At 36.1% G+C, this 144,179-nt stretch overlaps 1 protein-coding gene across 1 annotated transcript; it reads left to right on the top strand.

Annotated features, from left to right (window-relative positions):
* Positions 1-41,258: 41,258 nt before the first annotated feature.
* Positions 41,259-113,447, top strand: APLF (aprataxin and PNKP like factor). The gene is given in 12 exon segments (XM_049785146.1): positions 41,259-41,410; positions 54,121-54,192; positions 61,273-61,445; positions 64,704-64,854; positions 65,138-65,264; positions 72,315-72,499; positions 80,812-80,836; positions 86,214-86,366; positions 86,369-86,531; positions 93,231-93,356; positions 107,800-107,846; positions 113,057-113,447. Coding segments are annotated over 12 exon segments (1,524 nt in total). The 5' UTR covers positions 41,259-41,314; the 3' UTR covers positions 113,263-113,447.
* The last annotated feature ends 30,732 nt before the right edge of the window (positions 113,448-144,179 follow it).

Below are 144,179 nucleotides of genomic sequence, written 5' to 3'. Positions count from 1 at the left end.
TGTTTTAGACACACAAAATAGATAACTTTTTGTTGGTATTGTCTTTAGGTTAAAAAATGAGGTCAGCATTAGGTTAACAGTCTCATTGCCACACTTTGGTCATTTGTTTCCTGTAACAGGGAGTGACCCAGTTGGATAAGCAACCCAGTCTTTTGTTGGACTCATTTCCCGTTTCCTGTTGACCTTTCAAAGTTGTGAGGTGCTGGCACTCTGGCCACAGGCTTTGAATTTATTTGAGGAATCTCTAAGACAAGATCATTAGATTTCAATTTTGGTGCTCTATTTTCAAAATAATATTCATTGAATGATTTTAACAGAAAAACAAATTCCAATGAAGAATTGAGAAATGCGAGGGTATGAGCTTTGCCTTGATTGAAAGATGGCTTAGAAAGAGCAGTTGTAATAGTCTGTTTTCTGACTTGGGAAATCTTTGATGGATAGTTTTGGGTGGAGTTGGCTTTATCTTTTTTCATTTAAGACTTGGTCATAGACAATAAGCAGTTTATGACTCATTCATGCACCAGTTGTAAGATATTGGGCTAGAATATTGTTCTCTGAACCACTCTACAAAATACTCTTAGTGTTTATTGACCACATGTGGAGAGTATTTAAAGCTATATGTCACTGTGCCATAAAATTCTTTAGTTATTGCACTTTAAACCTTTTGTGAATAAGAGAGGATTATGTTAGTTAAACATCCTAGGTATATTTTAAATGTATGATAGCCACAAAAATAATTCCCATCCTACACAGATTTCTATGTTAATATAATTGTGTTCTTTGACACATAAAGTTATCATTTTTGATCATATAAAACTACTATTAAATTATTTGTTACATATCAATGTATAGTAGAATATATTATTTAAAATAACTGCTATAAATTTAAAGAATTATTTTAAAACAATGAGTTCTGTTCTGGTAAAAACTAGGGATTTAAAGAGATGAAACAAAGATGTTAGTAGAAGTTCAAATATCAGAGGCTTGTGTATGCTCTTAGTTATTTAAAGATGCAAAAATGGAAAATATAGGGTGCATATGTTCATTTTCTGAGAGCTCACTTTGTGGCAATTGGAGAAATATGAGTCCAACCTGAACAAGTGTATAACTGAAAGACAAATTTACTACAAGAAACTTGATTATACAGGAAAAGTGAGAAATGGTGACAGCTAGATAGACAGAAAACCAAGGAAGTGGTTATTTTAGGAATATGAGAAACTTTTTTGATATTGAAATGTTAGTTGTTTTTCAACTATATTTTTAAAAAATGGGTTTTGTCAATGAATAAAGTATTGGTATAGTCATTCCAGTCTTTTTGAGAGTGTTCATTGTTTGAAGGATTGTCTTCCAACCTTTGACTTGAGTCTGTGTTTGCTCTATTTAAATGTGTTTCTTGTAGGTAACATAATGTTGAGTTCAATTTTCAGAACCATTTTTCCACTCTGTGTCTCTTGATTGGTTCATTTAGTCCAATGGTATTGAGATAGACTATTGTCATGAAAATCTGTGCCATTTTTTTTGTAGAAATTTGGTGTCTTTGTCTTGCCTTAAAGTAGCCCCTTAAGTTCTTTTAAAGTTGGTTTTGAGTCTGTTAGGTTTCTGAGCTGTTTATCTGAGCAGCTTTGTAGCTTTCCTTCAAACCTGAATGAGAATATGGCTAAGTGAAGTATTCTTAGGGAGGCATTCATTTTATTGATTTTATTTCACTATATTCCAACATCACCTTCAGGTTTGCAGAGTTACTTGTGATCTAAACACGCTGTAAATCTTAAGGATGCTCCATTTTATGTAAATTTCTTTTTTGATTTTGCTGCTTTCAGTATTCTTTATCTTTCTGTAGCTTTCATCATTACATCTAGGATGTTTTCAAAACTACCATTTCATTCACAAAGCATTGCTTTCCCATTGTTACCTCTGCAGTGTGGTGGTGTTTTTTATAAGTGTTGCTGTGTGGTTCATTGATTAGATAGCTCTGCTCTTGTTGAGGCACACTGACCCAGAGTGAAACATTTTTTTTTGAGTCAGAAAGAGGACCCTGCTTTTTGTATGTCTGCCTCAATTTGTTGGGGCTGTGTGGATGGGTAGAATCAGGTTGGGGTGACTGGCAGACCTCTGTCCTTGTCCTGATGCTTCTTTTTCCCTTGGGTAGCATTGACTGGGATGAAAATGGCTCATATTCATGAAAAGGACACTGCTGCCAGTCTGTCTGTTTGTTTCAGTTCTGCAATGAACATAATGAAGTTTAAAATTTTTATTTGGTTATTTACATAGTTTTTAATACTACTAAACTTGTAAATATTTCAAGCTTAATCATTAACATTTTTACTCAATTATCTCATTTATTCCAGGACTGTTCTCTGCGAATAATGGATTCAGAAGACTTACCTTTTGAAAGAAACAAATTAGACAAAGTTTTATTGACCATTAAAATTTTAGTTAAATGTTATACAAGTAGAATTAAAAAATCTCGTTATTTCTGTATTTGATTATAATAATGCCAGTGAATTATATAATATAATTATTGCTATAAGATTTATAATCTCATTTCTAGAAAATGTTTTGAAAGGAAAGAAAGAAGAAAAGTTGAGGAAATCCTAGAAAGGTAACTTTTTTCCTTTTTATATCAAATACACTGAAGAATTTAAGCTTTCTCTCTTGTTAGTGACAGAAATTTGTTAAATGGAATAAATGGAAAAGGTAATTATTTCATATACCATAATTATTTCAAGGGAAGTTTCCCAAGATCATACTAAGTAAATAATAAGAGTTAAAGGTCCTCAGAGAGGACTCTACTATAGTTGGTATTATTTTGAGAAAAGCAATTCCTTTAAAGAAAAGGGAAAGTCATAACATAAGGGAGGGTTTGGGAAATAAGGCTGATAGTAGAGATTGCAGAAATGCAAATATATACTTGACTCATGAGCAAAGAAGAATTAAAGTTTTACAGTAGGTATTCACCAAAGGAAACTATGTAGAAGTCAGAAATATTCATCTTTATGTTTGAAAACCTGGAAAGATCCATGAATGGAGATCAGGGACATGAAGTATCTAGTAAAGTGTTAAGTAAAGATGTGATCTATAGAAAACTCTCTGAAACCTAGGGAGAAAAGCAATTCTAAAAGAAAAGGGAAGTGGTCAACAGTGACAAGTACATAAAGATTAAGGAGATTGAGGCCACATAAAGACTGTTAGATTTAATCATTACAACATCATGATATAAAAAAAACCATGATATTCTTCAAAATACAGAATGATGGTGAGAGGTAAAATCCAGTTCAAAGAAATGGAGGAGGGCAGTAAAATGATGTTTAAGTACTATTTATTCTAGACACTCTTTACATTAAACTATGAGACAGAGAATTGACTTGCAGCCTCTAACAATAATAGAGCAATTGCAATTACTTACTAAAACCACTGGATACTTGTACACTGATAGGGGAATAAATAAGATGGGCAAGATTCCTCTATTGTAGAACTTGCATTCTGGAGTGGAAAGAGAGAGTCTGTAAGTACAGATATTAACTAGTTACCTTTTAGAAAATTATAACTTGAAAACATGATGGAAACTGGTCTACAATTCCAGCAGTGAATACAGATGGTTTAGACAAGACTAGAGCATTGATGACAGAGGAAAGGGGTCAGATTTGAGATAAATTTTTGTACAATAAAATAAAAAATATCAAATGATATTGAAGATTAGAGGAAAAGACAAATAAAGGATTAATCCAAAGTTTTTGGCCTAAGTTATTGGATAAATACTGGAACCATTTACTGAGATCTGAAGAATAGAGGGGTAAACATGTGGTTGAAGGTAACGTAATAGAAATTAGGAGCTTCACTTTACTATAATAGAGTGGACCAAGTGTTTTTTTTTCCTTGCTGGAGTACTTACTATTTGAAATTATAGATAAACAGAAGGAATTTCCTGGAGAAGAGTGTCAGAATACCAGACTGGCCTATTTATTTTTACATTGCTAAATTGACAGTTTAAAGGCACTGCTTTGCAAACATGGGGCCACCATCAAGGAGCAAATTATGAGATCTTCATTCCCAAGGCTCACAGTTTTGCTAAAGAATGTAGCAAAATTACTATTCAATTTAAATTATAGCAATTATCTGGGTGTTTGAAATTCTTGTGTCTTGAAACCAGTAGACAACAAGTGAATTTACTAATTCAAAATGTAAGAGATTTTTTTGTCAGTAACACCATTTATGGTAGTTAGATGAAGGTGAAAGGAAAGAGATCGAGAAGTTGGGAAGCAGGATCAAATAGAAAATACCTCACATTACAAATATCTGGCCATGTTTCAGCCAACACTATGGGAAAAGTCCAGCAAAAAGTTGGCCTGTTGGGGATCCCAGGACTGAGAAGATGTGACCAAGCTATTGTATTCCGCCATGATTTGCAACTAAGAATAAACATGGCTTGACTCAACAGCATGGATGGATATGAAGGTGCTAACTATTTTAGGCTGTTAGCTAATGCTACTTCTCCTTATTGAATGTTTGTTCTTGAAAAAATTATCATTTTGTATTGTCATACATATAATGCAATTTTTACAAAACTTTTGAATAATAAAAACAAATTATAGCACAAAATACAGAGAAAAATATAATTGTCAGACTTACACATTTAAAAATGTATTGGGTCATTTTGTGGAAAGAACTTTGCCCCTGGATAGCATTCTTTGGGTCTCAAGTTGCTAGCAATTTTTTTGTTTTGGTTTTTGGGCCACACCCCATGATGCTCAGGGGTTACTCCGGGGTATGTGCTCAGAAATTGCTCCTGGCTTGGGAGACCATATGGGATTTCGGGGGATTGAACTGAGGTTTGTCCTAGGCTAGCATAGGCAAGGCAAATGCCTTTCCACTTGCGCCACTGCTCCGGCCCCTCAAGTTGCTAGCAATTTGTTCGTTATATCTAACTTCATTGTTTTCTCAGTTATTTGTGATTGCCAGTTCTAACCACTCTTTTTAAGTTAAAAGAACTACTTCCCAATTGATACTACATTACAATGTTTCAAATGATCCCATCTAGATTAGTCTGTGATTTTTTTTTTTTTTTTTTTTTTTGGTTTTTGGGTCACATCCAGCGGTGCTCAGGGGTTACTCCTGGCTATCTGCTCAGAAATAGCTCCTGGCAGGCACGGGGGACCATATGGGACACCGGGATTTGAACCAACTACCTTTGGTCCTGGATGGGCTGTTTGCAAGGCAAACGCCGCTGTGCTATCTCTCCGGGCCCAGTCTGTGATTTTTTTTTAAAGCAAGAAACATGTAGTAAAATTTCCTAAACAAAAGTAGTACCGTTACTTCCATAATGAAGTTCAGTATCTTCTATCTTAGAAAATAGAAAAATATGTGGTCATTCAGTTCTGTCCCAAAGCTTTTCCCTTTCTCTGGAGAAATCAGTCAAGATCTAATTAAGAGAGAAAGACGACCCAATAACTTGAACAGTGAAAATTTAATATAAAAAATTAACTGGGGCCGGAGAGATGGCACAGCAGTAAGGTGTTTGTCTTGCATGCAGAAGGCCAGTGGTTCGAATCCCAGCATCCCATATGGTCAATTTCTGAGCATAGAGCCAGGAGTAATCCCTGAGTACTGCCGGGTGTGACCAAAAACCAAAAGAAAGAAAAATTAACTATAATAGGTAATGAGAGTAATAAAAGATTTTTTAGTAAAGATTACAGACCACTAAAGAAAATAGGACTAGGGGCCGGGTAGGTGGCGCTGGAGGTAAGGTGTCTGCCTTGCAAGCGCTAGCCAAGGAAGGACCGCGGTTCGATCCCCCGGCGTCCCATATGGTCCCCCCAAGCCAGGGGCGATTTCTGAGCACATAGCCAGGAGTAACCCCTGAGCGTCAAACGGGTGTGGCCCAAAAACCAAAAAAAAAAAAAAAAAAAAAAAAGAAAATAGGACTAGCATATTCATGAACAGATATTGAATCTGAGACATATAGCTCAGAAATGGACTTCCCCAAAGCTGAGTTCCAGGCATTGTTGAGATCAGAGCAACAGTTCACAGATGGTCCCCTCTACGACCTGTTCAAACTTGCCTGAATCCCTCTTCCAGGAGCCAGAGTAAAGCCATTCACCTGGCCTAATAGGAAAATTCTCTTAAAAAATGATTTGAGAGTAGAAAAGAGTTTAATATTGAATGAAGCTTTTAAGCAGCAAGTTATTATTGATTGTTCCAGATACATTATTATAAAATTTAAGGGCATTATAACAAAAGATAAATAAAAATAGGGCACATGAAAAGCCAAGATCACTATCTACAGAAAACTGTGACAACAATGACTGGGCAGAACTTATCCTGGGACCAATAAAAAAGACCCTAGGCTTTGACCTATGATCTGTACAACAACCAAGATATCTAATTCCAGAGGTCAGACTGAGATAACTAAAACTGAGAAGATCTTCTGGAAACATAATGAAAGACTCTAGCCTATGCTTTGTCCTAAGATTGGCGCAAAAAAAAAAAAAAACAAAAACAAAAAAACAAGACCACCAACTACAGAAGACTCATTAAAACAACAGTGATGGAACAGAACTTCTAGAATCGTACAGAAAGACTCCATCTTAGAATCATCTTAGAATCGTACAGAAAGACTCCATCCTATGACCTGTGCAAATACCAAGATCTCTACCTACAGAGGCCTGATTTTATCATTCATGATGGAGCGGACAGTTCCCAGACACCACAAAAGGACCCAGGGGAGAGTAAAAGAACATATATGGAGCTTATAGTTATTCCCATGACAGTATAATTCAAGGGCAGAGAAACCCTGAATCTCTTGGGCCAAGGGAATTCCCTTTCTAATCTCCCCAATATTTACTGTGCCTATGCAAAAAAAAGAAAAAAAAAGAAAAAAGAAGCACAAAATATTTTTTGGTTTTGTTATTGTTGTTTGTTTTTTGTTTGTTTTTGTTGTTTGTTTTGTGCTTTGTTTTGTTTTTGTGCCAGGATTGTTGTTATTTTGTGGTTGTTGTCTTTATTACTGTGGCACTTTTCTGGGTTTTTTTTTTTTGTTTGATTCTTTTCGTATTGTTATTTTTTTCTTTTTCCCTTTCTTCTCTTAAATTGATATTTATACCCTCCAGAAAGACTCCTTCCATTTTTTGCTTGTTTGATTTTTGCCCTGTTTTATCTTTTTTCTTCCTTCAAACACATAATTTGAACCATCTTGTTCCGCCTCACAAAATAAGGGGGAAATAATGGAGGGTACAAGACCAAACAGTCATATGAACATTGAGTAGAAATAAAAAAATGATCAGACTTAAACACCAAATCCAAAGCCAATAACAACAGAATCGATACCCAATTGACAACAAGTTAGACACAGAGGGGATCACTTATACTAGCAGCCCAGGGGGGTAAAGGAGGGGAATATGTGATCTTGCTGGGAACAGGGGTGGAGGGAGGACAACACTGGTGGTGGGAATGCCCCCCCCCCATTCAAAGTCACTATATGCCTAAAATATTACTGTGAAAGATTTGTAATCCACTTTGGTCAAAATAAAAATTACTATTAAAAAAATTAAGACACATGTAAGAGGATGGGGATAGAATGCTATTAGTTTCCTCAATTGTAGCATTGCAACCAGAAGATGATAGATTAATGTCTTTAAAATTCTGAGAAATGTTTATTTCTATTCTGAAATTCTATAGTTGTCTCCCTGAAATTATTTTTGTTCCAATTCCTGAATTTCCATAGGGAACTTCTCTCACTCCTTTTTTTGGGGGAAAGGGGCCAAACCTGGTTGCTCTCAGGGTTAACTCCTGGCTCTGTGCTCATAAATCACTCCTGACAGGCCCGGGTGAACATAAAAGATGCCCGAGATCAAACCCAGCTCAGCCCCATACATGACAAAAGCCTTATCCGCTGTGCTATCACTCAAGCCCCTCTCACTCTTTTTGGTCTGTCCCCAAATGAACTCTTTTTAACTACCATTACCCAACCCACCAATTCCATATGCTAATATCACCTGTACGGTCAGACCCACCTACAGCTGGGATGGGTCTGCTGTTGGTAATATAGGTGTTGCCTATGGGAAGGGGAAAGCAGACAAAGGAGTAAGGGATCATGGAGGGCAGCAGGAAAGAGGCTGCATGAAAAAACTTAGCTTAGAAGTCATGTGGAGAAATGCACATGGCGGTTAGGGCCATGAAATAAAGCTGGTTGACTCCTGAAACTGACAGCTAGTGAATTTCTATGGCATTATCCTGCGCCTTTAGACTTGCCAGCCGAAGGGGCTACAGGCTCCATGCTATGCTAAGAAAGGCCTCACCCCCATCACACTAGGACTCTATATTTAAACAACACCCATCCACTTTGTTTTCCTGTTGCGATCCAGTTATGTATCTTCTAACATTACTGAAGTTCCTATGTATTGGTGTCTATTTCCTTGTTTTTGGGGAGTTATCTGTAAAGAGCTACATAAAAGTAGAAAACTTATTTTCTAACTTTTACTCTTTTCATTTTGTCTTTCATTGTATACTTATTTATTGTCAGTTTTCATCAAGGAATAAAAAACAAAACAAATACATTTCTAATGGCTTCTTTTACAATCAATCAACAATTCTAATTTCACCCTATTCTGCCCACACATGTGCAAGATTAGGTTGTTTTTTTAAATTCCAACCAATAAAATTAATAAAATAACATAAATAAAAATAAAAACAAAAAAATAAATTAAATTAAAACCATTTTTATCTATTCAAACCAAGCACAAATTGTAACCCTTTCCTGTTGTGTTTATATTTGCACACATTTATGTGATTATCATTATGCTTTTGCTCTAAATGTTCTCTTTCTCTTTAGAGACTTCTTTAGGATTTACCATCTTATCAATAATCAGAAAACTATATTCACAGTCAATTCCATTCTCTTCCCCATTCTGTTCTGCATTCTTCATTTATATTTGCTTATTAATTTCTTCTGTCAAATGAACCATTAAATGGACAAATGTATTGTTTCATTTACTGAAGACTAATTAAATTTATGCCTGAGGGTCTGATTCAGGATATTCAACTCTATTCCATTGACCTGAAGATCTGTCTTTACTTTAATTCCTTCTGCTTTGTTGTACAGTTTAAAGTTGGGGCAAGTGATGAAACCTATTATCTTTTCTTAGGTATGATTAAATTCCTGACAAAAATAACCTTGAGTGTGATGCTAAAAGAAACCCCTTTTCACTTTTCGTTCTCTCCCTTTTTCTTTTTTGTGCAGGTCTATTCTTGAAAAATGAAAATCCAGAAATAAGACAGACAGATGACACCTCAAGAAACACAGACATGAGGAAGAAAACAAAGAGACAAAGAGAAAGCAAATAAGAACCTACCTACAGTTAAACTATTGTCACATGCGGTAAGACATAGATACTGAAATGAGGAATGTCCAGTGAGGAACTGCTATAGGTACCATAAGCTAGAGGAAAGGTGATTACACTGATACTTGAAAGTGGATGATCACTAAATCTCAGTTTGTTCAGGTTTCCAAATAGTTCTGCATCCCTGGAATTTTTCATAGCTAGGAAAACTAGAATGTTTGGTCATTCAACTCCAAGAATGATGAAGAGACAGCTCTACAAAACACAGAGGCATAAACATACCTGGGAAGGGCAAGTAACTGTTCAAACGCTCAGAAGGTGGGGAAGAGCTTTTATGGCTAGTAAGATTAAAGTGCAAAGAGCAAATTCAAGGATACATGGGAACTTGAGGGGACCAGGGTAAGGAGGTGGTAAGCAGGGATAAGCTTCCGATGAGGATACTCTGTTTAAATTTTAATTTGTTTAAAGTACAATATAGAATCATTGATTTATTTTGTAGGGATTGATACCGTTTTATTATAAAAATATTACTAGCTGGTATATAAGTAGAAGGAGAGAGGTTAGAAGCAAAACCTGAGTAATATGGTAATGCCCCGGAGACTGAAACTGAAAGAAAGGAATTAATATGTGGCATGCAACCAAGCAAGAAGGGCAGAAATTTCTGTGTGTATGGCATCCTTCTTTGAGATACTAGAAATTTGATTTATTATAACAAATAAGATTAAATGCAGGAGAGATCCTTTCTGCCTAAATCTCCATCCCTATTAGACTAGTTTTATATGTTAGAGACTAGATTTTAGAATATGTAACTCTACAAAAGACATTTATTTGAGCATTTCAAACATGTAGCCTATGCCAAGTGGGGTCACAACAGCATGTGAAAAAATTTTCAATCCCATGTCTGTATACTCCAATTAAACATTTATTTTTGGAGAATAACACTGAAGGAGACTGATGATCACCTAAGCTCAGTTAGGTAAGTGCAGAGACAGCTGGATGAGTAAAAAAAAAAAAAATCTCCAATGTTACTATTGTTTTTGGTCCAACCACATCTCATCTGGGTTATTTTGAGACCCATAAATCCTACTTACCATTGTAACTTGAGAATTAAGGAAAGAACAAAAGATTTGGAAAATTGCTATGGACAAAAATAGAACCATATTTAAAGAGAAAAACATATGTACAGAAATTTAAGTGAAAGGAATAAAAAAAGAAACTGTAAGTGAAAGAACATAATCCAGAGGAATTCAGAAATTTAAGGTATATATTTGGATATAAATTTGTTAGAAAAAAGAGAAAAAATGTCTAAAGGGATAATTTAAAAGTTCAGGAAACCCAAACTAAGGATACAATTTAGAACTAGGGGCAAGAGCAATAGTACAGGGGTTAGGGTATTTTCCCCACATAGGTTCAACACAGGTTCTATTCCTGCTATCTTAAATGATCCCCTGAGAACTGCCAGGAGTGATATCTGAGTACAAAGCCAGATGTAAACCCCGAGTGCAAAATTAAACAAAACAAAACAAAAGAAAAATTTAGAGCTAAAAATGCAAATGAGTAAAAATGATAAAATAGAGGCTGGAGAGTAGCTCAATAAATGATTTCAGCACATGCTCAGAGTACAGAAGGTCTGGGTCCAATGCTGGATTCAGTGCTTGGGAACACCACATGGTCCTCTGAGCACCACTGGGAGTTATCAGTTGGGAGAGGACCCAAACACTGCCGGGTATGACCCAACAACCCCAAAGATAAAATATACATAGTAAAGTCAAGAATAGGTAAGTGAAAGTACAAATTCTGAACTTCCAGACATAAAAGAGTAAAATCACAACAAAGCTAAAGTAAGCTAAAAGGTATATTTAGAGAATAAAAATATAAAGGTGGTAAAGGCCAACTAACAAGGAGTAAGGGCACAAAGCCAAAATGACAACAACAAAAAAATAACTCCAGATCTTCAAGTTTTTGTAGGAAAAAATACCTGGGAAAATTACCTCTCATTACAAAGCACAAACCTGACAGTGATAACTCTGAGAATAAAGTCACCGCCATGAGATAGATTCTCTAGCAGAGATTCCTGAGAGCAGAGATGTCCCAGGGTTTGCTTTCTATCAAGAATCTTCATGCCCACAGCAGACAGTAACTGCAAGTCAGCAGCCTGAATGATCTCTATTAATCAATGTTTATATATTTATTTCTCTAACTTTGTTCCTATTTGTTTCTATATAAGATGTAATAAAAATATGAAGAGGTAATATTTTTCTGAATAGTAATGTATCTGTTAATGTCTTCTGCAACTTTAGCTATAAAAAAGCACTCCAGAAGGAGATTGTTGAGAAAGACTGCCCAGTCACTCTGAAGTGTTTTCCTCTGAGAAGAATAGAGAAGCAAAGAAATAAAGCAGGAAGGAAGATAAGATAGGGAAGTAATGGGGAACAGGGGTCAGGATTTTGCTTTACTGATGATAATTATTCATCCAAAGCACAAACTAAAAAACACTGAAAACATGAGTGCTAATCTGCAAACACTAAACTTTGTATGGTGCTTGGCAAAGGGGAAGGGAAGATGGAATATGGGAGCACTGGTAATGGGAACCAACATTAGTAGTGGGATTGGTGTTGAAATATTCTATGCCTAAAACTCAATTATCAAAACATTTGTAAATCTTAAATTAAAATGGTTCTTTAATTCAATAAAAGTAAAAACAAATTTCTCAGGGGCATCTTTCTCTTATTTTTTCTTTTCTCCTTATGGAACACCCTCTACCCCTTCCTTAAAGGTTTAAATATCTAGCATTGAAAAATTATCCTAACACTCAGAATAACAAAACCACCTTTAAAAAAAATCAAAGAAAAACGAAGTTGGAGGACTCCACTTTCCAATTTCAACATTTAAGGAAAAGCTGTAGAAATAAAGACAAAGGGGATACTGACATAAGGATTAATAGTACATGGATAGAAGGAATAGAAGTTTAGAAATGAAGACAAATATCAAGGGTCAAGTCATTTTCAAAAATATTTGAGAGAGGAAATAACCATTTTTATTTTCATCCCAAATGGTGCTAGAAGAACTAGCGAGCCATATACAAAAGAATGAAATTCCTTACTTCACATACAATATACAAAAATATTACAAATGTAATGTTTAGAAAGGGAAAAATCTAGGGGCTAGAATGATAGCACAGTGGGTAGGGCATTTGCCTGGCACACGGCTGACCCAGGTTCAATCCCCTGCATCCCTGATGGTCCCCCGAGCATGCCAGGAATGATTTCTGAGAGCAGAGCCAAAAGAGAGACTTGAGTGCCTCTGGGTCTTTGGCACAAAAAAAACAAAAAAACAAAACAAAACAACAACAACAAAAAAGGGAGAAATCTATGGAAACATGAAGAGATTATTAGTGGAGATAAAACAGGAGTATCATGAATCTTCCTAATAGCTCCATGAAGATAAATACTTGTATAAGCTTCATCTTACAGGTGAAAATTGGAGGCATAAGTAACTTACTCACTCATTTAATAAAGGGCAGCTACAGAACTCAACTATTTCCAAGGGCTGTTGAGAGGACTATTCTTGAAATATGAAATATTACATAAATTTCAAGTGGTGAAATGTGGCTCAAATATAATGAGTACTTAGGTAAAATTAGAAAAGTAGAATAAAAATGAAGTCATGTTGAGGTAACATTATATATCATACTTGGGACTAGTCTACAATCCATTTTGAGATGTGGATATTTTATATATATGAAAATGTATAGTCCAAGAGAGGAAATTCAAAATTTAAATATGACAGGTTTATTTTTAAATGAAATAGAATCTTGTGCATGAATTTTGATTAGTTTGCCTAGCTTCCCAAAACTCTGGTTCACTCTGCCTGATGGAGTTTTAAAGGAAAAGAGTACAAATATAACTTTTATAGTATTTTTTCCCCTTTGGTAAGAAAGCTTGGAGGCCATACTCAGCAATTCTCAGGGACTATTCCTGGCTCTATGCTTAGTATTGATTTCTGGTGGTGCTTGGGGGACCCATATGTGATGTCAGGGATAGGATCTGGGCACATACCTTAGCACCTGTTCTATCTCTCCAGTCCAATCTTAACATATAAATGAGTGGAATATATTCACATTGATAATAAAAAATAAGAAATTTCTAAATACCTAAGATCATTAAACCATGGGTCTAATTCTAGTTTTTTTAATTAAAATAACTACATATATATGTATATTAAGAGCCTTGTGAGAATAGTTCAGGAGACCCAGAGGTGACTCCTACTAAATGGGCTGATTGGTTAGAAACTTGGTCAGATGATATGATATTGCTTGGGCCCAGAGGGCTGGAGGAACACCAGAAACACCCTAGTAATGATAAATGGGGCTTCCATCCCTTACATCTAGGGATGCTCAAAACTGTGTACAAGTCTAGAGATGTAACAAGTAGCTTTATGCATTCAAGTCATATGATTGATTTCTGGTTTGCTTTGAACTGTCTGCTAGCCCCAATATGTGGCTAATTAAATGTTCTTGAACTGACAATCTCCCAATGCTCACATTTGTTACTTCAGCAGAATATACTTATGCTTGCTATTCAACCTCAGAGTACTACTACAGAAGCAGCAGAGCTAAAAATTTGTTGAACAAATCTCTGGAGAAAACATTTGCACTGAATAATGAGTTGGCCATTCTGTTTTTTGTCCCTAAATGCAAAACTGAATTTGTTTTTTTGTTTGTTTTATAATTTATTTAAGTACATTGGTGACAAACATGTTCATAATTGAGTTTCAGCCATAAAATGCACACCCCCCCTTCACCAGTGCAACTTTCCCACCACCGTTGTCCCCCCCACCCCCATTTCCTACCTCCCCCTGTCTTCAAAACAGGCATTGTATTTCTCTATCATTGTCATGGAAGCTCTTAGTGCAGTTATTTCTCTATCTGAACTTACCACTCTTTGTGATAATCTTGTTATCATGTGCTGGTCCTTCCAGCTCTCATCTCTATTGTCTTTTGGTGTTATTATTATACTGTCCTTTATTTTTCTTAAATGCCACATATGAGAGAGACTATTATATACTTATCTCTTTCCCTCTGACTTATTTTACTCAACATAATAGTATCAAAATCATTTCATATATAAGCAAATTTCATGACTTTATTTCTTCTAACAGTTGCATAAATTTCATTGTACAGATGTATCACAGTTTTTTTAGACACTCATCTTTTGTTGGGCATCTGCATTATTTCCTGATTCTGGCTATTATAAATATTGCTGCTATGAACATAGAAGTACAGAGGACATTGTTTTATTGTGTTTTTGTGATCCTAAGATATATTCCTAGGAGTGGTGTTGCTGGATCATATGGGAGCTCAATGTTCAATTTTTTAAGGAATATCCATATTGTTTTCCAAAAAGACTGGACTAGTTAACTTTCCCACCAGCAGTGAAAGAGAGTTCCTTTTTCCCCACATCCCCTTCAGCACTGATTGTTCTTGTTCTTTGTGATGTATGCCAGTTTCTGTGGCATGAGATGGTACCTTATTGTTGTTTTAATTTGCATCTCCCTGATGATTAGTGATGTAGAGCATTTTTTCATGTGTCTTTTGGCCATCTGTATTTCTTCTTTGAGGAAGTGTTAGTGTCTATTCATTTCTTCTCCTCACTTTTTGATGGACTTAGATTTTTTTTGTAAAGTTCTGACAGTACCTTGAGTATCTTAGATGTTAGCCCCTTATCTGATGGGTATTGGGTGAATAGTTTCTCCTATTCTATGGGTGGCCTTTGTATCATATTCACTGTTGCCTTTGAAATGCAGAAGCTTCTTAGTTGAATGTAGTCCCATTTGTTTGTTTCTGCTTCCACTTGTTTGGACAGTGGTGTTTCCGCCTTGAAGATGCCTTTAGTTACAATGTCATGGAGTTATGATCTACATGTTCTTCTATATACCTCATGGTATATAGAACCTTATGGCTCTGAGTCTGATATCAAGTTTTTTTTTTAATTTTTTATTTTTTTTTTTTTGGGCCACACTGGTGATGCTCAGGAGTTACTCCTGGCTATGCACCCAGAAATCGCTCCTGGCTTGGGAGATCATATGGGATGCCGGGGGATTGTCCTGGGTCAGCCGCATGCAAGGCAAATGCCCTACCATTGTGCCATCACTCCGGCCTCTGATATCAAGGTCTTTAATTCGTTTGAATTTGACCTTTGTGCATGGCATTAGATGGAGATCTGAGTATGCTTTTTGCATGTGGTACATATACACAACTGAATATTATGCAGCTATCAGAAAAATGAAGTCATGAAATTTTCCTATACATGGAAGAAATTGGAAACTATTATGCTGAATGAAATGAGTCAGAGGTAGAGAAATAGACACAAAACAGTCTCACTTATTTGTGAAATTTAAGAAAAATAAAAAATAGTATGGTAATAATACCCAGAGAAATAGAGGTGATATTTGAAAGAATCAGCCCACGATATGAAGATTACCACAAAGATTGGTGAGTGTAGTTAGAGAAAGAAATACACCAACAACTATCATGATAATAGTAGTGAGTGAGAGAAATAGAGTGCCTGTCTTGAAGACATACAAAGAGTAGGGGAGGAGAAAGATGGGGGGGGCATTGGTAGTGGGAAGTTTTCACTGTTGCAGGGGTGTACTTTTATGACTGAAACCCAACTATCAGCATGTTTGTAATCATTGTGCTTGAATAAATATATTAATAAAAATAAATCTGCTTACACATGGATAATATGGAGAGCATTATACTAAGTGAAATGAGTCAAAGGAAGTGGGGTAGACAAAATAATTTCACTTATTTGTGGGATATAAGGAAAATAAAGATAGTATGATAATAATATCCAGAAGCAATAGAGATGAGGGCCAGGAGAATTGGTCTATGGTAGGAAACTTGCAACAAAGAACCGAGATTGCAGTTAGGGTAGTGCAGGATCCACTATAACAATGATAGTGAGAACTGATCACTGTGGACAAAAATGGGTGCTGAAAGGGGATAAAGTGATATACATGGTACCCCTTCATTAACAATAGGTAAACCAGTGTCAGAAAGTTGGAGGAGGAAGACATAGAGAAAGAGAGAGAGAAGAGATAGAGAAAGAGTCAAGTGAAATTTCTGAACAGAGGCAGGGAGGGTGGGAGGAATATTGGGGACACTGGTGAAGGGAAGAGTATATTGTTTGACTAAAAATCAACCATGAACAATTTTGTTACCATGGTGCTTAAATAAAAATTAAAAAAAAATAAAAAATAAAAATAATTCTCATCCCATTTCTCCCTTAAATTCTGATCTGTCCTAGTAAGTTTCTTCTTTAATCTCCAAAGGCAAATTGGAGATTAATTAAATTAAATTAAATTAATTAAATTTAAATTCAGTTTTGTTTTCTTCTATAAACTTTATAGTTTTAAATCTGATATCAAGGTCTTTAACTCATTTGGATTTAAACTTTGTGCATGGTGTTAGATGGAGTTCTGAGTTTGCGTTTTTGCATGTGGCTGACCTGTTGTCTCAACACCACTTATTGAAGAGGCTTTCCTTGCTCTGTTTTGTTTTTCTTGCCCCTTTATCAAAGATTAATTGTAAATCTGAGATTCATTCTCTGAATGTTAACATCTATTCCATTGGTTTGGGGGTCTGTCTTTATTCCAGTACCATGCTGTTTTTTTTGGGGGGGGCCACACCCGGTGACACTCAGGGGTTACTCCTGGCTATGCGCTCAGAAGTCGCTCCTGGCTTTGGGGGACCATATGGGACGCCGGGGGATCGAACCGCGGTCCGTCTCCTAGGCCATGCTGTTTTAATGATTAATGCTTTGTAGTACAATTTAAAGTTTGGGAAAGTGATGTCTCCCATCTTCTTTTTTTTCCTTTGGGTTGTTTTAGCTATTCTTTGTCGTTTATTGTTTATTGTCGTTTATTGTTCCAAATAAATTTCAGGAGTGTTTAATTCACTCTTTTGAAGAATGTAATAGATATCCATGGAAGGCTTGCTTTAAATTTGTATAATGTTTTGGGGAGTATTGCCATTTTAATAATGTTAATCCTCCCAATCTATGACTAGGTTACATATCTCCATTTCCTTGTGTCCTCTTTTATTTCTTGAAGCAATGTTTTATAGTTTTCATTGTATATATTGGTCCTTCATTACTTTATTTAAGTTGACTCCAAGGTATTTGAATTTCTGTGGTGTTGTTATAAATGGGTTGCTTTTTAATGTCTATTTTCCTCTGTCATTATTTGTGTATAAGACCACCATTGATTTTTGCGTGATAATTTTGTAGCCTCCCACTTTGCTATACAAATCTATTGTTTCTACAAGCTTTTATGTAGTCTTTAGGATTTTCTAAGTATAGTGTCATGTCATCTACAAACATTAAGAGCTTGACTTCATCCTTTCCTATCTGGATGCCCTTGTTATCTTTTCCTTGCTTAATTGCTAAAGCAAGTACTTCCAATACAATAATGAATAGGAGTGGGAGAGGTGTCAGCCTTGCCTTGTGCCAGATGTTAGGAGAAAGGCTTTCACTTTTTTCCCATTAAGTATAATATTTTCCATGGGCTTGTGGTAAATGGTCTTGACTGTATTGAGAAAGGCTCCTTCCATTTCCATCTTCTTGAGATATTTTATGATGAATGGGTGTTGGACCTTATCAATTGCTTTCTCTGCATCTATTTATATGATCATATGATTTTTTAGCTATACTTTTGTTGATGTGGTGTATTACACTGATTGACTTGTGTTGTTGAAATATCCTTGCATCTTTGGAATAAATCCTACTTAGTCATGGTGTATGACTTGACTTTGTTGATGAGACATTGGATCCTTTTCGGTAGGATATTGTTAAAGATCTTTGCATCCATGTTAATAAGGAATATTAGTCTGTAGTTCTCTTTTTTGGTGGTATCTCTGTCTGTTTTTTGTATCAGGGTGATTTTACCTTCATACAAACTATTTGGGAGAGTTTTTGTTTCTTTAATTTCCTGGAAAAGCCTAAAAGTATAGGAAGAAGAAAACATAGGCAAAACACTCCATGACACGACAGACATTGAAACTAAAGGCATCATCTGGAAGGAAACACCACTGTCCAAACAAGTGGAAGCAGAGATAAACAAATGGGATTACATTAAATTGAGAAGCTTTTGCAATTCAAAGGAAACCGTGACTAGGGTAAAAAGGTCACCCACGAAATTGGAGAAACTATTCACAAAACACCCGTCAGAGAAGGGGCTAACATTTACGACATAAAAAGGTACTGACAGAACTTAACAAATAAAAAAATATTAAAACAATAACCCCATCAAAAATGGGGAAAAATGAGCAGACATTTCCTCAAAGAAGAAATACAGATGCCCAAAAGTCACATGAAAAAATTCCCACTGCTGTTGGAAATGCCATCTAGTCCAGCCTTTCTGAAAAACAATATGAAGACTGCTAAAAAAAAAAAAACTCAAAAAACAAACAAACAAACAAACAAAAAAAACTAGAAAGTGAGCTCCCATATGATCTATTTATACTACTCCTAGGAATATACCCTAGGACTACAAAAATGCAATACAAAAATGCCCACTGCACACCTATGTTCAATGCAGCTCTACTTACAATAGCCAGAATCTGGAAGTAACCCAAGTGCCCAAGAACAGATGAGTGGCTGCAAGCAGATTTCACAACTTCATTTTATTTCTAACAGCTGCATAGTATTCTATTGTGTAGACGTACCACACTTTCTTAAGCCACTCATCTGTTCTCAGGCACTTGGGTTACTTCCAGATTCTAGCTATTGTAAGTAGAGCTGCATTGAAAATAGGAATTCAGAGAGCTTTCTGCATGGTGTTTTTGGATTCCTAAGGTATATCCCTAGAAGTGGTATTGCTGGATCAAATGGAAGCTCAAGTTCTTGTTTTTTGAAAAATACCTCTATCATTTTCTGTAAAGGCTGAACCAGTCTATATTTTCACCAGCAGGGAATGAGAATCCCTTTCTCTCAGCATCCACAGCATCACTATCACTGGTTGTTCTTGTTCTTTGTTATGTGTGCCAATTTCTGTGGTGTGAGATGATATCTTATTGTTGTTTTGATTTGCATCTCCCTGATGATTAGTGATGTGGAGCACCTTTTTCATGTGTCTTTTGGACATCTGTAGTTCTTCTTTGAAAAAATGTCTGCTCATTTCTTCTCCCCATTTTTCAGATGTGATTGGATTTTTTTTCTTGATAAATTCTATCAGTGCCTTGGAATAAGAATTTTTTATTGTATTTTTACAATGCCTTAATTTTTAAGCTGTAGAGCAGTGGTCCCGCGGGCCATATATTGTATTTGTATCTGTTTTGTTTCTTCATTGCAAAATAAGATATATGCAGTGTGCATAAGAATTCGTTCATAAGTTTTGTTTTTACTATAGTCAGACCCTCCGACGGTCTGAGGGACAGTGAACTGGCCTCCTGTTTAAAAAGTTTGAGGATCCCTGCTGTAGAGTTTGCGAATTTTTTGTTCTTTGCTCTTTTTTTTTATTTTGATCATAATGGCTTACATATCTTTCACAGTAGTATTTTAGGTACATATTAACATTGAATCAGGGGAATACCCATCACCAAATTTGTCCTTCCCCCATCCCAGTTCCCTTTCTGTAACCCATATACCCCACCATCCCCCCCATCCCCCCACCCCTCCACCCCGTGCTGCTAGAGTAGGTGGTCCCCTCTTTTCTAGGAAAGACCCTGGTCCACTCTCACTCTAACTTTCTCATCTGAAAGTGAAAGGGGCCAGTTCAGTTCTGTTATTTGCAACTAAAAGGCTTTTGACCAAGATGACTCTTGTTTACTTCAATAGCAAGTCTGACAGGAAGGAGGATGGTTTCAATAGACTCACTGCTCCCTCTGCTGACCGCTAATTCTCATTGACCAGGTCTCAAGCTTGGACAGAAACCAGTTCTGGGTCAGACTTGGGGTCAGGGTCCTTCTGTTCCGTGTGCAAGCTTGACCTTATTCAAGTTACTTTGCTTCTCGGACTTTCAATTTTTTTTGTGTCTTTAAAATATTGACCTTACAATCTACGTTTCATGATAGTTTGTGTTTAATGGCTCTACTGAGGATAATAAATCAATGGAGAATATCATACTAGAAAAATTTTGAGGGGCCGAGTGATAGCACAATAGGTAGGGCCTTTGCCTTGCAAGCAGCTGATCCAGGGTCAACCCCCAGCATCCCATATGGACACTTGAGCCTGAAAGAAGCAATTTCTGAGTGCTGAGCCAGGAGTAACCCCTGAGTGCCACCGGTATGACTCAAAAACCAAACACCCCCCCCCCCAAAAAAAAAAGAAAACTGGGAAGAAAGTCAGCATCCATATCACATTTTTTTCAAGATTATAAAATATAGTATTCAATATCATTCACTTACTGGGTATGAGAAAATCCACCTGTACTATGTCCACCAAAGAAGTTTTTTGTTATAGAGTAGAGCGTAAGAGTAATATATATAACTTTCTTCTTTTTTTTAAATTATCTTTATTTAAACACTGTGATTACAAATATGATTATAGTTGTATAATTACAGTCATGTAAAGAACACCCCCGTTCACCAGTGCAACATTCCCACCTCCAATTTCCCAGATCTCCCTCCTCCCCCCACCACCTCCACCTGTACTCAAGACAGGCTTTCTACTTCCCTCATTCATTCATATTGTTACGATAGATTTCAGTGTAGTTATTTCTCTAACTGCACTCATCACTCTATGTGGTGAGCTTCATGTCATGAGCTGCACCTACCAGCCCTCATCTCTCTTGTCTCTGAGATACTGTTAAAAATGTCTTTCATTTTTCTTAAAACCCATAGATGAGTGAAACCATTCTGCGTCTTTCTCTCTCCCTCTGGCTTACTCACTCAGCATAATAGATTCCATGTACATCCATGTATAGGAAAATTTTATGACTCCATCTCTTCTGACGGCTGCATAGTATTCCATTGTGTATATGTACCACAGTTTCTTTAGCCATTCATCTGTTGAAGGGCATCTTGGTTGTTTCCAGAGTCTGGATATTGAAATAGTGCTGCAATGAATATAGGTGTAAGGAAGAGATTTTTGTATTGTATTTTTGTGTTCCTTGGGTATATTCCTAGGAGTGGTATAGCTGGATCATATTGGAGGTCAATTTCTAGTTTGTGAAGGAATCTCCATATCACTTTCCATAAAGGTTGGACTAACTAGACAGCATTCCCACCAGCAGTGAATAAGAGTTCCTTTCTCTCCACATCCCTGCCAGCACTGCTTGTTTTCCTTCTTTGTAATGTGTGCCAATCTCAGTGGCGTGAGGTGGTACCTCATAGTAGTTTTGATTTGCATCTTCCTGACGATTAGTGATGTTGAGCATCTTTTCATGTGCTTTTTGCACAAAATTGTCAGAGGAGAAATGTAAATCACAGGTCTTAAAGAACTAAATTTTTAAAAAAGTCAGTAAGTGCTTCCAATAAAACTACTAAACAATAAAATGCATAGTTATTCTGATACTGTGATTATAAGTACTTGTATAAATATATTTAATATATCATTTTATATTCATTTTCCTTTAGTATAAAATATATGTGACAGAGACAGAGTTGAAGGAGAGAGGATGTTATAATGAAAAAGATTAGAGGCTTTATTATTAAGAAAAGAAAGACTTTTCATAATCCTCACCATTCATTATTAAGTAGGATGAAATAATTAGTGAGCTTATACGTCATAGGAACTGGAAAAGAAGAACTATTTACAAGTGATTTGATAATACATCTTGGAAATTAACTAGAATAAAGGAACACTATATTGAAATTTTTCAGTACATTAGCAGGCTATAAAATTAATGTACAGAATATGTGTATTTGTGTATGATAAACAATTACAAATGAAGAAAAATAAACTCACTTATAAAAAGGTTAAAAATAAAAATAAACTTAAAAATATATGCAGAGCCCACACCCCACAAGAAAATCTCAAAAGACAATGGGGAATCCTATACTTCCTTCATAAGTTTAAGACCTATATAATACTACCTCTTAACCTGTTTTTCCCCAAATGTAAGGTAGTCTCCTGCATCACTTTGTTCCTTTAATTACTTTTTTAAATTCATTTTAAGAAATTCTTTTTTCTTTATATATATGTAAGCTTATATATTTTTATTTTTTGTCTTGTTTCTGTTTTCTTCTCTTTCCACCCCCATATGCACCAACAATATAATGGAGCACCATTTCTTCCTGCAGAGGCATACCTAAAAAGGGGGAAATCTTATGTATAAAAACAAGCTCTTATCTACTAAGGAAAAGAACTCATACTTTTTTACAATACTGGGGCACCTCCCACCTTGAACATATGTCATGTGGACCCAACTTAGACCCAGGTGATTAGACACCAACCATCCAGCCTTGAACCCTGGATTCCAGACATAGAAATGACACAGTTCTCCACAACAGCTCCAGGAACCAAATCCCCTCTGGAACATCCTTAATACTGCTCTGGCACCAACATGTGCCAGTTCTAATATGATATCCTGACAACGAGGAAATTGGAACAACTTGATCTAAGAGCAGGTTGTTTTACCTCACCATCTAACAATAAGACAAAATCAGAAGACTTGTCACCCTTTGATTTGTTCAAAAGCCAAAATCGCTATCTACAGATGACTGACCGTGACAGTACAACAACCAAGATCTCTAATTCCAGAGGTCTAACTGAGACAATTGCAACTGAACAGGTTACTGGAAACATAACGAAAGACTCTATCCCAGGCTCCATACTAGGATCAGCGCAATGACCAAGACCACCAACTACAGAAGATGGATTAAAACGACACTGAAGGAACAGAACTTCTAGAACCACAAAGAAAGACGTCATCATAAGCTCCATTCCTTGACCTCTGCAGATAACAAGATTTCTAGATACAGAGGTCTGATATCATCTATGATGAAGCAGAAGTCTTCCATACACCACAAAGGTACTGAGAGGAGAGTAAATGAACATGCAAGGAGTCTATAGTTATTCCCATGACAGTATACTTCAACGGTGGAGAAACCCTGTATCTCTTAGACCAAGGGAATTCCCTCTCTAATGTCCCCAATATTTACTATGCAGGAAAGAAAAAAAAATGAACAAAATAATCTTTTTTATTTATTTATCTATTTCTTTTTTTTTTTTTTTTGGTTTTTGGGCCACACCCAGTAACGCTCAGGGGTTACTCCTGGCTATGTGCTCAGAAGTTGCTCCTGGCTTGGGGGACCATATGGGACACCGGGGGATCGAACCGCGGTCCGTCCAAGGTTAGCACAGGCAAGGCAGGCACCTTACCTTTAGCGCCACCGCCCGGCCCCTTTTTATCTATTTCTTTCTTTTGACATCTGTCTTGGTTTGAATATGGAAGTTGTCATCTCCAATTTTTTTCTTTTTCTTTTTCCTTTTTGTGTTCTGTCATGTTTTTATTTCATGACCATGGCTATTATGGGGTGCTTGTCCTTATTGTTGTAGTGCTCACTGGATTTTTTATTTGATATTTCCTTTTGTATTGTTGTGTTTCACTTCTTTTTTTCCCTTTCCACTCTCAAACTGAGGTTGAGAGCCTCTAGAAGGACTCTGCCCATTTTAGGCTTATTTGATTTTTACAACATTTTATTGCTTTTCTTTTCTTCAAACAAAACCACATAACTTGAACTATCTAGTTCTGCCTCTCAAAGGGAGGGGGAATTATTGGAGGGTACCAAGACCAAACAGTTGTACTATCACTAAGTAGTAAGCTAGACACAGAAGGGACCTCTCATTCTAGCAGTCCAGGGGGGTGAGAGTGGGAGATATGGGATGCAAGATGGGAATGGGGCGAAGGAGGACAACTTTGGTGATGGGAATTCCCCTGATTCAATGTTAATATGTATCTAAAATATTACTGTGAAAGATATGTAAGCCACTTTGGTCAAAGTAAAAAAAAAAAAAAAAGAATTACCGAAAAAAAAAAAAAAAACCCTTACCAAATTGTTAGTATTACATGAGTGAACTGGATAAAGTGTGAATTATATCTCAATAAAGTTGTATATATATTTTTTAAAATAGAAAAAAATACATGCAGAAACCATATAAAGAAAAATTTAAGCATTTCTTAAAAGTCAAATGGAACTATTCCTTGAATGGGCTAACTTGACAACAGAAAATGGGAATAATTCCTAATTTAATTCTACTACAATAATATTTCAACATTATTCCTAATAGTGTACAACTTGACATGGAAAAGTAAACACTCAGCATTTATGCAAAAACAGAGCTAGAAGGAAGGGAGGAGAATAGCAAAGAAAGATAATTTCTAATAGGAATAGTATACTATTATTAGAAATAATATTATTAGAAATATTAGAAATAGTACACTATAAATACTTTAAATTAAATGGTGTGATAATGGAGATAATATATCAGGTACGATACTTGTCTTGCATGTTGCTGACTTGGGTTTCATTGCTGGCACCACATATGGTACCCCAAGCACTACCAGGAGTGATCACTGAAAATAGAGGCAGGAGTATATATTAAGTACTTCTGGGTGTGTCCTCAAAGTCACAAATAAATTAGAGATATTGGTAGGTAGATAGATGGATAGATAAACTGTGATATGAATAGATAGATAAATCCCAAACATGAAAAATAGAGTAAGTACAAAAAAAACCATTATGTAATAAAGTGGCACTTCTAGTCAATGGGGGTAAAGATAGACATTAGTGAATGGTGTTAAGATAATGGCATAGTTATATGAAAAAATAATTTTTGAGTCATAATATACTTCATTTTCCAGTTAAAAACTCCAAATGGAAAATAGCTTTACAAGTACTAGAAGAAAAACTAAATAGATGTGTTCATAATCTTGCCTTTAGTAAACCTTTAAAAGTAAGTTCATCCTCTAAATTCAATAGCAGAAAAGATAAACAAATTTGACCGCATCAATAAAAATGTTTTGTGAAAAAGAACTACCAGAAAAGTTAAAGAACAAACAATAAACTGGGGGCTGAAAATAATTGTGATATATGTCATGAAGTGATCATTTATCCTGGTTAAAAAGCTCAAAAATGGAGAAAACAGAGATTAACTTAAATTCAAGTGTCTTTTTACATGCCAGGTTCACTTAAAAAACATATATGAAACTTAAATATTACAGACAATGTTTTCATGGCAAGAGTATGGTTTTTACTGTCAGGTCGATAAGCATTCAGTGCTTGGGGGAAATTTTTTTAATTCACTACGGAAGCAGAGATAAACAAATGGGACTATATGAAGCTGAAAAGTTTCTGCACTTCAAAGGAAACAGTGACTAGGGCATAAAGTCTACCCACAGAATAGGAGAAACTATTCACCAAATAACCACTAGAAATAGGGTTAATATCTAAGATACACAAGGTACTGACAGAACTGAACAAGAAAAAAAAATCTAAACTCACCCCCAAATGGGGAGAATAGACATTTCCTCGAAAAAATACATATGGCCAAAAGCCATATGAAAAATATGTTCCACGTCACTAAACATCAGGAACATGTGAATCAAAACAACAATGTGGTATCATCTCACACCACAGTCTCGCACACATCACAAAGAACAAGAACAATCAGTACTAGTGTGGATGTGGGGAGAAAGAACTCTCACTCACTGCTGGTGGAAATGCTGTCTAATCCAGCCTTTCTGGAAAACAACATATTCCTCAAAAAAAAAATGAGAAATTGAGCTTCTTTATGATCCAACAATACCACTCCTAGGGATATACCCTAGGAAAAAAAAACACAACACAAACAAATAAAAAAAATCTCTGCAATCCTACGTTCATCGCAGCACTATTTACAGAGGCAACCTAGATGCTCAACAACAGATGAGTAGCTAAAGAAACTGGTATTTCTACACAACGGAATACTATGCAGCTATTAGAAAAAATGAAGTCATAAAATTTGTTTATACATGAATGAACATGGAGAGTTTTATGCTGAGTGTAATGAGTCAGAGGGAAAAGAATAAACATTGAATACTCTCACTCATCTATGTGATATAAACAAAATAAAAGATAGTGTGAGTATAATATCCAAAGACAATAAATAGAGGTGAGGATTAAGAGGGCCAGTCTATGCCAGGAAGCTTGCCACAAGGAGTAGAGAATGTGGTTATAGTAGAGATGGGTCTATTATGAAAGAGACATTTATGGCATTCTTTCATTTGCAGTAGTTCAAACCACAATGTCAAAAAATGCGCACTGGTGAAGATTGTTATACTATGACTAACTACTTTATATGTGGAATAAAAACTATTATTAACAACCTCATAACCAAGGTGTTTAATAAAACTATGTATTTATAAAAAAGAAATGATTTATTGCAAGTTTCTCTTTAACCATTGGTCTTTGCACAACAGCTTTCAGACTAGCAGAAGTTTTTTTTATCTGTCTTTTTGCTGCAAGGACTCCTTATTGCAACATCCTCTATTAGGCCTCTGTTTCCTGTGTCTATCCCATAATGTCTGCTTTGAGTTTCTCTGCTTCATTTCTCACTTTATGATATGGAATTTATAGGTAATATGCAATCTGTATCATTAGTGTATACCTTAAAAAAGCAGGGCATAGGACTTTGGGAATTAACATTTCTTTATAACTATAGTTAAGGTATTATGCTTACAAAAGTGTTAAAGCTTATGGTTTTTTCTTGTTTGTTTTTGATTTTTGGGGCCATACCCGGTGGTGTTCTGAGGTTGTCCACGAACAAGGCAAACTTTCTACCACAGTGCTATTGCTCTGGCCCCAAAGCTTATGATTTTTATGTAAAAAATTATTGCACCTAGCACCAAAGTGCCAATGACCCTCCACCACTGTCCTGCCAACTCTGAGCTTTACCATATTCCACTGTACTGAGGTTATTAGAGGCAATAATTACTGCTATCCATTCCTCCTGGAAGTCCAGTTATAAATATTTTAAAGGTTTGTCCCATAATTCTGTTCCATAATCTCTAAATTGATCTTTTTAAAAAAAAAAAAAAGCATTTTTACTTTTGTGTTTTAGCTTAAATATTCTTCTCTTTTTCAATTTCCCATTAAGTAATGCTCTTTTATGCAGTGTTAAAAGCTGCCTTTAAGCTAACTCCCCTGTGGACCCATGCTGCGCGGCCCCCCCCTACCATCTTCCCCTAAGGTGGACTATTACTTGAAACCGGACTTAGGCCCAAAAGTAGCCCCAATGCAAGAACTCTTACCAAGACCTCCCTGCCGCAAATCTTTCACCAATCTGAAGAAGGTCAGGGGGTGTGATGGAAAGGTGCCTGGGAACCCACACACTACAAGAAAAATTCAAAAGACAACGGGAAAACCTGTACTCCCAACATAAACATAAGACCTGTATTACACCTCCTCTTTACCTGCCTTTCCCCAAATGTAAGGTAGTCTTTTGCACCTCTTTGGTCCTTTAAATACTCCGTTAATTTTCTGGTCCACATATACATATGTGAGCACATACATTTTTAATCCTATCTTTTTTTTTTTAATCTGTTTTGGGTATGTGACCTGTTTTTGTTTTCCTCTCTGTCCACCCCCAAATGCACCAACAATATAACGTAGCACCATTTCTCCCTGCAAAGGCACACTAAAAAAAAGGGGAAATCTCTCACATAAAAAAGAGCTCTTATCTACTAGAGATAGAAACTCATAGTTGTTTACAATACAGGGATAACTCCTACCTTGAAAATATGTCATGTGGAATCAACTTAGACTTCAGGAGATTAGATCCCATCCATCGAACCTTGAACCCTGGATCCCAGTCACAGAAATGGCACAGTCCTTCACAACAGCTGCAAGTAACAAACCCCATCCAGGACAACCTTATTACTGCTGGAACACCAACGAGTGCCAGCTCTAATACGATATCCTGACAACGAGGAAAAAGGGAACAACTTGACTTAAGAGCAGGTTATCCTGCCCTTCCAGCCACCGATAAGACAAAATCAGAAGACTTGTCACCCGCTGGTAGGTCCAAAAACCAAGAACGCGATTTGCAGAGGACTGGCTGCTAGAACCATGACCAGACTGTATATATCTTGGGACCAATAAAAAAGCCCTAACCTAGGGTTTGAACTACGACCTGCACAACAACCATGATCCCAGTTCCAAAGGTCTGGCAGAGACCATTGTAACGGAATGGGGCTTCTGGAAACACAAGGAAAGGCATTATCCTAGGTGCCATCCCAGGTTTAGTGCCAAGACCAAGACCACCAACCACGGAAGATGGACTAAAATGATACTGACGGAACAGAACTTCTACAACCACTAAGACTGACTTCATCATAAGTCCCACCCCTGTAACTGTGCCGATACTGAGATCGCTAGATACAGAGGACTCACTATATCACCCAGGAAGGACCAGAAGCCTCCCAAACATCACAAATGGACCACCGGGAGAATAAAGGATCCTGAACAGAGTCTATAGTTGATCCCATGACAATATACTCCAAGGGCGGAGAAACCCCATACATCTTAGGCCATGTGAATCCCTTTTTGAATGACCCCAATATTTACTGTGCCTGGGCAGGGGGAAAAAATCTTGTTTATTTTTCATATATTACTTTTTATCTTCATGTACTACTACTATTATTTTATTTACCTATTTATTTTTGGTCGATTTCTTTGTTTTAGTGTGGTTATTGAAGTTATTGCCCCCACTTATCTTTTTTTCTCCTTTTTTTTTTCTTTTCTTTTTCTTTTTCTTCAGATTTTTGGGAGGCACCAGGCAGTGCTCGGGGATTATGCCTGGCTCCGGGCTCAGAGATTGCTCCTGGCGGGCACGAGGGACCATGTGGGGCACCAAGATTCGGGCCGATGACCTCCTGCATGAAAGGCAGACGTCTTGCCTCCATGTTATCTCTCTGGCCCCTTCTTTTCCCTCTTCATGTGCTATGCCATGGTGCCTATCTCAAGACCACGGCGTTTTTTTGGTTGTTTATTTGTTGGTTTTGTTCTGTTTTGGTGGTGCTTAGCGTTTTCGTTGGAACTCTTAATAGCTATTTGACACTTCATTTCGTAGGGGTGGAGTGTTTCACCTTCTTTTTCTCTTTCGTCTCTCAAACCCATGAGGAGGGCCTCTAGAAGAATTTTGCTTATTTCCGGCGTATTAGACTTTTACCCCAGTTTATCACTTTTCTCCTCTTCAAACAAAACCACACAACTTCAACTACCTACTCCTGCCTCCCAACTAGAGGGGGAAATAAAGGAGGCATCAGGACCAAACAGGTGTAAGACTACGAAGTAATAGGATAGGTACAGAGGGGACCACATATTCTAGCAGCCCTGGGGGTGAGGGAAGAGGATATGGGTGGTAGGACAAAAATGGAGGAGTAGGGAAGACAAACCGGCGATGGGAATCCCCTTTGATTTTATGTAAATATGTACCTAAAATATTATTGTCAACAATATGTAAGCCACTATGATCAAAATAAAAATTATGTTAAAAAGAAAAAAAAAAGCTGCCTTTAACTAATGTATTGAGTTTTCATTCAGTTATTCCAGAATTTCCATATAATATTTTTCTCAAATTTTCTGGAAATTGTTTTAACATTTTTTCTTTCTTTCTTTCTTTTTCTTCATTTACCTAAATAGCAATCATAGTTATTTTAAAATGTTTGTCAACAACAACAAATAATGGCTGTGATACTTCCTGGGGAGTCTGTTTGAGGATAATACTTCTGTGGCATTCTTAGAAAGGGTGGGGGAAGGAGGGTGTTCTTTTTATGACTGAAACCCAACTACAATCCTGTTTGTAATCATGTTGCTTAAATAAAGATATTATTAAAAAAAATAAAGGGTGGGGGGGGCAGAATTCTTTCTCTGTATGACCTTCAACAAACGAATACCACAACCTACACACCCTCTGACAGAAACGCCCAGCTCTTTAACTTAATCTTATCAAACTTCCAAGTCACCAAAATTATTTCAAATTTATAAATCTTGAGCTGCATGGCCTCATATGGTTGTGTGACACCTCATTATTTTATAGTAGTGTCATCCCAGTAGTATCACAGAAAATCTGATGGGACAGTTTTCAGAAATCTACCATGTTCAGTGAGCCTAAAGAATAACACAGAAGGCTCAGTTAGCACCATTCAATGCCCAGTAAATTCTTAGACTCTGACTTTAGTAACACTATGAAGAGATAGAACAATTATTTCAACCTGACCCTTGTTGATCTAAGTTCTGATAATTCTATTTGCCTTTGTGTTGTAACAAACAATATGAAGTAAATTTATTTGTGCCTGTAAGGGGGCAGGCCAGGGTGGTGGGTGGGAAAATGGAGATACTGGTGAAAGGAAGATCACTGTTGTTGGGATTTGTGTTTGAATATTTAACACCTGAAGCAACTGTATTATAAACAGCTTGGTTAATCATGGTATTATAATAAAAATTAGAAAAAAACCCAAGTGTCAATAATAATTTATGTATGGGTTAATTCATTTTCTTTAAATATCTATGAAAACTATGTATTGACATTTAAACTATTCTGAGCAATTATGTTAAAAGTTACAATTAACTGTAAAAGGGCAAAAAATAGTTTTTATCTTTCCAAATGAATTAACATTAAAAATTAAACATAAGTATAATAAATTATTCAAAAAAGTCACATTTTTTCAGAAATACAGAAATTACTCATTGATTACCTAGTTTTATTTCTCAATAAAATGTATTCATTGCTGCACCAGCAAAAAAGGTTCTTGTCAGCAAATGTCTAATCACTATCATTTTGGCTGTTTTTTTTTTTCAATTTTATTTTTCAGCTTGCCAGTAATTTACTTTTGATGCAGATTCTGCATGAGATACTCTCAGAAGTTCCCAGTGATGTTGTCCAGTGGTGATATAACTGACCCCTGCCAGTCAGAAGAATTTGATCACCTTATCCCAAAGGTTTAGTAAAATTGAGGATGGAGCTCCTTTAATGAAGTTCCCTGTTCCAAAGGGTGATATGAAATACAGTCATATTTTTGTTGGATCCAATACTACAGCTATTGTTTTATCTAAATAAAACACATAAGTATCAAATTTAAACTCTGTAGCTTTTAATGGTAGTTTAAAAAAGATCTAGGAAAGAGCAAGTTATTTTATACAAGTGGAAGTCTCATTTATTTATATTTGGACACCATGATTTACAATAATTTCAATGATAGGGTTTATGCACGTAAAGTTTTCAACACTCCAACCTCCACCACAGTGTCTGTTTCCCTCTACCAAAAACTCTACACTTCTACCCCTTCCTTGGTAAACTCAAATTTGGTTTATAGAACTGACCATTTACTATTCTGTCTCTTTAAATCCTAAATATGACAGAGCAATTTGTATAGAGTTATTTTATATATGAGAGCAACTAAAGAAAGTTTTCTGAATTAAAAAAAATTCCACTTTGAGATGGGAGAGATAGTACAATTTTTAAAGTACTTACCTTGTATACACTGACCTGGATACAATCTTCAGCATCCCATGTGGTCTCCCAAGTTGCCAGGTGTGATGATTGAGCACTACCATATTTTTCGGCATATAAGACGACTTTTGAAACAAAAAAAGTCAACTGAAAATGGGGGGTTGTCTTATATGCGGAGTATATCCCGAAAAATGTTTCAATATGCCACTAAATGAAATAAAAAAAAAATCAGGCCGCAGTTTCCAAATCTCTTTCTTGGGGCCTCCCAAACAGTACTCAGGAGATCTGGGGGCCACTTTTGGCAAAATCCAGCTAACCGTGTTGGTGGTTCAGTGCTAGGGTCCGAGGATGGGGTGTTGTTTGGTTCATGTAGTGGGGGAGATTAACTGATACCACCAGGGAATTGCCAGAAAAGGTGTCTATGATTAGGGACCAATCACTGCAAGGCTGCTCTGACTGCCTCTCTAACTCAGCCAAACCAAGCAGGCTTTTGATGCATGCAAATTATACAGTGTTCTGGACCTGAATCTACACTGTAAAAAGTCGGCTCAGATTGGCCAGAGTCAGAGAGAAAGTCTATTACAGTATAACCTTTGAACCTTTGCTTGTTGTGATTGGCTCACTGTGGTACATACAGTTGCAGCACAGGATTGTTCTGTCTGACACAGCGAATATAGGCCTAAACCTATGTTTTAACTGCAAAATTTGGGGGTCGTCTTATATACTCAGTCATCTTATACACCGGAAAATATGGTAAGTCAGGAGTAAGCCCTTAGCAGCTCTGTATGGTCCCCAAACAAAAACAACAAAAATTCCAGATCTTGAACTGATTAAATAAAACATTTTCTAAACTCTACAGTCTAATAATTTTTTCCTCCTTTATAAGTTGTGTACACTTTATATATGTCTTATCTATAATAAGAGCACTTCTTCCTTCTAGTCTACTCCACCCATCCTGTCCCCAAATGTCAATGGTTTGGAATGATAAATGTTTGGTTTACTCTATGCTCATAAAGTATAACTTTATGGTCCATAACTTTTCTTTCAATGTAAACTTTCAATATAGCATATACATTATCATTTTACTTTAAAAATGGCAACATTTGTACTGAAAAACATTGTACTGGATAAAACCCTACATATTCTTTATATAATTTAAATAATTAAAACAGACTGGGAGGAGAAGAAAAGATACAGAATAATCTTTTCCATATGAAGAATATAAAGAAATATATTAAGGGAAAATCAAATGGTGAAAGGCAACAGAAATTGAAAACTGGTTTACAGAATTGAGTTTACTAAAGGCAACGGGAAAGGGGTAGGTGGAAGGAGACCGTGAAACAATGGTAGAGGGAACCAGATACTCCGGTGGAGTGTGGAGTGTTGGAATACTGGATACACAAAATACTACCATTAACAAAATTATAAACCACATTGATTCAAATTACAATGAAAAAATCTGACAGGAGTGAACCAATGAAACTTTTCAGTTAGGTTAATTTTTCAATTGTTTATTAAAATATTTTCAGAATATTAAAAAAAAAAGTACAGAAGTACAGAGAAGGAAAGAAATATGGGGGAAGATGAGGAAGAGAAGTACGGGGCGGGTCAGGGGACTTACTTGGGTACATCAATAAAGTGGGGGAGTAACATAGGTATAGGATCCAATACATCAACAACAGTGAAAATATGAGATTTACATCACAATAACCAAACTTTAAAATGTAACTGTCAGTTGGCACGCTGGACCTGGGGACACTGGTGGAGAGAAGTTGACATGGTGGTAGTACTGGAGCTAGAACATTATATGTTTAACACTCAGTCATGAATAATTTTGGAAACTGAAATTCTTTCTTTCTTTTTTTTTTTTATTGAGAGGAATGTTTACAATCACAAAGCAAAGTTTAACAGTAGAGAATACTTAGGCTATGGGTGTAAGCCGTAAGAATTCTGAGGTACATAGGAGGTCACAATTCCAGGCAGCTTAAGCAACTAACTTCAAATGCAAAATAAGGAATTATTAAGAAGTAGAAAAAAAATCTAGGAAAGTCATCTTCACTGAGATGAGCTCTATTGTTTTAGAGGTCAAGTAAAGGAAAGAGCTACATCCCCTAATTCACATTTTCTGAGAAGAGTCAAGAGCCCAGGAATTGTATTCTGGTTAAATTGCAATTCTTAATAAAATTAAAAAGTGCAATAAAAATATTTTTAAACCAAAATATTTCTATTTCTTTTACAGCATATTTTTATTTCATAAGACTTACCAGTAACTTTAATATAAAGCAACCCATATATCTCATAAAAAGTGCATTGAATTGAACATAATCTTGTCCAAGATTACATAAAGTGTTTCAAACATACATCCCAGGAAATATTACAACAAATAATACAAAAAATAACTTAAAATATCTTTAAAAAACACCAACTATGTTTAGGTGGGAGTACTATAAATAAATAAATGACCCCTGACATTAAGAAATTCACAGTTTAAAAAGGGAGATAAATATAAAATTAAATGTGGTATGGCAGTTATGAGGGTAGATTGTACTACCATGGGAACTTTTTAAACCTAGATCAGTAATATTGGATATTGTTTCCAGGTCAAAATTATGAGTTTTACAAAAGTATGTTCCAAAGGATTGCTGATAAATGAGGAAGCACATTTCTTTTTTTTTTTTTTTTTTTTGTGGTTTTTGGGTCACACTCGGCAGTGCTCAGGGGTTATTCCTGGCTCCAGGCTCAGAAATTGCTCCTGGAAGGCACAGGGGACCATATGGGACGCCGGGATTCGAACCGATGACCTCCTGCATGAAAGGCAAACGCCTTACCTCCATGCTATCTCTCCGGCCCCATGGAAGCACATTTCTATGGAGGAACTGCTAGTCCTATGCAATAGGGTATATATAGGGTAGGGGGCATCTTTCTGATATTTTCTCTAATAGAAAAATTTTTTCTATTACAAACAAAAGGAAAAATTGGATTGTGTATAAGATGAGGGACTATTTCTGAGTTTTCTTCAATAGAAAATTTTGTGAGACCATTTTCTATTTTATGTATGTGTTTTATGAGAAACACATTAAGATATGTTCTATATACTTTTTACTATAGTGTTTACTGGAATGAACAACTGGTAAAGTACGTACTATAACAAATACACACAAAAGATAAATTAAAGTGATTTTGAAATCTATAAGTTGTCAAAATGTCACAAAGTTTATGGATCTCTAAAACAATACTTTTCTTTCTTTTAAATGTCAGTTGAAAAACTCCTCAGTTATTTAATGATACTCCCATTGGTATGTAAACACTAGATGGTGCTCTAATGCTGTCAAAAAAGATAACAGCATTGGAGAGTAACATTTCCTGGACCAAAACAAGTTTACTAAGAAAAATCAAGTGGCAGTCTGATAATGTTCGAGAAACTGCCTATATTTTTATAACTCTGGTAAGATTAGTTTTAAACTAAAGGTGCAACTTTTTTTTTTTTTTTGGTTTTTGGTTTTTGGGCCATACCCAGTGACACTTAGAGGTTACTCCTGCTAGGCTATGCACTCAGAAATTGCTCCTGGCTGGAGTGGGGGTGGGGGGAGATCTAACCAAGGTCTCTCCTGGATCGGTGGAGTGCAAGGCAAATGCCCTACCGCTGTGCTATTGCTTGGGCCCCATGGTGCAAAATATTTTAAAATGATTTCTATACTTAAGAGTTCAATCTGATTCCACTGAAATGGAAACTTTTAAGGAAGAACATATAATTTTTAAGTGTAAAATAAAAGCATAATACTTTTAATCTTATTTAGACAGTCTTCCTAAGTTTCCTAACTTGAAATCATTTTTCATAAATAGTACCCTGAATTTTTGAATTATCATTAAAAATATCAAACTCCCTTAAATATAAAATGTAACAAAAGTGCTGAAATATTCAAATACAAATATATAATAATACATTTTATATTGCCCTAACACATACTGTTACATATAATAAATCATATTTCATAATTTTTCACATTATAAAAAAATCAGAAAAATATTTTTTTTCAAAAGGCAAAATATAGCTTTTCAAAGTACAAAGCTAAGCTTTGATAATATTTTTCTATTTAGTTTTCTTTAAAATGTTAAACACTAAAAAGCTGACTTTAAAAAATGAATGAGCAGAGATATCTGTTCTCACCTGAGAGAAATGTTAATCTTAACTTCTTGAGGCCACAAAATTTGTGATTTTTTTTTTTGAAGTGTATAATTTTTTCCTTTTATTTTATGGGACTCTCTTCTCTTTTGGAAATAAACTATGCTACCTTTCTTTTCATTTTTTTTCTACTGTCTTTACATTTGTGCTTCATGAATTTTCCCCCAGGTTTCTGCATCAAAGGGAAACATTTCTTTGTTGTTGTCTTCTGTTTGACTTTCTTTCTCCATCCATTTGTTCTTCAGTTCAGTCCTCCAATTTATTAGTATGTTCTGAAAGAAGAAAGCCATTATTATTCAAGAATAGTCCAGGTAGCTAGTTTGTGAGTTTGTTTGACGTTAGAGAAATTGACTGACAGTGTTAAAAAAGATAAAGTATTGGGATCCAAGAAATAGTACACGGGTTAAGGTCAAATCTTGCATGTGGTCAAGTAGGGTTCAATCTCTAGCATCACAAGGTCCCCTGGAGGACCCTGAGCACTGCCCGGAAAACCTCAGTCTCTAACAGCGAGCCACCATCCAGGATGGCTGAGAAATGCCAGGAAGGGTTCTTGGATTTCCTGATTACGTTTTGGAAGATCCAATTTCACTCTGAAGGAAAAAGATTAAGCATTTACACTGAAATATACAGATGCTAATAAATGCATATGTATATATAAAGTGAGTTACAGAGTTTGTTAGGTAATCTGGATAAGGTAGAGAAGAAAGAAGTAGCAATATATCTTTTGGTTGACAGAAAAATGCCTGAATTTAGGAGTTCAAAATATATGAAAGAATGAGCAGATTAAACTTACCCTCCAGGAATTACCATTTTGTCTACCTTTATCTATATCTTCTTGAGGCACTAATTTTAAGCAGTGTGGTTTCCATAATAAATCATTGCGGCTCATGATGCCATTCCAGCTGTCGTATGCCTTTGAAGCTTCCAAGAAACTATGGAAGTCCAGCAGACTGAAAATTATACAGGAAAGTTCTGGAGGTAGCTTGTCAATGACGTTAAGGTTGTTCTGCATAGTTGTAAATTATTTTCATAAAGTATTCTAAAAAGACAAGATTTAAACATATTCAGTTTTTCTAGGTCAGGCTATGAATCCTACTGTGTGTCAGATACATTCTGGCATGATTTAAAGAATTTTAACTACTTGACATGAGCTAAAATGAGGTCAAAGATGCTTCCTATGTGTTCTTCCATGTACTAACAGGGATAATATGTACAATTCAGACTCTTATCTCAATTATACATGGATAATGGAAGTTAAATAGTTCCATCTCTTTTTAAAAAATATATATTTGAATTTGTTACTAAACATTTTTCTGTTCTCATAAAACATTTTCTTAGGAAAAAAATGACTTCACATCAGACTATTATTGAGGTTAGTAGTAACAATGACTATAGTGACAACATACTTCACTCCAAGTAGTTATTAAGAGAGCCTTTAAACAAGTTTAAGTCAATAAAACTTCTGAATACTTGTCTGTGGGAATTAAAGGTTTATGTTTGATTTCTTTATCTATAGTTTGTTATTTAATCATAAACCCTATGTCCTTTTAATAGTATGAACTTAAACGAATTGTTTATATACTTGTATCTAATTGGTGTTCACATTTGTCACAAATATTTGAAATGAGCTAGAAACTGAGGTTGGATTTTAATAGTATCAGTGCATTAGACATGGCTTCCAGAAGCTATATTGCATGCATAGCTAGTTGTAAATTAAAGGTATTAGTCTGGAAGCCATCAAGCAACAAGTGACTTATATTATAAGCAATGTTATAATTCAGTTAGATACAGTATGTTACTTATGAGCAAAGTCAATTTTAAAGTATATATTAGGTTTCTGAAATCACTTGAAAGTTTGGGGCTATTTTTACATACCAAGTCAGGTCACTTTTACCTAAAATCAGTTTATTACATATGAACTATGGTGCTTAGAATTTAATTCTGGAATTAAACTTCCCCTTGAAAACATAATAGTAAGAAAAAACCCCAATAATATATTGAGAGAGGAGGTTTGTGGTCACAATCCACAATACTATCTCTCCTGCCCCTCAGAGCAAAATTACACTGTGAGCCATGAGCAAGTTTGCCAGTATTCCCCCTTCTAGTTATCGATATAAATCAAAGCCAAATGACTATATGACTGAAAAGAATTGGGTGAACATTACTTCACACTTTAATTTTTGCTATTTTTCATTTTGGATTGAAATGCTTCAGCTCGTCTAAAAAAATAAAAATATCAGGCAGGAGATATAGTGGGGGTGGGTTGCATGTAATGGCACATCTTGTATGTGGTAAATACTGTTGGATTCCCAGCATAATCAGGAGTGATCTGGCACAGAGCCAGACGTACAGAAGTAAATCCTGAGGCCTGCTGGGTAATGGTTCAAACTCCTGCACACACACACACACCCTGAAAAAATTGTAATTAGAACTACCATTTGACCTAGTCATTCCACACTTTGGTGTATATATTCCAAGAAAACAAAACGTTTTTTTGAAAAGATGTATGCACACCTTTGCTCACTGCAGCTCTAGTAAAAGAGGCATGGATAAAGAAGTTGTGGTATATATACACAATGGAGTATTCTCAACTATCAGAAAAATAAAAGATGAAGTTTTGCACTTAGGTACAAAATGAATAGAACTAAAGGGTGTTAAGTGAAATATGTCAAAAGGCAAAAGACAAATATCAGATGCTTTTGCTCATATTTGAGTATACAACACAATGCAAGAAAACAAACAATATCTAATAAAAACAACTGGGACTCGACAACAGAAGTGAACTGAGTTTTTCTTTCTTCCCTCCTTTTTTTTTTTTTTTTTTGGCCGTACTCAGAGGTTATTCCTGGCTCTGTGCTCAGAAATAGCTCCTGCAGGCACGGGGGGTGGGGGTGGGGAGGAGGGGGGACCATATAGGATGCCGGGATTCGAACCACCGTCCTTATTAGATCAGCTGCATGCAAGGCAAAACGCCTTAAAGCTGTGCTTTCTCTCCAGCCCCCAGTTTTGAGTTTGTTTGCATTGGGAAAGAAGGTCTGACTCATCGAGGGGGAGTGGCAGATGTGGCATGGTAACACTGCAAACATATTGCATAACAATAGACACTACTATAAACCATGTTACCTTAATCATAAAAATAAAAGCAGTAAGAAGAGCTGGGCAGTATCTCCAAGAGATAAAGCAAGTGGGGTCAAGAGTTTGAGAGCCCCCCCCCCCCCCCAGCACCCTGGAGTGCAGCCCTGGTAACTACATGCCCCAGCACTGGTCCTTACCCATTCAAGTTTTGCTTGAGAACCGCCCCAAATAAATCAGGAAACTCTTTCCTCCGATTAGAATTATTCTGTATAAAAGTAGGGGCTTTGGGAGGAGTGTGGGAGTCCTTGGTGAAGTTCTTTTTTTTTTTTTTTTTGGTCTAAATGAGACTTCAATAGAAATTTTCCTGATTCGGTCTGTCCCTCTCCAGAGGGTGACACAGTGCAGTGAGTGGCCATCTGGCTTCCGCCCCTTCAGAAAAGTCAAGGAGGAAGCTGTGTCATCTCTGTGCTGCTGGCACTCAGGAGGATTCTGAGTCAAGTTCCCAGGGGACAGACAACTTCCTGCTCTCATAACAGGATCCAGGGCGAAATTCAGTTAGACCTGAGCCCCGCAGGCTTATCTAGCTGCCCAGAAACTCCCCACAACTCCCCAGCTGGGCCGCAGTCCCAGAAACTTGTTTCCAGTTCCCAAGAGAGACAGACCCTGAGATTTCAGCCCTACACCCATCTCCCTGGGACTACCTTGGTGAGGTTCTTGATATTTTAACCTTCCAAGTTCAGTTCTGCCTGAAAGCCTAGAAAACAACTCTTCTGTGCTAAATTTTATCTGTCCACAAAAATTCAACATTTTGTTGAATTACCTGTGTCATTGGGTAAATGCTCACCACCCACATAAGTGTCAAAATTCAAAATTTTGTTGAATTACCTATCCCGTTGGGTAAAGGCTCATCACCCAGATAAATGTAAAAATTCAACTTTTTTGTTGAATTAGTTGGGTAAATGCTTGCCACCCCGTTAAGTGTCAAAATTCAATTTTTTTGTTGAATTACCTGCCCCGTTGGGTAAATGCTTGCCACCCAGTTAAGAGTCAAAATTCAATTTTTTTCCTGCCACACTCCTGGCTAAGCGCTCAGCAATTGCCCCTGGCTTGGGGGGACCATATGGGACGTCGGGGGATCGAACCACGGTCCTTCCTTGGCTAGCGCTTGCAAGGCAGACACCTTACCTTTAGCACCACCTCTCCGGTCCCAAAATTCATTTTTTTGTTGTTGTTGTTGAATTACCAGTCCCATTGGGTAATGCTCACCACTCAGTTAAATGTCAAAATTCATTTTGTTGTTGTTGTTGTTGTTGTTGTTGAATTAATTGGGTAAATCCTCGCCACCCAGTTAAGTGTCAAAATTCAATTTTTTTGTTGAATTACCTGTGCCGTTGGGGTAAAGGCTCAGCACCCAGTTAAATGCCAGGAGAGGAGGAATCAGGAGATTGTGCAGAAGTTGCGTCGGGCGATACCCGGTTTTCAGGGAGCACCCCCAGAGTCGGCCGCGATCAGATCTCCTAGATTGGAAGGTTGTGACCTCAAATTCTATCTGAGGGTCCTCCTTCAAGGCAACTCACACAGGTGGCAGTAGCGCGAGTCCAAGGAAGACTCTGCATTGCCAAAAGATCTAATTCTAGAACAACTGTCTGCACAGATTGCCGTCGCGGCTACCCATCAAGGACTGATGGGGCCGCCCCGGTTGAGCCGGTCTTCAAACGAACCCGGGATCAAAAGCTTTTCTAGACTGACGGCAGCGGAGATTCCCGCAATTTGAACCTTCGGATTTCAAATCCTCCTCTTTAGTTCCTTAAACCCCACCCACTAGCCCCACCCGCTTGCCTGCTCCAATTTACGCATGCGCAGATTCGCACGCACTGCCCTCTGGGATTGGAAGTTTTTTGTGTCTGGATTAGTGAGGCGAGGAAGGGAAACTTGGACTACAAAGTCCGGCATCCTCCGCGGCGGTGAGGCGGTCGGTGAAATTGATCAGGGGTGAAATTAACTAACCCAGGCTTGTTTTGAGGGTGTCAACGGGGAATCCTCGCTTGCATCATCGGCCGGGGTGGAGAGGCGGGGTTCGGGGCTCGAAGCTCCTGAAAGTTAAGGCGGTGGTTTCTGCTCCTGAAGACCCGGCATCGTTTTAGCAGTTTATGCCCCCCTCACTTCCCATTTTCTGCCTGCATTTTTCCGGTGCTTGCGTAGGGCCTGGCCTAGGCGTGCCCTGGAGAGTGGTGCAAACCGCTGCGTGGGCCGTGTCCCATTGAAAGGGCCTACTCCCGGCTGTCATGTCCGGGGGTTTCGAGTTGCAGCCACTGGACGGTGGTCCCCGGCTCGCCCTGGCACCCGGGGAGACGGTGATCGGCCGCGGGCCTCTGCTGGGAGTAAGTGTGGTGGGGGACTCGAAGGGACCCGGAGAAGTTCTTTCTTCCCGTCCTGGCTGCTCAGTGTTTTAGAAGTTTGGGTATTGCACACTTTCCAGCCAGTTTGAATCAGTTCACAGACATTTTCCTTATGTTGTTACAAAGCACCAGTTTATAGTTAGCACTAGTAGAATCTACAGGGACCCCGATGGCCCTGTGTCCAAACCCTACTTGTTTTTGATATGCACAGGCCAACATTCTCAGAATGGTCCTTACCATTTTAATTGTAGGGAAACAGGAAATTCATTAGCCCACACCCCTTAGCCCCCTTGATAGGCCTCAAGAGTTGAGGATATTCCTTCTTGGGTCGACTAAGATTATAATTATTTTTAGTAGCTGTTTGTGGTTTCTCGCAGAAAAAGTTTGCTAACCTCCGAGTAATGATTTTTTCGTAGGATAATTCTTTTTAAGCATTTGATTTTTTAAAATTTATTTATTAATTTGTTCTTGGCCACACCCAGCAGCACTGGTGGTGGTGGGGGGGTTACTCCTGGCTCTGCACTCACAAATCACTCCCAGCAGTATCCATGTGGGATACTGGGAAAGAACCAGGTCCCTCCCAGGTCGGCCATATTTTAAGGCAAATGCCCTACCGCTGTGCTATCTCTCTGGCTCCAGCATTTGATTTCTTGAGGCAGTGTATGGGGCCTATTTTTATTGGAATGAGTTTTTTGGGGGATTGTTTTGGGGCCATTCCCAGTGGTTACCAGGGCATATTCAATGTCCAGTGTTGCCCATCAATAATTCCTGGCGCTGGGCAGTGAACTTATGTGGTGCCTTGATAGCACCTGTCTGCTGTACTAACGCTCTAGCCTCAGTAATGGTCTTTAAAATTTTAATTTTGCTCTTTGTGTTTTGCCTTTTTTTGTATTTCATTGTCAGACCCATAGCAGCAGAGGTGGAGGGCCTTGGTTCTAAAGACCATGTGCTTCAGGGGATCAAACTTGGGGCTCCCTCATGTAAAGCCTACACACTTGGCTTATGAGCTATGTCTCCTGGCCCTGTAATAGTCTTTTTAGTAACTTTTAAAATTAATATTAGAAATTTATATATATATATATAATATTATATATTTATATATAAGCTCTCTATATATTAGAGCTTTACAAATACCAGTAAAAACCCTAAACTAGGACATGGCTTATATATTTATATATAAGCTTATATGGCTTATATACTTATATATAAGCTATATATATATATATGGCTTATATATTTATATATAAGCTCTCTATATATTAGAGCTTTACAAATACCAGTAAAAACCCTAAACTAGGACATGGCTTAATGGTAGTGCAATTGCCTTGTGTGTGGGAGACCCTGGATTTGATCTTGGGGTCACTCAAGCAAACAAGAAACAACAACACAGTTACAAAGCTTTTGAATTATGTGCCTTTATCCTCTGTTCAGATAAGAAATTTGAATCACTTATTCAGAAACCCTTTTAAAGAAGGGGCACAGACATTTCTGGACATATCTAGGACTTAAAACTTTTAGCCTTGTTCTGGAATTGTGGAATTGAGTAGGTCTGTCCCTAAGTACATATTGTTCCCTTTACTTCTTTAAAAATAGGGACATACCCAAAGGTTGCCAGGTCTGGGAGCTGGTCTGGGAAGGAGTATCAGGGCCACTTGTTTCAAGGTGTGGACCTGAGGTTTCAGTGCCTGAGCCTGGAGTGCTGAGTCAAGCTCTGCAAGCCACCAGAAGTGCTGAGAGAGTGGGGCTTGGTGCCAGGTTCATGGCACACCCATCTGAGTCATACTCTGTTTTCTCTGACTAGTAAATGCTCAGTGGCTTTTTGCATAGCTGTCTTGCAGGCTGAGAGACTGAGAGATGTGTTGCTACTCTAGTTTTTGGAAGGATTGTCCAATCCCATATTTGAGTTACTACTAGGAAAAAGTGTGTGTGTGTGTGTGTGTGTGTGTGTGTGTGTGTGTGTGTGTGGTGAGATTATTGAAAGTGTTGAAGTTCTGCTTTTTATATTCTTACTGACTGAATCAGTAACTAGTATCTTGTCATTAACCTCCACAAACATTTCAAAAGAACTGTCTAGTACATTTGCTTTCTCTTTTTCTAGAAATATCTTTTAAAAAGTTAACTGAGGGATCAAGTGATCTTATTGCAGGCAGGGTGCTTGTCTTGCTAGTGACCAAGTGCAGGTTCAATTCCCGGCACAACATCTGATTTCCTGAGCCCTGTCAGGAGTGATCACTGAATGCCTGGAGTAAGTCCAAAGCACCCCAGATGTGCCTCCTCCCTCCACCCCAAAAAAGAAAAAAATATAAATTTAACAACGCGTATTTTATTTAGTTTATTTAGGAATCTTATGAGTACTGGTGAGTTTTGATTTACTTTACAAATGATATCCCCAAGACAGATTACTTTGAATATGGCTTAAAAAATTTGTGTTAGGTTTCTATTTTATATAGAGGGCACATATATAGCTCCTTTTCTTAGATGTAACTTGGTCTTTGTGTTCTAGGTTTGCTATAATAGAGCAAATTGGGATGAGCTTATTTGGATTCTGTTTTAAAAAATGATTAGGTATGGAAAACCAGTTATCTGATCAGTTTGTACTAGTGTTTTGTAAATTATTCAGAGTTGAGTTTCTGTTGTCCAGTTTGACAGAAATAGTGAGCAATGACAAATTTTGTTGTAAGACATATTCTGGATATATTGAGGGAAACATTTGAAAAATGTTTGGTAGTTTTTAAAGACTTTATTGTTGACAGATGTACTAGTTTCTTCTCTGTAGAAGTCTGCTCTTTCAAACTACAGCGATTTCAGTGAATTTGTATTTGTTCACTTACTTTTATTTTGTAGTGTAAGAGAGCAAATATTTAGTTATAAGTGAGAAAATTGAGGAAGATCACTGTGTATTCTGTTCATCAAAAAAACCAAACCGAAAAAACCAGAGTACACTTTGGCAAACAGCATAGTGGAGTTTAATTTCCTGGTGCCATATGTTTTAGTGTGAACCCTCAGCTTAGCCAAGATCTTTGTGTACTTGGTTCTGATTCTCTGTTCATGATTCTGCTATCAGTTAAAAGGTTTTCCAATATTAGGAGCTTCAGGGAATTATCCTGATTATCCTAATTGCAGATTCTTGTATGATTCCATTAAACAATGCTACCGAAATAGCCACACAAAGGAGAAAAGATTAGTAGGTACCTGAGAGTAAAGAAAGTGGGTAAGGGAAGCAGTAAGGAATCCTAATTTTCTGCTTCTATACGTGTAAGACAGCAATAGGAAAACTTTCATGGCAAGTTTTTGTCTCTCAGTTATATTAAAATCTTGGAGAATGACTTTGGGCCAAATTATTTTATTTTTGTAATTACATCTTAAGTGAAAACTCTTCTGATTTACTTTGGTTGGTTGGTGGGCCATGCCCTGCTGTGTATGGGATTTCTTTCTGGCTTTGTGCTCAGAGATTATTCCTGTTGGTTCTTAGGGTGTTATTTGTAGTTGCAGGACTCAAATTGTGGTTGCTCATGTGCAAGCAAGCACTTTACGTATCCCTTTGGCCCTTTCTGCTTTCTAACACTCCTTTCTCTGTTTTGGTAGTGGAGATGATATAACATATACCTTTGTCACTTTTCCTACTAGACCACTGGACACCACCAAGTATCTAGTGAGACATAACTAAAGGCAGATATATATTTAAACTGATTGCTTTTAATTAAAAAAGAGGAGAGACCACCACTTGGAATGGGAATTGTTATGACACTAATATCTAGCTTTTTAAGTTGTGGGTTGGAGTCTCATAACTGAATTTGGGGATTATTTAAAATAAATTTTATATTTTACTGTCAGTAAACATTTAATTTGTATGCCTACTTTACATGCCTCTTTGCCCAAAATCATATAAAAATTTCCTGAGCAAAAAGGGGTCACAAGTAGAAATGCTTGTGAGAATCTCTGCTCTGGTATAGACCTCACTTGGCATCAGTTCCCTCATGTGAGTATGCTTGAAATGTCTCACAAAGTTTCTACAAAGGAACCCCTTCCAGATTTGGCAACCATATTCTTTCTTTTGCAGATTGGCCAACCTTCTTGCTGGTTGCATAATTCCACTAATTTCACTGCTATCCTATCTGCTTCACCCTGTTTTCTGCTGGGATATACAGGGTTTTGTCCCCTCCCTTATTATTGAACCCAGTTAACACTGTTGTTCTTCTTCACATTACCTCACTTTCCCTGTTGAGTCCCAGCCAAGCAGGCACTCTTCTGACTCTTTAGAGCCCTTTTGTAACTTAGGTGTCAAAAGGACCTGGAGTTTTGAAGTGAATTTAAACATAGTAAACAGTGCTACCAATTACTCTTAGGTAACACTTTCCCTATTTTTGCAACTGCTAATTTACTGAATTCATCAAGTCATTGATAGATCCTTCCCGTAGCCAGATGAGGGGATAAGAAGGAATAAAGTTCTTGCTCAAGGAACATAATTTAGTAGGTATGACACATAGAAGCAAATAGATAAACAAGGGTTGGACTTGTATATAGGCTGAGGATTCATGCTCTGGAAAGGTGAAGAAGTGTCAAGGTCCTAGAACCCAGGAATTAGGGATACCTGTCAGTTGCTTCAGGGCTGAGGAGGTCAGAAGGAGAAGGATTTCTAATATAGTCCATGATACTTCATCCTAATTTCTGCTAACAGTCTAACAGTGTTATATTTTGAAGAATAAGAAATCTGGATTTGTATGTATATGTGTCTATATACATATAGATATTCTATTTAAAAGTTATATTTAGTTGGAATACCTTAATTTTAGTACTTTAAGCTAAACAATGATATTACACAAATTCGAATGGTATTGAAAGGATCCTGAAATTCAAAGGAGTGATCAGAATTCCTTAGGAGTCATGAAGATACTTAGATGACTTAGAAGTGTTAGAATTATTAAGAAAGTGGATATGAGGGAGAGATTCTTCAGATGAACAGAAAACTGAGGGCTTTGTGATTTGAGTGTCTGGTTGTTTAAGTGCTGAGTAGGCTTGAGGAATGATCACATGCTGTGATCTTCTTTAAATTTCCTACTCACTACACTATTTCTACAATATGTATTAGACTTCTTACTCAAATGAAATTATTTAGCTCTTCCCAATGAAATCAAACAAGAGTTCTCATCTAACCTTTGCCTGTACACATACAGTCTTCTCCTCTACACATATCAAAACCATTATCACTGTCCCAGATAATAGAGGTATAGTTAATAACTTACAAGAGGGTGTTATTGGCCAAAGTTCATTGTTTACACTAGGGTTAACTCCTGGTATATACGGTACTTAATGAGTGTGGGCAGATGTGAATATGTATAATGACACTCATTATACACCATTATATTACATAGAAAGTTTCACTGCCCTTAAGTTTTACCTATTTTGTTGTTACTCTTTCTACCAGATCATATTTACTATATAATCTTTAATTACCACTTTAGTTTTACCTTTTCCAGAGCTTCATAAACTATTCAGATTGACTTCTTTTAGTTTAGTAATGCATATCTAAGCTTTGTCCTCACAACTCTTTAGCAGTTAATAATATTTCATTATTTGGATATATGATAACCTATCCATTCCCTCCTCTGAAGCATAACTTGGTCATTTACAATTTTAAAACCTATGAATAAATCTATTGTAAACATCTGTGTACAAGAGGTTTTTTTTTTTTTTTTTTTTTTTTTTTTTGGTTTTTGGGCCACACCCGGTGATGCTCAGGGGTTACTCCTGGCTATGTGCTCAGAAGTCGCTCCTGGCTTGGGGGACCATATGGGACACCAGGGGATTGAACCGCAGTCTGTTCTAGGCTAGCGCTGGCAAGGCAGACACCTTACCTCTAGCACCACCACACCAGCCCCTATGCACAAGATTTTATAAAATTTTAATTGCTTTATTTAAGCACTGTGATTATGAATTTGTTTATTATTGGGTTTAAGTCACACAGTGTACATCATCCTTCAACAACACACCCATTATTGCTGGGTCATATGCAAGCTCAACTTCTAGCTTTTTGAGGAATGTCTATATTGTTTTCCAAAAAGGCTAGACCAGCCTATATTTGTACCAGATGTGTATGAGAGTTCCTTTTTTTCCTGCATCCATGCCAACATTGGTTGTTCTTTTATTTATTTATTTTTTTTGTGATGTGTGCTAGTCTGTAGTGTGAGATGATATCTCATTGTTGTTATGATTTGCATCTCTCTCTGATGATTAGTGATAAGGAGCTTTTTTTAAATGTGCTTTTTGGTCATCTGTATTTATTCTTTGAGGAAATATCTATTCCCATTTTTGGATGGGATTAGATGTTTTTTTTTTTTCTTGTAAAGATCAGTCAGAGCCTTGTATATCTTAGATATTAATCCACTGTTGGGTTGATATTGGGTATTGGGTGAATAGTATCTCCCATTTTGTGGGTAGTCTTTATTTGTCTATGGCCAAACTACCCTGAGCGTGCCAGAGCTCATCTATGTACAAGTACAATTGCTAGAATATATGATAAGGGAAAGTTTTATTTTGTCCAAAATTTTCAACTATATTCCACACCTGTATCATTTATATTTTAGCCATCAATGAAAAGAGATCCTATTGTTCCACATCTGTTTTAGCATTGGGTGTTGTCAAAATTTTAGATTTTGGTCATTCTAATAGGTAATTACTATATGTGTATATGTAGTTCAACCTTAGTAATCTGTGTTCTCATGAGCATCCAAGCCTTTGTTTGACCTCCTTTCTCTGGTAATTTGATTCTCAATGTAGTTTTTGGGCATTGTTAAAAGAGCTCAGAAACCAATTGAAGAAGACCTAGAAACAAATTAGAAAACTTGACACAGAATATTTCTTTAAGAAATTTCTGCTGAAACAAGCTTTAATTTTCCAGAGTTCCAGTGATACTAGAGCCAGTTTTTGTCTTCCCATATGTTTATTCACGATCTTGCCTCCCTGATAATACATTATAAAGATAATATTCCCATATTTGCATAGCATTCACATATTCAAACCAAACAGGTTGGGTGAGTTGATTTTTTGATGCATCAAGTCAGCATAATACCATCTTTTGACCATCAGTTCAGCAGCTTTGGATTTGAAGCTCAGAAAGCATTGACTTATTTTTTTTTAAATCTAAGTGATCTATATTCCAATAATATCATAGATTCATTGTATTAGTACTATTAGTATTGTAGCATTGGTACTGTGGATTAAATAGGTGGTTATTATGTCTGATAGTAACTTGCACCATTACTTAGATGGAAAAGTATATTCACAGTTTTTAAGGTCACTGCATATCTAGTTTATTAAGGCAGGTTATTTATAAATTGAGAGTAGTGGGAAACCTTTGGCCAAAATCAATTAAACTTTTCTTTCTTTCTTTCTTTCTTTCTTTCTTTCTTTCTTTCTTTCTTTCTTTCTTTCTTTCTTTCTTTCTTTCTTTCTTTCTTTCTTTCTTTCTTTCTTTCTTTCTTTCTTTCTTTCTTTCGTTCTTTCTTCCTTCCTTCCTTCCTTCCTTCCTTCCTTCCTTCCTTCCTTCCTTCCTTCCTTCCTTCCTTCCTTCCTTCCTTCCTTCCTTCCTTCCTTTCTCTTTCTCTCTCTCTCTTTCTTTCTTTCTTTCTTTCTTTCTTTCTTTCTTTCTTTCTTTCTTTCTTTCTTTCTTTCTTTCTTTCTTTCTTTCTTTCTTTCTTTCTTTCTTTCTTTCCTTTCTTTTCTTTCTTTCCTTTCTTTTCTTTTCTTTCTTTCTTTCTTTCTTTCTTTCTTTCTTTCTTTCTTTCTTTCTTTCTTTCTTTCTTTCTTTCTTTCTTTCTTTCTTTCTTTCTTTCTTTCTTTCTTTCTTTCTTTCTTTCTTTTCTTTCTTTCTTTCTTTCCTTCTTCTTCTTCCTTCTCTTCCTTCCTTCCTTCCTTCCTTCCTTCCTTCCTTCCTTCCTTCCTTCCTTCCTTCCTTCCTTCCTTCCTTCCTTCCTTCCTTCCTTCCTTCCTTCCTTCCTTCCTTCCTTCCTTCCTTCCTTCCTTCCTTCCTTCCTTCCTTCCTTCTTTCTTTCTTTCTTTCCTTTCTTTCTTTTCTTTCTTCTCTTTCGAGTCTCCTAAGCAGTACTTATTAGGTCTGCTCTCTGCAGTTCTCAAGCTGGGCCTAATGATTTCCTGCTAAGGCTCAGCAGTGTGAGTTAGTGTTGCTGAGGCCTAATAGTATTGTGGGTCACCAGGGTTGGTAGAGGCCTGTAGTTCTGGGGATAGAACCAGGGTGCATGTGTATGCAAGGTATTTAGCCCTGATCAAGCCTATGCTTACTCAGTTCCAGACTGTTCTTTCTTAACATCAGAAATTAAATTTTGGTATATTTCAAGTACAAGAATTAATCACCTATAGACTGAACTTTGCTCAGTTGAGCTATAAAAGTATCATGCTCATGACCAAGGTCTGGTCTGAAGTCTCTCCTGATACTAGGAAGCTCTTTAAATAAGAACATTCTATGTGTTAATTGTTTTATACTAATCAATCTATCAATTTTGTTCAGAAATACAGATTTTATTTAAAAATTTTATTTACCTAATTTATTCTCCTTTCCTGCAAGTTTGGGGAAACAACTTTGTATAAATTATCCCTTGTTTCCATGTTGTTGCTTTATGTTCATGCATTTTCTTATACTGCAGCTGGTATGGCATACCATGCCAGGTTATTTTGTTTTGTTTTCCATAAAAAATAAATTTTCCACTTTTAATTTTTTGATAGAACATATTGTAATTTTGTGTGCAATACTATAAATTACAAAGTAGTATTTGTCAGTTTTCTATAATTTTTGCCCTTTATATATTATGTAGTTTATACTAAAAGAACAAATTTTATCTCTTTGTTCTTGCATTTATAGAAACTAGGTTAACTGGGAACATTGAATTTATGAACTATATTATACATGGTTATAATAATCAGAAATTTCTCTAAGAAGATATTTTAAGAAAAATTACCTGATATTTTTTAGTAAATATTATATGAAGACAAAAACAAAACAAAAGGTACCATTCTCTTTTATTTGTTTATTTATTTATTTATTTTTTTGGTTTAGTAGCTTTTCTGCTTTTATTTTATTCAGGTTTAAAAATTATTTTTAGCATTTGGAGAATAATAAATAGGTCAGAACCCTTGATTCAAAACATCTTCGTGTTTTTTTTCTAAAAGCATAGAAAATCCTCATTTTGTTTGACTTCAGTAAATGCCAAAAATAAATAGTTGGCAAACATCACAAAATACTTCTTTTATATGTTTTCTTGTCTTTTTTTTCTGGTACAAACTTCATGTATTGAATATAGAGAAAAGACTTGTATTTATGTCACAATACATGAAATATTCAACTCAAAGCCAGAAAATCAAAAGTAAAGGACCACATTGTATCAATACAATGATGATATGAAAACAGACAGCCCTGTCTCCATTAAAATATATATATATATATATACATATATATATATATACACATAGAATTCAAGTTAAAAAAAAGTATTTTTCTCTAATATCAGAAAAACTCTCATTTTAGCTATTTCTGACAAAGTCTAGGGCTGGATTTTCACATTTTCCAAAAGGTTGTTTACTCTTCAGGGCTTCTTTCCCAAGCTCCTGTCTATTATCTGAGCAGTTATTTTATTTTATTTTATTAGTTTTTTTTTCTTGGGTCACACCCAGCAGCACTTGGAGGTTACTCCTGGCTCTGTGCTCAAAAATCACTCCTGGCAAGCTTGGTGGACCATATGGGATGCTGGAATTCGAACCAGTATCTTCCCTGGGCCGGCTGCATAAATGCCTACCACTGTGCTATCTCTCTGGCCACCAGTTATTTTCTTTTTAATTTAAAATTACTTTTATTTCTTTGTGCAGATTTTTTAATATTACAAGTTCTTATGTGAATATCCAATTTATAGGTATATATGCAATACATATAAAGTAATTACACAAGGATTTTTTTTATTTACTTCAAGATTTCCTACTTTTAAAGACCTTCCTATTACCAATTGCAGACTAGTGAAATTTATTATCCCTTTCTATTGTGGATAGATTTGGGAATGTTGATATCATTTCTTAGATTTGGGTATGACATTAAAGTGCAAAGGACCCAATGATAGATTGAAGAGATCTTGGTGTTTTTTTTAGGGATTAAAATTTCTCAGGATATCCACTTGCTTATTATAGCTATTCTGCCATATTTTCAGTTCTTTAGTGTGTTCTAGTTTAGGCAGCCAAAATGCTGTTAAATTATACGAAAAATTATTATTTAAATAATAAAGATAGTACAATGTTAAGAGCAAAGAGCACTAGAATTTGGAGCAAGATCTATAGTACAGCAGGTAGGGCTTTTGCTTTGCGCGGGGATGATCTGGGTTGGATCCCCGACATCCCATAGGTTCCACTCCTCACCTCACCGCCTTGGAGCACCCTCAGGAATGATTACTGATTGCAGAGCCAGTAATATGCTCTGAACACTGCCTGGAATAGCCTACAAACACCAAACAAAAACAAAATAACACTAGAGTTATATTCTTTGTGCTCAGATTTTGGTTTGGCTGGCTATTGGTTGTCACATTTCGTTGCTTAATTCTCTATGATTTCTCTAAACTTTAGCCTATGAAATGACGATAATATTTTCTAGTCCAAAAGTTTTAGGTACATTGAAAAGTATAATATGGGGAGCTAGAGAGATAATGCCTGCCTTGTGTGCACAGGAGAACCCTCTGAAACTCCAAAAGATAATAACTGATAAACATAATACTGAACTTTGGTCTAGACAAGTAAATTGCTTTTACTTTGCATGAAGCAAATAGTGATCAGATGTTAAAGCAAGTTCTGAGCTTCCTAGTAGAACAAATTGTGACCTGCATAAATACTGGTACCTGTCATCGTCTTTTACTTTCTTTCCATGCTCCCAGTACTGTCCTTAAATTCAACTTTAATTATAATTGGTTAAACCTTTAAGATTTCCTTTCTGAAAACATGAATTATTTTGTAGTCTACTCATTACTATCATTACTATAGTCAGTAGGTTTAGTTTAAAAGGGCAGTTATAGGTAGATGCCTGAATGATGTTAGTTTCACAACTTTGTTTTTCTTTTAATATTTTGTTGAAATCATTTTGAGTTACAAAGTTCTTCATAGTTGGGTTTTATCTGTTAATCTCCATTTACACTTTTTGAAGAATGATGTTTCCTCTTTGAAGATACTTTTAGCCACAATGTCATGGAGTGTTTTACCTACGTGTTGTTCTATATGCCTTATGGTTTTGGGTCTGATATCATGGTCTTTAATGCATTTGGATGTGACCTTTGTACATGATGTTAGATGGAAGTCTGAGTTCACTTTTTTGCAGGTGGCTGACCAGTTGTCCCAACACCACTTATAAAAGAGGCTTTCCTTGTTCCATTTTGTGTTTCTTGCCTCTTCATCAAAGATTGATTGTATGTCTGGGAACATAGTTGGGTTTCAGACATGCAATGTTTTAGGGTCAATTGTACCACCAGTGTTCAACCTCCCTCCATCATTGTTCCCAGAGTACATCCATGCCACTACCCCTGACCCCAGCCAGCCAGCATTACAGGCCCATTTGAAGTTTTGACTATTAAAGTATGGGTTCATGATTTCATTGTTGTTGACTTTGGCTTATAATATTTAGTTCTGTCTTTTTTTTAACACCACCAATGTACCCTAGATTCTTTTAAAAACCAGTTTTTTAAAAATACTATTTTGAGATGCGTTTATTTTGTTATTGTCAATGAAGAAAAAAATGGGGATAGGATAGATTAATTTTTGCTTGGAAATTATAGTTTTAAAAGCATGATCCCAACTAAAATAGTCCAGGAACTATCGTTATCTGTCATATTTTTATGTCTTATGATTTAGCTCTCCTGTTTTGGTAAATGGCATTATTAAAGTCAATAAAGAGATCTCCCTACCCACAGGGAAGGCCTGATTGGCAATTTCAGCATTTAAAGTGTAAACTTTTTAAAAACTGGGATGCAGAAATGAATGTGAGCTTAAATAGGAAACAGCTCTAAACAGGAAGCAAGTATATATATATATATATATATATATATATATATATATATATATCTGTGTGTATATATATATATATAGTGTGTAAATATATTATAAACATCTAGTTCTTCTAGAAGACTTTCCTTTCACAATTTCCTGTCACAATTTAATTTTCTGTCAAAATTTTCCATTTTCTGTTGTTCTCTTAATTACCTCTGATGGCTCTAGAGCTCTAATGCAGGTCTGCCTGACCTGGCTCTGCCTGACCCTAAAACCTGTAGTAACACATTTCATATTTATTAAACTTTTGATTTTTAAAACCTTTTGTCATTTTACTATTTCCTGTATTTGAAGTATTTTTCTAGTAAGTCATGTTAAATAGATTTCATCCTCATTTTGTGAGATTTTAGTAAGAATTCCCCACTAAACTTTCATGTAAAACCTTGAGATGTTAGATTTCAACCTTGAACAATCTCTACTCTGTCATTAGTTCTCTGACTCCATGTTTATGTTAAAACGAGGATGGTCATTTCAATGTAGAATTATTGAGAGAATTCTTTAGGTCATATCTCACTTGGTAATCTCAGAAACATTGCTTGGATTGTTGCTGTGTTATTATTGATTGTTTTAGGGAGTTGGCTGTGTTTGAAGTATTCTTCTCCTTGTAGATAACAGACAAGAGAGTGTCCAGAAGACATGCCATTCTTGAGGTGGTGGGTGGACAACTCAGAATTAAACCGGTATGTTGTGCATTATTTATTATTACTTATTATTTATGTGGATCTCACCCCTTACCCTTTTCCAGCTTCTAGTTTGAGGAGTGCTGCGGACGACTTGCGTTCCTAAGCAAAACCTTAGTGGGTCAGATAATCCTCACTGGGAATAAGCAGGTACACAAGGCGGATGAATATGAAATATGAAAATGAAATAAATGAGACCACACAAAATGCATTGTATGGGGACCCATGTCCATGGGATGAGAGACAAATTTACTGTTCAGCTGATGACATGTTTAAGCACAAACTCTGGTATGCAAGGTGTTTTCAGGGAAAACAAAGAGCAGAGGATCTTTTCAATGAGACCAGGCCCTAGAATTTACATATCAAATAACTATTCGATGTAGGTGAGAAAGAGCCCTGCTAGAGGGCTGTGAAACAAGAGCTAGAGATGTTTTTTTGTTTAGCAAAAAGCAGGTTTTTGAAGAAACCGGGAGGAGAGAAACAGAGATATTTATGATGTTTATGTAGTTGCTGGAAAATAGATTTTTGGGGGGACGAAAATAATTGTTTACCATCATAGAGCTAGACTCAGAAAAAACAAGCTGCTGGCGCCATGTTATACTAGAAGTAAGAGTCACAAATAGACTAGCCAGTGGGGAGCTTTTGGCGGGCTTTGGTACCGAAATTCCTTTGTGAGTATAGAAAGGCTAAGGCCGGGGCCGAGAGATAGCATGGAGATAAGGCGTTTGCCTTTCATGCAGAAGGTCATCGGTTCGAATCCCGGCGTCCCGTATGGTCCCCCGTGCCTGCCAGGAGCAATTTCTGAGCATGGAGCCAGGAGTGGCCCCTGAGCACTGCCGGGTGTGACCCAAAAACCACAAAAAAAAAAAAAAAAAAAAAAAAAAAGGCTAAGGCCGATGGGCCCGGAGAGATAGCACAGTGGCGTTTGCCTTGCAAGCAGCCGATCCAGGACCAAAGGTGGTTGGTTCGAATCCCGGTGTCCCATATGGTCCCCCGTGCCTGCCAGGAGCTATTTCTGAGCAGACAGTCAGGAGTAACCCCTGAGCACCGCTGGGTGTGGCCCAAAAACCAAAAAAAAAAAAAAAAAAAAAAGAAAGAAAGGCTAAGGCCAAATTTCTATATAGTAGAAAAGGAGACAAAAATCAAATAAAAGTAGAGAGATATATAATGTCACAGCCATGTCAGAAATATAGCCAGTAATCCACGCAAGGGTCAATGACTTCTCCAACGGGCCTTCTGGCAGATATTTCTTGGGAGGAAAAATTAGGCACTGCAGCAGGAAAGCCAAAAGCCACGTCTGGTGCGTGCTTTCTTTTGCGGGTAATGACAGAGGAGTTTGTTTTCTGAGGTATGGAAAAAAAGGGGTAAGTGTCAAAATATATCCTTCTTATTGGAAGATAATCTATTTAAATTACTTATTTTACATATGACAGAGATTCATTTATTTAGCTAATATTATAATGGAAGATGAATACAAGTACATGTTTACATTATGATTATGTTCATAGTTGGATATTACAAATAACATCTTTTTAAGAAAATCCATAATGAAGTAGTGATTGCTTTTGGAGGGGACAGGCACTTAAGTTACCTAGATGTTGCATTTTAACAGATTTTATACCTCTGTGTGTAGCATTGAATATATAAAAAGTTTAGAACTTGTTCAATATTGGGTTTTAGAACTTATTTTAATTTGCAAGGTCCTGTGGGTAGCATGAACTTTAATTGCTTGCCTTATCATTTAAGTAGTGATGTTTTCTAGGGACAGCAGCTTCTGAGAACATATGATGTGATTATTTCATTTCAAGAATCTCATGCAAAAAATAAGTTATGTGTGTGAGGGCTCATTATTTTGGTTTGGTACTATAGTTGTAAAATTATTATTATAGAATGAAATGAGTTAACAACTGTTATTTTGGGGGGGAGCGCATACTGGCAATGCTCAGGGGTTACTCCTAGCTCTGTGTTTAGAAATTACTCCTGGCAGTTTTGGGGAGGACCATTCTATGGGATGTTGGAGATTGAGCCCAGGTTGGTCATTTGCAAGGCAAATGCCCTACCCACTGTATTACCATTCTAGTCTAAAGACTATGTATTTTTATTCTGTACATCCTATTGCTTGTGTATAAAAAAGAAAGTTATTTCTTTTTGTGTAGGTAGTGCTTTTCTATTTTAAACAGTCCTCAAATTTGAGAATTGTCTTAATTCTGGTATTGGGAAAATATTTAAATAAATCTGAGTACATAATTGAGTTATAACCCAGGCTTCTTGGCTAACCCTTTTTTAAAATGCTGGTATTAAATTATCTTAGAATCTTTAAAAATGCTCATATCCATAGTCACTATTCTGTGGAACCACTTTATTTACTATTGGCTATTCATCTCTGAATGACCCTCATTTGTCTCATTATTCTTAGCTGAGACTTACTGTACCATTTTTATATTTACTAACTGTATGAATAAATGTGGCAATGAGACATATAAGTGCTATTCTAGAAATGGGATTCTCATGAATTTTTACAAAATTAATTTTTTTCATGATGTAATAACCTAAAATTGATTTCTTGCTATTGTTACCGTAGCACATGGAGATACAACTATATAAATCATGAAATTACTAATCTGTTTGACCATATCATATTAGTTTATATTTTCCAAAAAAGAATAATGGCAAAAAAGAATTATGGCAGTTAATATACCTAGGTCCTCAAGAAGAAAACCCATAATTTCATAATTTCAATTTTATTTATATTTGTCACTCTTTTTTGAGGGGGTTGGGTCACACCCAGCAGCACTCAAGGGGTTACTCCTGGCTCTATGCTCAGAAATCGCTCTTGGCAGGCTAGGGGGACCATATTGCATGCCGGGATTCAAACGCCCTACCTCCATGCTATCTCTCTGGCCCCTATTTGTCAGTCTTTTAATTCACATTCACAAAATGAGACATATATAGTAACTACTTATTTTTTTGGTAAGATTGTATACCTTTTATAAAATATAAAAATCTTACAATATAAAAATTATATTTATGGTCATCATAATACAATCAGAAAAAAGTTCAGGGTATGATAAACACAAAAACCAGAATTGTAAGTATTTATTTGTGAGGGAATTAAAAAGAGAAAGGAATAGAGGTTAAGAGGGGCCATCAAAGATAATGGTAATAGTTGATAGTGTCTGTACACAAATATTTCACATACATCATGTCTTTTAAAAATATATAGAACATACAGCATGAAAAATCACAAAAAAATAGCACAATGTAATGATGTTATTTTTGTGGTATCAGATTAACAAATATTGAAATATTTTTTAATAAAACAGACTTTCTCAGAAAGGTGTTCAACTCTAACAATAGCCTTTTATTTCTGATTTGGAAAATTATTGAGGTTTGAATTCTATTCTGTTCCAAGAATATAATATAAATATATAATATAATATAAATTAAAATAAAACTGCCTCTTGGTAGTATAACTTGGTAGTTATAACTATAATTTGTATAAGTATAACTTGGTAGTCATATTTAATAGTATAACTACAGATCTAGAAATGTGTAAATGTATTCCCTCAAAAAAAAAGATACTTATTTTTTTGAAATGGGTTCATTTTTTATTCAGATAGTTAATATAGATACATATATAATTTGGAGACATTTTGAGAAATTCTAAAACTCACTTTAATTGTTGGGTATCTTAAGAATAATAAGAATAGAGACAAATGATTTCTAATTCATTGGCTTTATCTTAATGTATGTTAAATATTTTTGGCTCTGAGACCTGGAGCAAATCCTGGCAGTTCTTATAGGACCATATTCACTGCTCATAAAGAATCTTGGTTTTTCAGATGCAAGGCAAGCACCTTACCCTTCATATTCTTATTTGATCCCAGGATCTAAGTGGCAAAAAATGATTTTTTTTTTTGGTTTTGGGGCCACACCCGGTGGTGCTCAAGGGTTACTCCTGGCTGTCTGCTCAGAAATAGCTCCTGGCAGGCACGGGGGGGGGGGGGGGGGGCAAATGGGACATCGGGATTCGAACCAACCACCTTTGGTCCTGGTTCGGCTGCTTGCAAGGCAAATGCCGCTGTGCTATCTCTCCGGGCCCATGTATGTTAAATATTCTATCTTCTCTAGTCAATCAGAAATTGATCTGTGAAAGCAAGTTATTATGTGTATATGCATACATATACACATATAAATGAATGCAATATAAGGTTAACGGAGAAATTTTACTTTTAAAAATTATAAAAATCATATCAAATGTTCTGTTATGATAGCTATAGACTCCTAAATTATGTTCAGTTAGTTTCCTGTTTTTCTTCAAAAATAGTAGCTAGGACAATAAAGTTACTAATTTGTACTTTCAAATTGGTTGAATTTCCATTTTATTTCTAATATTTCCCCTAAAAAACGCTCTAGCTTGCAGCGGTTCTTGGAAATAGAAAATGACGAAATAAATTATAGGTCCTAAGAAGATGATGTTGCCTTTTTATGTTCATCATTTACACTAATCTGCAGTCTGGTATCAGCAGGGAGAAATGCATTCTAGAGACAAACTGTACAAGTTTGTAAGTGATTGTAACAGTGGTGGTTGGTTTTATCCTCACGGGGAATTAATAGTTACCATTGCTTTTATTTCATTTTAGTAGTATTATGACTGGTTTGGTTTCTTGATAATTAAAGGAATTTTGTATTTACATATGAATTGTGGGTGTTTTTTTGCCATTTGATATTGATCGTTATATGTATATTTTGGGGTGATTGTGATAATTTCTATTATACAATAGAAATTTTTGAGTTGCAATTTCTTTGCCATGGATCATGATTGTATTTTCAAAAAGCTATGACATACTATAACTGTACATCCATGGCTTTATTTAAAAACAAACAAACTAAAAATCATGCTGGAGAAATAGTAAAGAAGGTGAAGTGCTTGTCTTGCTTATGGTTAACCCTGGTCTAACTCTTGGCACCACATGTAGTTTCCTAAACTCCACCAACAGAGCCAGGAGTAATCCCAGAAAAAATACTGAAAACAAATTAATGTACAATTTTTTTCATTACAGTCAATTTGAATAGTGCATCCTCACACTAAAATTATGACATATAATTTATTTAAGTTTATATTTATGAATATGTTAAAAGGCGATGGTATTTCCTCATAGAGAGATAGTTCATATGTGTTTTTTTTATCCAGTAAGGGTTGAGTTTGTCAGTGTTTTGCCTATCATTGTCTACTTTTATAATCAAAATTAAGATCATTTAATTGAAGATATTAAAATGTCTTTAATATTTTCTTGATATTGGCAAGTTTAAATATTCAGAAAAAAACTTTAGATCCCCTGGAGTTTTTTTGGGAAACATTGAAAATTTTTAACAAGTTGATTGTATTTCAAAGACCGTGTCCAATGGAAACAAACCACAGAATGGTGCCGTCTTAATATGACAACTATGACAGAAAGGGGAAGGAAGTTAATTGTGAAATTAATTGCCACTATTAAAAAAGTTATGCTTGATTTAATTTCTAGTTTATAACTAAATATTTTATTTTAATTATGTGTGGGGACAATACCCAGTGGTACTTGGAGACTATCAGGGTCAATACCAATAGTGTTCAGAGTCCTGACTGTACCAAGGATTGAACCTGAGCCTCATACATGCTCCATATATGTTCTGCCACTTGAACTACATCCTCAAATCTTAATTAAGTGCTTTTTACATAAGCCATACTTAGGGCTGGATAGAATAGGGCAGGAAGAGCACTTGCCTTGCTTGAACACAACATGGATCCAATTCTTGATATCTTATTTGGTTCTCTGAGCACTGCTCGGAGTGATTCCTAAGTGCAGAGTCAGAAGTAACCCCTGAACATCTTTCAGTGTGATCTAAAAAAAATTAAAAGTAAATCAACACACACACACATACACACACACACACACACACACACACACACACACACACACACACACACATACATTCACATTTACACTGGATGATGGCTACCCGGCTGTCCCTTAATGTGGTGGCCGTAGCAATGCCAGGGTCAGAGAGATTTCATGCCTTGGGAAGTCAGAAAGCCACTTTGAGAGTTAAGTTAGAGGGCAAGTAGGTCATTTGCCTTGCATGCAGCTTACCTAGGCTTCATCATTGACATCCCATGTGGTCCTCCAAGCCTGCCAGGAATGATTCCTTATCACAGAACCAGGAGTAACCTCTGAGCACCACTGGGTGTGGCCCCCAAACCCAAATAAATAAATTAAACATAAATAGAAAGGTAAGTTAGAAGTTACTGATAGTATAATAAAAAATTTCAGAAAATTAGACCTAGGTTATCATTTGTTTCAAAAAAATTTCAAAACTTCACAATTCTTTTTAGTAATATGATGCTACAGAAATATGGTTGTACTGCTCTTCATTATCATGCACCATTATATATATGTTGTATTCAGTAATATAATTTCCTATCAACTTATATAAGCTCTACTTTAAATTTCTACTTCTAATCTCCAACTTTTTTTTGCTACTTTATTTTAACTAAGATTTAAAAGAAATAGAAATTTTTGGAATTGCAGACACTCCCAGAAAGGACTCATGAAAACATTTAATTGCCAGAACTAGGTAAATTATATTTTCAGACTTTCAAAGTAGTGACTTACAGAATAAATTAGAGCCTGTATGTAACAATGATTATTTCCTGCAATCTTTTGCTTTGATGTTTCTCTTCTATATTATTTCTCCTTTTATGGGATTTGTTATTTTATATGTTGAAAATTGGGGGCTCAGTTTCTAAGTTGAGAATATTTTCTTATGTTTCCCCACCAGAATTCAGTTGTTTCAGTAAAACAAAATAAAAGCACCTTTAATTAATTTGTAAGTTTAATTTTTCTTTGAGTCCTGGAAATAAAGGAGAAATTTTATAAATGCTAGATGACTACTCTGGTAAATATTTATTAGTCTCAAATTTATTAGACTTTTAAGTCTAGTTTATACCTGAAGTATTTTAATATTAACATTTTAATTGGTTCATATTTATATTCTGTTATAATTTTGAGTTACAACATTTGTGTTATTTTTATTTGTTAGATACACACAAATCCATGTTTCTATCAATCTTCTGGAAAGAGTCAATTCTTACCATTGAGGACAAATATGTGGTGCTGGTTGAATCCTGGAGATAGCTTTTCCTTGCTAGTTGACAAATTTACATTTCGTGTTCTCTCTACACACTCTGAAACAGAAATGGAATGTACACTAAGGTAAGACTGGTAAAAACAGTATTTGTCATATGAATTTTCAGTACTCTACAACTACTTCAGTGGAAATGAAATTGTGAGCTCATTTTCTGGTTGTAATTATAATTTTTTATTCATATATATGAATTTTGAAAACTCAAAAATTATTATATGTGTTTTTTAAAAACTGGAAAAGTTCACATGTCTATAAAGCAAATTTGGTTACTGGCTGATAACAAACATTTTCATGCTCTGTGCCTTCTTTGGGTGTTAGCTCAGATCTCCTGCCTATATTTTGACTTATTTGTTTTATTGTTCAGTTTTATAAGTTCTTTATATATTTTAGATATGAGTTAACCCCTTGTTAGATATCCTTACCTACTTTTAAAACTCTACCTAGGCATTCTTCTATATGTACCAAATTATTGTAAGCTATATTTATATTCAGTATCTGTCATATTTTATTTTAACACACAAGCAAGTTATCTCAGGTATATACTAGTACTGGCTTTAGATGTTCTTGCACAGGCCATTAAATTCTAGGTTGAAGGAGAATATGCTTTATTCAACCTTATTTTATGCATCTTCTGGGATGTTACATTGAAGATTTATTTGGAGGCATACTGTTCCGATTTTTGTCAGTTTTAGCCAGGTTCTTCAGACTGTTCGAGAAATTCTTCTTTACTTTTGAACAGGACAGTACTTTTCTATTCAGGTAAAGGTGAGTTATTGTAATAGAAGCCAGGAATTAGAAACAAAAGAAAATGAGAATTCATGGCTAGTACAATAGAACTTTATTCTGAGTTGTGATATAGGGGTGAGAAACCCATGTAATAATGTGGTCTGGTCCTGGTACATGATGGTCAGGCATATATGTGACAGCCTGCAACCCATATGTTTGCATTATATGGCTTGGAAATGATAGTAGTGGCTTTTTTCAATACCTCTACAAATTTGTGCAATTGTCTCTAACATCTAATGACCCTTGCCAGAAAAAGTTTCCCCATTCTGAATTATATATTGGTTATAGTTGTACAACTTTGTAAAAAAAAAAAAAAAACAAAAAACAAACCAGACCCATTATTGTATGCTGGATGAATTTTACTTTGTGAGTTTTGATTTCCATGAGGATCCTCCATATTTTTATTTTAAACTCCTATCTGAGAGATTAATCAGATGGTTGGTATTTTTTGGGTCATCAGAGCTATCATCTTCATTCTCTGTGCATAGTGTTTGCCTGCGAGGTTTCCCCATTTCATGCTTGTAGTGCGATTTTTTTTCCTGCATATTATGGTGGGGCTCATTAATTAGGAAGAGTGCACGGCAGTGAAGTGAAGCAGAGCAGCCATGCGGCCATGCTCCTCTGGAGCTTCTAGGAGACAGTTTTTGCTAGTCCCTTCTTGGCCCTTTCCAGAGAGGTTCAGGAGACACAAGAGTAGAGAAACACTCAAAGGTGACAGGTTCCCTCAATCTCTCCCAGTTGGTAATCTCACAGCATGGGCAGACTCCGCCTGCCTTCACAGACAAAAGATCTGCCTTTCTGCCGGGCACCTCTGGTAGCCAGTTTTTACTCACTCAGTCTTTCTTGGCCTTTCGGCTTAGGTGTCTCTATGATTCTACTATAGCATATACTTTCAAGTCTGGTTCAGTACCTGACACATGCTAATTTCATCTTAACAGTAAGTGAACAAAACCTGTGGTATGACACATTAATTTTAATCTATGAAAGTTACTTATTTTCATTTTATTTCATTTCATTTTAATTTTATGGATAAACTCCCAAGCTATGTTCAGGGATTCAGTCTGACTTCTGGCAATAATCAGCCAACCAGCCTAGGAGTTCAGAATGAAAGTCTGAGGATTCAATATTACTTGAGTCCTGCAATCTCAGGTGCCACCAAAGCCAGCAGGGCCACACCTTGCAGTGCTTGGGCCTCTAGTGATGTTCAAGGGTCTGTATGTTGATTAGGATCAAACTAGGGTGGAGCATATGCAAGGCACAAACCCCATCCTGTATTCTATCCTTGGGCCATGTTCTTTTTTGATTCTTGTCTTTGGATATAAGCTTATTTGGGAAAATTTTTTCTGTATAGGAAATAATTGAAACAAGCAAATAAAATAAGACAATGTTATATTCTTTTCTAAGGAGAATCTTACACCTGAAATCTTATTTCTTTGAAATGACCTTTTCCTGAGCAACAGTTCACCTCTTTAAGTGTACCATTGAATGTGCTTTGACAGTCATGCCAGCACTGCCACAGCAAGATTGGGATTTCTCTCATCCTCTAATAGTCCCCTCATTCTGCTCCTACCCCTGATCACTGCTTATCCTATTTCAGCCCCCCTACATTTACAGACCCTTCAGACATCATATAAACTATGTGATATTCAGATTTTTATGTTGGACTTCTTTCACTCTTTGAGATCCATCCCTGTTGTCATATATATCAGTAGTCTATTATTTTTGTGTTTATTTCCATCCATATTTTCAAAAAATAAATTTGTTGTATCCTCTCAGTGCATAAATAAGGAAGAATGATTTTCTATCAATTTTGGTAATATTATTGCCCCTGGCAGCAAGTATGCAGCACTTATTTCTCCGAGTATATGCCACTTCTGACTATGGATGTGCCTGTGTCAGGACATTACCTGCCAGCCAGATTATAGGTTTGGGAATATTTCTCAGGGGGCTAGTCTATATCAGCCAGAGTTCTAATGGTAGCAGTGTGTGAATTTGACTTTTTCTTCAAGAGCCCAATTATGTTAGCTAATGTTCTTCTATTTTCTCTTCGGATTCTGGGTGGTGGTAGTAACTTTGATGAACTCTGGGATATTCACTACATAGGCCTTAAGCCTTGGGAGAGATGGCTGCTGCCTATCTCATAAATAGCCTCAATATCTAAGCGCATGCTTTAGAGAGAGATTAGTGTAGTTATGGTGATACAGTGAACTGAAGACAAAGTGCATATTCTTGTCTCTATGCTCTATGCATTATCTGTGTACTTTAACTAGGGTACTACAATACGCCTGCATTTGTTGAAGTAAGTTTGAGAAAAGTTATTAATAAGGTATTTAATGAATAAGGTATTTGAGAGAGTGGCATTTGTAACTGCATGGTTGGCAACAGAAATCTTTTGTCATTCAGGTGAAGTCTGAGTTGAGTCAGATTCAGGCTGGTGATCGAATCACTCTTCCCTGGATGGTGGGTAAGAAAAGTGTGACAGTGCTGCTAACAGAAGTCTTTAACTTCAGATGATTAACAAATAAAATTTTATTTTTTAGAAACAGTCAAATGCTTGATGAAGATAATATATTGAATGAAACACCAAAATCATCTTCGACGAATTTTCTTGATGATGAGTCAACGGGTGTCCAACAACTGGAAAGAAACTTAGAAGTAGCAGAGACTCAGATGACTACTGCAAATAGTGTGGTGAGAGATTTAAGGTCTCATTCATAGATAACCTATTTCTTTTTTGGAGGAGTATAAATGCAACTGAAATTATACACATCATGACAATTGTTAATTGTTTTAAAGCTAAGTAGGAAATATCACACGAGGCCACCACGTCTACTAATAAAGATATTGAATTCTTTTCTCAGAAATTTAACTAGTTCTGAAGGTTGTTTTTAAGATAGTTTTGTATAAAAATGCAATTTTGAAATTTATTTAATCTCATGATTATTCTTAATAACAAACTGATTTTTTTTTTTAGTCTTTCCCAGCTGAATGTACAAACTTAAGTAAGCAACGGTTAAGCCTTGCCCAGAGGAAAAGAATCCTTCCAGCATGGATGTTAATGGAAAATCCACATGAGCAAGGTCTTTCCCCAGAAAGTGAAGGTAGGCTTTGTTTAAAGAAAATATTAAATAGAATTTGGAATCTTTATATTAAATTGCGATAGACAGGGTATAAGTGTATATCTCTTTTGTTTGTTTAGTTGTTTTAGGGCCAAACCTGGTGGCATTCAGGATTACATCTGGCTCTGTACTCAGAAATTACTCCTGGCAGGCTTGGGAACCATACGGAATGTCTGGACTCGAACCTGTGTTTGCCACATGCCAGGCAATTGCCCTATCACTGTGCTATTGCTCTGGCACCTAAGCTAGCATTTTTAAAGATGATTATCTAAGGTTGAATTAAAAACATAAGCTATTTTGGTGCCTTTTATAAAATACCCATCCTGGGGCCAGAGAGGTGGTGCTAGAAGTAAGGTGTCTGCCTTGCAAGCGCTAGCCAAGGGAGGACTGCGGTTCAATTCCCCCGGCGTTCCCATATGTTCCCCCAAAAGCCAGGGGCGATTTCTGAGTGCTTAGCCAGGAGTAACCCTTGAACATCAAATGGGTGTGGCCCCAGAAAACCCCCAAAAAATAAATAAATAAAATACCCATCCTACAATGAATTTCTGATTGATAACTCCCATTTTACTTATGTGACAGTTACCATATTAATATTGTTTTACTAACAAACCAGTTTTACTAAATTATTTTAATTATGAAAAGAAAGTGCCAGGCATTCACTATGAGGTACAAGATTTGTCCTCTGACTAAGTGTAGCTTGTGGTCATGGCAAAAGCAAGTGGTTTGTGGCATCTGCTAGGCATGTCCACTGATTCAATATTAAACCAGTTTAGTTAGTGAAATGAAGTAAAATGAACATTTAGTGGAAAATGGTAGCTACATAATCTCTTCATTCAGTTTTTGCAACTTTTCCATCATCTCTAGTTGAGTTTCTATTTACTTTGCTTTTTGTGCAGCATAGTTCCCTTTTATCACCATCCTTAGCAACTTTAATAGATGGCAAATGTTATGAACAATGTGTCATAGAGGTTTTTAATTTTAATATTCCTCTAATAAGTTTCTATCTCATTAATTTGGCAGTTAGTTTGTCATACGACACTTTTCTCAAAGGCAGTTCATTATATTGCCATAAATTGTCTCCTGCAGGGAATAGCCTCTACACTCTGCTTAGTTCTCCTCTATCTGCTGCTGCTTTCTCTCCTTTTCTAGGGCTCGTCCTTGCATATGTAGTTCAGCAGTAAGACAAGGTCTGAGTGAATTTTCTGTGTAGATATTGATTGTCTGCCCCTTTTGATATTACTTCCACAATTTTAGGCCCAGCTTTCCTATTTTATCTTTGACCTACATCCAGAGCCTGATTTTGCCTTCTGTCTAGTTAAGCTAGTAAGATTGCAATTGTTTTTGTTTGTTTGTTTGGAGGCACCTGGGAATAATATATATAGCCACTTATTTTCACCTAGTGCCTTTTTTGGGTGAACAAAGCTCTCTTGGAACACTATGTGTTTGTTTATGTTCCTGTGTTCTAATCTGATTTTGTACTATACAATCAATAGTTGTGATGGATTCTGTAGAATTATAAAGCTTAAAATAGTCTCTGGTGTTTTATAGTACAATTTGTTACTAATTTCATGTGAATTTTAGCTAGTGATTATGAATTGCTTCTCACCTCTTTTTGTTTTGAGATTTTTCCAACAAGTACCTTTAAAGTAGGTGTCAATATAAGTGAAATTCACTTCATTTTTTATTTAAGATACTAGTTTTATAATAGTAATTTATAATACTGCTAATGCTAGAGTTCATGCATAACACAATCCCTCTCTGCACCTTTTCCCAGTGTCCAATCCCTTTCACACTTGTCTCAGTGTTCTCTCCCCACATCCTATACCATACTGCATCCTCACTTAGATAAGCTTCTTACTGAAGACCCATTCTTGATTTTTGTTTCCTTTTAGCATTTCTTAACCCTTATTGTGTTTTGCTGTGTCTCAATATGAGAGAGATCATTCTCTGTTCTCCATCCACATAGAAAATTGCATGATTTTATCTTTTATTTCTTTTTTGGGGTCATATCCAGCAAAGCACAGGGGTTACTCCTGGCTCTTTTTTCTCAGAAATCAATCACTCCTGGCAGGCTCTGGGGAACATATGGGATGCGGGGATTTGAACCACCATCTTTCCTGGATCTGCTGCGTGCAAGGCAACTCCCTACCGCTGTGCTATTTTATCTTTTCTATTTTTTTAACTATAATTTTTATTTTAATCATAGTGGCTTACAGATCGTTCACAGCAATATTTTAGGTACATATTAACATTGAATCAGGGGAATTCCCACCACTGAATTGTCCTCCCTCCACTTCCACTCCCATCCTGCCTCCAATAGCTTCTACCCTCACCCCTGGGGCTGCTAGAATGAGTGGTCCCCTCTGTGCCTAGCTTACTACTTAGTGATCTTTCAACTGTTTGGTCATGGTACCTCCATTATATCCCCCTCTAATTGGGAGGCGGGACTAGATAGTTAAAGTTATGTGGTTTTGTTTGAAGAAGAGAAAAGTAATAAAATGGGGTAAAAATCAAATATGCCGAAAATGGACGGAGTCCTTCTCATCCTCATTTGAGAGATGAAGGGAAAAAAGAAGGTGGAACACCACATCAGTATAAAAAGAAGTATTGAATAAAATATCCAGTGAGCACTACAGCAATAAAGATAGGCACCACATACTTGCCATGGTCTTGAGATAAAAAACATGACAGAGCACAAAACAGAAGAAGAGAAAAGAAAGAAAAATAAATAAATAAATAAAGATGGATACAACTAGTTCAATATCCACACCAAATCAAAGAAATCGACAAAAGCTAGATAGATAAATAAATAAAAAAATATTTTGTGCTTTTGTCTCCCCCCCCCCCCAATAGGCACAGTAAACATTGGGGTCATTCAAAAAAGAATTCCCTTGGCCTAAGAGATACAGGGTTTCTCCACCCTTGGAGTGTATTGTCATGGGATTAACTATAGACTCCTTTCTAGTTCATTTACTCTCCCGTTGGTGCTTTTGTGGTGTATGGGAGACTTCTGCTCTGTCCTGGGTGGTAAAATCAGGTCTCTGTATCTAGAGATCTCAGTCTCTACACAGGTCAAGGATGGAAGTTATGGTGAAGTCTTTCTTTGTGGTTCTAGAAGTTCTGTTCCCTTAGTGTCATTTTAATTCGTCTTCCGTGGTTGGTGATCTAGGTCCTTGTGCTGATCCTAGGATGGAGCCTGGGATAGCGTCTTTTGTTATGTTACCAGGAGACCCATTAAGTTGCTACAGTCTCAGTCAGACCTCTGGAATTAGAGAGATCATGGTTGTCGTGCAGGTCATAGATCAAACCCTAGACTAGGGTTTTTTTTTATTGGTCCCAGGATACATACTGCTCGGTCATGGTTCTATCAGCCAGTCATCTGTAGATCGTGGTCTTGGCTTTTGCACAGACCAAAGGGTGACAAGTCTTCTGATTTTGTCTTATCATTAGCTGGTGAGGTAGGGTAACCTGCTCTTAGGTCAAGTTGTTCCCAATTTCCTCGTTGTCAGAATATCCTATTAGAGCTGGGCTATGTTGGAGTTTGAGCAGTATTAAGGATGTCCCCGATGGGATTTGGTTCTTGTAGCTGTTGTGAAGAACTGTGCCGTTTCTATGCCTGGTATCCAGGGTTCCAGGCTGGACGGTTGGCATCTAATCACCTGGGGTCTAAGTTGAGCCCACATGACATATATTCAAGGTGGGAGATACCTCTGTGTTGTAAAAAAGTATGAGTTCTTACCCCTAGTAGATAAGAGCCCATTTTTATACATAATCTTACCCTTTTTTTTTAGTGTGCCTTTTCAGGAAGAAATGGTGCTACATTATATTGCCGGTGCATTTGGGGGTGGAAAGAGAAGAAAACAGAAGCAAGTCACACACCCAAAAAAGATAAAAATAGAGATAAAATATGTGTTCCCTTATATATAAAGAAAAAAGTTTTTTTTTAATAAAAATTAAAAAAATGGAATAAAAAAGTAATTAAAGGGACAAAGTGATGCAGGAGACTACCTTATATTTGGGGAAGAGCAGGTAAAGAGGTAGTGTTATACAGGGCTTATACTTATGATAGAACTATAGGTCTCCCCATTGTCTTTTGAGATTTTCTTGTGGGGCGTGGGTTCCCGGGTGCCTTTTCATCACACACCCTGACCTTCTTGAAATTGGCAAAATATTTGCGGCAGGGAGGTCTTGGGTAGAGTTCTTACATTGGGAATCCTTTTAGAGCTAAGTCCGGTATCAAGCAACAGTCCACGTTAGAAAGAGTTGGTAAGAAGGGCCACACCGTGTGAGTCAGCAGGGGTGTTGGTTGTCTTTTCTTGCCAAGGATGAGATATGGTTTTGAGTGGGTGTCCCTTCCCTTCGCTTTGGTGCTGGATACTGGTTCGTTGGAGTAGAGGGTCAATCTTGATGCCTAATAGGTTAAAAACTGAGGGTGAAGAGTTTTAATAAGGTGGGAAATCTGGATGGGATTGAGGGGTGAAGGAATAATTGGATTTCTGACAGGGGGGAAAGGGAGAAGTATATGGAAGGGGCAGAAAAGGAGAAAAGAGCAAATAAAATTGAAAAGAAAAAGAAGGAAAAAAAGTAGTGGGAAGAGAGGAGAAAAGAGCAAAGGAATGTTAGTTTGCTTGAACGTGTTCAATGAGTAGGCCCTGTAGTATAAATCTGTAGGTCACAGTTATTGCTTTGGTGATCTGGCTGGTCACGTACTTCAGGTCCTAAAAGAAGGTATAACCTAGAAATAAAGGGTATGTTAAAGAGTTTTATTGAGACATCTTCATATCGCAAGCTGGGTATGGTATCTCATGTCACTGAGTCCGAGGTGCCATCTTAGGTTGTCCACCCTTTGTATCCAAGAACGCCTGTGGACAGAAAAGCTGAGAGGTTATTTTAGATATAGTAAGATTAAGGCATTAAATCATATTATTTCGAAATGCTTCTATTGGAGTCAGTGATTTCCCATGGTAATCTTTACCTGTAATTCTGTATAGGATCCCTAAGAGATTATTATGGGCCTTTGTAGTAAAGGGCTGATTACATACCTGTTCTTTCTATGCTGCTGTTTTTGCTGTTGCTAGTTTCTTTATGGTATAATGTGTAGTCAAGAGTTTGTGTTGTTCCTCTTTCATGTGATTTGGGCACTACTCCCCAGTATATGTTGACTGTTACAGTGTTTGGAGTTTCTACCCAGTTAAACCCTGTTATTTGATCATTGAGTATTAGTTGTATATATGGTGTATTTTCTAGGTGCTTCAGAATAGTGCTATCATCCTGTGTTTATCTTTCATCTTCTGGCTTACTTCCTTTAACATAATATGTTCTAGGTCTATCTATGTTGCTGCAAAGTCTATGATTGTATCATTTCTGACTGCCATGTAGTATTCCATTGTATATAAATACCAAATCTTAATGATCCACTCATCTGTTGTTGAACATCAAGGTTGGTTCCAAGAGTTGGCTATCATACTGAGTGCTTCAATAAATAGTGGGGTGCACACATACTTTGGGATGAATGTCCTTCCGACTTGGGGGTAGATACCTAGGAGAACAATGGCTGGGTCAAATGGCAGCTCAATTCTGAGTGCTTTGAGCACTCTCCAGACTATTCTCCATAGGGGTTGGACTAGGGGGCATTTCCACCAGCAGTGGATGAGAGTGCCTTTCATACCGCATCCCCGCCAACAGAGACTGTTCCCATTATTTTTGATATGAGCCATTCTCACTGATGTAAGGTGATACCTCATTGTTGTTTTGATTTGGATTTCTTGATGATGAGTGAAGGTGAGCATGTTTTCATGTGTTTGTTGGCCATCTTTTGGTCTTCCTCAGAGAAGTGTCGATTCATTTTGTCTCCCCATTTATTTATGGCTTTATTTGGTTTTGGGGGGCTCAGCTTTCTGAGTGCTTTGTATATTCTGGATATCAGCCCTTTATTTGATATGTTGAGTGAAAAGATTTTTTCCCATTCAGATAACTGTCTTCTTGTGTTAAGTAGGGTTTCTTTCACCATGCAGAAACTTTTTAGTTTGATGTAGTACCATTTGTTTATGTTTGACACTAAAGTTCTTGTCATTGGTGCTCCATCCTCTAAGACCTTTTTGATATATAGGTCTTCGAGTGTTCTACCTATTTTATTCTCAATAAACTATAGATTCGGGTCTGATTTCAAGGTCTTTGATCTATTTTGAGTTGACTTTTGTATAAAGAGTGAGGTTTGGGTCAATTTTCAATTTCTTACATGTGGTTTTCCAGTTGTACCAACACCATTTGTTGAAGAGACTTTCTTTGTTCCATTTCAAGTTTTTGGCTCTTTTGTCAAATATTAGTTGACTGTATATCTGGGGGTTTATGCCTGGAAATTCTGTTCTAACCCATTGGTCTGAGGTCCTGTCTTTGTTCCAGTACCATGCTGTTTTGATCACTATGGCTTTATAGTATAGTTTCAAGTTAGGTAAAGAGATGCCACCCAGCTTCTTGTTTTTCAATATGTGTTTGTGTATCCTGGGTCTTTTGTGGTTCCAGATGAATTTTATGATTGATTGTTCTAATTCTTTAAAGAATTATGTCTGAATTTGGATCGGGATTGCATTAAATCTATATAGTAATTTGGGTAGGATAGTCATTTCGACTATGTTGATTCTACCTACCCATTTCCTTAGATCCTCTTCAATTTCTTTCTGGAGTGTTTTGAAGTTTCCCTGGTATGGGTCCTTCACTTCCCTTGTAAGGTTGATTCCTAGGTACCTTATATTTTTTGATACTATTTTAAATGGAGTTGTATTTTTAATCTCTCTCTCCTCAACTTTGTTATTTGTATAGAGAAACGCTACTGTCTTTTGTGTATTGACTTTGTAGCCAGCCACTTTGTTGTATTGGTTAATTGTTTCTAGGAGTTTTACTGTGGACTCTTTAGGGTTTTTGTTTATCTTTTCTTATAGCTGAATTTTACTTCTCCTTTCAACCTTTCTTTAGGTTCTATGGACATCTGAAGATACTGGAGAAAATTTTCTTCTTTTTCTTTGTGTGTTTCAGATAATGATGTGATCCAGGAAAGAGGGAAAAAAGCAATCCGCAAAGATAAAAGCCAAGGAAACATAACACAGCAAGGAAGAAAGCGACTAATTCGTACAGGAAACTCAGAGAGCATGTCCTCAGAAGACACAGAGAAAAATTGCAAAAGTGTTGATCAAGGAGAATCATCTATCATTTCAACCAAGGTGATTTTTATGAAAGTTTATTATTTATTTCTTTTCATTGCCAGGTATTGATAAGAAGTAACTAAGTGCTATATATAATAAGGGAAAAAACATTATTTTTTTAAGTTTATGAAGATAAAACATATTGCCAATATGTCTGACTTACTGAAATTTTTAAACTACTGTTATTATACATCAGAAGCTTCCTTAATATTAAATAATATTTTGGACTGTGAAAGAAAAGTGACTTGACTCTGGTCATGATTTGATACCTCATTTCTTCCAATCTATTCCTAGGTTTTTGTTTTGGGTTTATTTTTCTATTTTTATATTTTTGGGTCACACCCGGCAGCACTCAGGGGTTACTCCTGGCTCTACACTCAGAAATCACTCCTGACAGGCTCTGGGGACCATACGAGATGCTGGAATTCGAACCACTGTCCTTCTGCATGCAAGACAAATGCCTTATCTACCTCCACGCTATCTCTCCAGCCCCATCTATTTCTAGGTTTTATGTAACCAAATTGATTGTGCTTTAAATATAAAGAGAACAATTGATAAGATGGTCTATTATAGGGTTATTTTGGGGTTAATTTAACTTGATAAGTTGATAAAACTTTCTAGCAGTCATAAACTTTCTTATTAAGTCATTTTGTTACTAAGTCACCAGAATAATTGATACAATTAACTATTCTTTAATGTTGGGTACTTACAGAAAATAAGGCCTATTTATTGGACACATTTAAAAAGAGATAGAAGTAGGAAAAAAAAAGAAGAGATAAAAGTAAAGCGAGATGTCTCCAACTATAAATCTCAGATTTCATTTTATTGGGAAGAAGTGGCTTTCATAACAGTTTTCATGGTCTCTGTAGAATTATATCTGAACTCTGTGGTTCCCAGCTTTTCCTGAGTACCAGAGGTGTAGGATTCTTGAGAAGTCAAATTCAAAAAATAATGTTCTTGAAGTCAGATAAATTGATCATAAAATATAATAACACTTGTATATAGGGGGCTGGAGAGATAATAAAATGGGTAGGCTGTTTGCCCAGGTTCAACCCTTGCATCACATTGGATCTACATGAGTCCTGTAAGGAGTGATCTTTGAGTTTAGAGTCAGGAGAAAGCCCTGAACACTGTTGAATATGCGTCCAAAATACATAAAATTGAATTAAAAACTATTATATACAAAATTTAAACCCTGTCATGCCTTTTTCTCTGAGTATATCAACATCACTACCTTTTATTCAAGGAAAATAATTTTTTTTCAAAAGAAAATCTGTAATGTCCATGTTGTACAGTATTTTCTCCAGCCCATAAAGTTTAATTGTCACAAGTAAAATCTTATGAAGCACCTTCCTAGTTGGTAGACTGCATAAAACATTAGCAGATCTAAGATATTTGAGGTGTTTTTAAGATTTTGTTGGAATCGGGCCCGGAGAGATAGCACAGCGGCGTTTGCCTTGCAAACAGCCCGATCCAGGACCAAAGGTGGTTGGTTCGAATCCCAGTGTCCCATATGGTCCCCTGTGCCTGCCAGGAGCTATTTCTGAGCAGTCAGCCAGGAGTAACCCCTGAGCACCGCCGGGCGTGGCCCAAAAAACCAACAACAAAAAAGATTTTGTTGGAATCAAAGGAGTATTCAGCTCAGTTCAGGAATGTTTACACTGTTTCTAAGGGGCAAACCCCTCTCACAGTGAAGAGAAACATCCCCAAAGTGGAAGTTCTCATAGGATACCTTTTGCATGGGAGCTCAATAGATCCTGGAATATCAAAGGTGCCTTCCCTCGACTGATGGTATAGCCAGGGTTGATAGAATGCCTGTGGTGGCTGGGCCTCCTCCCCTCTTTGAATTTAAACATTAAAGTAGTCTAGACTCAAATCTTTACCTGGCAGTTAGATCTCAAGAGAATGAAACTCGATGCTTTCAAGTTCCAAAGTCTAGGCTTGGAACCAACACAATAGCATTTCAGAAGTGCTGTATGCTTTGGGTCAGTGCAAGTTGACTGACTGGTCAGCCCCATATTCAGGGGATGGGTAGGCCATGATGGAAGGAGTACTTTGTGTATAAAGGGACAAATTTTCAAAATGAAAATGAAAGATGAAAGTAGCAGGAATTATAGAACATAGGGGCCAACTTGCACCAGTGAATTGATCAAAATCAGGTTGATATATTGTATTTGCATTTCCCCCAGTTTACATACATTTATTTAGTTTATGTTTGATACTATATCAAATGCTATATGTGTATATACTATATATAGTATACATATATAGAGAGATATTGTTATTGTATATCAGAAGCTTCTTTAATATTAATAATATTTGGACTGTGGAAGAGTCATTCTTTACAGCTATTGTAGACTTTCTTCACATAATGTACAGTGTAGCTGTAAGTAGCCCTGAGGCTTAACTCAAGCAAACCTACCTTCCAAAGTAGTGCCAGCTATTTCATATTCCTACCAAAAATGAGTAAGAATTCTCCTTTTCTGCATCCTCAGTACTTTTTGTTGGTGTTCTGGTTTTAACCATTCTAATACGTATTTTAGAATCTTTGTGGTTAGATTTAAATCATGATTCTATTTTATTTATTTTGGGCTATACCCAGTGTTTCTTGGACTCTGCTCCTACTGGATATTTAGGAGACCTTGTTGCACCACAGATCCCCTAATACAAGGCATAATCTCTAATTTTTAAGCTGTCTTTCCATCCCTAAAACCATAACTTAAGCCACAAAAAAAGAGTTACCTCCATTTACTACCACTATTACTGGCAAAAAGGAATGGATTTTTTTGCATTTTATACTTTTATTACTTTTAGAAATATTCTTTAGAACAGATTTTTATATATCTTTATTTAAGCACCATGATTACAAATTTGTTTATAGTTGGGTTTTAATTATAAAAAAAGAGCACCACCCTTCACCAGTGCAACCTTCCCACCACCAATTCCCCCTCCTGCTTACCCCCTTACTGATCTTCGAGAAAAACATTCTTATTTCTCTCACTACCATTGTCATGATAGTTGTTAGTGTAGTTATTTCTCTAACTACACTCACCACTCTTTGTGGTAAGCTACATATCATGGGTCAGTTCTTCCAGCCCTCGTCTCTATTGTCTCTGGGTATTATTACAATATTGTTTTTAATTTTTCTTAAATTCCACAGATAGTGAGACTATTCTGTGTCTGTATCTCCATCTGACTTATTTCTCTCAACATAATAGTTTCCATGTTCATCCATATATAGAAAAATGTTATGTCCTCATTTTTTCTGACAGCTGCATAATATTCCATTGTATATATATAATATACATTTTATATGTAAACACAGTTTCTTTAGACACTCATCTGTTGCCAGGCATCTGAGTTGATTCCATATTCTGGCCATTGTAAATAGCACTGCAATGAATAAAGGTGTGCAGAAGGTATTTTTGTATTGTGTTTTTTTTTTGTTCATAAGATATATCCCTAGATCATATGGGAGGTCAAGTTCCAGCTTTTTGAGGGATCTCCATATTGTTTTCCATAAAGGCTAGACTAGACAGCATTCCACCAGCAATGCATGAGAGTCCCTTTTCCTCACATTCCATCCAGGATTGTTCTTGTTCTTTGTGATGTATGCCAATCTCTGTGGTGTGAGAGGGTAACTCATTGTTGTTTTGATTTGCATTTCCCTGATGATGAGTGATATGAAGCATTTTTTTTCCTGTGCCTTTTGGCCATTTGTATTTCTTCTTTGAGGAAGTTGTCTGTTCTTTTCTCCCCCCCCCCTTTTTTTTTTTGATGGGGGTTAGATATTTTTTCTTGTTAAATTCTGTCAGTACTTTGTATATCTTAGATATTAGCCCCTTATCTGATGGGTTTTGAGTGAATAGTTTCTTCCATTCTGTGGGTTCCTTTTGTATCCTAGTCACTATTTCCTTTGAGGTGCAGAATCTTCTCCGCTTAATATAGTGACATATGTTTATCTCCACTTCCACTTGTTTGGATGGTGATGTTGATCCTTGAAGATGCCTTTAGTCTCTATGTCATGGAGTGTTTTGCCTACATGTTCTTCTATATACCTTTTGGTTCCTTGTTTAATATCAAGGTCTTTAATCCATTTGGATTTAACCTTTGTGCTTAGATGTTAGATGAAGGTCTAAATTAAAAACTTATTTTCTCTTGTAAGTTTTTATAGCAGACTAAAACTATAAATAAATTTTGTGTGAATAGGGTTTTGTTCAGATTATCAAAATTACATGTGGAGCTTTAAGTGATTTGTCTTTTAAGTGATTATTTCAAGAAAGTCCCAGATATTTTGATTCTGAGGGTGGATTTTTTGAATTGAGGTAGTGCTGTTTTAGAATACTGTATATATTTTAGCATTTTATATATTTTTTATGTTTTTGGGTCATACCCAATGATACTCAAGGGTGACATTTTTTTTCCTTTTTTTTATTTAAACAACTTTATTACATACATGATTGTGTTTGGGTTTTAGTCATGTAAAGAACACCACACATCACATGCAACATTCCCATCACCAATGTCACAAATCTCCCTCCTCCCCACCCAACCCCCGCCTGTACTCTAGACAGGCTTTCTATTTCCCTCGTACATTCTCATTATTAGGATAGTTCAAAATGTAGTTATTTCTCTAACTAAACTCCTCACTCTTTGTGGTGAGCTTCATGAGGTGAGCTGTAACTTCCAGCTCTTTTCCTTTTGTGCCTGAAAATTGTTATTGCAAGAATGTCTTTCATTTTTCTTAAAACTCTCTGACTTATTTCACTCAGTATAATAGATTCCATGTACATCCATGTATAGGAAAATTTCATGACTTCATCTCTCCTGACAGCTGCATAATATTCCATTGTGTATATATACCACAGTTTCTTTAGCCATTCATCTGTTGAAGGTTATCTTGGCTGTTTCCAGAGTCTTGCTATGGTAAATAGTGCTGCAATGAATATGATGTAAGGAAGGGATTTTTGTATTGTATTTTTGTGTTCCTAGGGTATATTACTAGGAGTGGTATAGCTGGGTCGTATGGGAGTTCGATTTCCAGTTTTTGGAGGAATCTCCATATTGCTTTCCATAAAGGTTGAACTAGACAGCATTCCCACCAGCAGTGGATAAGCGTTCCTTTCTCTCCACATCCCCGCCAACACTGCTTGTTCTCATTCTTTGTGATGTATGCCAATCTCTGGGTGTGAGGTTGGTACCTCATAGTTGTTTTGATTTGCATCTCCCTTATGATTAGTGATGTGGAACATTTTTTTCATGTGTCTTTTGGCCATTTGTATTTCTTCTTTGTCAAAGTGTCCTGTCCATTTCTTCTCCCCATTTTTTGATGGGATTAAATGTTTTTTTCTTGTAAAGTTCTGTCAGTGCCTCGTATATTTTGGAGATTAGACCCTTGTCTGATGGGTATTGGGTGAATAGTTTTTCCCACTCAGTGGGGGGCTCTTGTATCCTGGGCGCTATTTCTTTTGAGGTGCAGAAGCTTCTCAGTTTATATATTCTCATCTGTTATTCTCTGCTTTCACTTTTTTGGAGAGTGCAGTTTCCTCTTTGAAGATGCCTTTAGTCTCAATGTCCTGGAGTGTTTCACCTATGTGTTGTTCTATGTATCTTATGGTTTCAGGTCTGATATTGAGGTCTTTTATCCATTTGGATTTTACCTTCATACATGATGTTAGCTGGGCGTCTAAGTTCAATTTTTGGCTCTGCACTTAGGAATTACTCCTGGTGGTGCTCAGGAAACCATGTGGGATGTTGGGGATCATACCCCGGTCAGACGCACTCCAGGCAAGCACCTTACCCACTATAATATTTCTTCAGCCCCTGTTTTAATACACTTTCAAATTTCTTGAAATGACTGTTACCATTATCACCTATTATCAAAGTATCCTGCCACCATAGTCTGTTGTACCTGTTCACCCTTGTGTTCTCTTCTCTACTCTTTTGTTAAGGTCAGTTTTATGGTCAGAATCCAAGGGTTAGTTTTGGTTTGCTTTGTCTGTTCCTTTGCTTTGTTATACTTCACAAATGAATGAAATTTTTGAATATTTGTTTTTCTTCTTCTGAGTTACTTTGCTTAACTTGACTTCTTACAGTTCCATCTGTGTTATCACAAATGTCAATATTTTATTTTTTCTTAAAATAATGGAATAGTATTTTATTGTTTACATATGCCACATCTTCATCAGCTACTTACTATCTCTGGGCTCTAAGGTTACTTCCATATCTTGGCTATCATAAGTAGAGCCACAGTGGACATAGGCATGTATGCATCTTTTTTATTAGTGCTTTTGTATTCATTAGAAAGAGAACAAGGGGATGGAATTTCTCTACCATCTAGCAGATTTATAGTTCATAGAGGTATCCTACCCACCAAATATTTGGACTTAATCAAGATTACTCTACAGTGCTGGGGTAGGACAAGGAGATTAGTGATAGACTAATTGGGGCCAAAGTCAAGGCATTGCATAAGCTAAAGTGCTTATGCACTAAAGTGCTCCATCACTTTAGTCTGTGTCCCAAGCCTCTAGACATATTTTTAATATTTGGATAAATATCAATACTGTTTTCCTAGATCTTGAATTAGTATGTACATGTAGTATGTACATTCACTAACAGTGTATGTGAAGATTGTTTGCTTTGTACCCATTGTTTCTAGAATTTTTAATATAGACCATTCTCACAAGCATGAGATCATACTTCAGTGTTTTAGTTTGCATTTCCCTTGTAGTAAGGATTTTTTTTTTTGCCTTTTATTTTGATGATTCTCAGGGCTATTTCCTAGATCTGTACTCAAGAATTACTCCTGACAGTGTTCGGAGGACCATATGGGGTACCAGGGATCAAACCTGGGTCAGTTGCATGGAAAGCAAGTACTTTACCAGTTGTGCTATCATTCTGACCCCAGTAGTAAGAGTTTTTATGTGTTGATTGCCATCTCCATAGATTCTTTGGAGAAATTTTTATTTAAGATCTTTCCCCATTAAAAAAAAGTATTTTGATGTTGTCATTGCTTTTTATGAGTTCTGCATATGGTGATTAATTTTAAATGTTGACTTTGAAGGTCTGAGAGATATTGAGGAAGAAATAATTGACTAGCAGTTGAATCTATGAGTTTAAATTTAAGAGTGTAACTGTGACTAGATATTAGGATTTTTCAGATTAGCATTTAGGTGCCATTGAAACAATGTAGAACTGCTTATCAGTACAGCCATTCTTTCTGTAGATTGTTTGGGAACATCAGATTAACTTATTGAACTTGTATTAGGGATTAGTTTATAATTTTGTATCTTTGATTATTTTAAAATGAGGTGATGGAAGGACAGGAGAGACCTTGCTGGGAAAGTTATTGAATGCATTTCATCAGCCTTAATAGTAATTTCCCTTGCCTCCAAACAATCTGTCCCCATTATTTAGCACCATGCTGAGATCACCAGGATGTATGTTTATAGCATAGAGGAATTGGCCTCTTTATCATGAATCCTCAGCCTCCTTACTTCATGCTTTGCTTTTTGATCCAATCTGAGAAGTAATATGAGTTATAAAGCATGAAGCTCTTTGCCTTTATTTTCTACTTTGAAGTACAAAGCGCTTTTCATCTTTTTTTTTTTTTTTTCACTTTTAGTTCAGTTACTTTCTCAGCTCATGAGCTTTGTAATTGGCATGGTACAAATTTAATGTCTCAACAGACTTATAAATTACTACATGTAATGGATCTTGAGAACCATTTATAAATAATTGAAACTATGAAAGTTAAATTCTTGAATGCCAAAGATCCACTGAATATCAGTATTTTATGAAATTCTATAAAGAACATTATAAATTCCAAATTTTTGTCTCAAAGTATATTTGAGAACCCCTGATTCAATATATTGACACCTGTAACTTTATCATTTATTTCTTAAGATAAAATAACATGTAACATTTAGTGGAAATAAAAAAAATGATCAGATTTGAACACCAAACTGAAATTCATTGACAACAGAATCGATACCCAATCTACAACAAGCTATACAAGTGGGGACCAGTTACGCTAGTTATCCTGGGTGGTAAAGGAGGGAGAAATGGGATGCATGCTGGGATAAGGTAGGTGGAGGGAGAACAACACTGGTGGTGGGAATTCCCCTTATTATCACTATGTACTTTAAATATTACTGTGAAAGACTTGTAACTTATTTAAGCCACAATAAAAATTAAAAAAAAAGATGAAGGCCAGAGAGATAGCGTGGAGGTATGGCATTTGCCTTGCTTGCAGAAGGACAGTGGTTCAAATCCGTCATCCCATATGGTCCCCTAAGCCTGCTAGGAGTGATTTCTGAGCATGGAGCCAGGAGTAACCCCTGAGTGCAGCCAGTTGTGACCTCCCCCAAAACAACAACAAAGATAAAATAACATGGTAAAACATTTCTTGTGAAGACATTTTTAATGAATAAGTTTTTTAAAAATTGAATCACCATAAGATACACAATTATGAAGTTCTTCATTATTGAGTTTTAATCATACATTGTTCCACAACACATCCCATATAAAAGTTTTTATAAATAAATTGATTATTATATTTCAGAGAAAGAGGGGGAATTTAAATGATGTTTCCTATTTTATAATTTTATATAATTAATTTTTATTTAATTTGTTTAAAATTTTTTTTTTTTTTTTTTTTTGGTTTTGGTTTTTGGGTCACACCCGGCGGTACTCAGGGGTTACTCCTGGCTGTCTGCTCAGAAATAGCTCCTGGCAGGCACGGGGGGACCATATGGGACTCCGGGATTCGAACCAACCACCTTTGGTCCTGGATCGGCTGCTTGCAAGGCAAACGCCGCTGTGCTATCTCTCTGGGCCCTGTTTAAAATTCTTTTGTTTTTTTGGGCCACACCTGATGATGCTCAGAAATCACCCCTGGCTTGGGGAACCAATATGGGGATGTTGGGGATCGAAACCGAGATCTATTCTACATTACTGCGTGCAAGGCAAAACACCCTACTGCTTGCGCCACCTTTCCTGGCCCCCTGTTTAAAATTTTAACGTGGAAGAATAGAATCAGAAATATAACTTAGTCTAAAGCACTTAGCTTGCTCGATATCTGAGGCCTGCCTAGGTTCAATCCCTGTCACACTACCCCCCCCCCAGAAAAATCAGACAAAACAATACCTTTTTGTCCTCAAAAATATAGTATACACCTCACTGTTAAGTCTCATTTCCTTACAATATTTTAGTTTGCATTGCTCTAAACATTTATTTTTGTTTTGTTTTTGGACCACATCCGGTGACACTCAGGAGTTACTCTGGCTATGCACTCAGAAATTGCTCCTGGCTTGGGGGGACCATATGGGACCTGGGGATTGAACTCAGGTCTGTCCTAGCAGCTAGTGAGCAAAACCCTACCACTGTGCTCATCACTCTGGCCCCACCTATAAATATTTTTATTTGGAATTTATACACATGCATGTCTGATATATATTATTTATATTTGTGTGTGAAGTAAAATAATTTCATTTAATAAAATTGTGCTTCAAGGAATGTGAGGTGGAGAAGAGAGAAAAGAGAGGAACGAGAAAAAGAGGTAGAGAGTGACGTTGATGGAAGAGAGAAAATATGAGAATGAGAGTATCCAGAGTGGAGAATGATCTATAAATAAAAGAAAAATTATACATCTCTGTGGCCCTAATATCCAGGGTGGGAATCTGTACAGGAATTTTTTTTCTTAAAGGTTAAATGAAATTATTTATATATCTTATACCTTATAAGTTATATATCTGTTTCCATAGTCATGATTTTAATTTTTGCCTAAAAGATAAGAAAAAAGTTATGTACTATGTTGTTTTGTTGTTTGTCTATGGGTCACATTCAGCATTGCATAGGGCTTACTTCCGGCTTTGTGTTCAGTGATCTCTCCTAATAGATTTTAGGGACTCAGGGGATGCTAGGGATAAAAACTTAGGACCAGCAGTGTACAAATCATGTGTCTACCCTATACCAGCAGTCCTCAACTGTTTAAAACTGTTCCTCAGACCATTGGAGGGCCAGACCTATAGTTTAAAAAATAACTATCAACAAATTCCTATGCTCACTGCACATATCTTATTTTGAATGTTAAAAATAAGTAAAATAAATAACAATACTTAAAGGCAAGTAAAATTAAATCAACAAACCTTAGCAGTATTTCAGTTAAGGACTATGGCCCATGTTTATGGTGGGGCCCATGGTTTGAGCAACCCTGCCTGATACTGAAAGGAGCAGGAGTTGGATAGTGTGGCAACGTATCCCCACACATGCACAATGTGGGCCCAGGACAGTTGGCTGCTAATAAGCAAGTCAGGGCCGTGGTGGCAAAAACATCCATCAGGACAGATAAATGGCCCTTGTCAGGCTGCATGTGTTCCACAGGCATAGTTTGAGAATTCCCTGCCCTATACTATCTTTCTGACTCAGTGTATATTTTAAATTAAAAATTATCCAAACAAATTACTTAGTTTTATTAGGAGATTTGAACTGGTATATATGAAGTAATATCAGATATAGATTTTCCTCCATATTCTAGCCCACTTATACAACCATTATTTATAAATGGGAGAGAACTATTCATGAGTATCTATTAAGTGTCATCACATCTGCTGAATGGTCACAAGAAAATGAGAGTTTTTCTATTCCCACAGTACAATAAGAAATTAAGAGGTCCTTTTTTTAAATAGGGAAAACTTTACTAGTATTAAATACAAATTAAAAAAATTTACATTATTAATGAGATATTTTCTTGACTCACAAATACCTTTAATTGGTTAAATGGAAACAGAATTCTAGTAGAATAAGTGTTGCTTGGGATTAAAAACTCAGGTCAAAACCAGGGCACATGGATTATATAGTTTGTCATTTTTACCCCCAAATGCACCAACAATTGGCATTGTTCTTTTTGCATAGGGCACACTAAACTGGGCAAATCTTATGTATAGAAACAAGTTCTTATCTACTAGGGATAAGAACCCATAAATTTAAAATACAGGGACACCTCCACCCTGAACATTTGTCATGGGTACTCAACTTATAACCTCATGTGATTGAACACCGACCATCCCATCCAACCCTGAACCCCAGATCCCATCCTTAGAACTGGCACAGTTACCTGCAGCAGCACAGGAAGTAAACTCCCCTGGGGGAGTCTCCAAAAACCACTCCTTAGTACAACTTGCCCAGAGTAAGTAATGAGGAAACAGCAACAACTTGATATAAGGGCCGGATTGCCTTACCTCATCACCCGATAGTGACGATGAAATCAGAAAGCCTGTCTAGAGTACGGGTGGGACTGGAGGGAGGATTTGGGACATTGGTGCGTGGGAATGTTGCACTGGTGACGGGGGGGTGGTTCTTTATATGACTGAAACCTAATCACAATCATATTTGTAAATCAAGATGTTTAAATAAAGATATTAATAATAAACATATGCCCTAAAATATATTGAAAAAATGTCTTTCATTTTTCTTAAAACTCATAAATAAGTTTCCCAGAGTCCTTGCTATAGTAAATAGTGCTGCAATGAATATAGGTGTAACGGAATGAATTTTTGTATCTGTATTTTTGTAGTTCTCTAAGGTATATTCCTAGGTGTGGTATAGCCTGGATGTGTAAGGGAGCTCAATTTCCAGTTTTTTGGAGGAATCTCCAATATCGTTTTCCATAAAGGTTGGACTAGATGGCATTCCCCACCAGCAGTGGATAAGAGATCCTTCTCTCTCCCACCATCCCCGTCAACACTGCATGTTCTCATTCTTTGTGAGTGTGTTGCCACTCCTGTGGGGTGAAATGGTACCTCATAGTTGTTTTTATCTGCCTTATATTTCTATGTCTTCCATACAAACTGAAGAAAAAAAAAAAAAAGGTTCAGATGGGTACCAGGGGAAAAGCAGTCTCATGAGCATTGAGTGGAAATAAAAAAAAATGATTAGACCTAAATACCCAACCCAAAGTTAATGACAATAGAATCAAGAGACCCAAACCACAACAAGCTATACACAAAAGGGACCAATTACAACAGCAGTCTAGGGGTCAAAGGATAGAGGTATGGGATGAATGCTAGGAACAGTGGTGGAGAGAGGTCAACATTGGTGGTGGGAATTGCCCTAATTTACTGTCACTATATACCTTAAATATAACTGTGAAAGACTTGTAATTCACATTGGTAATGATAAAAACAAAAAATTGAAACATTCATTTAAGAGACTTCTAAAAGATCGTGTTGATTTTATAAGTTGATCCTAACAGCTTCATGTAATTTAGTTTTCCGTGGGAGACAATTTTCTCATTCACATGTAGGAAAATAATTATTTCAAAGGATAGAAATGAAGCACTACAGAAATGCATAAGGAGTTAGAAGAACTTTACATGTTTAGAATGCATTGTAAAGGACATATTAACTCCAATGGGGCTTTATTTTGAAAAAATGTTTCACAATGAAGACAAATATTATGATCACTTGTAAATAACTTATTATATTTTTCTGGTTATTTTTATGGACTTTTGATTACTGTTATTAGAGACAGTAGCATACTTTTGTTTTTGTTTGTTTGTTTGTTTGTTTGTTTTTGGATCACACCCAGCAGTGCTCAGGGGTTACTCCTAGCTCTACACTCAGAAATTGCCCCTGGCAGACTCAGGGGATCATATGGGAAGCCGGGATTTGAACCACCATCCTTTTTCATGTCCTCGCTCAAACTGAGGTTGAAAGCCTCTAGAAGGACTCTGCCATTTTCAGCTTATTTTATTTATTTTATTTTATTTTTTCTTATTTTTTTACTCCATTCTATTGCTTTTCTTTCCTTCAAACAAAACCACATAACTCGAATTATCGAGCTCCACCTCTCAAATAGAGTGGGACACAAGGGGGGTAACCAGGACCAAATAGATATATGATCACTAATAGTAAACTAGACAAAGAGGGGACCACCTACTCTAGCAGCCCAGGGGGTGATGGCGGGGGATATGGTTGCAGGAAGGGAACGGGGATGGGGGGAGGACAAATTTGGTGATGGGTATTCCCCCGATTCAATGTTAATATGTACCTAAAATACTACTGTGAAAGATATGTAAGCCAATATGATCAAAATAAAAATTAAAAAAAGTGGTTAATACACTTAGAGAAATAAATACACTAACAATCATCATGACAGTGTTAAGAAGTTTGAGAAATAGAGTTCCTGTCTTAAATACAGGTGGGGGTGAGGGGAGAAGGGGACCATTGTGGTAGGAATGTTGCACTGGTAAAAGGGCAATATTCATTTTTTTTAATATTCTTTTTTATGACTGAGACCCAACTACAATCATGTTTGTAATCATGGTTCTTAACTAAAGATATAAAAATTAATTTGCTAAAAAAATAAAGACAAGGGACCGGAGAGATAGCATGGAGGTAAGGTGTTTGCCTCTCATGCAGAAGGTTGGTGGTTCAAATCCCAGCATCCCATATGGTTCCCTGAGCCTGCCAGGAGCTATTTCTTAGCATAGAGCCAGGAGTAATCCCTGAGCACTGCCGGGTGTGACTCAAAAACCAAAACAAACAAAAAAAAAAGGCAAATGCCCCCTACCTCCCCACTGCTATTCTCCAGCCCCGCCAGTAGTATACTTTTGATATTTTATATTTGATATCTAAATCATATACACTATTTTCTGCCTTAAATTTTTATATTTATTTGAGATTTATTTATCCCTGATTTGTCCTTTATAGAAATGCCAACACTTTCTCAGTAACATGAATATCTCTAGAGGAGAATAATATGAAGATTGATACACAGAGAAACAAAATCCCAACAGATGGATTTGATCAGGTTTCTGAATATAAAATCTCTGAAGAAATACCAGGAGAAAGAAGACAGGACAGTAGACTATTCTAAAAGTCCCTTTGAGTGCCCAAGATAAGACTCAGATGATCTCAGCTAGAGACTCTACGCTGATCCGCCAGTCGTCCTGAAACTTTGCAAGCAAAGGATCTGATTCACATCCACAAGGTTCTGAAGAAAACACAGTCAAGAGGACATCCTGCATGTATGGTGCAAAGTGCTCCAGGTGAAAAGATTGTAGGTGCTTGTAAATTCTCTTAATGTAACAGCCAGGTGGCTGTGGAAGTATATTACTTTAAGGTATATGCCATAAAAACCTTCGTAGACCTGCCGGTTTAGGAACTTGGTCCTATTTCTACTGGTTTGCTTTTTCTCGCTTTTCATTTTTAGCAAAACTTACTAGTTGCTTTTAAGGTACAGTGGGGAATTAAACTGTGTCATATGTAGACATGCTGAATAATGCAAAGATCTGAATACTAAAATCTAGACTGAAAATGGAATCACTCAGACATAAATACCCCTGCATATCTTAATGCCTTCTTTAGATATTAGAGATGATTTCAAGCTATCAAACAATTAGCATTGTGTTTGGGAACACTTAATCTTGAGCACTTTCCTTTATACAGTATTTGTTGGTACCTTTGCTATCACTATATTAGCCTTTAAAAATTGGGGCCGGAGCAATAACACCTGAGGTAAGGGCATTTGCCTTGTACACAGCAGACCCAGGGACAGACCTGAGTTTGATCTCCAGCATTCCATATGGTTCCCCAAGCCAGAAGAGGTTTTCTAAGTGCATAGACCCTTGAGTCTGTGTCCCCCCAATTATACATATGTTTTTACATTGATTGTTTTCATATTTATTATATTTATGATATTTCTAATTTTATTAAAATTATAGCCATTTAGTTTTAGGCTATTTGTTTTCTTTTCCTTTTTCTCATTTTTTTACTTTTTATTTAAAAGTAAAATGGTTGGAAAAGTTGTCCATGATTGGGTTTCAGTCTTACAAGGTATATAACACTAAACCCATGCATATTTCCCACTACCAGTGTCTCTAGTTTCCCCTCCCCCCCTCCCCCCTGTCTGCTTCTGGGGCAGGCAATTTTACTCCTTTCTCTCTCTCTTTATCCCCTACCCCCTTTATCCCTATTTAGCCATTATGGCTTACACTGTTGATAATGAAGGGAGTTCTGTGCCTATCACTTTATCTCTGTTCAACACCCAGTCTCTTGTCCCTACACGATCATTTCCAACTATCATCTGTCACAGTGAACCCATTCAGTACCCATAACTACATTCATGACTCATTGTGGCAAAACTTTCTACCAGGGACTGGTTCTTCTGGTTCCTCATTTCTATTCTCTGTCGGGTAATATTACCATACTATATTTTATTTTTACTTACATACCACAAAGAGTAAGATTATTCCATGTCTATACTCTCTCCTCTAATTCATTTCACACAGCATAATGCTCTCCATATTCATCCACGTACTAAATAGATTTCATGAGTTCATTTTTCCTAAACAGCTGCATAGTAATTTCATTGTCTAGATGTACCACAGTTTTTTTAGCCATTCATCTGCTCTTGGGTACTTGGGTTGTTTCCAGATTCTGGCTATGGTAAATAAAGCTGCAATGAATATAGGAATGCAGAGGACTTACTTTGCATTGTATTTTTGGTTTTCTAGGGTATACCCCTAGGAGTGGTATTGCTGGATCATATGGAAGTTCAATTTCTAATTTTTTTATAAATATCCATATTGTTTTCCAAAAAGACTTGACCAATCAGCATTCCCACCAGCAATGAATGAGAGTTCCTTTCTCCCTGCCAGCACTGATTGTTCTTGTTTTTTGTTATGTGTGCCAGTCTCTGTAGAGTGAGATGGCCTTTTATTGTTGTTTTGATTTGCATCTCCCTGATGATTAGTGATATGGAACTTTTTTATTATGTGCCTCTTGGCCATCTGTATTTCTTCTTTGAGGAAATGTCTGTTCATTTCTGCTTCTCATTTTTTTCTTGCCATACTATCGTAATGTTTTATTGAGAAGACAAATTTAAAAATAAACACAAGTTTATAGTTATTTTTACTCCTATAAAGCAGTAGTTAATAAAACAGCATGATATGGAATAAAGAAAGAAAGACTCTTAGATCAGTGGAATCTTCTGGAATATTTTGTGACTGACTCTCAGGTACATGGTTAATTTTTGATAATGAAGCAAGAAATACAAAGTGGAGCAAGGGAAGCCTGCTCAACAAGTGATGTTGGGAAAACTAGTCAATTATATGCAATAAAGTGAACTCAGACCTCTCTTTAACACCATGCACAATGGTCAAATCAAAATATATTAAATACCTAAAATCATAAGATACATAGAAGAAAACATAAGCAAAACACTTCATGACAATGAAACTAAAGGCAAATCTAGGCTATTTTATCTATAGTGTTTATTCTTATGTCTTTAGTTACAGTGCCCTACATCAGAAGTATTTCTTGCCATTTCAAGTTGTCAAACCAAATATCTTACTAATACATTCTATAGTAATTTGAATAATTTAGTTTCAGTTTTGTTTTATATTTCTGAAACATCCTATGAGGTTTTGGAGTTAGTTCACAGATGGGATAATTTAAAGTATAAAAATTCTCACATTATTTGTAGGTCAAAAGCTAAGATCACGGTATTGATAGGTGTGATTTCTCTAGAGTCCTCTCTTGACCTGCAGATGGTCTTTTTCTCACTGTGTTTTCTATGGACTTTCTCACTGCATCTTTCCATGTGTATTCATTCATTCCTGCTATCTTGTCTTTTCTTTTTTTTTTTTTCTAACAGGTTTTATTTAGAAATTCTGAGAAAACAGAGAAAGAGAAAGAGGAGAGAGAAAGGAGAGAGTGGGAGAGAAAGGAAAAAAAGAGAAAAAGAAAGAGAGAAATGCACTCACCAGAGAAGTGGGCTTCTCCAAAGACAGAGAAAGTATCTCGTTTCAAGATACCATTCATTGGATTAGGGCCTCTCCCTTATGATTTGTTTAGTCTGAATTGTCTCTCTAAAGATATTCTCTGGACATGTGATTACATTAGGAGGCAGTTAAGACTTTAAATTATGAATTTCAGGAGATGCTACTTAATATAAGTATTCATCTTTATTTTAAGGAGAGTGTTTTATCAAGATCATAAGAAATTTATTCATGTTTGATTATGATACATTATATGTTAGTTTTAACCAGTCATAGCTTGTGAATAGTTATTTTAAATCATCACCAATTTTGATGTACATATTTAATACCTGAGAAATATTTGCCAGTGGGATATTGGAAAAATGTTGACATTTATAAGAGAAAAAAGTAATACATATTGAGATCTTTTATGCATGCTTACATTGTCAAAATAATTGAATATTTTTCTCTAAATTTATGCTGCTTATTTAGTTCATTCCATCCTCTTCCTTTCTCTTGAACAGCTGAATAATTTCTTAAGTGTCAACATTTCCCTCAAGTTTCTATTTCTCTTTGTTATCTAAACAGTCTGGCAAAAAAAAAAGTTAAAAACAAAGATAAGGAGGAGAGAAACACTATCTGACATTATTATTTTCATGTACAGAATCTTGGAGTTATTTGCTTAAAAGCAAGCAAACAAGCAAAAACTGTTCTTTCTGTAATGTAAGGCTTTTCACTGTTGTTTAAATATTTTTAAACCATATCGAAGGAGCTTATTTCTGGGCTCTGTTCTTTTCCATTTGATTATAAATTGTCTACAGAAGTACAAGTTTGACTGAAATACTTTACCTTTGTAATTAGTTTTGAAATCATAAATTTTGACAACTCCAATTTGTTCTTTTTCTTGATTGTTTTGCTCTTTGTGGTTCCTTTAAGCCATATGAAATTTATTTTTCAATTTTGCATAATTGCCTTTGGGATCATGATAATGATTGCATTGAATCTCGAGATATCTTTGGATAATATTGACATCTAAAAAGTGTTCATTTTTTGTTCCATTAAATGATTTCTCATTTATTTCTATGTTCAATAGAAATTAAACCATTGTATAGGTCTTTCACATCATTGACTAGGTTTATTATTAATACCTTTTAATGTTTTTTCTAGTTAAAATGTTTCCATTTTCTTTGGGGATTATTTATTGATTATGTATAAATATATACAAATATATGTTGATTTTTGTGTGTGTGTTTTGTAATGCAGCTTTGCTTCTAAACAGCTATTTTAAAAGGGATTCTTTTAAAGATTTTCTAGATAATTACTCCCCCAATTACCTGAAAGTTTTTTGCTTATTATATTTTTTATTTATTATATATTATATATATTTATTATATATATTTTGCTTATTATAGTTTTATTTACCTTCTTTATGCATCTGGAAATGATCAGATTTTTCTAATATTAATTAATAGCAATAGCATTCCTTTACCCCAGATTTCAAAATTTACTTTGGTAATTACACATGTGAAATCATTTGTATATAGAAACTAGAAAATGTATTATACACGCGTGCTAAAAATAGAACGTTTATGGCAGTCTTATTTATAATAGCCAGTAATTGTAATAAACCTAAAAATCTAGCTATAGTAGACTAGATATATAAGCCATAGCAACTCTACAGTGAAATATCATTAAGTAATGAAATCTAACCCTGCTACATATAACAAAATAGACTATTTACACCAACATTAAAGACCATTCTGAAAGAAGTTCAGTACTTCTTTCAGTGATATTACAGCAGAGATGGCATTTGCCTTTCATGCAGTCGATCTGGATTCAATCTTTGGCACACCAAGTAGTACCCCGAGGGATTTGCCAGGAGTGCAGGATCCCTGAGTGCAGGAATAAGCCCTGAGTACCTCCAGGTATGTCCCAAAAACCTAAAAAAAAAAAAAAAAAAAAAAGAATGTATAGTACTATTTAATTTATTTCTTTGTTTGGGGCCATACCAAATTGTGCTCAATGCTAACTCCTGGCTCTGATCTCAGGAATCATTTCTAGTGGTGCTCAGACCCTATAAGATGTTGGTGATCAAATTGTCTCAATCCTGTTTTATTTCTTTGGCTTATAAAATAGTCATTTAAATTCAACTACTAGAAAATAACTACTATATTGTTTTGTAATTCTTAAACAGTGAGATAGAGGTACCCAAGGCCCCTAAAATGTTATAGGTTAAAACCATTTTCATAATTGTGAAACTTTTGTGTGTACCTTTTCTACTCTTTGACTCATAAGGTTTTCCAAAGGCTCTATGATCTGTGGTATTTTTAAGAATTGATTGCTCATAGAAGAGTCTAGATGTTCTTTATTAAAACGAGACAGTAAAGAAATGACCAAAGTATAAGACAGTCTCTAGTTGCTATACCACGCAGTTATGAGGTACTGGGTATTATCTGTACCCCCACCCTGTGCCCAAAAGGAGTGGAGAGATGGGGAGGGTGTGAGACTTGGAACAGTCACAGAAATTCTTACCCTCAAAATGCAGAGTTACAGGGCCTCAGATTTTCTTAGACCTCTATAGCATTTATTAGAAATTATTTAAATTGGGTGTTACTTATAAGTATATTAAAGGATTTATTATTATTTAAGGTAAAAATATTTTAGGTGGCAAACAGATAGTACAGTACAGTACAGTACTTGCATTGCATTCAGATGACTGGGATTTAATCCCCAGCCCCTCATATGGTTCCCCATGCACCACCAAGAGTGATTGCTGAATACAAAGCCAGGGGTAATTTCTAAACACACCCAGATGTGATATAAATTCAAACAAAAACAAAACAATTTTTAAACATGTTTCATTGATAATTTCTGAAAGAATAAGTAACCCACATAAAAGTTCTCTGGAATTTAAATTCTTTTCTGAAACAAAAAAATTGAGGAACGCCATTATTTTAGATGATAGTGATTACTTGTGGGTTGTAAAATAGGTTTCAAGATTAGAATGAAGAGAGGAAGCAAAAAGAGATCTGGAAGTAACATAGTAGTAAGGCAAGGATTTGGGGCCCTGGGCTGGCCTGGGGTATAGAGGTTAGCTATCTGTATATATATCTAAGCAATTAGACCCAACAGTACTGAAAATATGGCACCTAAACTATAGTCATCTGTCAAGTAGCCAAGTTGTGGTGGTGGTGGTGAGAGAATCTTAGATCTTGGTAGAAGGATGGGGTGGGTCATTGGGTGGTGAAACTGGGAGGTTGGGAGCAATATATACCTGAAATCCTGTTTTAAACAACTTTGTAAATCATGGTATCTAAAGACTTTTTTTTTAAATATTGGGCTAGCACATCTAAGTGCTACTAGAATGTAGTAATGTTCTTTTTTTTTAATTTTTGTTGATATATTAGTATATTCATTCTATTAAATATTTAAAAACTTACATGTGTGATAGAAAATACATATAGCAGTATGATTGTGATTATATAGATTTATATATAGATATATAGATTCTCTTCTATAGAGAGAGATAATATAAGTTTTCTGTAAGGTATTGTTTGACCATATTACATTGGCATTCTGACCTATCACATCATCAAAAATTAATTTTGTTATCTTGAGGATTCTGTACTGCCATGATGTCATAACATTTCTTTTTGTTAATAGAGCATGTTTATGTACAGAAATAATCAGCTTGTGTACATTCCTTCATTTACTATTTTCCCTTTTATTTATTTATTTTTATTTGGGGGGGGGTTTGGGTCACACCCGGCAATGCTCAGGGGTCACTCCTGGCTCCAGGCTCAGAAATCGCTCCTGACAGGCTCGGGGAACCATATGGAATGCCGGGATTTAAACCACCAACCTTCTGCACACAAGGCAAATGCCTTACCTCCATGCTATCTCTCCGGCCCCGCCTTTTATTTTTCTAATATAACCAGAAGTCTGGGTTATTGTCTTTTTCTGACTGTGTTTATCTCACCCTCATAGAAAGAATCCTGTACATTTTCAACATTTTAGTCATCCTGGTGATGATGATTATGGAAATTTACAAGTCAAGAATCAGGATGAGGCTGATGACCGGCCTGTGTGTCCCTATGGAGCGTCTTGTTACAGGTAAATAAACCTGGATTATTTGGTTGTTTTCCCTTTAGCCTTGATCTCTGTATTAATCTCTGTATGTAAGCAGCTTTTCATGTCAAGCCATTACTTTTTGGTTTCAAACTTCTTAGTTTTTTTTTTTATTCTGTTAATAGGTAGGATTATAGTACCCCTTTCTATATTTAAATATAGAATATATATTAAATTATTTAATTGATTAGCTTCATAAATTCATAGAATTGTTTATTTCTCACTATCAGATCTGAATCAGATCAAGTAAAAAATATCACAGGTGCCAGACAGATAACAGTGGGTCGGATGTTTGTCCTTGCACAATCTGACCCAGGTTCAATCCTCAGCAACACATACAATCCCCATGCCAGGAGTGATGAGTGAGTAGAGGGCAATGAGTAATCCCTGAGCACTTCTGGCTGTGGTCTGAAACAAAACAAAATAAAAATCAGATCTGTTAAAAGCTCTATCATAAACTCCATTCAGATTCTGTAGTGGGACATAAATCAGTTCAGTCTATTCTGCTTTTCTTAGTTTCTCCTATTTTACCCAGACCTGAAATATCCTAAAATAAGGGTCTGAAAAATAAGGGCCTGATCTTTTTCTCTTTCCTTAGCATCTTATATCTATCAATAGATCTAGAGATCTAGTATAGACTTTGTCTCATGATTTAGTGTCCTATTATTTTATTTTTCTGGATTTGCTCTTTCTCCCAAAATTCAGATGTATATGTAGAACAAATAGATTCTATATATGTATCTTTAGAAAAAAACCTTTCATAGCTCATTTCATAATTCATGGCATTATGGTGAAATGCTTTTTCACTTCTAAAAGCCTATTTATTTTTTGTCTATACTAACATTTATAATTTTAATTTTCCTTCACGTCTTTCTGAAGTTTCAGGTTTTTTCTATGGAATCACTTGATGCTCATTTTATAAACTTATATTAGTACAAAAAAAAGGCAGGAAAATAATTTAGCTTATTCTATGTATTTGAAAATACCCTTATTTTATTTTTTCTTGTCCTAGCAATTGAACCTAAGACTTCACACCTGAAAGTCATGTTTTTTTTTTTTTTTTTGGTTTTTGGGCCACACCCAGCGGTGCTCAGGGATTACTCCTGGCTGTCTGCTTAGAAATAGCTCCTGGCAGGCACGGGGTACCATATGGGACACTGGGATTCGAACCAACCACCTTTGGTCCTGGATCGGCTGCTTGCAAGGCAGACGCCGCTGTGCTATCTCTCCGGGCTCGAAAGTCATGTGTTCTGCTGAGTCACATTACCTAGTCTCTAAAAAGTTTTGAATGCTCTTTTCATGGATATAGAATTCTATATAGCAAGTATTAAGGTCTTGCTTCTTTTTATCAAGTTTATTGACTCATATCACCAGTTTATTATGTTCAAATTCAGTTGCCTGTCATACTGTTGTTCTTTTGAAATGTGTGTTTTAAAATTTTTATCATTGCTTTTGCTTTGAACATACCATAGCCTTATATGTTTTCCTTTGCTATCATATATTGGAGTTTGGTTAGTTTTTTTAACAAACTGTTAATTGTTTAGTTGAATAGAATTTCTTGATTGCTACTCATCAGATAATTTTCCCACCTCTATGTTATCCCACTTCTCCTTCTACTTCAATTAAAATTATTTTAATTACATTTGACCCTTTGTTCCACATGCTCTATTTATATTAATTTGTTCTTTTTCCTGGTTTAATATTTTCTGGACTTAGAGTTAACTAATCTTCCCTTTTCTTGAATTTAGTTGATTATTAAACTCATTCAGGTTTATTTCAAATACTATATTTTTAAAGTCTGCTGTATTTATGATTTTATTTTTGTATTTATTTTTCTACTCAATTTTTTTTTTTTTTTTTTTGGTTTTTGGGTCACACCCGGCGGTGCTCAGGGGTTACTCCTGGCTGTCTGCTCAGAAATAGCTCCTGGCAGGCACAGGGGACCATATGGGACACCGGGATTCGAACCAACCACCTTTGGTCCTGGATCTGCTGCTTGCAAGGCAAACGCCGCTGTGCTATCTCTCCTGGCCCACTACTCAAATTTTTTATTTAGCTTATTTATTTGCATTTGTTGTTTTAAAATATACATCACCATTCTGAATTGGTTTTCTTCTGTTATAATTTATATTTTCTTCCTCTTCAATTCTAATTTTTTTAATTTTTTTAATTAAACAACTTTACTACATACATGATTGTGTTTGAGTTTCAGTCATGTAAAGAACACCACCCATCACCAGTGCAACATTCCCATCACCAATGTCACAAATCTCCCTCCTCCCCACCCAACCCCCGCCTGTATTCTAGACAGACTTTCTATTTCCCTCGTACATTCTCATTATTAGGATAGTTCAAAACGTAGTTATTTCTCTAACTAAACTTATCCCTATTTGTTGTGAGCTTCATGAGGTGAGCTATAACTTCTAACTCTTTTCTTTTTTGTGCCTGAAAGTTATTATTGCAAGAATGTCTTTCATTTTTCTTAAAACCCATAGATGAGTGAGACCATTCTGCGTCTTTCTCTCTCTCTCTGACTTATTTCACTCAGCATAATAGATTCCATGTACATCCATGTATAGGAAAATTTCATGACTTCATCTCTACTGACAGTTGCGTAATATTCCATTGTGTATATGTACCACAGTTTCTTTAGCCATTCATCTGTTGAAGGGTATCTTGGCTGTTTCCAGAGACTTGCTATGGTAAATAGTGCTGCAATTAATATAGGTGTAAGGAAGGGATGTTTGTATTGTATTTTTGCGTTCCTAGGGTATATTCCTAGGAGTGGTATAGCTGGGTCCTATGGGAGCTCGATTTCCAGTTTTTGGAGGAATCTCAATATTGATTTCCATAAAGGTTGAACTAGACGGCATTCCCACCAGCAGTGGATAAGAGTTCCTTTCTCTCCACATCCCCGCCAACACTGCTTGTTCTCATTCTTTGTGATGTGTGCCATTCTCTGTGGTGTGAGGTGGTACCTCATAGTTGTTTTGATTTGCATCTCCCTGATGATTAGTGATGTGGAGCATTTTTTCATGTGTCTTTTGGCCATTTGTATTTCTTCTTTGTCAAAGTGTCTGTCCATTTCTTCTCCCCATTTTTTGATGGGATTAGATTTTTTTTCTTGTAAATTTCTGTCTTTGCCTGTATATTTTGGAGATTAGCCTCTTATCTGATGGATATTGGGTGAATAGTTTCTCCCACTCAGTGAGGGGCTCTTGTATTCTGGAAACAACCCCATTCACAATAGTGCCACACAAACTCAAATATCTTGGAATCAACTTGTCTAAAAATGTGAAGGACCTATACAAAGAAAACTATAAAATTCTGCTCCAAGAAATAAGAGAGGACACACGGAAATGGAAGCACATACCCTGCTCATGGATTGGCAGGATTAACATCATTAAAATGGCAATACTCCCCAAAGCATTGTACAGATTTAATGTGATCCCTCTAAAGATACCCATGACATTTTTCAAAGAAGTGGATCAGGCACTTTTGAAATTCATTTAGAACAATAAACATCCTAGAATAGCTAAAGCAATCATTGGGAAAAAGAATATGGGAGGAATTACTTTCCCCAACTTTAAACTGTACTACAAAGCAATAGTTATCAAAACAGCATGGTATTGGAATAAAGACAGGCCCTCAGATCAGTGGTATAGGCTTGAATACTCAGAGAATGTTCCCCAGACATACAATCACCTAATTTTTGATAAAAGAGCAAGATCCTAAATGGAGCAAAGAAAGCCTCTTCAACAAGTGGTGTTGGCACAACTGGCTAGCTACTTGCAAAAAATTGAACTTAGACCCCCAGCTAACATCATGTACGAAAGTTAAATACAAATGGATGAAAGACCTCAATATCAGACCCGAAACCATAAGATATATAGAACAACACGTAGGTAAAACACTCCAGGACATTGAGACTAAAGGCATCTTCAAAGAGGAAACTGCACTCTCCAAGCAAGTGAAAGCAGAGATTAACAGATTGTGAATTTATTAAACTGAGAAGCTTCTGCACCTCAATTCTAATTTTTTTATTGCAACATACAAGTGTCATGTATAAAAGGAATTAATGGGATTCTTTAGGTTAGTATCCATTTGTGAGAGTGCCCCTTTGTTTGGCAGACAATGAAAGGACACCATTTCATTAGCAGTAATGCAAACCACAATGTCAAAAAAGGAGGGGGAAAGGGAAGAGGGAGGGAGGGAGGGAGAGAGAGAGAGAGAGAGAGAGAGAGAGAGAGAGAGAGAGAGAGAGAGAGAGAGAGAGAGAGAGAGAGAGAGAGAGAGAGAAACTGGGAACATTGAATGCAGGAAATGCACAAGGTGAAGTGTGTTGTACATTACATGGTTGTAATTCAATCATGAACAATTTTATCTGTGAAAAGAAAAACTAGCATGAACAACTTAGTAACCATGGCGTTTAAATTAAAAAAAATAAAAGAAACTAGTCATATAATCATAGATTTAGATATATTATAATGAAGTTGACATTTTAATAAAACTCAGTGAATCTTTAGTTTGTTCCTATTTTTTTGTTGGAGTTTTCTAGACTTCTTTGAAAGGCAGGGTTTTGTTTCCTTAGCTTTGAAACTTCCCTTTTTATATCTTGAGCTTAACTTGTTAACCTTGTACTGTGCATTAAAAATTCTGACACATTTTTTTAGGGGAAATCCAAGTTAACAGGGTTGCTTATAGATTCTTTACCTCTCAAAAGATTTTTGTTTCTGAAACATGACAGAAGTTAGAAATTTCATTCTGCCTCTTTGAAGTTTCAGCTCAGACCTGAAGCATCTTGTAATTCTCAGGAACTGTCAGGAACGTTTCTTGGGTGAAAAACTGCCTTGAGTTTGGATTTCATTCTTTCTAAACCATTGGAACAACTCTTCAAGATTATGAAAAGCTCTATTAATTTTTCTTCTCAAATAGAATTCCTCAAATTGTCCAAATTACATGGCATACGCCAAGAACTGGAAAGTACCTCAACTAGTCAGTGGTTGCCACTTTACAAAATAAGGGCTTGTCCACTTTATGGCATTTTAGGTAATCTCAAACTCTGATTTCTCCTATAGGTCTATTGAAAATAATTTTTGCAATTCATCCATATTTTTCTAGTTGTTAAAATAAGAGTATTGTCCTTATTTCTATGCCCTTTTAAGATTTCTTGAGAATGGGAATAGTCATGAGATATTTACAAATACATGTTTTCATATATATATAAAATCTTGTTATGTTTGTTTGGTTTGTTTGGTTATATATGTATATATATATAATCTATTTTTTTTTGATATGCTGAGCTCTCTGGTATCCTGGTTTAACTGAAGATTAAAACTTTATTATTATTTTTCCTTGGCTAATTTTAATTAATGTTCCCAGAGATATTTCAAGATTGCAAGACATAATTACTTACTCAATCCTTTTTGCTAATGAAGGAGTGCAACTAGGAAAGGTTACATAATTGCCTAAGTCTCATTGCTAGTGAAATCAAAATCAAGTTTCACCTCTTGCCAACATTTCTCTGTAATATGATCTGATGCCACCATTTTTAGTCATGGCTTTCTAAAGGATTGATTGTGGGTGCTTTTGTTTGTTTGAGGCCAAATGACAAAGCAGTACTTTGGAGTTAAAAAATATTTTTTTTCTAAACTTTTTGTTTGTTTGTTTGTGGACCAGCCACACTTGATGGTGCTGAGGGGCTACTCCTAGCTGTGTGCTCAGAAATTGCTCCTGGCAGTCCCAAGGGACCTATGGGATGCTGGGCCTGGGTTTGTCCTGGGTTGGCAGCTTGCAAGGCAAATGGCCTACCACTGTGCTATCCCCCAGGCCCCTCTAAAACCTTTTAATAAAAAAGCTTTGAAAAGTATTTTGGGGGTATTTGAAAAGAAATTTTGGGGCAGCAAAATGGTAGAAGCTCCTCTCATTGTATAATAATTAGTTTTTCAGAAAACATTACAATTATTGTATTATGATTAAAACTAATTTGGCTTACATCATGCTTAATTTTTCAATAATATTGATATATATTAAGGATATGTTCATTTTAGCCATATAATTTTTAGTGCTAAGCTATGAGCCTAGTGTATCAAAATGAGAGAATGTTCTAATTTAGCTTGCTTTCAAGCAAGTTTGGATATAAATGCACATCAGACATTTTTATATAACAATATAAGAAAAAATAAAGTCTTATATCATAAAATAATCTGCAAAGTACTTACTCTACTTTTAAAAGCTTATAAGGACTAAGAGATAGTATAGTGGGTTAGATATTTACATTGCACACAGCCATCTTGGGTTTGATCTCTGATATACTGGGTTCTTCAGATTCCACCAGGAACATTTCCTGAGCACAGAGTTAAGAGGAATCCTATGTGTAGCCCCCCTCAAACCAAACAAACATAACAAAAAAACATAAGGGTTTATTTTAAAAATAGAGTTTTACCGTGGTATTTGACTTATATGTTTGGGAGTTTAAGTTCATGAGCTGGAACAACATTTATTTTTGTTATTTTGTCTTCTTTAAATTATGTTAGAATTATTCCAAAGTAAAAACAGCTATTTTTTCAAATACGTAACTAGGTTGATTTTTAGTATTTTTGCTTTCTTGTATCACCTTTTTATCCCTTCAGAGTGTAAATCAGTTCCTCTTTTCAGTATATCTGGGTGATCTTAAATATTGCATAGTTTATTAAATAATTATAGTCTTATTAGTATATAAGACAAGATTAAATATGGCATTATATAGTATTTATAATCATTGTTTTTTTATGTCAAACATTTTTATCACTATAGAGAAAATATAAATACTCCGGAACAGTGTTTCTCAATCTTTTACTGATCAAGATATGACCCCTTCATACTTGTTTCCTTCCTGTAGGTCCCCTTACCCCACCAGTTGGCCTCCTACTTTCATACAAGACTCATTTATGTGAGTTTCACTTTTGATTCCCCTGGACTATCCTTGGAGTTCATAGGGGTTTATATGACCTCCAGTTGAGAAATGTTTCATTAGACTACAAGTAAGGGTATATTTTAGCCATTCCATCTCATGAGTCAATAAATATGGATTACATATTGAATATATACTGTAATAAATATTTTCATAATCTATATGATATTTAGAAAAAGGATATTTATAATTTTCCCAAACTATAGACTATTAAAATTTTCTCTAGCATACTATGCTTTAAAAAGTCTGAAAAAAATTAAATTAGATCTACTTGGAAAAATGATCATTTAAAGAACTAGTGGGTGTTATTTAAGTGTCATGTCCATTTACTTATTTTGCCCTATGTTCTGTTGTCTATCCATTTAATATATTTGATTATCTTAGAATAATTGTCTGAATTAGAACATTAGACACGTAATGTCCAGTATAAGCCAGGGATAGCTTTGTACACCTCTGACTCATTCACTTCCACTAGTACCTAATAAGATTTTATGCAGAGCATTTATCCTGTTCTCTCTTGATAAATTAAACACTACACTGAGAATTATAAAATGAATAAACTCCACTTTCAACCAATTTGGTCTAAAAATAGAAAGTCAAAATCACATGCATTGCCTTGGATTTATAAAACATTAGCAGTTATTTACTTATATAAGTGAAAATGTTAGTACTAATGATTTACTTTAAATTATATATAAAACATTTTAATAAAATAATATTGCATATATATATATAAAATACAGCCAGTGAGATAGTTGTAGTGCATGGGCCTATTATACATAGGGCCCGATACAGCACTGTATGATTCTTGAGCACCACTGAGTATATCTCTGGTAGCTCCTAACACCACAGGGAAAATACCTCTCTACCAAAAACAATTAAAAAAACACACAAACATAAAAGCTTATACCTTAAAGGATATAATAAGGAAATAGGAAATGCACTTTTTAGCAACTATAATTGACTTATTGAAACAAATCTGTAAAATAATTTGCATAGCATTAAAAGTGTTTTGTTACAAACACTATTCCTTTTCCAAATTGTACCTCACAGTAAGAAATTCATTATGTTTGTTGTTGATCCATACATATCTATTATAGAAAGTTTGATTTTTTCTATTTTATTTTTGGAAAGTATTCCAAGTCTTTGCTTTATCTTAATTGATCTTATATGTAAATGTACATTTCAGATTATAGGATACTGGTTTTTTGTTTTTTGTTTTTGTTTTTGTTTTTTGTTTGTTTGTTTTGGGGCCACTAGTGGCACTCAGGGGCTATTCCTGGCTCTGCACTCAGTATTTACACCTGGCAGGCTCAAGGGACCATATGGGACACCGAAGATTGAACCTGGGTCCGTCCCTAGTTGGCTGCATGCAAGGGAAATACTCTACTGCTATGCTGTCACTCCAGCCCCAAAGGATACTGATTTTCTTTTTTCAGCAGCTACTCCATAAAAATCTAAACATGCTGTTTAATGTACATCCATGTTTTTGTTAAAATATTGAATTTTTGGGGGGCCGGGCGGTGGCGCTAAAGGTAAGGTGCCTGCCTTGCCTGCGCTAGCCTTGGACGGACTGTGGTTCGATCCCCCGGTGTCCCATATGGTCCCCCAAGCCAGGAGCAACTTCTGAGCGCATAGCCAGGAGTAACCTCTGAGAGTTACTGGGTGTGGCCCAAAAACCAAAAAAAAAAAAATTGAATTTTTAAAAAACTTTTTATTGAGATCAATGTGAATTACAAGTCTTTCAAAGTTATATTTAAGGTACATAGTGACAGTGAATTAGGGCAATTCATACCACCAGTGTTGACCTCCCTCTACCCCTGTTCCCAGCTTGCTTCCCTTTTCTCTACCCTTAATCTCCTGGAAATGCCAGCATAATAAGTCCCTTTTGTGTATAGCTTGTTGTAGTTTGGGTCTCTTGATTCTATAGTTGTTGACTTTGGGCTGGGTATATAGGTTTGATCATTTTTTATTTCTCCTCAATGTTTGTGGGACTGTATGCCCTGGCACCTGCCATCCACTTTTTTTTTTCCCTTAATTTATGAGGCAGAACAAGATGACTCATGTTTTATGGTTCTATTGAAGAAAAAACAAAACAAAACAGGAAGGAGTCCCTGTCAGGAAGCCATGAATATAAATTTAAAAGAAGAAAGAAGGAAAAGAAAAAAAAAGAACACAGAAAAAAAGAGGAAGGAGGGTACTGGTGTGGCAAGCTCTTTTTTTGGGGGGGGGGATAGGTACAGTAAGTATTAAAAAAATTAGGAGATTCCTCTGGCCTAAGAGATACAGGGATTTTTCACCCTTGAAGCATACTGTCATGGGATCAATTACAGGTTCTGGCCATGTTCATTGTGGAACCCTAGGGTTTATTTATGTTGCTAGAGAACATTCTGCTCAGTTGTGCTTGTCAAAGTCAGTTTTCTATAATTAGAGATCTTGGTTTTTGCACAGATCCTAGGACAAAGTCCTAGGATAGTGTCTTTATGGTTCCAGAAGTTCTGTTCAATCATAGCTGTCTTCTGTATTTAGTGATCTTGGTTTTTGCACAGATCAAAGGACGGAGTGTTTTCTGATTTCATCTGATCATTAGGTGATGAGGTGGGGCAACCTGTGTTTAGATCAAGTTGTTGCTGTTTCTCGTGTTCAGAATGTCGCATTAATATACCCTGGTGCAAGTTGGTGCCAGAACTGTTAGGACTCCCTCCCTGGGGGAGTTTGATTCCTGGTGCTGTTGCGAGGAACTATGTCAGCTTTAAAGTTGGGATCCGGGGTTCCGGGCTGGATGGTTGATATGTAATCACGTGAGATCTAAGTAGAGTTCCCATGACAAATGGAATATGGGAGGTGGGAGGTGCCCCTGTTAAATATTGAATTTTAATAAGGAAATGCTTGTTGCCAAATGGTTGAAGTTTCCAAAAATAAGTTTTGTGAGGCTGATAATCATTTTGTTTGTGGTTAAAATAACCAAAGTTGGTCATTTATTAGTACATTTCTAGAGACAGTGTAGAGGAAGTAACTAAATGTGCTTTTCTCTGTTATATTTAGTGTTAATTGCAAGAATTTTCATAGCTCTTTTGGCAGAGGTAGTAAGTCATGGTGATTTCAAAGAACAAATTGACTACTTTTTACTATGCTGTTCACTCAGTATTAATAAACTACATTTATTTATTATACTCTATATCCTAAGTAACAAGACATAGGTATTTAATAATATAGGATTCTTCATTTTTGTTTTATATTTAAAAGTGGTCAGGTATTCAAAACTGCAACTAAATTATTTTGGAAAGAAACAAAATAAATATCATCAATTTATTGAGCACTTACTAAGCATCTAACATGTAAGTGAGTCACTATTACAGACACTAACATGTTACATTATCTACATTCATTAAAAAATTTCAATATTGAGCTTTGGCTTTGTTATACCAAGTTCTTGAAAGTTAACAAAAAATCAAAATAACTGTTCTATCTTCTTACTGTTGTCGAGTTAATCTTTAGGTAGTTCTTGGTGATGGAAAAAATGGGTTTTTAAATCATTATATTTAATTTCTGGTTATGGTTCTGCCTGTACATAGCATAACTTTATATACTATTTGATTTTCCTGGGCTTAATTCCTCTGAAAACAGGAAGATTAAAAAAATAATAACATGAAGATTAGATCAGTTTCCACTGGGGCTGCCACTAATAGTGGAGAAATTCAGAGCAGGAAGCAATATAGTCATATTAAGCAAATCAATCATGTTCATCAGAAGTTCTGTTCTTGGTTTTTCTCTCAGCATTCTTTGATATCTTCTTTTCTCCTCGTTATTGTAAAGGACTTAGTTATCTCTATTCTACTCTTTATCCAGTTTTTATTCCCTTGATGAGCTGATTCAATTTAATGACTTCACTTGATCATAAAATAGGTAGTTCAAACTGAATGCATCTGAAACATAAACCCTGATTTTATCATGAAATGTTTTCTGAAGTGTTCACTTTTTAAAATGACTTCACTGTTACTGCGTTTATAGTTGCTACTTCAACCTTTATGATAGCAATCTAACCCCTTCATACTTTTCCTTTTTCTCATTACCATCTTAGTATATCCTGGAGTGTGTTCTGAGTGATTATCAGAGTTGCCTTATGGAAGGAAGTATGATTTGAAGATAGGCTCTGTCAAGTTAGAAAAATAGTCTTGGCAAAGTGCCATAAGCCTATCTTAAAGAACATAAATAAATTCCTCAGAATAATAATGATTATTCTAAATGAAGTATTAGACTATAAATTAAAGAATGGAACTGAGATTATTGGAGACTTTGAAGGAAAGGACACTTTTAAAAATTCAACATTCCACGAGGGCTGAATGATAGTACAGTGGTTTGGGTGCTTGCCTTGCACAGGGATAACATAGTCATGTGAAGTTTGATTCCTGGCATCTCAGACAAAACTGGGAGTAATTTCCTAGTGGAGAGCCAGGAGTAACCCCTGAGCATCACAGGTTTGCCCCCTCCTAAAAGAAAGTAACATTCACTATACTTAATTTTAGAAATCTTTTTTTGCTATATTGTAAATAAAACATGCCTAAATTTTGTTTCAATTTGTGATTGATACTTTTTATTTTTATTCATTACTTATTGAAGTTTATATGCCATGTGAATTATATTTTATCATCAATTAAAATATTTTGAAAATAACCCATATAGGAACTTTTTCACCTATCATGGAGGATATTGTTTCCTTATTTTCAATTGATTAGAAAATTTTTGTTAATGCTTTTGTTTTAACTTAGAAGTTTAGTTTCTACTTGTGGAAGAACAATGACTTCAACTAGTTTCTTTTGCTCTGTACTATAGCCTTTTATCTGTCCTTTCATGAAAATAGTAAGTTGTCACAGGAAAGGATAAATTCATTAGTAATACCTGAAAATACCCCCCATACACACACACCTACACATATACACTATCCAATAAGGTTGATGAAGATCTGCTGCACATGGTGTTAAAACTCTTTTCTTTTCTGTATGTAGCCCTCCTCCCTGGCTTGGAACATACAAAGAGTGGCTTCTCTTAATTTCTTCCAAATTGACTTGCCTTTTTCCAGTAGCATATGAGGTCAAATTATGCAGTTGAAGTATGAGTACAACTGTGCTTGTTTTCCCAGGTAATAAAGTGTGGTTCCTACACATTTTTTCTTTTATTGGCTATTTGATTATATAAATGGTTCATGAGTTTCCTAACTCTTTTAATTCATTTATATATATATATATATATATATATATATTATATAATTTTTGTCTCCCCTGCAAAAAATATATAGTGTAACCATATTCATTTAAACCTATTTTCTTTTTTTTTATATTTTATTTAAACATCTTGATTACATACATGATTGTGTTTGGGTTTTTTTTTTTTATGGATTCCTTCCAAGATGTGCTTGCAGTGGGGAGAACAGGAGGACTCCTTAGGATTTTCAGCCAGCTATGCCAGCAGTTCAGTGTGGCTCAGAATGCAGTGCCTAGAGATCCTTCTGGTACCAGTATTTTACAGGCCATCTGCACCAATAGGTGCTTTAACCCCTATACTTATTCTCCATTCGCTCGGTACTTATTTCTTTTTTTTTTTTTTTTTTTTTGGTTTTTGGGCCACACCCGGTAACGCTCAGGGGTTACTCCTGGCTATGCGCTCAGAAGTTGCTCCTGGCTTGGGGGACCATATGGGACGCCAGGGGATTGAACCGCGGTCCGTCCAAGGCCAGCGCAGGCAAGGCAGGCACCTTACCTCTTGCGCCACCACCCGGCCCCTATTTCTAAATCCTGACTTAAGTTTATGAAGCAAACTTTGAGGAAATTCTTTGAGGAGCGAACAAATAAGATCACTTTTCACTTTTAAATGATTATGTTTTATGGTAAGCAAAACAGGAAAAGATGGGATGACATGGTACTTTGGCACCTTTCTTTAATATATTCTAACATATATTAAATGGAAGGATTAAAAAAAAACCTTTGCATTTCAAATATGCATTAGATCAAAAATGATTATATAGAATGTGAATGGTTGAAGAATCTTATAGAAGATATACAAAATGATTTTTGTGCTGATGTGGTATTTATGTACCTCACTTTTCTGTTTCTCCTCTCCTGATGTCCAGTGTAATTGAATTTTAATAAAGACTGGGTTAAACAACTCAACGGCCTATGTCGTCACTGTGTTCAATAATGGAAGCTGTTCTCACAATTGTGTTCATTTGTGGGTCTCTTCATCATAGTAAAATTGTCTTGTTTATTTCTCTTAACTTTGAAATTTGACCATGAAAAGGTTATATTTGGGCTAATTACCTCAAACACAGAATCTTTTGTGGAATCTTTCAAATTAGGTGAGTGATGACCCTCATTAACTGTGTGATTGTTCTCTTGTGCTGTGTTTGATACTGGTAGTGTAGAACTACTTAACTTCTCCCAAAGAAGAGATGTTAGCAGTAGATGTCATTGACACCTGGCAAGTAATAATAAAAGCTCTGTGAAGCTCTTGAAGTAGTGATGAGTAAATGATAGCTCACATTTCTTACCTCCTCCAGAGCCCTTAGACTAAACATGTAGAATATTTTTCCTTAAGCAATCTGCATGAACTGTGAACAGCAAACCTCTGCATGTATTGATAATCAGGATTGTCAGCACCCCCAGGCCTCCTTTGGAAACCCCATAAGAGAGAGGTATCCTTCAAGAGAATTAGCATCAGAGAGCTGCTGCATTGAATTTTTGCTGTTTACAATTTCGTGTCATATGAAGAATTTCTTGTGTATCTAGTGTGCCTGAACATTAAGAACTTTTAATCAAAAGCAGATGTTTAAACAGTAATTTTGACTTTGAATAAATTGTGTGAATTTCCCTATGCAAAATAACTTTCCTGTTTTCTCTAAACAATTGTCAGTATTCTTTGGGGGTATTTGATGTGATTTCATTTGCTTTGGGGTTGAAAAAGAAAGCATACAAATACACACATTCATTTGATACTCAATGTTATATGTTACATAGTAACATATCTTCTATATGTGATAGCAACATTGATAATTTTATAAATTCAATCTATATTAGAATGTAATATATGAGGAATAGAAAATACTGTATCCTAATATTTTAGTATTTAGTAAGGAAAGAACTCTTTTTGCTATTTTATCTAAAAATATGATTAACAAGAAGTAGGCACTTATAAAACTAATTAGAAAACAAACACTTTGTAATAATATTATTGTTACCTAATTTCATTTGTAGATTAGTGAGAATTCTAGTTCAAATGGCCTTAGGGACCAGAGAGATAGTATAGTAGGTAGAGTGTTTGCCTTGTGCATGGCTGAATTAAGTTTGATCCTTATATGGTCTTCTGAACCTGCCAGAAGTAATCCCAAATTACTGGATATAGCCCCAAAATGTACACACACACAACCAAAACAAAAATGTCTATGAAATTTTAGTAATTAGAAAATCATATATTTTCTTTTAGGAAAAACCCCCAGCACAGGATAGAGTATAGACATGATGCACTTCAAGGTAAGTAATTTTATTTTTGGAAACAAAATTAAACTGTTAAGTGATTCTCCTATTAGACCTAGATATAATCATCAATTGTTGTGAAACATTTATTTTAATTTTAATTTTTATTTTTTTTAATTATGACAACAAAAATGCAAAGAAAGAGGACAGGGTAAAGTTACAGTGGAAGCCCAATCACCCATAAACAGAATTCTCGGTAGTCCCATCGATGATATCCCAGCCTTGAACTTTCAGCCAAAGAACATTAATAGAAACAAAACTGAACCCCTGTACAATACAATTACTTTGTCCCTCAAATCCCCAGTTGTAGTACATACTATTTCTTAGCAGCACACAATATAATCTAAAGACATTAGACTTATGTAACTCCTTAAACATTGAGGGCAAAGTACATTTCTCTAGTTCCATGCACATGCTAACTAGTTTAAGTTAACATCAAAAGTTTTAGTGGCTTGTTTTTCTTAAGAATTGGAGTCAAGGGAACATAGTAAAAAATGGTATTAAAGTGGCATTTGTTTGCATAGGCCCACCAAAACATAAGGGACATGGAAAGACAAATTATGGTCTAAATACAAGGAGACCTTACCCCTGAAGTTTCCTGGCACAGGACTGACTCTAGGCTCCAGGCAAATTAGTTTGTCCAATTCAAGTCATCGTCTGTAGTGGCAATACACCTCCATTCCTCACATGGTCTCTGTTGTTGGTATCATGCTTCTGTATTAAAGATCCTGGAGTCTGCATATCCCATATTGCAGTCAGGATGGTGCAGAGCATCCTCTCATTTCACCTCACACTTAAGGGGGACTAGAGAGAACCATGTCCTGTAGAGCAGGTCATTGTTACTGTCAAGTCTTCTCAGTGTAAACGGAAGTCTCTTTTTAAGAGGTCAATGTCAGACCCTTGGTAGTGTCTTTCCTGGTAGAGGACTGCTTCCAGCTGTTGCTGTAAAAGACCTTGGATGTTTTGTAGTTAGCTTGCCTGGTTCCGGCGTGAATGGAGGATGCCCATTCTTCTGAGGCCTGTGCCAGGTCATTATATCAATGTTCAGGGTATAAGGTACATTGTACTGAGATTTATTAGATAAGAACTTATCTGTATGTATGGTGTTTTCCCATTTTAATGTGTCTATGCAAACAAGAATCAATGCCATGGGGCGTTATTGGTGCATCTGGAGGCAAAAGGAACAAGACCAGCAATTTCCATGACATAGTTCAATCATAGGCATCAAACTGAGGGACAGTTCCACCAACAATCCTTACTGAACAGCTTACAAAGAAAAGACAAGATGAAAAGTGAATAGAAACATCATGGTAGAAGAATATATAGAGAGTTACATCAGCTAAAGAAAATACCCATAAAATATTCAAAAGATATATGTGTTCAATTTATGTCCTTCTAAATAGTTCTGGGATTTGTTAGATATACTGTATGTCTTAGGTCAGAGATTAGAACTATGTGTTACTGAAGTTAAGAAGGGCAAATCTGGGGTACTGATGGTTGGAAGGAGCAAATGCTAGCAAATGCTAGCGCCCCCGCGCGGTTTGCAAAATGTAGACTGGTATGAAATTACCATTGACAGACTGAGTATAGCTAAGCAGCTATCTGCCACCCACCAAATCAAACTCCACCCCCTAAGCCCCACCCTAGGCCATTGTCCCGGCCCGGCCTGGGAGTGGGGAAAACCCCGGGTGCCCCGTCAACTCCTCCCAGGAACCCACCTGGAGATCCGGAGGAATGGGGGAGAGGGGGGTCGGGTGACCCAGATCCAAGCCCCCCTACCCTAGGCTGGACCACGAGGCCGCTGGCACATGGGGGGGCCTGCCAGCTGCCCGTCCATGCCGGCTAAAAATCCTGCTCCGGGAAGGGAGAGAGACCCTCCCAAGCCCGGAGTTCAGGCGAAACATTTTTTTATTTCTGCTTCAGCAAAGTAGTTGAATTACCAATTTTAATCTTTTATTCTTTTTCCCCTTTTTTATAGAAGTACCATGATTTACAATAGTTATTGCTAGGAGTTTCATGCATACTATATCCTATAACCATACCAAACCATTTGTCATCATGCCCCCTGCCACCTACTGCTACATCCTGCCCTCACCCTTGCTAAATTTAGTCCCATAGGCCAACTCTCTGGTTCTATTGCCATTGGCCATTAGTTATTTTCTTTCTATGGTTTCTAATATCCCACACATAAGAGAGATTTTCTATGTCTGTTCCTTCAAACTGACTTCACTTAACCTGATGCCCTCTAATTCCGTCCACATAGAGGCAAGTTAAATTATTTCATATTTTAATGGAAAATTTATATATTTTATATTGCAGTTTTTTTCTGTAATCAATCTCCAACAATATAGATTTATCCTGGCGTCTCTTTTGGATTCCTTCTTTTATTAAAAGTATCTGAAAATGGGGCCGGAGAGATAGCATGGAGGTAAGGCGTTTGCCTTTCATGCAGGAGGTCATCGGTTCGAATCCCCGCGCCCCATATGGTCCCCCGTGCCTGCCAGGAGCAATTTCTGAGCCTGGAGCCAGGAATAACCCCTGAGCGCTGCCGGGTGTGACCCAAAAACTACAAAAAAAAAAAAAAGTATCTGAAAATACAGTCTTTGCCTGACCTAAATTATATTGAGAACTTACTGATACTGAAAAGTCTAGAACTAAGAATGGATTTATATAGAATGTATTGCTTTGGGTCATCAATGATGTCACTATATAAATACAGTTTCTTTTCATCATAGTGTCTTTAAAGATGCATTATTATCTAGAACTGACTACTGTCACCTTTTTTCTTTTTAAACTGTCTTTAAAGCATTCTTACTCGAACCAAATCACTGTTTAGTGTGAACCACTTCTGTGGCTTGAATGGGGTCACTCTTTTCAGAACCATAGGAGCTGCCAGTAGAAAACGAGGTCTGAGGGAAAGAGAAAGAAGAGGAATAGGAACAGGACAATTATCAACCTTGTTTATGTCCTTCTGATGTACCTTCTGTATTTCTTTTTCCAAGTCCTCATGTAGTCCTCTTTAATAAATCTTGGGTTTGTGTATGTGTCCTTTAATGCAGAGGTCATTTCAGACATACAGACTCAACAATTATATTTCAAAGGAAGTAACCATAAGAAAATTTTGTGGGTTCTTACAAAATCATGATAGTTTATTTATTTATATGGGCATCTATTTAAAGTTATAGCTACCTAAAAACTATAACTAATCATTGCAAATAATTAAAAATAAAACCTACTGCCACATCTTATATTGTACCGGAGTCTTGACTTGGAATTTTCTGTGATATAATCCTCATGTCTTCTTTAACCCAACAAACTGCCTTCTATTACAAGCTTTAATATTTTATGTGGCAGGAAATGGTATGGCAGAGTTGATGTATACTTTACTAGTTTCATCACTTCAAATCCTGGTGGTCAGATACCAGGATATATGTTTCAGCTTGCCCAGTGGAAGAATATATGTGAAGGGGGTATTGTTCTTACTGTTGTTGCTCTCTGGCTTTCTTTGGCACAAAAGCATGTATTCGTTATAATAAAGACAGGACTTTTGTTTCTAGTTAAGAACTAGTCATTTATTCTAGAACCCAACTTCCTGAGACTGTTACCATGATTCAGAAACTTAGAATAATAATCTAGATCAATAAGTTTCACAGTGACCAGAGAGATAGAATAGCAGATAAGTTGAGTGCAGAGCCAACAGTATACCCTGACCATTACCAGGTCAAAATCCTAATAAATAAAATATAAGTTCCATAGATGCAGGAGACTTTTTAAGTAAGTCAAGATTTTTTTATTTCTATGGCACCTGTTTATCCTGAAGCATAGATATTGTTTTCCCTAAAAGTACCCTTAGTGAAAGGGGAAAAAATAAATTTCCATGTGGATTGCATTTGTTCTATGGAATATTTAATACTAATCAAGTTTGCTGCAAGAGGTATTGTTAATAAATCCCACAGATAATTTTATGTGATTATTTCAAACCCTGATGTTAATGATGTGTTAGTATGTTTTTGTGAGGTTTTGGTTTAATATTTGGTACTGCAACAAGAACAAAAGTCTTAGAAGTATCATATTAACCACTAACAGAACAGAGCTGAATTCTAGAGCTGACTTTTGCCCCATGCTCTGATTTTAGGTCTTCCACTGCTTTCATTAAAAGCACAAAATTCCTGTTCTTAAGTGGAAAAAATGAGGACAGTGAAATACCTGCTATATCAAGTTCCATTGATACTGAACCTCTTCTTAAAAGAACATGAATATATAAATATAAATATCAGATGATCATTTTATGGATATAATACTTTTTAAAAATAAGTGGGAGAGCTAGGGCAGTAATATATCAGGTAGGGTACTTGCCTTGTATATGAGTTTGGAATTATACCATGGACCAGCCTGAGTTCTAACCTCAGCACCACATATGGTCCCATAGCCCTGCTAGGAGCGATTCCTGAGCACAGAGCCAGTAGTGAGCATGATCACGGCCAGATATAATCCAAAATCAAACTGACAAACAAACAAAACCACTGCTTCAGAAAATGAACAGCCAAATGCACTTCTAAAAAATGATATGGGGGGGGCAGAATGGTAGCACAATGGTAGAGTGTTTGCCTTGCATGCAGCTGACCCAGGATGAACACGGGTTCAATCCGTGGCACCCCATATGGTCCCCCCAGCCAGGAGTAATTGCTGAGTGTAGAGCCAGGAGTAAACTCTCAACACTACCAGGTGTGGCCCAAAAGACAAGACAAACAAGCAAAAAAGATAAAGGACTTTAAAGCATGGCTCATAAAAGTTGAAAACCCATTCAATTAGAAGGATTTAAATAAGTATCTCATATAATTCATTAAATTAATTTCCAGGCTAGTAATCAAAACTGTAAGTTTTTTATAAAGTTTTCTGTAAATTTAAAAGGCTCAGCAATTGCTTTATAAATGATTCATTATATATCCATTCATATATTTAGTGAATTTTTATATAATTTATACATATGTGAACCTCTTGGGACAGTTTAGTCTCAGAAGCCTCATAATAGGGAAAGTTATAATAAGTAACAACAAATTTTAATACTTTTTCTAGAAATTTGTAGTGGCTATCTATGTACTAAGTAAAAGTATTCTTGATCAAGAAAGATGTTTATTTTATAGTAAGATTTCTAACCTCAGTTGAGTGGTGGTTAATGTAATGTGTACCAAACTTTTGTTTTGTAGTGAAAAGCATTTCAGATACAGACAGTGATAATGTTGGGCAGCCCAATGAGTATGACCTAAATGACAGCTTTATAGATGATGAGGAAGAAGAATATGAACCAACTGATGAAGATTCTGACTGGGAACCAGGAAAAGAAGACCAAGAGAAGGAAGATGTGGAAGAGCTTTTGAAAGAAGCAAAGAAGTTTATGAAAAGAAAAAAGTGACTCTTTTATACAACAATTTATGGGTCACATTTACTTTATATAGAAAAAAAATTCAGGAACTAAGGAAGCACTCGGCCTCCCAGCATACATGGTCTCTGCTGCCCTCACCTCAGTGTCTCCTCCCACTTCTGTCACCAGCTCCACTGCTCCCTATAGTTGGTTATTTTTGATTTGCGGTGGTGGGCATGTCTCATGTGGTTATTTTTGATTTGCGGTGGTGGGCATGTCTGGGGAGGGGAGAGTTTTCTTCCCAACTTCTGGTCCCTTCTGCCTTGACATTGTTAATTCTATGGCTCAATAAAACAAGCCAGTTGCATGTGGTTAGAGCTCAAAAATTGATCATTGCCTCCTCTGTTAAAAATAGCTATGATTTTACTGTTCAGTCTTTGCAAATTGAACATTGAAATGTCAACCATTAGTGTTCCTTTGCATTGTTTATCCTACTTAAAAATAAGTTGGGAATGGGAGAAGAGAGATAAGGACAGAAAATTGATGCTTTTCATGTATTTATATTTTCATGTTTATAATAAAAATTAATAGATTATACAAAAACATTTTTATCTAAAATTTCTGTCTTTATACCATGGAAAAGCATGCTTCTCTTATTGTTATTAAAATAATGTTTCAAGCAGCACCAGATTTTCAAAAATGATGGTCATTATATGTGTGTGCTCGAACTGTTTTTTTTTTAGGACCCTAGAACTTAGAACTTTCTCATTACTTTGTCTACTCATTATTTTAAGTACTAGGAAATTGGTATCTGATAAGAACTGAAAATAGATTTAGACTATGTGATATTGGGGATCAAACTGAGATTGGCCACATACAAGAAAAACACCCATCAACTCTACTATTGCTCTAGCTTCTACAGTGTTCTTTTTTAAGTAATGAAGTTTTTTCTAAAAATATTGATACTTGTTACAGATCTCTGTAAATATACTCAACAGTCACTGGATTATATACTTTAAAAAGGTGAATTTCATACTAGATGAAATGCGAAAAAAGTGATGCTTGATTTTAAAAAGACAAGCATTTAATATAAAAATATATTCTTGGTAGTAGAGAAATGTCACCTTAGCATAGTTTTCTTCTTTAAGCATAGTTTGATATGTCTTTCATCCTGTTGACATTTTACTTATAAATATCTAATGAATTGACTAGATGATAATGAAAACTTGCCATTTATAGTCATTAGGGGATGAGAGAAAGCACCCCCACTCTCAGGCTTAGGGGCTTAAAGGTGGATGCGCAGTTAAAGGTGCAGTGATTTCTGACTTAGCCTCAGACAAAGAAAAATAAATTATTTACAGAAACATGGAAAAGGAAGTTTATTGAAGGAGTAATAAAATAAGTGGTCTTTACTTAAAGCACTAGGGGATGGTTTTTATTTCTTGTTGGTTGAAGAGAGGAATGTAGCCAAAATATGTCCAGGGGTTTCAGGGCTGATTCCAGGGATTCTTGATCAATGTAGACTATGCTTCAATGCTCAGTTGAGGATGTGGTTACAAGCCCTCATGTGTCAGTCTACCATAGTTACTCCAGAGATGCTTGAAGGTCTTCAGAGCTATGCCCAGCAATGCTGTGGGGATAGGGGTACTATATGGTGCCAAGAATAAGGATGGGGTATACTGCATGCTAGGCCAGTGCCCTGGCTTCTAGCTTTTTTGCCCCAAAACTAATAATTTCTTTTTCCAAGATTGTATAATTTCACATGTTGGGTCTCATTCTGTTACACCATTTTTTTTTTCCATTTCTGAGGAACAGACACATAGGTACATCCGTCACAGACACAGACACTACCTGAATATGGAAATCCAGTGAGGTCTGAGAGTTGTGGTTTTTTTTTTTTTTTTTTTTTTTTTTTGGTGTTTTTGTTTATTTTGGGACACAATCTAGCAGGGCTCAGTGGTTACTCCTGGCTCATCACTGTTCACTTCAAGCTTGGGGAACCATATGGGATGCCAGAAATAGAACCCTGGTTTGTTCTGATTTGGCCACATGCAAGGCAAATGCCCTACCACTGTGTTATCACTTTGGCCCCAGAGTTTTTATGCCTTTGGGTGATTTTAATGAATGGGCTGTCGAATCTAGTTATTGTAGTCATAAATCTTTAGGGCCCTTTACTCATAAAATTTTAGGGCCTCATTAAACATTATAATATCCAGGACACTTAGGAACATAAATTTCTGGAGTCTCTACATTAAGATCCTTGCTTCAATATCCTGTTGGTATTTTTGTCATCTAAACATCTTCAGTGCTTTATAGTAAGGTTTTGTCATAAGTTTATGTGCCCAGAGTGCTAAATAGTCCTTACTCATTAGGGATTTTGGTTTTGACGAACTTTACTATGTTCACAATCTTTGGTTTCACATTTGAGCTCCTTCAAAATCTGTCTTTCATAAATCTGGTTGTATTCAAGTTTCTTTTGGCATCAAGTCTCTTGGATTGTTCCCTTAAATTCCTGGTTAATTCAGATTTTTACATAAGTAATCAAACTGTATTAAAGTCTTCGCCTTCCAAAAAGTAAAACTGATGATAATATACCTCAAAAATCAGTCATGTATAAGATATACATTCAAAATTTACATCAATGTAACTTAATGTAAGAGTCTGTTAAGTTGCTCATATAGTTTCTTATGGATTTTGGTGACATAGAAAGAAAAATAACAGGAAAAAAATCTATTTAGATACCCTATCCTTTTCTAGTTATATATCTGTGAAGGGCCTAATTTTCTTCATCTACTTGACAAAATGACATATATGAGAAACCAGCTGTCTATTAAGTTAGATATTCAATTTAAAAATTTTTAAATGATGCATTTATCTCATTAATTTTTTTCAAAATTGTATTGCTTTATATAATATATTGCTAACTTATACCTCATTTATTGCTATTTTAAATGAATTAGTAAATATAAATGTCTCAATTTTATTTTCTTAAGTGGTATGTGGAAATAATGACCTTCAGTAAACAAAAATTTATGGGGGTCCACAATTTGTGTGTGTATGAGAGAGGCTGGGTGGGCAAGGGGAGTAGTGCACAGGGCTTATTTCTGGCTTTGTACTTTTGTTCTGGGGGAACCATAAGCAGTGCCAGAGATTAAATCTGGGTTAGACATGTGCACCTTAACCCTATGTTATCTCTCCTGTCAAGGAGTCCCTTAATTTTTTTCTTTGCTTTTTGAGCCACACCTTTTGGTGGTCAGGGCTTACTTCTGACTGGTCTGGGGACCAGATGGGATACCTGGGATCCAACGCAAATTGGCTGCATGCAAGGCAAGTGCTTGCCCTGTCATACTATCGCTTAGGCTAGGTTCTTAATTTTTTAAGAGTGGAAAGAGTTCTAAGGTGCAAAACTTGAGAATCATTTGATTAAATCACTATGCTATTTAATAGTTTGGGAGAATTATGGCGGCATAGCTCCTTACCACAAAGAAACTGTGTCTTACCACAAAGAAACTATATGCCAAGATTTTCTTTGTTAGATTACTCCCCAACTCACTGACTTCTGTTTCTCAGACTTTAAGAGACTCTATCATTTTGTAGTTGTATTTTCTAAAATGCAAGTGCTTCTTACTCATGTTTATGGAGGGAGAGTAACACCCTATTGAATGCTTCAGAACAGACTCTCATCGCTTTTGTGCAGCTAATTGGTCAGAAATAGTCCCATGATCTGGTTCATTAGAAGTATTCTATTAGAGGGGAGGGGAAAAATAAAGAAGTATCCTATTAGAATTATATATAGAAGAATTATATTAGAAGTATAGTAGTGGTGTTCAGAAAAGATGGAGTTAACATAGCTCCAGATGGTAGAATGAACACTAATAATGTCTACCACACTCACAGAAGTACTGAGATCTTACGTGCCACTAATAAAAATATAGAAAGAGAAGAATCTTCAGAGGAAATTAAGGAAGAAGAGGATGTTACAAATTTACTGTGTCAGAAATTAAAAGGAAAGGGAATATTTAAAAGAAGAAATGATCAACATTGTCACTTTGCTACAGAGGGTAATAAACCTAAGTAACAAGGTTAGGTTTGGAATTACTAAACAAACTAATTCTCTACTTTATGGAGACACTTGAAACTATTACCAAAGGACTTCCACAGTTCTTCTGTCTGCACTAATACATTCCTTGATTAGCTCAAGATTTTCTACCTCTTTCTTGGCATACAAATGAGTCATCTGTGTTCTTATTAAAGCCAATTCTCTAGATGCAAACTTATTTTACTTGCTCAGGGAAACTAAATGCCAATTCTTCCTCTGTTCTCCGTCTGATTGCCATATATACTGAGTCATTCTTATCATCATATAAATGTAATAATCCTTCCATCAAAAAAAATCTAAAAATCTCCCTTGACTTCTATCATCTCCTCTTAACAGAAAAATACCCCAAAGTATTATTTATGATTGCTGTCACCAATGCTACCAAATCAGTCTTTCAAATCAAGCTTTCTTTACCACCTCTGCTTTGGTCAAAGGCAATCACTTGTGCCTTTCACTTCTGTATGTCTTCTTTACTATTCACGCAACACACCACTTGTGACATTAAATGGTTACCAAATGGGTGGTGATTTCAATTCTTCCCCTCCCCAATTCCCAGAAATGCTCTGGTACTATAAAATTACTTTAATTCTGATACCATCTTCCTGGAGGTAATATAGACCCCAGAAATAAGGGTTCAGGTCCACAAGACTTATCTATCCCAATTTAGATAGAAAAAGCAAGTAAGCTCCCTAGTTTCCTATTAAATTTTATTCAATTTGGTTAATTCAAGTTCCCAGAATCATTTGATTAGCTTTTTAGAGAAGTTTTGCAAGACTTAAACAAACATATACATTTAGCATTTTATTAAAGGGTATGATGAAGTGATGTCAGGCACATTAAGAGAAAGGGTATCCTCTGGGAGCAGCCCTAGGGCAGAACTCAGATGAGATTGTTTACATCTCATAATATCGGGATTTTATGAAGCCTTCCCCATTAAAGTGTGGTCAACTAATTATTTAATTTTTAGTTTGTATCCTCTCTCTGAAAGATGACTGATTAAGATTCTAAATTTCAAACTTTGTGACTTGACCAAACTTTGGTCTTTGAGTGAACAGTCTCCACCCAGAATTGCTCCAATAAAAGATGATCCTTGTGATCTTCTCATGCAGGGAACACAACATGCAGGAGATTAGGGGACTTTAAATATAATTATAGACCAGTTGGTGTGGCATTTCAATACAAAGATCTAAAGATATGGCACTGTTCCACCTTGTAGTGGTAGGAATGACCCAGTTTATCCCATAGATTCTTAGGTGGCCTCTAAGGGAATGCTTGAGAAACTGTGGTGCCAGGAATTGATCCAGTGCAATATCTGATGACTGCCTGTTTCAGGGGCTTAATAGGAAGAAATGGTGGAGTGGAAACAATGGTATTGATTGCAGTCACTCCAGAGAAGTCTAGAGATGAATAAGAACAGTTGAATTTATTTGATATTGTATTATTTATTCAATCAGAACATATTGTGTGTTATATAGATAGGACTAGAGAGCAGGAAATTTCAAGTGTCAGGAATATTAAAGAATGGACATTGGTGCTTCTGTTGACACTTTTTCATTTAACTAAATTTGTTAAAATAGTAGTTCTCAATAAACTTACATCAGAATCACCCAGAAACTTTTAAACACACACTTGCTAAATTAGAATCAATAGGGCCATTGTATTAAATAAATTCTATTCTTGTTTTCTAGGCTGGCATAACCTTATTTGAGACCATCTGAATTTAATATCTCTTTTGATAGTCTAGATAGACAGGGATGCCATTTTGCCTGCTAATGCGAATCATAAACCTCAAACACTGTACTCTGCTGAAGGAAAGCTGGAAAAAGTGGCAGTGTGAGCTCACTTGCATGCCTCTCTAGTGAGAGATTTCATTCATCCCCAACAAAGAAAATCAGGCAGAGTATGAATCATCGCAGGGGAAGATTAGTTATGTTGAAGTTTGGGATTAATCTGAGAGACTCATTTCTCATGAAGCATACATAGGAAAAATTATGAACAGAAAGAGTGACAACCCTTTTAAACCATAAAATTATAAGTGTAGTACTTCCAATGGCATTAGACACTGATTTAAGTTAAAAAAAATAGAAATTAGATGTGAGCTTAGCAGGTCATACGGGTGTCACTTAGGTTTACATCAGGGAGCTGCTCAGATGAGATGGTTGTGGGTAATGTTATATCAATGCCGCCCACAGTAAAAACTTATTATGTGATATGAAGTTAGAAATTGACAACTGAACGATAAGAAAAATAAGTCTAGCCAGTGTGAAAATATGAATTATCCTGAACAGGTTCTTTCACGCTAGAAATCAGATTGAAATAAAAGTATTTAGAAGAGATGAATAGATTATCATGTTACACATTAACTAATAGTTTTTTTGAAAAAGAATAATATATGGTCTTAATGTATATATTAGGAAAGGATTAAAAAGAAATGAACTAAGAGGGTTTTACTGGTGGAGCTGGGTGGCTTTCAAGCAATGCTCAGGGAATCAAAAGTGAGACAACGCTGGCACTGCAAAAAATAACAGTGAAAAATGCATAAAAATAAATCCAAGGAAGACAGGATCCCATTAAGTAAAAGCCTAGTGTACTATATTTTCAGAAAGAAGTAGACTTGATTAATAACAGTATATGGATTGGTTCAAAAATATATTCTTTGAAATGTTTGATAAAAATAGATCTTGACTCAAAAAAGACAAATATTAGAAACAGAAAGTATTGGGACTCTAAATGTGATATAAACAACTTGGCACAATAATTTTGTAACTCTAGATAAATATATGACTTTCTAAGAAATAAAATTTACTAAAATCCACTATTAATATATCTACATTACAAATTTGTATAGATCAATAATTGCGGGAATATAGGAAGTATTCTAAGGACAGCTCTTTGCTTCTGGGTATTAAAAATGATGACTCAGGGGCTGGAGCAATAACACAGCAGGTAGGACTTTGCCTTGCACGTGGCTGACCTGGATCTGACCCCAGTATCCCATATGATCCCCTGAGCCTGCCAAGAGTATACCTTGGGTGCCATCGGGTGTGGCCCCCCAAAATCAAACAAATAAAAATGATGACTCAAAACTCTAAAGTACATGGCAATTAATAGAGAAGTGGAGTATATTTTAGATAGAGAAATACAATATTTAAATAAACCTCAATTAACTTAGTAATGTTAACATTCTAATAATACAGTACAATCAGTCCTATCAGAATGGCAGGGTGAAGAAATTTCAGCTCCCTTCTCCACTAAACACACCACCAGGCCAATCACTGCCACTTCAGTGCATTCTAAGAAACTTTGGGGCAGAGATTCTTCCTGTAATGTCCAAGGGCCTGAGGTCTCCTTTTAGGTAATATTCTTCTAGATTGTGTGTCCTGGTTTAGCGCTGCATTTGGTTGAGAAGAGATCACACTCAGTAGTGCTGGGAGCCCCCAGTTGCTGCTCCAAGTAGAATGGGGTGAGCAAGGAAGGGTCATGCCATATCAAAGATTGAATTCATGGCCTAGTACATGGAAAATGTGCTCTAGTCCTCTGCATTATTCTTATGGCCCATTTACACCCTTTTGTTTGCACAGTACAGGTTATGCAGTCCCATAAAATATTGTCTGAGAATATGCCCAGGAGATGGCCTCCTAGAACCAAGTCAGATCCTGAGAGTTCACCTCTCTAACCTCAGTTGCTTATTCAGGGTATGTAAGCCAAGACTCAGTCAGACCCTTCAGGGGCCCCTTGCTGTGAACCAATAGATAAGGAGAGAGGGGAGACCGCAGCTGAGACCCCCACACACACACTTCAGCACTTTAGGGAACAGTGTCAATGCCTATTACTAAGAGCTGCCTAGGTTCTTTGGCTGCCCAAACTCACCTTTGATTCAATTGCCTCAGAATTCAGTCTGTTTATTGCCATGAGCATAAAAAAAATATTCTTTTAATGATTACACTGAGTGTATGATGAAACTAAGTAATCAACACAATTCATTTAATTAAGGAAACTTTAGTTGTTAATTATTATCATCTTCCTGTTCCTGTTTGCTCCAAAAGTCCATAGTAATTAGGGAAACTGAGGTGGAAAAATTGAAAAGTTAGTGTTCATATTTTATAATATCTGACATAACAGTTTGAACTGGCATTTTACCAAGTAATGAGTCTCAAGGCATTTTTTGTCTTATACAGGTGCTGTTTCAGTGCCTCAGAACAAATAGGTACAAGTATTTTCTAAGGGAAAAGCATTCTTACAAATCTTTTTCCATTACCAACTGCAGTTTAAAACTATAATCTCTCTTAATAATGTCAGATAAATACAGGTGCAGTGCTCAGTAGTGGAAAAGGAAGCAGTAATTCTAATTTGTTAGGAAGAATGAAATAAAAAGTTATGTGTAATGGAGGATCTTTTATCAATAATTATTATAATATTTTAAACAAAAGCAAAGAAAACTAATTTTCACTAACCCCTACTCTGAAAATGTAAATAAATGCATTTTATCCTGTATTTGAGAGATTGTCTATTTCATTCCTAGTAGATGAAGAAATTCTTTTGTTGTTGTTGCTTTCTAATGTTTTTTGAGATAAATATTCAGGGCTGGCAATGTTCAGGGCTTACTTTTGCCTCTAGGTTCAGGGCTTACTTTTGATTCCTGGCCATGCTAAGGGGACCATGTGCAGTATCAGGGATCCAACCTGAGTCAGTAGAGCGCAAGGCGAGAGCACTACACACTGTACAATGAATCCAGCCTAAGGAACTCTTTCCTTACAGTACAATTTTAGCTAGTGAATGGGGCATAAATAGAGAACAAGCAGTCACTATTTCTATTCTCTCAATGTAATAATTGATAGAGGCAAGGATCATTAACAAGACATAGATATTAACCTACAGATAACTTACTAATGAGAAAATACAGTTTTACCAGGAAAGCTGGGCATTACTAGTAGCAGTTAGGGCAGACTTATGTTAAGTACTTCTTAAGCAATGATCTTGCCAAAAAAAAAAAAAAAAGTTGTCCTGAATTGAATCAAACCTTTAAGCCTACTTATCATACATGGAGTAAATAGTGAAAGATGGTAAATGACACCAAGGTAAAATAATCAGATAACTATAAACTTTCTTTCTCATTTCTGAATAGGAAAGGAAAAGGTAAATAGGAAAGGAAGGGTAGATAGGAAAAATCTTACTATTGTCTTAATAAGATAGAGACCACTCTAGCTTCAAAGAGGAAAATTAATCACAACTGCTTAATATACTACAGAATTCCTGAATGAATCCTTGTTTAAGAAAATGTTGTAAAAGAAATTTTTGGGTCTTGGAGAAATTTGAATATTAAGTGAGAATTCGCTTATATTGAAAAATTATTGTGAATTTCCTAGGATATTAAATGCTAGTTTTTGAAGGTGGGGATTGCTCAAGGATTCTCTGGGATCTGGGTCACTTTGGCAGTTTTCAGCAAACTATACCAGAGCTTCAGGTGTAGGGCTGCTTAGGTTCTATAGTGCTGAGAACCATCTGGGCCAACACGGAATTTCTCAGAGGGCCCTTGTGGTGCTAAGAATTGAGGGAAATGCAGAGCCTGTTTAGAGTACAGGCAGGGGTCGGGTGGGGAGGAGGGAGATTTGGGACATTGGTGATGGGAATGTTGCACTGGTGATGGGTGGTGTTCCTTTTATGACTGAAACCCAAACACAATCATGTATGTAATCAAGGTGTTTAAATAAAAAAAAAAAAAAGAATTGAACCAGTGCTAGATGCATGGCTAGATGCATGGCTTGCATAGCCACTGAATTATCTCCACAGGCCCTAACAATAGTTCTCTTATTCTAATAATGCTTTTAATTGTAAAAGACACTAACTGAGGTGTTTATAGCTGAGGTAGCATACTCAGTTTTTCACCTAGTTTTCAAGTGGTTCATGTAAATGTACACATACAGACAATGAATATAAAGCAAAGGTATCAATGTTGGGTTTAGGTGGATATTATTCAGATTTTCATATAGTATTTTTTTAATTTTGTGTGTTTGAAATTTTTTAGATGTTCTTTAAAAATCTTATTACAAATTAGAGGAGGAGCTGCAGAGATAATATAGGGTTTAAGGCCTTTACTTTACACGGAGCCAACATGTGTTAGATCACTGGCACCATGTGTAGTCCTAGAAGCACTACCAATAGTGATCCCTGAGTGGAGAGCCTTGCGTTAGTCTTGAGCACAGCCAGGTGTGACATCCAAACAAAACAATTATAAAAAAAAAAGAAAGGAAGAAAGAAAAAACATGGGATGGATACTTCCTAACACAAAAAAAATAATCATGCACAATTCTATTTTTTTTTTGTTTGTTTTGTTTTGTTTTGTTTTGGGGCCACACCCAGCGGTGCTCAGGGGTTACTCCTGGCTGTCTGCTCAGAAATAGCTCCTGGCAGGCACGTGGGACCATATGGGACACCGGGATTCAAACCAACCACCTTAGGTCCTGGATCGGCTGCTTGCAAGGCAAACGCCGCTGTGCTATCTCTCCTGGCCCGCACAATTCTATTTTAGTTAGTTCATAAATAAAATAATTTTGTTGGGGCTGCAGAGATGACTCAGGAGTCTGAAGTACTGCCTTGTATGAATAAGGCATTGAGTTTCATCCCTGACACGTACAGCTTCCACGCTTTGCTTGATAAGTCTTTTTAACATCCAGTACTATTAGGGTGTAAGCAGAGCTGCATTGTTCTGCCATGGCTTTGCATTGTCTAGTCCAGTTGACAAAGCATCTTTTGGGAACTCCCTGAGCACTTATTGGAAGCCCTGTGCCAGGAAAATGATTCTTTGTTAGTAATACTAATTATTTCAGGTTCACTTCATTCTTTAAAATTTCTATTTTGTTGATTTTTGGTGCCTATTAACATAAAAGTGCTTGTATATGGTTGAAATTTCTTGCATTTGCAGCAAGCAGTCAAATATATTTAGGTGCTTATAATTTCCCATGTTCTCATTTCAACTCTGGAATTGAGAAGAAGTGAGAAATAATGTCTAATTTGTGTACATTTTGACCACATAAACATGAGTTCTGGCATCTTGAGCTTGACTAATGCAAACAAGAGAGTGAAGCATAATGGGATAAATCCAGACAAAACATAATTCATTGTAATGTTACCTCTGCTTTGAATTGGTGTGTAGGTAGCTGAGACTTTCAGTGTACTGAAAGAGTGGAAGAGAATTATTGCCAGGGACTTTCTCAGAGCTCTTTCAAGATCTTTACTTCTAATTGAGGGCCCTGTCATATTTGTCTTGTTTCTTAGATGATGAGGACTGTGATTTTTTATTTAACATAATTCTTTTTTTTTTTTTTTTTTTTGGTTTTTGGGGCCACACTTGTTTGATGCTCAGGGGTTATTCCTGGCTAAGCGCTCAGAAATTGCCCCTGGCTTGGGGGGACCATATGGGACGCCAGGGGATCGAACCGTGGTCCTTCCTTGGCTAGCGCTTGCAAGGCAGACACCTTACCTCTAGCGCCACCTCGCCTGCCCCTATTTAACATAATTCTTATCCTTATGCTATCCTTATCCTAAATAGCTGATTCTCAGCAAATGTTTATTTTAGTGAATTGGGTTTAGATCTTGTGACTCTGGAAAAATGAATATTCTAAAAGAGAAGGTGCCTTATATAATAGCCAGGAGAATACAAGAGCCTATCAGCTAAATGATAAATGCCCCAAAAAATGTTATGAGCTTTTTGATCATATACCTTAATAATGCCAAAACTATTAAAAGTTTAAAACTTCAGGTGAAAATAATGCATGAATATTAATAAATATGTTTTATATGTCATAATATAAATATAATAGATATTGAAATTTAAAATTATAAGCTCCTTAAAATGGGGATATAATTATTTGGTAGAGTATATGCCTGTCATAGCAGAGGCCTTGAATAGTATCACCAGTAACACACACATACTTTTTTCCTTGTTCGGAGTTTGCTAATTGAAAGGCTATGAAACAGAACCTAGAGATAGTGGTGGAGGGATGCTGATACATGGGTGTTGAGTGGGATAGAGTATATATATAGTGTGCCTGACATAATGCTACTGATAGTATTGTAAGTCATGGTGTCTAAATAAAATATTTTGAAGAAAAATAAAAATGTGTTTATTATTAATGTGTACAATTGAATATTTGTCACTATTTTAAGCATTATGTTATTTTCATAAAATTTTATCTAAGTAAAATCATTTCTTGATTTAATTTTTGGGAGGTGTTTGGGGGCCACACCTAGTGGTGCTCAGAGGTTACTCGTGACTCTGTATTCACAAATTATTTCTGGCAGGCTTGGGGGACCATATGGGATGCTGGTATTGAATCCAGGTCAACCACATGCAAGGCAAATACTACCTGCTGAGCTATTGCTCCAGCCACCTTGAATCCATTCTTATGATGAAACAAATGAAAAGTTATTAAATATACACCAGAGCATTTGTATTAAATACACCAGAGTATTTGTATGATCTATCTCCATGAGGGTGAACTTTTAAAAATGAAAGGGAGTACTAACATTATTTTAGTACTAGGTGATTTCTAAATCTAAATCTAAATCTAGGCTCAATCATGCCCTATAAGTGGTTTCTTGATGACAGGTGAGCTTATATTTCTAAATAGTTCTATAGTAACTCAGAAGGCATTTCTTTTTTTCTAATAATATTTTATTTAAACACCTTGATTACAAACATGATTGTGGTTGGGTTTCAGTCATGTAAAGAACACCCCCATCACCAGTGCAACATTCCCATCACCAATGTCTCAAATATCCCTCCTCCCCACCCCATAATTTCTATATCATACCAAGATCTGAAAATATGTATTGGACTAAAGCACCATTTAATTTTTATTTATTTATCATTTTTATTTGGAGGTCACACATGACTATTCTCAGGGCTTACTCCTGTCTTTATGCATGGGGTCCACTTCTGACAGTGTTCAGGGATCATATGAGGTATTGGTGCTCAAACTTGAATTGGCTGTATGCAAAGCAAGCATCTAGTCTCTGTTCTATCTCTCCAGTACTTACTTAATATGTTTTTTTTTATTAGAGTTTGGTCTTTGGGTTATATTCAGAAGTAATCTGGCTTTACTCCTGCCTCTGTGCTCAAGGAATCACTCCTCATGGTGCTCAGGGAATCATAGGTGGTGATGGGGATCAAACCTGGATGGAAAAAAATACCTGGATGGACTGTATGCAAGACAAGTGCCTGAGCAAATACAGTATCACTCCAAATCCTTATGTAATTGTTTGAGCTGGAAAAAACTTGAAAAGTTAATAAGCAATATGTACTGTGGACAAATGTTTGACTATAAGTTTAGTGAATTGTTGACAATGTCAACTGTTCAAAACTACAGAAGTAAAATTGTATTAGTGGTAACTGTTAAGAGGTTTTATAAATGATTTGGTCTCTTCTTAATTCTTGCAGAATTAGAAGTCCAAATATTTCCTTTTAATCTACCAAGTCTCTCTACCTTCTGGAGCCTCTCCTAGTAATGGTGGGTTAAAGGAAAAAAAAAAAAAAAAACTAATCTTTTGATGTCTGGACCAATCTTCACTTTCAAACTTACAAAGAAGAAGTCTAATTTTTATCTCATCTATTGATCTTGCTTCAGGGCACCACTTTAGAATGTGGACAGTCACTGTAGTATTAATACAATTATAAACTCTACTGAAATCCATCATCTTAGGAGACTAGGGTTTTGTTTGCTGGATATGCAGCTTAAAAGAATGAGATAAAGCAGTTGGGGAATAAAAGAGATGCCAACTTGGCACCATTCTTCTAATGATAAATAAAACATTTCTTCAAGGGGAGTTACTGATTAAAGATATTAAAGATGAAGGGACCCTGTCAAGCTAATTTCAGTTGCTTGAAAAGTCTTCCTACCTCTGTCACTACCAGTAACTGATGGGTGGATTAATAATTCAATTCAAGTAGTGTTTGTTTTCTTCTTGACCTTTACTGGAAAATGAATTTTGGAGCTCTGAGCATGAAGAGTGTGCTTTAATTTGGGGGGGGGGGATAATCTATCTGTGTCATTCCCCAGCAATCTGTGATTCTGATTTTCAGTGTTATTTCTACAATCCACTTCACAAAGGACTTTGCAGGATGACTGGTAGCTAAAATCTATAATTGCCAGCTTTGGCTCTCTATGTAGACACTGTCTGACCCCAAGAGGGCATGTTTGTTTCCTGTTAGATGAATGAAGGCTCTAGCTGACACTCCTCTTGAGAGTTCCAAAAATTATGTTTTAAGCCTCTAGTTTATTTTTATGTTCTGTAAGGTCTTTGTTTATGTTAGGTCATCTGAATAAATCACATAGCCCTGAGTTACTTGCATTTTCTTCACCTTCTTTCTTTGATTCCCTCTCTTCAGGAAGATAAGGAGGTATAGCAGCTTTGCCCTGAGGCCTCCATGAGCTTCAGACTTTCATCTGTAAATGGGCTAAGTACAGCAATCTTGCAGATGTTGTCAAAAGTAAAGTGAAACCATGTTTGTACTATGCCCAGCAGATGCCAGGTGCATACAATAAGTATTGGGTCCATGTAATTACAATTATTTTAATACACATTCAATGTTACCCTTATGATCTTTATTCACCTATACTGGTGGGATTTATCTATTGCCCTTTATGTTTTTTCTTGTCTTTAAAAGAGATGCAGATTCTTGGTATAATTAATTCCTCTTTATCAGCATTGCCTTGGCTAAGTATTATTAAGTATTAGTATTAAGTAGTATTATTTTTTTTGTATCTGCTTTTGAATATTTCCAGTACTATCTAGTCAGTGGAGGATATCACTTTAAGATCACAGAAACTCTAAGGATGCAACCTTACTTGCAATGAAAAATTAGTCTCCGACTCTAAGGTCTCAAACCTGAGCTTCTGGACAAATAAGGCAAGTTTCATAATCTCAGGACCTGCAGTTCAGTATATACCAGAGTATTTGTATGATCTCTCTCCATGTAGGTGAACTTTTAAAAGTGAAAGGAAGTACTAACATTATTTTAGTACTAGGTGATTTCTAAAAGATTTATTAACCAACAATTGATTTTATGTGTTGGCAGAATTAGTTTTATTAATTAAAAAACTATCTATATTAAAAACTGTATTAAAACTATATTAAAAAGAAATTAAACATTCATATTAAATGTATGATAGATCAAATATTAAAATATCACAAAAGTATATATAAAGAGAATATTTATATCATATATATGCTTTAACTTATTTTTTAACTTTATCCTTGTTATTATCTTTGTGAAAACACAACAGTATTTTTTTGAAGAATATATATTTTTAGAATGGTCATATTTCTAATTTTTATATAAAAATCACCAGCAGTCATCTTCAAAAATCTCATTATAATCTACTTGCAATTCTTTATACTTTAATATTTTTTCTGTAGACTATAAGATTCCTAATGGGAAAAATTCTTTATAGAATTTTGTTTGTTTTTTTGTTTTGGGGCCACACCTGATGGTGCTTGTGGGACCAGATAGAATGGTAAAGAGCAAAGCCAGGTTGGCTACACGCTTTCGCTCCTACCCCTTTATAGAAAATTTTTTTTAAAGTTTTTTGGGGTCACACCCGGCGGTGCTCAGTGGTTACTCCAGGATCTGTGCTCAGAAGTAGCTCCTGGCAGGCTCAGGGGACTATATGGGATGTCAGAATTTAAATCACCATCAGTCCTGGATTGGCTGCATGCAAGGCAAATGCCCTATTGCTGTGCTATCTCTCTGGTCCCCCTTTATAGAATTTTTACAGATGCTGAGATACGTAGTAAGCTTAGATTCAAATCTTCTAAATATGAATTATTTAGAAAATTATTTTGTTGAAATGTAATAATTTTTAAAAGATTAAAATATTGGGGGCTGAGTGTTAGCACAGTGGGTAGGGCATTTGCCTTGCACACGGCTGACCAGGACTCAATCCCCAGTGTCCGATATGGTCTTTTGTGACCACCAGGAGTGATTCCTGACTGCAGAGCCAGCAATAATCCCTGAGTGCCGCCTGGTGTGCCCCCTACAATTAAACTATTTTAAGCAATAACTTTATAAATATTCTATTTTAATAGAAGTAACTCATTAACTATTGTTTTCATTAGTGTAATTTTTAAGCAAAGCAAAAATATTGTAATCTAGTCAATTATATATCATTACAGTACAGGATATAAAAGTATTCAATTAGAAATAGGAGCTCTCTCAAAATATCCTTTCCTGAAGGACCAAAATCTAAAAGACATATAGGAAAGAATTTAAAACTGGCAATAGTGTGTCTTTCCATATCAGTGATTATGTTTAATGTGATTGAGTTAACTGATAATAAAATATAGACTTAATGGGGGAAAAAACAACATAAGAATACAAGTATATATTGTCTACAAGAATTTAATTTAGATCTAAGGATGGAGAGTTTTAAAGAAAAAGAATGGAAAAATTTCCATCCATGACCTAACAATATATTGGCCAATGATGGCCACAAATATGAGCATGGTCTTGATATATAGATCAGGTGTACAATGACTATACCATTTACACTTTCCGTAAATATACTCCAGAATATCCCACACTGTAAACTTACCTCACAAAAACTTTTTAGAACCTGATTCATTGTTGATTGATGCAGCACTGCATCAAAATTAGACAAAAATAGAAATTAGGTCGTAGACTCTTACAAGAAGCAAAAAGGGGCATAACATAGTGGTAAAATTTTAATACATAAAGAAGATAAATATATATATATACCCAATATGAGGTCTTTTAAATATATAAATTGATATAATTGGAGGGAGAATTAGTTAATGCCATAGTAACAATTATGTAATAAAAGAGTAGAGTTTAATACTTTGCTTTTAATAATTGATAGAGAAACCTGATAGAAGATCAATAAGAAATAAAGAATCTAAGCATTACAATAGACCAATTGGACCTAATAAACAAAACCAAAATATTTCATTTAACAATAGACCAAATTTTCTGTTTAACATGGAACCTTATCCTGAATAGACAATACATTCAGGCACAAAACAGGTATTAATAAATTTAAAAGAGTGAGTCATATTTTTAGTTATGGTGAAACTAAACTATAAGTAATACATAGAAGAAAACTAGAAAATTTTCAAATTTATGAAAATTTAGATAACATATTTTTGAGGGGTTTTGGGTCACACCCGGCAGCGCTCAGGGGTACTCCTGGCTCTACACTCAGAAATCGCTTCTGGCAAGCTCGGGGGTCCATATGGGATGTCGGGATTTGAACCACGGTCCTTCTGCATGCAAGGTAAACGCCTTACCTCCATGCCATCTCTCTGGCCCCTTAGATAACATATTTTTAATAAATGGGATAAAGAACTCAAAAATTAGAAAATATTTTGATAAAAAATTAAAATGAAAACACACCATATTTATGGGACACATAAGCAGAAAAAGGAGTGCTAAAATGTATAACCTAAGTACATTGCAAAGAAGCAGAATCTCAAATCAATAGTATAACTTTATACATTCAGGAAAAATGTAAACCTTTTACACTGTTAAAAAAACACTAAATTCAAAATTAGCAGAAGAGAAGTAATGAAATTAGAACATTGACAATGAAATTTAATGGGAAACCTATAAAGAAACTGAACAACACTAAGAGCTGGTTATTTTTAAAATACTTTAAAAATCAGCAATTTTTAGTCACCCCAAAATTAACGATTTTAATCAGATTAAAATAAATTTAAGAATACTCAACTAAAATATCTAAGACAAAAAAGGAAAAAAGGCATTTTAATATATTTTTATAAAATAAGGAGCATAAGAGTGTACTACAAATGACTACAGTAACAAACTGAATTAAATGAAAATATTCCTAAAACAAATTGATATTCAGAAAGGACAAACCATGAAGAAATAGAAAATTCGGAGAGATAGCATGGAGGTAAGACATTTGCCTTTCATGCAGAAGGATGGTGGTTCGAATCCCAACATCCAATATGGTCCCCTGAGCCTGCCAGGAGTGATTTCTGAGCATAGAGCCAGGAGTAACGCCTGAGCGCTGTAGGGTGTGACCCCAAAACAAAACAAAACAAAAAAAGAAACAAAAAAATTTAAATAGAAAAATCTGAACCTGTAACTAGTAAATATGCTAAATTAGTAGTGAACAACTTTGAATAAACAAAATCTAGGACCAGATGACTACACTATGAATATATTCAAAGTAGAATTAAAAGTTATAGTCAGAACAATCAGAGATAAGAAATAAAACACATCTGAATAGGAAAGAATTAGCAAAATATTCATTTTTCAGACTAAATGATTTTAAATATAGAAAATTTTCAATATTTCATAGAAACAATTTAGTAAACAAAATTAGCAGTTTCACGATACAGAAATCAGTTGTGTTTCTGGATAATAATGACGAGCAATCTGAAAAGAAAATACAAAAAATTGAATTGATAATAGTATCAAAGAATTAAAATTAGTTTAAATGAATTTATCTATTAACATAAAAGATATACACTGAAAACTGCAACATGTTGCAATAACGTAAGTAAATTATAAAAAGTGCCATGCTCATAGATTGGAAGACAATGTTAAGATATCAATAATATTGAGGTGATCTACAGATTAAAATTCAAACAATAAAATTCCAAATGAAATTTTTTAAATAAAAAATACCCAAAAATATACAGAATTTTAATAAAAAGAAATCTTAAATCACCAAAACAATCTTGCAAAAGTGTAAAGTTCTCATCCTTCATGATTTTAAAGTGTATTCAAAGCTATAGGTCAATTAAACACATAGATCAATTGACTAGAACAATACGTTCAGAACTAGATAAAAGTTCCCCTCATATGTACAGTTAAATCATTTTCAAAATGGTACCAAGATGAGTCAAAAGGTAAAGAACAATTTTTTAAATAAATGGTATAGGGAAAATTGAATGTCCATATATAAAATAATGTTATTAGGCCTTTATGTATAGTTTACACCAAAAAATGCATAGAAAATGGATCGAAAATCCAAGAGTGAAACTAACAGCTCCATGACATTGGATTTGGCAATGTTTTCTTGGGTAAGAGATAATCATTTTTCTCCCCAACCCCTTTTTTTCAGTTCATGGGATCAATTCTGGTTTTATGCATGCATTTTAGCAATAAGTCACATTCCTGGTTCTCTTTAATATGCTATGGAAACACAGAAAACTAAAGAAAGGATAGAAAGTTGACCTAAATCAGAATTTAAAACTGCCCCGAAATATACAATCAACAATGAAAGGGCAACCTGTGGAATATGAGAAAATATTTGCAAAATATCTAACATAAGATGAATAACCAGAATATTTAGTTTCTACCATTCTATAACAAAAGGTCTGATTTAAAAATGTGCAAAAAACTTGTAAATATTTTTCTAAAGAACCTATGCAAATGATCTAAAAGCATATGAAAATCTGTTCAATACTGATTTATTACTAATCATTATGGAGATAAGGAGAAAGACAAATGCTAGATGGCGTCATGCATATATGGTAGATAAAGAAACAAAGTCATGGAATAGATAATGAAAACATATTCTTGGACTTATAGGACTTATAGAACTAAAGTTACCAAGTGGAAAAGGAGCAGATAGTAAGCATCCAGTGTTACCCCAAATTAAAAAAGAAAATTGAAAGACTTCTTTACAAGAAACTGGAATTATTTTAAATTTTTGCTGCATTTTTTCCTTATGTTTGCCATTAACACAGTTAAAAAGCAGTAGTTTGTTGGGGTAATTTTAATTTGGGAGCCACATAAAGTGTTATTCAGGTCTTACTAATGGCTCTCTGATCAGAAATGACTCCTGGCAGGCTCAAGAGACCAAATGGGGTGCTGGGGAACAAACCCAGTTCGGCCACATGCACAGCAAAAGCTGTAACCACTGTACTCTTGCCCCTGCATTTATCTTTTACTAAAAGTCATTCCAGTAAATATATTTAAAATAAAACAACAAAACTGCTCTGAGATATTACAATTAAAACTGTAATTAAAAAAAAACTACAACACTACCACCTCTGGAAACTAGAAAATAAGTGTCTATGCAATATGGAGAAATTGGAAACCTTGTGGATTGTTGATGGCAATGTAAAATTGTACACTCACTCCTGAAAATAGTATAATGGTTCCCTGGATAATTGAAATTAGAATTATCACAGGATCCAGGATTCCATTTTTGAATTCCAAAAGAATTTAAAGCAGGTCTCAAAGTGAACTTTGTATTCCCACATTCATAGCAAAAATCACAATGACAGTAGGTGGAAATGAGACAAATGTCCTCCAACAGATAAGTGGAAAAACTGCTATATGTTTGTGTGTGCATATGTACAATATATGGAATAAAAACATTCCTTAAAAAGAAAAGAAATTTGGCATTATCTACAACTGGGTAAAAGAAGTGGGTGGCATCACTTTCCTCAACTTTAAACTGTACTACAAAAAACTAATAATCAAAACAGCATGGTTTAGAATAAGAACACAGCCTCAGATCAATGTAATAAGTTTGAATATCTTAGGACAGATCCTAAGGTATATGACCAATTAAATTTTTATAAAGAAGCAAGAATATGAAGTGAAACAAAAAAGCCTCTTCAACAAGTGGTATTGGAAAAACTATTCAGCTAGCCAAAAGTAACCCCTAAGCACCACAAGATGTGGCCCGAAAAAATAAAAAAAATTTTTTTCTCAGTTTTTTACCAGACTACTGTGTTTCACTTTAAATTATCAACATAAGCACACACACACACACACACACACACAAACACAAACACAAACACCCCAGATAATTTTACCACCAACATCTAATTTATTAATTTAATGTCCAGTAGAACTTTTTTCTCTTCCCCTCCCTTTGTCATTTGTTGAGAAGACTAGGGCTCTGTGCATGTTTGACTATGGTGCTTTCAGAGAGGCTGTGGTGCCCACACATTGGTGCTGAAATACATCAGAGTTTATATTCTTTTATTTATTTATTTATTTATTTATTTATTTATTTATTTATTTATTTGTTTGTTTGTTTGTTTGTTTGGGGGGGCCACAACCTGGGTTACAAACAGGTTACTCCTGTTATTTTCTCTGAAACTACTCTAGCAAGTGTAGCAATTGGTGCAGCAATTGGAATGGCAGGAATCAAACCCAGGTCTACCATGTGCAAGGCAAATAGCCTACCCTCTGTGCTATTTAGATCTAGTCTCCAAAGGAGAGAGAACTATTTTTTTGTTTGTTTGTTTTGGGGCCACATCTGGTGACGCTCAGGGTTACTTCTGGCTATACACTCAAAAATCGCTTCTGGCTTGGGGGACCATATGGGACAGTGGGGAATCGATGGAAGGTCAGTCTTAGGCTAGCACAGGCAAGGCAGACACCTTACCACTTGCACCACCGCTCCTGCCCCAGAAAGAACTATTTTTATTTATTTTTGCTTTGTGCCACATCCAACCATGCTCAGGAATTACTCCTGGCGTGATTTAGAGACCATATGCTGAGGATCAAATCCAGATCTGCTGCATACAACGCAAAAGCAATCCTGGCTGTACTATCACCTCTGGACGAAATATCTGTCGCAGGATGTTGTGTATATCTCATTAAATTTGCAGATGAAGCAGCAACTGTTTAAGACAATAAAGGGGTCTCAAACTCAATTTACCCAGGGGCCGCAGGAGGCAAAGTCGGGGTGATCCTTGAGTGCAAAGTCATTAGTAAGCCTTGAACATTGGGGGGTGTGACCCACACAACTAAAACAAAACAAAACAAAACAAGATTCCTCTAGGGCAGGGCCAGAAAATATTGTACCAAGCGCCGTTTGCGGCCCGCGGGCCACAAGTTTGAGACCCCTAAGAGCGAACTAGAGACGCCTACATAAGACCACGTGTTCAGAATGGGGCTCAGGCATTAGTGGGGGAAGAGTTCTTTAAGTGATATTTGAGCATGTGTGTGGGCATAGCCATTGGTGCTCTTGATCTCCTTCCTCTGTAATCAGTTCTTTCTTGCATTGCTTGGGGGATAGTGCATTGCTGGGGACTGGAATATAAAAATGTTCAACATCATGAAAGGAAAGTGCTTCAAGAGCTTCAAGCTCTCACATGGTTGTCTGAGTCAACCATCAGTACTAGAGCCAACCTATAATACCATTTACTATGATGATAAATAAGATAAAATGTCACTGCTGCGTGAAGGAAAGCGTAGAGTTTAAGTTGAGCCTGCATAGAGGAGGAACCTGATACAAAGACAATTCTGATTAACTGCTTTCTTCTTTCCTCTGTGGAAACGGACCATTCCCAGTAGAAGATAAGTTTAGTATCTTTAGCATTTTAAAGTAACAAAACCTAGTGCCAGAGAGATAGAACATGGGGTAAAACATAACACACACTCAATTCTGGTTCCCCAGCACTGCATATGGTCTTCTGAATCCCAGAGCACAGAGCCAGGAGTAAGCCCAAAGTCAAGAATGACCTAATCCCTTTCCCAATAAATAAAACATAAAGTAATAAAACACTTCCCTTTGATATGTTTATGGTAATTACTAACATCTTGGCGGAACAAAAAAATTGCTTATTTTGAACTGAATACAATTATCTCTGAGACAAGACCTATTCTCCACATAAGACATACAAATTAAGGGGCAAAAACTGATAAGAATCTTATGTAGGTTAGCGTTCGGTTTTGTATTTTGTAGTAATTGTAGTTATTTTGTCTCTTTTGTTGTAGCAAGGGCTAGAATGTAAATGGGCATGAGTTGTATAACTTTTTATAGTCAAGTAAGTAGGTTTTTTATTTGTTTGTTTTGATTTTTAGCCACATTCTGTGGTGCTCAGGGAATTATTCCTGCCTCTGCACTCAGGAATTACTCCTAGCAGTACACAGGGGTCTATATAGGGTATCAGGGATTGAACCTATAGGACATATAGCATTCTACTTGCTGTGTTATCTTTCTAGTTACCAGAAAGGTATTTTTTTTTTATCTTCTTCATAATTGGTCAAACCCACTGCAAACTTCTTTCCTTTGCACCCAGTTTCATTAGAAAACTTCAAATGTTTGCCTTTTCCAAATGAACAGCCAAAAGCTTTGGTATGATTCTGGGGGTCTTGGGAAAAATTTGACCCAAATAGTAATACAAGGAATAAAATGTCTAGGGGAAGACATGTATCTCAGTGATAAAGTGAATAATTTAAATGTTTGAGGCCTGGTACTCCCAAAAGTTTCTATGATTATTTTTTTTACTAATGAAACTGATATACCCATACCAACTACTTCATTTATTTGAAAACACACACACACACACACACACACACACATCCACATGCACTGAGTTAGAGTTAAATGAACTTAGAACAATGGACATTTTATCTAAATAAAAAATTAGACTTTAAATATTGATATTATAACTTTTGCCATTAGACATGTAAAATTGGGATCTTCAAATCACTTCTTACCTCATAATAAAAGCTGATTCTTCCCCAGTAAATCTATAATGTTTTGTATTCCTACAATCAGGAATATTACTGTGGCCTCCATAACGCACATTTATTATCAGTCCCAACCACTCAATAAAATTTTAATTTAATTTAATTTAATTTTTATAAATTCATTGCCAAGAGGTTTTTTCACCAATAGGGTTGACCTCTCAGTGAGTGGAAAACCGAAAGGAAAAACTAAGACAGGAATTTGTCAAGAAGTCTGTTGCTCTAAGTAAGTCATGTAGAAAGGGAAATTGTTAATTCAAATCGCCACCTCTGCAAACTTGATGAATGGGGAGAACTTAAAGGCCTCACAGGGTTGGGCCTTACAAAAGAAGCCATCAGGTCATATTCTGTCAGGAGGCTGTATTTGTTCTAAACTATGTGATTAGCAGATAATTTTTATCCTGGGTAGAGATGGTATGGAGTTCTTGTTCATGATGTTCAGCTTTCTGTTCATACTCCAAGGGCAATACTTAAACTATCAGCTGAAAAGTCTGACAATGGCCTTCTGTTGTGGGTGAAAAAAACTTCTTTCAGAAATCTGACAGGAGATTCACACTTAGACAAGTCATTCCACAACTACAGGCTCACAATTGCATTGGCAGGTCCCCAGCTCAGAGTGTTAATGACAGCTGGCTGTCAACTTTGCTACCCAAAAATGTGTTTTAAAAATATGACTAAATTCTATTGTAAAAATTTAAAACTCTGCATTTTCCAAATGTTTCAACCTTCCCACTAAAAGACTGTGGACATTTATAAAACCCAGGTACTTAGGAACATCTATGTGAGAAAGTAAGGAATGGCCACCATTTGCTCTCTTCTAATGGGGACAAAGATTTACCCATTATACTTAAATTAACCCTGACCCCTAATGAGGGCTCTCACTCTCTGTGGATTCCCATTCTGGGATGAGGCCTCTTCCGGGAACTCCTCTTGGAGCCCTTTGTGGCATGTTGAATCTCTCTAACTAGCACCTGAAGGCATAAGAAACCCATGTTTCACTGTGGTGCTATTAACTGACCATGCTAAAAATTAAAATAAATGAAACATCACAAACCCATTCATAACTAAGCAGTACAATGTACTCACAAAGATCAACAATAGTAAGTCAAATAGCCTCAAATGGGGAGAGAAAATGAGTGGACAGAAAAAAGATTGATATATCATTTCTTATTATCAGGGAAGTCCAAATTGAGATGGCAATAAGGTATCATCTCACACCAGTGAGAGTGGCATATATCAAAGAGAACAGAAAAAACTAATGTTGGAGGAGATACAAAAAATAATGGTGGGAATGTTTCTGGGTTAGTCCCTATGGAAAATTGTATGGAGAATGCTAAAAAAATGTAAGACTATAGACTCAATATGAACCATAATTCCACATTATGATATCTATGACAAAACATTCATTAAAAAAGATATATGCACACTTAGGTTCAGTGAAGCACTTAGCACAATAAATAGTCAAAATTAAGCAACAACTAGGTATCTGACAACGGGTGCATAGATAATGATGCTGTGGTATATTTACAGAATAGGATATTATGCAGCCATAGTAATGATGAAATAATACAATTTGTTGTAACTTGGATGATACTGGAGGATCTCATGCTAATCAAAATGTCAGAGGACAGGATGCATACCAGATATTATTACTATTTAGTGGTATACAGACTAACAAGACAAGGAAAGTTATGAAAGGTGGGGGGAAACTATGAACTAAATTATAAAAATGAAGATTCCAGAGAAAGAGAAAAATGGAGGGAGAAGCAAGAGGTGGCCAGAGGGAATTTAGGTGTGGGTATCAAAGTCCTTGGACTCATCTGGGTATAAAATAGATGTATTTATTTTATGATTTATTGTTTCATGATTTTTGTTTTTTGGAGCCACATCTGGAAATGCTCAGAGTTACTAGCAGGTCTGTACTCAGGAATCACTCCTGATGGCTCAGAAGTCTATACAAGATGCTCATGATCGAACCTGGGTCAGTCTTGTGCAAGACAAGTGCCCTACTCATTGTACTATTTCCCTGGTCTTTAGAGGTATATGTTTATATCTAAACCACTGAAGTCAACAATACTATAAGCATAAAACCAGGCCACAGCAATTTAAATTAAAAATGTGTTTGTGCCCTGGTTTTGACCTGAGCTTTTATCCCAGGCAAGACATTTTATTGTAGGTTTTTGTACCAAGCAGAACCAAAACAGGTGAAGTTAAGGAAGAGAAGAAAACAAAAACAAGACACACACACACACACACACACACACACACACTCAGATATATATAAAGGAAAAATAAATAAAAATAAGTTTAAAAAGTAATTAAGGGAATAAAGTGATTTAGGAGACTACCTTACATTTGGGGATAAGGTTAACAGGTTAAAAGGTTAATAGGTTAAGAGGTAGTATTAAAGCGGTTTAAACTTATAAAGGAAATATAGGCTTCCCCATTGTCTTTTGGGATATTCTTGGGGAGATGGTGGAATCCAGGGCACATTTTCATCACACACCCTGGTCTTGTTGAGTTGAGTTTGAGAGATGATGGAGCCTGACATTCTCACCCCCAAATGCACCAGCAATATAATATAGCACCATTTCTTTTTGCAAAGGCATACTAAAAAGGGGGAAATGCTACATATAGAAACAAGCTCTATCTACTAGGGATAAGAACTCATACATTTTACAATATAGGGGCACCTCCCACCTTGAACATATGTTATGTGGTCCAACTTAGACTCCATGTGATTAGACAGTGACTGTCCAACCCTGAACCCTAGATCTCAGACATAGAACCAAGACAGTTCTCTGCAACAGCTCCAGGAACCAAACTCCCTCTGGGACATTCTTAATACTGCTCTGACACCAAGATGCGCCAGTTTTGATATGACATCCTGACAATGAGGAAATGGCAACAACTTAATTTAAGAGCAGGTTGTCTTGCCTCACCAGCTAAAGATAAGATGAAATCAGAAGACATGTCATCCTTTGATCTGTGCAAAAGCCAAGATTGCTAACTACAGAAGACTGACTGTAACAACCATGACTAGGCAGAAGTTATACCAATTAAAAAGACCCTAGTCTAGGCTTTGGCCTACGATCTGTACAACATCCAAAATCTCTAATTCCAGAGGTCTGACTGAAACAACTGCAACTGAGCAGGTCTTCTGGAAACATAATGAAAGACTCTATCCTAGGCTTCTTCCTAGGACCTGTGCAAAAACCAAGACAACCAAGACCACCAACTACAGAAGTCTGATTAAAAAGCAGTGATAGAACAGAACTTCTAGAACCATAAAGAAAGATTCCATCCTAGGCTCCATCCCATAACCTGTGAAAATATAAAGATCTCTAGTTACAGAGGCCTGATTTTATCATCTACAACTGAACAGAAAGTTTCCAGACACCACAAAAGGACCTAGGGGAGAGTTAAAGAGCATGTATGGAGCCTGTAGTTATTCCCATGACAGTATACTTCAAGGGTGGAGAAACCCTGTATCTTTTAAGCCAAGGGAATTCCCTTCCTAATCTCCCCAATATTTACTGTGTCTATGCAAAAAATAAAAAATAAAAAAGAAGCACAAATTAATTTTTTCTGTTATTGTTGTTGTTTGGTTTATTTTTGTTGTTGTTTTTATTTGCTTTGTTTTGTTTTTATTTTGGAACCGTGGTTATTGTTTGGTTGTCTTTATTGCTGTGATGCTTTTTTTTCTGTATAGTTATGTTTTTCTTCCTTTTCCTGTTTCTTCTCTAAAATTTATATTTATAGCCTCTACAAGAACTCCTCCCATTTTTTGCTTGGTCAATTGTTGCTGTCCCCATGTTTTTCCTTCAAACAGAATCCCATAATTTGAACCATCTTATTCTGCCTCATAAATTTAGGGGGAAATAATGGCGGGTACCAAGACCAAACAGTTGTATAAACATTGAGCATAAATAAAAATGATCAGACTTAAACACCAAATCCAAAGCCAACAACAACAGAATCAATACTCAATCTACACAGAGGGGACCACTTATGCTAGCAGCACAGGGCAAAGGAGGGGATATGGGATGCATGCTGGAAACAGGGATGGAGGGAGGACAACATTGGTGGTGGGAATGCCCTTGATTCAATGTCACTATGTACCTAAAATATTACTGTGAAAGATTTGTAATGCACTTTGGTCAAAATAAAAGTTATTTTTAAAAAATGAGTCTTGGGCCAGAATGATAATGAGTAGTGCTCTTGCTTTGAATTCTACCAACCTGGGTATGATACCTAGCATTCCATATGGTATCTCAAGCACCACCAGGAAATATTCCTGAATACTGATTCAGAAGTATACTCAGGCCTTGAGCATTTTCAGGTGTGGCCTTTTCTCTGGAAAAATTAAAAAAATTAAAAAAAATCTGTCCTTCAGAACACAAGTAAGATATAGCAGGAAGGGTATTTGCCTTTTTTTATTGTAAAAATTTATTGATGAGACAAAATTGATTAACATATTGAGGTGAACTAACGTAGCATAATATAGTAACATAACATGACATATAATATAATTAATATAATATAATAATATGTGTAAGTCAAAGAACATTTCTGATTAAAATACAGGTTTTTTTATCATAATGGCTTACATTATTAGAGGCATTTTTAATTTAATTTTTTTTTACAAATCTTACACATGATATTTAAGGTACACAGTGATAATAAATGAGGGCCTTTCCACCACCAGTGTTGTCCTCCCTTCATCCCTATTCCCAAGCATATATCCCTTATCTCCCTCCTTTATCCCCCAGAATGCTAGTGTAACTAAGAGCATATATGCAGTTCCAGATATTTTTACTAGTGGTTTCTTAAAGATTTAGAATCAAAGGAGCACTGTAAAAACAATGTTAGAGTGGCGATTATCATTTGCATGGGCCCACCAAAGTATGGGGGTCATGGAAAAGAAAAACTTTGGCTACCCCTGAAGTTTTCTGACGTAAGACCATTTCTAGGCTCCAGGCAAACTAGTTTGTCCAATCCCGGTCATTGTCTGTAGTGCCCATATAGTTATATTTTTCACAGTCTCTGTGTTGGTATCATGTTTCTGCACTGAAGATTCTGGAATCTGTATATCCTATATTGAAGTCAGGATGGTGTGGAGCAGCATCTAATTTCAACTCACAATTGAAGGGCAATGTAGAAAGCCCTGTCCAGTACACAGGTCGTTGTTATTTAAATCTTCTTAGTGTTAAGGGAAGACTCTTTTGAGTAAATCTATGTCAGAGCAGCAGTAGGGTCTTCCCTGGTAGAGGATTGCTTCCAGGTGATGTCATAGACAACTATGGATGTTTCGTAGATGGCTTCCCTAGTTCAGGGGTGACTGGAAAATGCCTGAACCTCTGAGGCCTGTACCAGGTCATCATGTCAATGTTCGGGGTGTATGGTTCCATTGCACCACAAGATTTATGTGTTCCTATCTCTATTAGATAAGAACTTATTTGTATGTATAGTATTTTCCATTTTAATGTGCCCATGCAAACAAGGAATAATGCCAGTTAGCGTTATCAGTGAATAAGGGGGCCGCCAGAACAAGTCCAATAATCCTCGTGACCTAGTTCAAACATAAGCATTAAACTGAGGGACTCTTTCACCAAAATTCCTTATTGAACAGTTCACAAAGAGAAAAAAAGATAAAAAGTGGGGAAAATAAACAATCTAACTTAAGACAATGGACACAATTGTCACCGTTTAAGAAAATTTGTGTGTTCCCATCTCTATAAGAATGTGTTTGTATATAATTTCCCATTTTATTGTGCCTATGCAAAGGAAGAACAGTATCACATGGTGAGATTGGAGCCTATGCGGATGCTAGAACAAGTCCAACAATCCAATTGACTTGGTTCTTATATAAACGTTAAATGGAGGGACACTTCTACAAACTTCCTTATTTAACAAATAACAAACGGAAGGAAAGATAGAGAGGGACTCTTTCACCAAAATACCGTATTGAACAGTGCACAAAGAGGAGAAAAGATAAAAAGTGGGAAAATAAATAATCTAACATAAGACAGTGGACTCAATTGTCACCATTTATGGGAACTAATCAAAAACCTAGTATGGTATCAACCACAGTTACACAATGAAAAAAGGAAGAGACCAAGAGGCCGCTGGGAGTAAACAAGTAGGTAAAGAGTACTGGTCTCTTCCCAGCCTGAGAGTCTATCCTCTCATTTTTATTTTGAAAATATATGGTACCCCCACCTGAACTGGTCTCTTCCCAAACTGAGAGTCCATCCTCCTATTTTTGTTTCAAATAAATATGGTACCCCCCGCGCAGTTTTTGAAATGGAGACCAATGAGAGAAAAAAAAAATACCAGTGATTATCACGACGTAATGTCCTGACATACACCAGTGCTGCATCGGCCCGCCATCCACCCCATGTGTCCCCCCCCCCCCCCTTAGTGTCTAGAGAGAAAGGGGGAAAACCTGAGGACCACGATAGAGTCTACCTGGGCCGGCAACCAGGGAAGGCCTGGAGTAGGGCCTCCAGGATCAAAACACTAAAAGCCAGCTATCTGCCTGGCCCCTCCCTCTGCTCCTCCTCCCTAGAGTAGGAGGTGGGGGAAGCCTGGAGTTCCCTAATGGAGTCCACCCGGAACCCACTGCAGGCCACCCGAGGTGGCACTCAGGCCAGGCCTAGAGTCCAGGGGGAAAAGGGGAACGGCTGGAGGCCTGCCAAACCTCCCAGCACCCTCCAAGCTAGGGAAAATGCCGGGTATTTGCCTTTTATGTGGAAGACCTGAGTTTATTTCCTGGCACTACATATGGTCTCTTGAGTCTATCAAGAATAATACCTGAACACAGCGTCAGGAATAAGCACTACTGAGTTTGGCCCCAAAACAAAAGATTTTGTTCCCATCAAGATGACAGGATGAAGGGTGGGCACTAAGGAATCTGCGGACACTGGTAATGGGATTGGAACACTGTATGCCTGTAACTCTATTGTCAACAACTTGGTAAATCACATTCTAAATAAAAGAAATAATTCTATGTCAAGTAGTTATATCTTATAGCACATCTATACTAAAATAAATGCATTATTCTGAATTCATACTATTACCAAAACAATGAAAGTATCCTTGCAACAAATATGCAGACAACTTTGCACTAAGACCATAGCAGGACAATAAAACCTCTTTCCAAGGAACCCTGTCAGCTTTTCTATGAACTGAGAGCTTGGAGAATTTTTCAGACCACAGTTTATGGGCCATAGCACCCAAATATAAACTTTACCAGAAAGCTGACTTGAGCAGAAGTACTAGCAACACTTATTATCCCATAGGAAGACTTGCGTCTTCGGAATAACTTTATCTGTCCTTTACCCATTCACCCAACAGTGACATCCAGAGAAGAAACTC

The sequence above is a fragment of the Suncus etruscus genome, chromosome 12, assembly GCF_024139225.1.
Source record: "Suncus etruscus isolate mSunEtr1 chromosome 12, mSunEtr1.pri.cur, whole genome shotgun sequence".
Lineage (NCBI taxonomy): Eukaryota > Metazoa > Chordata > Mammalia > Eulipotyphla > Soricidae > Suncus > Suncus etruscus.
This window is presented reverse-complemented; position numbering and strand designations above follow the sequence as displayed.